Here is a 144,179-nt window from a genome sequence, read left to right on the forward strand (position 1 = left end):
GCACTAAAAGGTAGTATTATGTATGCATTTCACTGTTTAATTATAATAACTGTTTTGGGTTTGCTTGCTTGCTGCTGCTGATGTTTTGTAGTCTGATTTAAACAGGAAGACAAGCAACTATAGTTGTTTTTGCACTCAACTAGTGAAAACTTTTTTTTTCCTTTCTTTTAAGAGGAAATCTATATATTTAGTGTTTTGTCCTGAGCTAATTTGGCCAGACTTCACACATAAAAATGCAGAAAAGTAGAACATATCACACTTTAGTAGGGTAAAGCAGGAAAAAGTTATTGTAAGATGAGCTACTGAAGCAAAAATCTTTGCTTACAAAAAATCATCAACCAAAAATCATTTATTTCACATTGAAACTACACCGTGAATCATGAATGCCATAGATCCTTGTCAAACTGTGAGGATGGTCATGAGTTGACTTTGATTTTGTTTTGATTAAGACTGAATCTTATCTCTCTGACCTTTACTACACTAATGCTCTGCTGCTTATTTATTTGTCTGACTAATATATTCACAGACTTCACGAAGGCTCATTATTTACCGAGTTGTTTCTGCTGACGAGACACTTGAATAGATGATAAAGGGATCATTAAAACATGCAGTAATTAAACAACAAATCTTAAAACTGCTGAATTGAGGTTTTGTGCGAATTTGTTATTGCAATAAACCCTGTAGTTGCTACAATGATGTGTGTGTATCTTTAGTTTTGCATGCTTGACTAAACATGCTCAAACAAGCTAAATCTGTAGTCAGAGTTTTGCAGCTGAGGAACTGAGAATAGTTTTATTCAAGCTTGACTAACACTTGGTATTTGACTTTAAATTAGAAATCAAATAACTTTCCTAGTAAATATTTGAAATCGTAATGTTTACCCCAAAATAGATCAACTTTTTCCTGCTTCACCTTATTAAGCCATCAGCAGTTGGTCTCAATTGCTGCCGTTTCTATAGCAACCCCCTCCTCTTGCTGACCTATGGCAGTCAGGAGGCCACGTCCGCCACAGTGCGGCCCAGGTGAGGTGGTGAGTGGAATGTTATTATTTTTGTTCTTGCTTGCTTTTCTCTTTTATCAGTGACATTTTGGAGCTGACTTGTGTGGACTTGGGGCAGCCAGAGTTAGGGCTTGGTGATTATGGCCATATCACAATGCTTTTTTTTTTCTTACTATCGATTGTTGTAATGGAATTAATGAGGAAGGACTGCATTTAACATTTACTAGAAAACTCTGTAGGGTACCTTGTAATTTAATATTTAGTCTTGAATTTAATCTGAGATAGATCACACATGTTGTTATGGTTCTTCATAATAATTTTATTTTTAATAACTTGCTGTTTATGTGTATTAGATTTATGTAAGGCTCTGCTGTACAGCGAGGCGACAAATCATATTGTAGTAACAGAAGCATATAAGCGGTTCTTTCACTTTCCCATTGCATTCTGCATAAAGTTGAGGCAGCACTGCATTTGGAAATTCCTGTCCTTCTGTTTTTTTCAGTGAGTGAAAATCTGTGTGACTGCAGCCTGGATCTGAATGACCTACAAACAATTTAGAGGTTTGAAGTTAGCGCGCTCACCTGCTCATGCTGCGGTTTGGGAGCAGACTTCATCCTTCTGTATCCTGGGATGGTACTTACCTATTCAACAAGGGTAAAGTTTTGTTGTTTCACGATTTCCCATATCCATCAAGATAGATTACCTTCACATTATACTGCAGCACTGTTTATCCAGTTATAAAAATTTTATTTATTTACAATGTTGTGTGACCTCTCTTATCCAGTTTCATCATCTTGTGCATTACCTCCTCCTCTCTCATATTTACATCCATGTCAGCTATTCATCTTCGTTGCTGTGCCCTAAGCATATATAATACCTAGTTACCTAGAGGCTGAGTCATGGCAACTGGACCTTCAGTTGTTTAGGTCAAAACATTTCACTACTCATCTGATTAGCTTCATCAGTCTGAGGGAAAGCTGCCTAGTTGAAAGGGATAGAGGTAGGGATGTTGTTTGCTCTGTGGTGCAAAGTCCTGATGACTCCTAGTTTGTGTTGCAATGTGTGATGGGAGTCAAATAGTAGGTATTGCTCTGTGTGTGCGCGTGCGTGTGTGTGTGTGTGTGTGTGCGCGCGCGCGCGTGTGCGCACGTGTGCGTGTGTGTGTTTCCAGTAGACTTTTATTTCTAGGTTACCTTCAGACCTGATCCCGCCTCACACTTCAGAAAGGCTAGCCTGTTTTCTTTGGTGTCCTCTCTGGTGAATGTTTGTGTCTGCTGCATTGATGTGATCAGTGAAGGCTTGAACCCAGGTGTCATCCACATATCTGCTCTAATGGATCGGTGCCATCTTTGTGAAGGAGCTGATTCCAAATTCCAAATAATTGCAAATTCCTCTGAGTTCCTAATCTGGTGGTCTGTGTGACCTGCCAGTGGTGCTCAGATGGGGGTAAGGCATTTGGCAATGTTATATGTCACTGAGTTTATGCTGCTGATGATGGGCTTGAGGGGGGCTCCTTCTTTGTGTATATTATGGAGCCCATACAGACAAGGGGTGGTCTCCCCTGGATAGTCTGTGGTAGGTAGTCCTGTCAATGGCATTGTCCTTTTCCAGGTGTTTTAAACAGTCAATCACATTTTTCTTGTAGGTGCTGGTGGTGTCCCTTCTTAACTTTTCATAGGTCTGTTGGCGCTCCAAAAGGGAGGTTTCCATGATAGTCTGCCGTGTTCAAGACCACTATGGATCTCCTTTTGTCTGCAGGTAGGATGTCCATCCAGATATTTCCTATTTGGAAATTTAAGAGTAGTTTTGAACTTTCTTAGTAAGAAAGTACTGTGGAACTATTTTTTTTAAAATTAAGGCTATATTTTGCCTGTCAGTATGTGTATATTATTTTCATAACATTCTTTGTTGAATTATTATAACTTTTTACTTATAATTTGACTCTTTACAACAGATCATTTCTAATAGTTACTTTTTTGAAGATGCTTAACATTGTAATGTAGAATGAATGTTTTCATGTCCGTGCAGGTCTGCAATATTGTTGTATGCAACTGTAAATTATAGGTCCTGGAGCCAAACCACACAGGCAGACTTTTATGATGGCACCTTTGACTGTTTATTTGTAACTGTCCTGGCCTCACTCTGGCTTTTAATGGCCTCCAATTAGAGTAGAGGATAGCTGGAAAGGTTTATAACTTGAGTCAGTCTACTCTTGGCTCTTCAGCGTAAAAGAGGGAGAATTTACAGTAACTCTGCGCAGATGTCTTCTTTAAAATGTAACTCTGTGCATGGATGTTAGCTCTTGTGATTCATAACCTTTATATGTAACAGCAGGTAAGCAATAACACAGCAAACAAAAAAGAGAAACAAACCCCAAATCAGACTATTTCAGTATTTTATTAATATGTAGAAAATGTATTAAAAAAGGAACTATATAGTACATGTTTAAGTCAAACTAGAGCTAAATCTGACTAATATCCAAGGTTATCCAACAAGAAATGCTTCATTTCAGCATATACAAACTTTTCAAACAGTCCAGATTATATTTTTTCCCCCAACATTTACATTTTCATGGCAAGATTTCAAATCAATGCAGTTAGTTTATTCCTTAAATAACAAATACCACCAAACATGGTAATAATGTCATTAGATCAACTTGTAAAAGAAAAACATTAAGTAGTTAGAAAATAAATAGTGAAATAAATAAGGGGTTCCCAGTACTATATGAAGTTTGGTAGAAACAAACTGGTACAGTGTCTAATACCTAGTTTAAATAATACTCTTTTCAAACCCAATGTCAAAAATAATTAAAGAGATTACAATTTACTAAATGCAAAACATACAGGACAAACAAAATGCCAAGTTTATATCCCCCTCCCCTCAAAGATTAGTTGGCTTGTACTGAGAAAAACTACTTAGGATTACTTGATGCTAGAGGAAATAATTCTTTTGTCTATGTGATTTCAGGCCTGTGTCAAATTAGTTTTTCTGAAAGCTCTCAATGAAAAGTAACATTACAAAGCTTTTAATTACACTAATGGATATAATTCAATATTAGTTTATCCCAAGCAATAGATGACTTAAAAAAATAAGTAACCTGAATTGAAAGGCAGGACAGAGGCTTTCTACAGCAAACTATTTTAATTTTTGAGATTATCAAAAATTATTAGAAAGCCTAAATTGATGAATGGGATAATATGTAAATAAAACTGACCATTACATTAGCCTTGTTTCGACAGATTTACGAGCACCTCACAGTTTGTCGTGACAGAAATTCCAAAGTACAAATTACACGTTCATCCTTTTCTGCTAACTTTCATGACCTTTGTTCTGTGTACAAAACATCTAACTAGTTAATGAAATAACATACAGAAAGATTTTCCTACTCTAGTGTAAATCACAATGGGATTGCATGAGAAGCTCTGAAATAGTCCTAGGAAAGGTCACGTGTTGAAACTGTTTTTAAGGACTTTTTTTTTTTTTTTTTTTCCCACTGTTGGCACAACAGTTTAGGGGGCTCATTATCTAATTTATCAACACCATAGACCAGGGGCCTCTAATTCCAGCCCTCAAGGGCCACTGTCCTGCTTCATTTCCAACTATCCCTGCCATTGCAGCTTCTGACTGGCTGAACACACCTGATCCAGGTAATCAGCAGTGGGTAGGGCAGAAATAGTTGGGAAACAAGCAGGACAGTGGCCCTCGAGGACTGCAGTTAGGGGCCCCTGCCACAGACTGTATATAAAGATAGATGACAGCCACTATGCAAATATGAAACCAAAATATTATCTGCTAACATGGAGGGGGTGGCTTTGTGACCTACACTGCAACCAGCTATCACAGCATGATCAATTTGCAGTGGCTGTCACATCATCCATTTTATATAGCGTCTGTGATTGATATCTGCTACGCAAGTAATCATTTCAAGAGCAACCTCTACTCAGATCAGCAAAAAACATGTCTTTACAAATCAAATCAAAACAGATTTGTTTTTATGCTCTTAAATGAGTCAATTTAATCAACATGCAGTAGATGCCATCTGCCCTTTTAACACAGCACTAGTTAAAATTACATTGGTTAAAGTGAAAATATCTGAGGGCTTTCTGAATTAGTTTGCATCTAAAGGGGAACACCTCAAAAGACAGTAATGTCAACTCTCTATCTACATAAGTATATTAGTAGTAGTTTACAGTCACTATTGTTTTCAAGCCTAAAAAGGACAAAACACAAATGGGTATATGACACAATCCAGATTTGCTGGTTTGCATCAATGAGAAAACTGAAGACAGACACAGAAAAATGACATTTGCGGCTGTTTTAAAGGGAAAAAAAAAAAAAACAGTATCTGAAATATTTAAATTTATGAGTGCCAAATGTTGCTTGCAGTGATGGTGACATTGATTTCTAGTGGATTGAATTGGATAACAGGTGATTTTTTTTTTTTTTTTTTTAATAACATGAGGCCACAGAGGAGATTTAGATAGCTGTGTGTGGTTTGTCTTCAAACTCCAATGGTAATTTTGCTCCCACAGAGGCAAAAAACTAAAACAAAGCTGTTTCCAGAAAAACGCAGTTGACTTACTGGCACTGAATGCTTTTATGTGCCAGTGTGAACACAACAAAATGTTTGGTGGGCATGCTGCAGATTAAGTCCGCCCTACTAAAAGAATACATTCTCTGCCATGTTTGCTGGTTTTGTTGTTTCACTGGGGAGCTTAAATAGCGAAGCGAGTAGAAGGAGGGCACAGAGGAAAGGCTTGGATCCACTCCACCTACTGCTCTGCTTTCTCTGTTAAGTTCATTTCAGCTAGCTGCAGGGGAGAGGCCAGGCTAAAATCTGTGGTATGCCCACCCTGACTCATTTTGCATGAAATTTAGTGTTCAAATTCCACAAACTAACACCTAGGAATACGATTACAATGAAAGTCTATGAGAAGTGACACTGATAGCAGGAAAAAGCTGCTTCAGTAACATAACTAAGTTACATCTTTCCGAACAGCAGGCCGAGTCTTTATTGTACAAATCTTTTGACGTCAGCACCATCTCTGCAAGCAAATCACTGCATTTACAACAGAGGTCAAACAGATATTAGGTCTTTGTACTTTGCTTGAAAATAATATTGAATGCCCATGAACAACAGCAGCTTTGCTGTGTTCCCCCTCATAGTGCAAATAGTGCCTCAGTGCAGCTACCAATAATAATAAACTATGAAAAATATTTTTCATTCTGCTTGAATAATTAATCCAAATAATACTGTAACAGTAAAACATGTAAAATAAATAGATGGTAATGAAGCTCTTGCTGGTGCACTGCTTTGTGAATGAATCTGAATGGTTTTCTTTTTGATGGTAATTTTATCTTTTATGTCTAGTATTGGTCATCGTCCTAACTTAATATGGGCTTAAAAAAAAAAAAAAACCAAGGCATCAAATCATGTTAAATCAATGGACTTTTGTCACAATATCATTATAAAAATATATATATCTTACAGTTAAGGGTTTTAAGGGCATGTACAGTAATTTTTGTTAAAAGTGTTATTATTTTGTAATGGTTAAAATAACACTAGCTCTTGAGCTCTTAAGGGCATTTCTGAGCACATTTCCTTGCACCTCAGGGAAAGGCAAATCACAGACAAAGAAAAAACAAAGCTTCTTGGTTTGCCTTTCCTTTCTTTCTTTTTTTTTTTTTTTTTACAGCAAATAAAACCATTGTCATTCAAAGTATTGAATAAATTACATACAATGTCTTCTATCATGAGGGTAGAAGTACAGCAGGAAAAGACAGCTTAGCAAGAGTGAAGATAAACAGAGTTCAGACGTCGTATCTTTTCTGCTATCATGGTGCGTTTATATGGTCATTTCCGTGGTTATAACAGCTTCTTTATGTTGGTAGTATATTAATACTGCTGTATTATTTCACAAAGGAAAATTAATAAAATATTAGTAGCTGTGTCATAACCACCTTCTTCTTTGCAGTTTCACTAAAAGAGTCTTGGCACTGTTGATAATACAACATGCCTGTACTCTCAGTGAGGCACACAGATAGAAACTCACCACTAAACGTTGCACGAACTCCAATTATCATGACTCTGAGTGGGGCGGAGGTGGTTTGTTTAGACAGGGGCAGACCGCCTCCTCTTGCTGCTGATGCTACGGAAGTTGAACGGCCTCATCTTCATCTCCACGAAGGGAACAGAGAACTCATGGCCTTTCCAGTGGTACCAGTTGATACCCTGTCAGAGAATAAGCACAGTTTCAGAAGCTGCTCGAATCATCAGGAGCTGCTCGAATCATCAGGGCTGTTTACATAAGGCAAATAAATACATTTTCAATGTGTGCATTTTAATTTCAATAAATGAAACAGGAAAAGCAGGAGGGCAAAAATCCTGACTTTTTTTATAGTATTACTTTAGCCCTGCTAATCCCCAGCACCATTAAAAGCCATCATCTTTGCAGTTTTACACTAAAAGGCAATTTCTCTGTGTCTCTTTATGCCAGTCCATTTCTGCTCTCACCTGGTCTCATTTCATGTCATCAAAAGGCAAAGAAAAAGGTACAAAGCACAGTGAGAGAAGCAGTGATGCGCCAAAGCCTTTGTAGTTCAGCCTAATCACAGCTTCACACAACACCTCACTGGCTTTTTGAGCCATTTTAGGACCGAGCTGAGAAAAAGCTACATCGCAGTTTTCAAAAAAGACTGGATCAACCTTCAACACTCATTCCCACCTGAACAAAAAATATATCTGTTTTAACGTGAGAATGGGACAGCAGTGTTTATTTTTCAGTCAAACGCATGCATGCTTGTTTCATGTTTCAAAAGCTTGATAAAATCGATTTTCTATTTATTATTGCTACATGAAAGTTCACACTAAGTCAAGACATTTTTACTGTTCCCTGGCCATAAGGACTGAGGTTTGAGACTGCGTGTGGCTGGCGGAGGCTGATATTACATGCACACACACGTGCGCACACTCACGCTGCTCTTATTGGCAACACTGGTTGAGAAAATCAAACGATCAAAAGTGTGGTTACACTTCACTAAAGCTGATGCTGACAATGCTCATTGCCACAAGTGCAGCACGTCTTTTGCATGCAGAGATGGAAACACAAAGTGATCTAGTAAACATTATGTCATTGCCTCAGCTATATATGTTAGCAGCCTGAACTCCACACACGGACTAAATTATATGAATATGGGTTAATGAATAAAAGTAACCAATACCCAGCGGACTGTTACGGATGTGATCATAAATTCAGTCTGAAATGTTTGAAACATTACCTGATCTGCCGTTCAGAAATGTATACTTTTAGTTTTAGACTGCTCAGAGCAGGGCAGACTTTGATCAAAACACAAAGACCATCAGTAGGAGTTGCTGTGTCGTTAAAAATCTTAACAATACCAATCCCTAGATACAAGTAGGGTTTACCAATAAGTACAAAGATGCATCATCCATCCATGTTTAATTACAAATGGCATAACAGTTATGATCCTTCAAATTCTGACCCTTTATTACTAGCCATCCATCAGACCAATATAATAGGTATGAACATTTATATCTGCAGAAATTTAAAGTAAACTAATTTACAAATTATTAGCCTGAGAATTTTGTGTCTTAACAGTTTACAGAAGTGTTGTAAAAGCTACAATGCCACCATTTTCAGATGATGACTTTGCATTAAAGTGTTGGTTCAAATGGCAACAGACAAATAATAATTAAAATTAGGTGCTTAGCGCTGCTCTCTGAATACTCTTTGCAGGCTTTGTTCTGTGCTGAAATATTACTTAGCCTTAGATTTCCTCTGTGGTTGTTTGATTAAACAACGCTTTTGCAACATGTAAGCACAAAACACATAATGAAGAACTATATTTTAACACAGGGAACCATAGGGATAGGACATATTCAGGTAATTAAAGTGATTCACCTTAAGGCCCTTATAATTTCAGTTGATATTGTGCTTTAGTGCTCCATAGTTCTAAACAAAATCTGTATTAACATAGCACAGATCACTTTACACACAACATGTACTGCTCCTTTTGGGTGCTAGGCAGGGTGTAATGTGAATTAACCAGCCCTTTATCTTATGCTGCCAGAAATGTTTTGGATTAATAACTGATTACTTTGATTAGAGTGAATATGATGTATAGTTGGTGTATTTATTTAATTACTGACCTGACTGTGTTTGGATTCGCCGTATTTTCCGTTGAGGTTGGCCCGGTGGCAGTTCTTGTACCACCAGGCACCTTTGTAAGACAAGGCACAGTTGGTGACAGCGATGTCATTGTCTCTGTCTTTCGTAGAGAAGGGCCGACCCTGGTGGTAGCTCAGAGAGTCACCTGGGATCAGAGGGAGGGAGATCTTTAAACATCAGCGTATGCCAGACAACATTAGCATATGGCTGAAGTGAATAACGGTGTAATGAGTGGACGCAAATGACCAGGCAGGCGGGAGGTACATTAGATAGAGAGACATGAGAGGCAGAGAAGAAAAAAGTCCTGCTGCATGCTCTCTGAATTTATTTAGGGAGAGAGAATTATAATTACAAATATGAGGGAATGACAGGTATTTCTGGCATATGGTCATGATGACAGAGTGAGAGATACATGGAGAGCGAGGGTGAGAGTGGAAATGTGGAGGAGTGTTGTGGAGGCTGGTTGCAGAAATCAGCTACCAGACAACATGGAGGGGAAAGTAGTAGTAGGAAAAAATAGCAGATGGCTCAGGGGGGATGGGAGACCACTATCACTTAAAGGAATGCTACTTTGCTTATGGTAGAGGTTGTAGTGAATACAACACAATTCCCTTTCAGTGTTCTCGTGTTTTTTTTTTTATAATGTAGGTTAGTTTATTAAAAAGCTTTCAATCACAGAGTCAAAAAAAGCAAAAAGTGTGAAGTATATTAAATAACCTTTCCATCGTAAATGTATTGAATGTGTATTGAATCACATACCAGCGGTGCCATTGTACTCTCCTATCCTGAGAGTGTATAGCTTTCTTGCATCCCCAATGGAGAATTTGTCATAACTGGCATAGACTGACTCCTGTCCATCCTTCATGTCAATCCTCAGCTCATACCGACCCTGAGTAGCAATTCTGTGGATGTTGTCGAGGCCTGCAGAGACATAACACACATTATGCTTTATCATATTGTAGGTGCTGCATCATATGTACAGTGGGTACGGAAAGTATTCAGACCCCTTTAAATTTTTCCCTCTTTGTGTCATTGCAGCCATTTGCCAAAATCCAAAAAGTTCATTTTATTTCTCATTAATGTACACTCAGCACCCCATCTTGACAGAAAAAAACAGAAATGTAGAAATTTTTGCAAATTTATTAAAAAAGAAAAACTGAAATATCACATGGTCATAAGTATTCAGACCCTGTGCTCAGTATTGAGTAGAAGCACCCTTTTGAGCTAGTACAGCCATGAGTCTTCTTGGGAATGACGCAACAAGTTTTTCACACCTGGATTTGGGGATCCTCTGCCATTCTTCCTTGCAGATCCTCTCCAGTTCTGTCAGGTTGGATGGTGAACGTTGGTGGACAGCCATTTTCAGGTCTCTCCAGAGATGCTCAATTGGGTTTAGGTCAGGGCTCTGGCTGGGCCAGTCAAGAACGGTCACAGAGTTGTTCCGAAGCCACTCCTTTGTTATTTTAGCTGTGTGCTTAGGGTCATTGTCCTGTTGAAAGGTGAACCTTCAGCCTAGTCTGAGGTCCTGAGCACTCTGGAAGAGGTTTTCTTCCAGGATATCGCTGTACTTGGCCACATTCATCTTTCCTTCAATTGCAACCAGTCGTCCTGTCCCTGCAGCTGAAAAACACTCCCACAACATGATGCTCCCACCACCATGTTTCACTGTAGGGATTGTATTGGGCAGGTGATGAGCAGTGCCTGGTTTTCTCCACACATACCACTTAGAATTAACGCCAAAAAGTTCAGTCTTGGTCTCATCAGACCAGAGAATCTTATTTCTCATAGTCTGGGAGTCCTTCATGTGGTTTTTGGCAAACTCTATGCGGGCTTTCATGTGTCTTGCACTGAGGAGAGGCTTCCGTCAGGCCACTCTGCCAAAAAGCCCCGACTGGTGGAGGGCTGCAGTGATAGTTGACTTTGTGGAACTTTCTCCCATCTTCCTACTGCATCTCTGGAGCTCAGCCACAGTGATCTTTGGGTTCTTCTTTACCTCTCTCACCAAGGCTCCTCTCCCACGATTGCTCAGTTTGGCTGGACGGCCAGGTCTAGGAAGAGTTCTGGTCGTCCCAAACTTTTTCCATTTGAGGATTATGGAGGCCACTGTGCTCTTAGGAACCTTGAGTGCTGCAGAAATTCTTTTGTAACCTTGGCCAGATCTGTGCCTTGCCACAATTCTGTCTCTGAGCTCCTTGGGCAGTTCCTTCGACCTCATGATTCTCATTTGCTCTGACATGCACTGTGAGCTGTAAGGTCTTATATAGACAGGTGTGTGCCTTTCCTAATCAAGTCCAATCAGTTTAATTAAACACAGCTGGACTCCAATGAAGGAGCAGAACCATCTCAAGGAGGATCAGAAGAAATGGACAGCATGTGAGTTAAATATGAGTGTCACTGCAAAGGGTCTGAATACTTATGACCATGTGATATTTCAGTTTTTCTTTTTTAATAAATTTGCAAAAATTTCTACATTTCTGTTTTTTTCTGTCAAGATGGGGTGCTGAGTGTACATTAATGAGAAATAAAATGAACTTTTTGGATTTTGGCAAATGGCTGCAATGACACAAAGAGGGAAAAATTTAAAGGGGTCTGAATACTTTCCGTACCCACTGTATGTGGATTCCAGAGAGACAGACTAAACGTTGACAGTTACACCTGCGGTTTGATAATCAGTTTTATCTTTCAATTAGACTAGCTTTCAGCCATTTAATAACCAAAAAAATATCTGGTTGTAGATAATCCAGGTGCAGAGTTAAATGCATACAGAAATGGAAGCAATTTTTTTTTCCCAACTACTGATGTACAGGTCAACCTGATGAGCTGGTAAATTGCAGCACCATCTGTGAACTTCTGCACTATGGCCACCACAAAGTCCCATAAACATATAGATGAAGTCGTACACATTCATACATGTGATTTTACACTATTCACCTATCAACAGGTGGCAGTAATGCCCCAACAAAACGCAGGTATGAAGAAGACTGCAAGCTAGCATTCAGGGAAGAAATGCATTTCACAGAAAGTCAGAGGGAACCTTAATATAGGAATGCAATAAAAACTTAGATCACTACTTAGTGTGAATAATAGTGCCAGAGCCCTTTGACTCCAGAAGGTCTACAGTGGCCAAGTAAAACATTTACACAATCTATTTAAAGATTGTTGCTTTTTGTGACCTACTGTAGTGACATTCCATTATGTGTACTCTTTTGGAGGTTTAAATCCTGATAAGCACTATGTCAGGTGTCTTTGTCAGTTGGTTGTGTGGATGCGGATGATTGACATAGCCAAGGGAAGTGGACACTGTCACCAGCAGCCGCCCCTGCAAATGCCACATGTCACAACTTTCTGAGATATGTGGTTTTGCTCTTTATCTTCAAGGCAGCAGATACGAAGTTTGTTTGAACTCTGATACGCGATAAGGCCCCACACACCGACTGAAGAGTGGAAGTGCCTTCACTATCAGATTACAGCAAGCGACCGTTTGGAAGAAGGACCTCCTTCGCTGCTCGAAAAAAAAAACAAAAAAAACAAAAAAACATGCACTTTACCTGAACCCTGGAAAAAAATTGAAGAAAAATAATAATCCTCAAGCTTTCTCCGATAAGGACTAGGAAGTAGAAATCTGGGATAGCAGGGAAACTAAATCTGCTGTAATATGTCAAAGGAAAGCAGATAAAATCTATGTTACAACCTAAAGGCACTTAGGGTGAAAGTGGAAGAGCAACAGTCGTAATAAAATTTTGTTCATTGTATATCCCTCTATTATCAGCAATTACTCTAGCACCTATAATTTTTTTTACTGATTTTCTTCCAACAGTTTTATGGGATAAGGCTGCTCTATTCCAAAAAACAGTGATTAAAAATGTATTTTGACACACTAGCCCACTCCTGTCCTATTAGACTACCAATATTACCATCCAGTCACATTTTATTACCAGCCTTTCTCACAAACCTATACTGAAATAAGTGGAGGTGATCAAAAAAGAAACTGATCACATATCACACTGCTCTGTTATTACATCATCAACCTGACACTGTTCAACATGAAACTGGCTGAGGTCAGTGACTAGAGAGAATAGACTACCCTAAAGCAGCAATAAAATGCCTATTCTCAAACTGTAGCAGATAATAATGAAAGCTTAATTTCCATATTCTTTACTGCTGGCCAGTTAAGTGCCTCTTCTTTTCAGTTTGAGTGAATTTAATTCCAGTGTTTATGGTTCCATAGTGTCCACTATATTGCTGCCCTGCGTGTAGAGGCAGTGATTAGCTAAATGCTCGCTATAATGGTTCTCCAGGGTTAAGACAGTGACCTAATCTGTAAAAAGAAGAGTGAAGGTCAAGTGGTTTGAAATTGCACACTGTACATTTTAAGGACACTTCTTAGGAAGTATAATGATGAACACATGACCTAACAAGCTGTAAATTAGGTGTAGCTATTCTCACATCAACAAAACCATTTACTCTGAAGCATCTGAAGTATAGGGGCATTTGGAACTGTGAATTTTAGAAGCAACTATTTCTAAGTGTCTAGAGTTTTAATATGTGAGGACACAAAATTCATTACTGTAAAAAATATACTGGACAAACATGTGTTGATTGTGTCAGTGGTATTTAAAACAGAAATTTGGAGCAAAGTAATTAAAGATCACTGAATTATTCTTGCTATTCTTGGGCTTTTATGATTAGGATGTTTTGCTCTAACTTTACTTTTCTGCTTTGGTCAAATTTGACGTTTTTGTTTGCAGTTCGTCATATTGCATTTTTTTCTCTAGGTGTGATTCATATGGACAGATCAGAATTTTGGGTGTGGGTGCTGAGATCCAGTTTCTTATTGGTAGAAATGTGGTCTGACAATCTAACCGAACTATAAGGCGCGCTCTTCAAGTTTGAGCTAAAGAGTTCCTATAACCAGGTGTGCTCTGCATAACAAAAAACAGCTACTCTAATTAATCAAGATTTTAGATTAGAAAGTTAAAGTGTGCTGCCTTAGTTAAAAAACTTTGTGACAGTGCTGACCTTTGGTGAAATAAAGAGAGGCAGATTGTTAAAAATGGAAGAAGGTACCATATTAGCTCTGTGTGGCACAAACTTTTTTTAGCCTGCAGGTCGTCACTACACCACTGACCTTCTAACACCACCAAGAACATGTGTGAAATCCTCTGTCTTGTTCTCATCAGAAGGGGCATTTAATTACACCAAGAGGCCTTTTCACCAAAGACATTTTAACATGTCACAGTGCTGTAGGAAAAGCAAAGGTGCAAATAAAATGAATGAAGGCCAAATTCATTTTAACTTCTCCAGGATCACGGTATTGTTCGTGCAGGCTCACTGTCATACTTGAACGGCTTACTGGAACATTTGAATAAAAGAGAGCCATTGTTAATCTTAAAAGTAACACCTGTGCTTTACCTACTATATGAAAAAGGCAGATTGTTCCCTCATCACAACTGCATTGATCGACAGACTAAATGATCAGTTTCATACAGTAGACTTGACATTTTGAAACTTAAAAGCAAGCAACTATGTTCTGTGCTGACATGTTATCTGCAGTCTGGAATCAGAGTACGAGGCTTTCATAGGAGCAAAAAGCAGTTCTTGATGCTCCACACCCTGAGGTTACACTAAGCTGCTTTTATGTACTAAGAGGACAGAGTCCAGTACAGGAGAGAAAGGGAGGGCTGGGGGGAAAGTGCATCATAGAAAGTACCAAAAAAGTAAATCAAGACCCTGGAGATGGAGGTGCCCTGGACTGGTATACACTTAGAATTGGTGAGAGAGGCAGAATAATGTTGGTTCAGCTGTTGTGAAAATGGGTAAGATGAAATCTTTTACTCACTGAACTAGATATGCTCTTGTGTCTTTAGATTATATTGTGCAGACATCCCTATTAAAAATTGGATGTTTTTTTGGATGCCTGGATGTTTTTACGTGATGTCCTCGAATGCCTCTGTCAGAAACAACTAGAACATTCCTCTCACTTTATTCGTAGTCCACTGTATTTAATGATTTGTAATGTTCTCTCCCGTATTATGTTTATAGAGTCTGATAAAAATACCTGACCAATATTTGTGTTTCAGTTTGTGAAATACAAAATTTTGTATTAAATTACTAATTCATACCAGAAAGCAGCAATCCACATTTCCTGTTGTGATAAACTGTTATCTAATCAGCTACCTTTAAAAGCTTCCCTGTGGTGGTGTACAGAAGTAACAGGAACAGCTGACAATATTATTCAATTTCAACTCAACACCACAAGCTATAACTATAAAAATAACCTATGAAACAACATTGACACAGCCTAAACAAATGTTGCAGGCTTCATTATGTTGTCAGCTTGAGTTCATAATGGACTGAATCTAAAAATCTCTTTTTCACCTATTACAATGTGCTTAGTCTCTAAAGGACTAGAGTGTGCCACAGCTTTCTTGTGTTATGGTCCAATATGTGTCAGCTGCAAAGTAACAGCCTTCCCTCTGCAATAATGTGGTGACAATGCAATGCAAGGATGCGCCCAGTGTTATTTAATTTCTATAATCAAAAAGTTTAAAAAAAAACAAAACATTCTTCTCAAGGTTCTCATTCACTTGATGAAATATTCATGTAATATTTTCCTTTAATCATCTGCACCAAAACAATAACACAAAAACTGGCCCATGACTAAATGTGACTCATTTGCACATTTTCTAATGAATATAATTATTGTTTCATAATGGGATTTGGAGAAGGAGAGAGGAAAAAAAAAATATTCAGCAGTCTATCAAAACACTAAGGATGCTTTGTTGTTTTATTTTTGAATCAGAGTGACGTTAAAAACAATTACTAAGTCATTTGAGGGAGAGATGAACTTTCAGAGAATCCCTGGTAATGAATTTGCTAGACTCTGCGAAGTCAGATGATGAAAGATGAGATAAGCAAAAATAAAAGAGTAGCAGCACCGCTCTCCAGCCTCATACAATGTGAAAAACAATGCGTGAGAGGCTATACTGCCTGCACATGATATTGGAAACATCTTTCCTTTCCATAAAATAGATGTATCAATTGAAACCAAGTGAAAGCTATGACCCTCTATTGATTGTACCTATTAAATCCATTTCAGTCACGGAGACCGCATGTAGGTAAAGAGGGCAATACAGCCTTTCAGAAAACTGGAACATAGATTGAATAAAATGGGTGAGGTCAACACGCCATATTGCAGTGTGACCTATAAAATGCTACTGGAATATATAGAGGAATGGTGACAGGAAGTTGAAATAAAGCAGCACCCTAGCTATGAATTATCTAAGCTTTTCTATAGGCTTATCAGTATCATTTTAGGCTTTTCAACAAAAATTATTTGAATGTAAAGCAACTACTTCCCGGTTTAATCCCCTGATTTGAAGAGAGAGATTTTTATCTAATCCCTGGCAGAAAAGCTGTTTAAGGGAAGGTACATCTTGGTAAATATGCTCTTTCGCTTTTACGAGATTAGTACTACTATCATGTCTGTACATTAAATATAAAGCTGGAGCCAGCAGCTGTTTAGCTCAGCTTAAAATGAAGAGTCAACACAGGGACATTGCTAGCCAGGCTCTGTCTAAAGATGACAAAATCCACCAATCAGCACCTCTAAATTAGGCACTCATTCACATGACGTTTCTCATTTGTTTAATCTCAAATACTGAAGTGTAAAAAATGAGAAATTATTTTTTCACTTCTGTTTTTACACTGTGTCTGTCCAGGCTCTTCAGGCAGAACCAGGCTACCTGGTTCTTACTAAACTCTGTGATAAGCTACATAGCTGCTGACTCTAGCTTCATGTTGAACAAAAAGATTAGACGGTGATATTAATCTGATCAACTAACAGAGAAAGAAACCAAAATAAGCATCTGTCAAATGTAAAATGTCAAATCTCCAGGCAACTGATGAGAACCATTATGTTGTGTTTGGTGTCCACTCTGATAATCTGAGTCATGCCTGTCATTAAAAACTGAACATGGTGCTGATAGAAACTGGCACAACAAAATTGAATTTGTGGTAAATGCTTGCTTTAGAAATTATACTCTACAATTTTTTTTTTCCATATTCATGATCCCATAAGAATAATGTTACCAAGCCAGAACTCATCCTCCAGGTTTCCAAAGCCGACAAGATAGTCATTCCACTTTCTCGAAAAGTCTGTGAGGCCATTCTGACGACGCTGGAACACCTGGAAACCAATATGATATAATAAACAAGATCAGAAAAAAATAAACCAGACTAAAACAGCTGACATATCTCAGTGCTGTTATCATGAGGACAAGCTGTACAAAGTAGTAGTTTGACAATAAAATGCAAATCTAATTTTCACCCCTACTTTTCCTCTCCCGTTTTTACCCAACTGGCATTTGGGACTGTAGTGGCACATATGACAAAAGTGCTGGTAAAAGCAGGTGTTTTTTTCATAGTGACTTACAATCCAGCCTCCTTCATCAGTGGTCATGTCACAGTACACCTGCACACCCTGGCTGGGGTCCCTGTTGATGTAAATTGTGTAGACGCCGCTGAGCGTCTCTCCATTCAGCAGGTGTTGGGCACAATTCTGAGGTGTTGCAAACAGGCGACTCCCTGGAGAGCAGCAGAGGAGAAGTGGTGCCAAGTCAGGGTTTGCTTGTTTTTTATTTTTCTCCTCTTGATTAAAATTCATTCATTTTGTTGATATTCGTGCAGAATGCAAGTGTAGAACTCGAAATAAAATGACTTTAAAAAAAGAAAATCACTAATTACCATTTTTATATTAAGAGTGGATCAAATGACGTGTGTGTAATGTGAAAGGAGTTACTCATACTGACAAACTCACAGTGAATAATAAACAACCCATCAGCTCTACAAAGTGTTGAATCTTTGAGCTAATTGTCATTTTAAGGCCTGCAGCTTCACTGTTAGTTGTCTTTGGATGGAAAATTCTGCACTTTTAGTTGGGTATAGTTCAGGACTTGGTTAATATGAAGAATATTGATTGATTGATTCTTTTGGCATGTCCACATACTGTAAAATCCAGGTGATTTGCAATTTCATGATGCTCCCTAACCTCCATTAAACTGACATTTCTGGCATCCAATTACACACTGAGAACACTGGAGATTAGAGCAAACTGTTCAGCTGCAGGATTGTAGACAACCATCCTGCAGGTGCAGCCTAATGGGAAGTCTTTCTCACTATGCTACAGGGAAGGGAGATGAAAATTGTGCCTGACTTTAGTGACCCATTATTTTGCACCTTTAAAAAAAAAAAAAAAAAAAAAAAAAAAAAAAATCATGACTATAATGTGAAATGTGGTGTAAAAGGTGATACGGATCTTTGATGTCCAGAGAATGCTCCCAATTAGATTCACTTTCCAGGCTTAAATCAGAAAACACAAATAAATATGTGTGTGCGTGTGGACTGCAGTGTGTTCCAAATGGTCCAGGTGTGCTGTGGGATTTTGTGACAACCACATCTAATTTTTGATGTAATCTCTCTCACTTCTCAGTTCCATTAAGCTTTAAATGTTGTGACTGGTTTAAACGGGCGTGTTGCTGATTTGAAGATTCAAATTAATTCTTGGATTATTTAGTTGAACGTTTCATATAGTCATTTGTCAGATTTTACTTGATGTTAGTAAGTAAATGTAAGTATGTAAGTAAAAAAATGTTTACAGAGTGATAAAGAGTGAAAACATATTTTAGGCTATGAATACAGATGTGCCTTGAGATTTTAGCTTGTCCCTTGATGTGCCTAGGACACAAAAAACTTTAAAAACTACGGGTGTCGTGTACCTGTGGTGAAGGTAGTGGACACTACAGCACTGGTGTCAAGTCCTCTCCCTGCCTGGAGCTTAACTGTGTACTCTGTGATCTCAGCAAGTCCCTCCAGTCGAATCCATGTGTCCTCTGCATCCAGGATCAGTTCCTAGTGCACACATAGGAACAAACGAGTGTTAAAAAAAGGAGAAATTGCCTTCTCGAAAGGAAATAATGTGCATTCACTATAAAAATAAAATATATATGAATCCCCTTAAGTCACTAATAACACACTGAATTGTGCTTGTGAGGTTTAAAAAAGACCTATGGCAACAGAGAAACCATAACACACTTTTTGTTCAAGAATCACTTGCCAACTTGCTGGTTTTTTAAAGTAAGACAATTCTCAAACTGCCAAGTGAAAAAATACATGAGGTTTATTTAGACAGAATAGAAAAAGGACCTTAGGTCATGTTAAAATATTGTTTGAGTAACAGTTACACTTCTGCTGACCTCAGAACAGATCTGTCTGACTGCGTTGTCACTGACTGACTGAGTCATGGAAAATAACCAAATAAATGAATAAATAAATAAAAAAGAGGAACTGAGAAGTAAGAAAAGAGAAGGGTGGATGGATGAGGACTGGGAGGGAGAGGGGGACAATTACACAGAGAGACAAGATAAAAGTGTCTTATCGGACAGCCAAGCTGTGAAGCCGCTAAGCAGTCAGGAAATAAACATTTCTATTTTTGGTGAAAAAAGTCACAATGGTACAGTGCAGTTACATCCCTTTGTATTTCACAAGTCCTGTTGTATTAAGCCCGTCTTCAGGAGCCAAGATGTTTGGACCCCTGTATTTTCTGTGACATGAATTTTTTTAGATGAGACAAACTGTTGGCAGAGAGCTTAGTTGCTGAACAGAAAACTTGAACTTGATTGGTAAACATGCATGTTTGTGTGTCTATCTATGCTTGTGTGTTACAGGCTTGGAAAGATATTAAATATGAAGGAAAAATAAAATACTCAGACAGTTTTGTGTGTGTGTGGGGGGGGGGTGTAAAATAAAACAAAATGACATATTAAATACGAAGTAAAAATAAAATAGACAGATTTGTGGAGGGGGTGTAAAATAAAACTAAATTACATTTTCAGGCAATGTGTCCATGTATGAATAGAGAAGCAGCTGTAAATGGTGTCTCTCTATCTCTGAGGATATGACATTTACCCACTGAGTTTTCAGGGTCAAGATAAGATTTTTATTGGAAGTGAAAAGGTCCTGTCTTATCAAGGATAATGCATACCTTCGTACACTCACTATCGATTATGCATGTGTGGTTGAGCGGTCGGATATGTGGTGGATTTTTTTTTTTTTTTGTGTGTGTGTGTTTGTGTGTGTATGTGTGTGACTGGCTAAATCTTTATTTATCACTCAAGTAGTGCACGATCAACAGTGATGCATTTAACATACTACTACATGGATGTTAATCAGAAAAGAAATTCATCTCACAATCTACTTGGTGTGTATTATGTCAGGAAAAGGAGAATTTGGTTGAGCAGCTCTGTGGCTATATTACAACTGAGGTACTAGTGATGCATATTTTCAGCCGAGCCAGACTTCAAGCAGAGACAAGCCCAGGAAAAACTCCAATGGAGCACTTTAATCTCTGGCTGTGGTGATCGTTCTTGGTCTGAGCACGAGTGGTATGACTCATTTGTTGTTGTACAATATGAATTCAAAATGTGGTACTTGTTGCTGAGGCAGCTGACTGTGCTGAAGGGCGATTCGAATAAAATCTAAGAGAGCATGAGAAAATGTGATGAGAAGAGAAAAACAAAATTGGTTCAAATCTTCTGAGCTTGCCATGTTTAAAAAAAGAATGACAAATTCTGTTCGGCTCATCGGTGTCACATTAATATATTGTACAAGAAGAATTACACTACAATTGGCAATAATGAATCTACAAACAAGCATTTTGAAGTTTAGTTTTTAGCAGATGAAAAAAAAAAAAAAACATGTTTGAAGAAATATCAAAAATGTTCCTTTGCAGAGCCTGCCTGCTGAGCCAGGACAGAGAAATAAGAGCCAAAGTATTCTTAAGAAAAGTGCTCTGGACACTAGTACTAGTTTACTAGACAAGGAGTACTCAAAGAGATATTTGCAAGTTTTTAAGCTATTTAATGTATTGTAGTTGAAAAGCTTATTAGCCTCCTGTCATGCAAAGTCAGGCTGGGTTGTTCTTTTCCATTGTGAATGTTTGTTTATTTGCTCGCTACACAAGCCACACTGCCGGACAGGATGTGTGCTTGTGTTTGTATGATTGATAAGGAGACTTCAGAATGGAAGCTACTGTGTGTTGGTTGAGTCTGTGGCTCTTTTGTTTTGTACGAGGTCGCAGTGCGGCTGTTAGTCAGTGTCAGTGAGAATGGTGTCATTACTGCTTCATGCAAATATGGTTTAAAAGGAATGATTTGAATGACTATGAAAGCACATTGTCCACAGTGAATTTACATTAAATCTGTCTGTTTAAGGCAAAGAGGGGGTCCCATTATGAAACCAAATAGTATTAAATATTAATTTTTCTCTCATGGGTAGTGATTTGTTTGGTTTGTTTGTATGTATTATGCAGATATGTATGCTGTATTATGTAAGAGGAAAAACATTATACAAACTAATTCCAGTTTGACTCAACATGCAAATTTATGTAGGCCTGGTAATAGCATATAAAAGCTTGATTTAGTTTTAATCGTACGTAAAATCTGTAATACATTTGGGTAAATACCACTATCTAGGAAAAAGGAGGAAAACATGGGATCAGAAGACCACTTTTAAAATAAGCCAGTTTGCTTTGTAAAGAATTACAAGCTTCTGGAAAGGCTGCGTCATTCTTTGTGCATGAGTGACATCCGATGGTCAACCACACAGCAGTGCCTCACTTACAAGGTCAATGTGTGTGTGACAGACAGAGACCTGTGGTAAATTATGCATCGCTGCTTCAATATAGATCAGTGTGTATATGTGTGTGTTTCAACTGTTCCTTTACACGATAATGCCACTACAGTGGACATCGAAGGGGACAGTCTGTATTCTGTGTGCGTAAGACACGTAATTGCCCATAAAAAGCAGTCTTTTGCAGAGCATCATGGGAAATGGTTCCAGTCGATTGGTTAACAGGCGTGTTGTGTCCCACACAGCTCTTATTAATGTGCTTTTACGCATTACTCAGCCACATCAAATAGTTTAATCAAAATAAACAATGTCTCTACTGAGGCACATTAAAGTAATATCTCTATTGGACAGGCAATTTCACTGTGTAGTTCCCTTGTGTGTGTGTGTGAGCCTGTGAGTGTGTGTGTGTGTCTGTCCCTGAACACTTGCATACTCCACATCAAGGGATTACATGATTGAAAGATAAAATCTGAGTTTTGAAGTGCTTGTCATAAAATTGTGATGATGCATTAATCACTGTTTAACTCCAGTTTAATTAGTTGATTAAATTGGGAACATGTTCTACTTTGTGGAAATCCAGGAGGGAGTTTCAATATGTCCTACAATATCTGCAGAATTTGGTTTCTATTTTCAGGTTTGTGGCTGAACAGAAACACAGCGTATCTGCCTGACAGGTTAACATGAATATTCAACAGGATTTCCAGAAGCACTACATATAGAAACTCATTGTGGCTGCAGATAAGATGTGAACACATACAAAATACAGTATAAAGTATCTCAACAGCATGTGTATGTGCTTCTGAAGCGTGCATGTGTATGAGACAGTGCTGTGTGCATACTTTGCGGCTGCCATCGGTCGACTTGTAGGTGAGCATGTAGTTGTCAATTTCTGCAATCGGTGGTTGCCAGGAGATGAGAGCGCTGCGGTGATTCACTTCACTGGCCGTCAGGTTCAGGGGTGCATCCATGGCTGCCAGAAAGAGAGAAAAACACAACTTTTACAATCACTTCATCTGGCTGCAAAAACAAGGGATGTGGGTCCTTTAGGTGATGCTAGAGAAACATGCATAGCACTTTCTGTTTTCAGCACTCTTTCAACATATCTGAGGTGTGTGTCGATACCCCAAAAATGACTATGATGCACACCTGCACAGGATTATTACTGTTTAATCTTTTTATTGGTACTTATAGGGGCTTGGGTGCCTGAACGCCTGGTGCTGCAGTGATGAGTATTGCTGAAGAAAATGTAACTTTATTCTATAAACTGAGTGAGCTACTGTACTTATTTACAGTATACAGAGCAGCCTGGTGCATATGGGCATAAACAGTATATTTCCTTTGACCTGGTGGTTATCAGGCTTTCCAGAAATGGTGTACATGTAAAAAAAAAAAAAAAAAAAACAACAGGAAGTCGACTAAGTGATTTATCACTGTAAATGCAGCTCTCACTGCTGATCTGCTGAAAGTGTCCTCACTATACAAAGGCTACAACCTATAAATGCTAAATCTGTTACGATTTTTTCAAATTTCTGGAACAACTCTGTCTCATTCAATTTAAGGCATGCTAATCAGTTTAATAGCACATACACACTTCTCTTACTCTGCACATGCATGCACTATGTAACAATTGCATGACAGTTCCAAACTGTGTCCTTTTAAAAGATGTTAGCGACAATAATAATTTATCACTGCTACTTTTTATTCTTGTTTTTAAAGTCGCTCTATAATTGTTTTATTATATCTTTTAAGTTAAGAATATGTAGGGCACAGATATTCTCTCAAAGAATGTTTACACAATAGACTGAGCAGTTTATTGTGGGCCCAAAGTCTGGTGCCCTGGATGTTTGTGATTATCTAATAGTTAATGAAGACAAACTGTCTCTGACTCACAATCAGTAAAATTACCAGGCAACAGAACAACCAAAAAGACTGCAGGGAGTTCAAGTTGGTCTTTAAAAGCATAATTAAAAACTTTAAGATCAGAACAAAATTGACCCATAACCTACCTACAGACAACAGTAGACAGAGCAAAAGAGCAATTACTCAGCCTCCCAACAAAACCTAAGGTGCTGAGATGTTAGAAACTAGATAAATATTACGCCAGTACTGCTGAGGGTCTTCTTAAAAGGACGTCTTTAATTAGATTTTTCTGCCAAAAGTGTAGTGCTCCCAGTCTTAATCAAGATTCAAAGGATAAGGCTAACATTAATACATCTTTCTTATTGTGAGAAATCCCATCAGGAGACCATATGCTAGACAATGCATTACTCCAGCCCTCTATCACTATTCCTTTAGATGTTTTAGGGATTTTTAGTACAGTAGAGAGACAATACAAACAGAGAGCTGCAGTGGACAGCATCTTTGTCTACAGTATCTTAGCTTTAGCACCGAACAGAGCCAGCATTTTATGTAAAATGCTGCACAGCCACAGGTCTGTAGAAATGAGTTTTCTTTGCCCCTCCAGAGTCCACTGAAGTTCTGTAAAGCGCTGCAGCGTGTGCTGCTCTCGCTGGTGCCAGAGTTCGGCGCTCTGTTCCACTTACATTAGCCTGTTGGTGATGGGTTATGAAGTATTCACAAAATCCTCCACACTCATCTTTCAAAGCCCATTATCGAGTCATTAAAATGGGGTTAAATGATTTTCTCTGAAGACTAACATCACAAGACAACTCTGGTACGTGTGACCTCACAGCTTAGTTCCACCTTTTTTGTGCCTGCAACATTATTACAAAATGTATTTTTAGCATTTGTGAGTCAAATGCTAATGCACAGATGAATAAGCTGCATTAGTCTTTTGCTACACAGGGAACACTCAGTAGAATTAATGGAGTTTAACTTTTTCTTTTTTTAAATAGTGAGAAAAATGAATGAGAATAGTGAGGGGAAAGAAAACACTGGATATAGAATACACCTATAAAATATTCATCCATCCATCATCTATACCAGCTTATTCCTATTCAGGGTCACAGGGATCTGCTGGAGCCTATCCCAGCTCTCTTTGGGTGAAAGGCAGGGGTCCACCCTGGACAGGTCACCAGTCCATCACAGGGTCACATAGAGACAAACAACCTCACACACTCACACTCACTCCTGTGGGCAATTTAGAGTCACCAATCAACCTGACATACATGTTTTTGGACTGTGGGAGGAAACCAGAGTACCTGGAGAAAACCCACACAAGCACAGGGAGAACATGCAAACTCCACACAGAAAGGTCCCTGCTGGGTTTCGAACCAGGAGTATTTTTGCAGTGAGGCAACAGTGCTAACCACAAAGCCACCCTGCTTGCCTATAAAATATAATAATATAAATATCTCTAGCTTTTTCTCTGTAAAATCTAATGACCAATTAGAAAAATGATTCCCAATAAAAGATGACAGCTAGAAACTAAATATAATTAGTTGGTGAGTGTCACAAAAATAAAATATTATATAAAATATGTATTAAATATTAGATAAACAGTGAGTCATACTTGTACATGTCCTGTTTCCAAGAGTAAAATATCTACAGTAGTTCTAAATCCCCACAGGACATGACAGAGAAGAACAGTGTCACATTTAGTCACAGTGTATCACAGACTCAAAAGTGTTCAAAGCCTTGATCAGCAAGCCCACCCAAGTTTTACCACAAATTACATCACACCATTCAAGTATATTCTTGGTTCCTGCACAGCTTTTAACAACACTTCATAATAGTAACTTTGTTGTTATTTTAACCACATCACAAGCAGACTCACCTCAATTTCCACCACTTACATCATCTATTTTTAAGTGAATATCTGATCTTCCAACATGGCAGAAGAAGCATTGACATGCTGTAACCTCATTCTAGTTCATGGTGCAAAAGAGATGACCTTCTATTTGGAATATCAGTTTCCCGCAGTTACATCATGACTCTGGGGCACACTGTCAGCTAGTCACTTGGAGGCAGGGTTGCTGAAACAAATGAAGGGCTGCACCCTGTGTGCTGTGCACTCTTGACGTCTCCATTGCAAATATGGGATCAAGATAACTACTACATGTGTGTCTCTCTATTTGATTCTTTATGTCTGACTACTGGCTCTGTCTGTTATGTTCTCCCTTTTCCCCCTTTCTTCTTTCTGTAGTCAAATGGCTGGTTTTTCTGTACAGCTTGAATTTTGAACCTTTCCTGAGGACCTCAGAAGGCTCAATGCCAGCATCTGACTTTAAATTGAACCTAGACATCATAAAACTTTGCACGTACAAAGAAAATCCACAATGCTAACTATCTACATTCTCTTCTTGTTGAAATCCTTGTGTGTGAAACGATCAATGACAGCTCAGTAATTAACAGCATGTACCGCCTTGATAACCTCCTGAAAGATGTGAGGTGTCTTCTCTCACAGACGCTGATAGGCTGATACATACTGGGTGACTGGGGAACTGGGAGAGAAGGACCGAACAACAGAGGAAAAACGGGGAACAAAGGGATTTTAAGAGCGAGAGGCTGAGTAGTGCACTTTGAGATAAAAGCAACATATTGCAGATTGCACTGAAGTCTGTGTTGATGTGTGAGTATCGTCTTGGACAACCTCTCCCTCTCTTTTCTGATTTCCCTCCTCCTCCTCTGTCTGTTTCCTCTGACTCCCACATCAACCTGAGGTCTTTCTTAATCTCCATTTGTGCTTGTGCATGTGTTTCTTGTCTCCTCCATTCGCCTTTCCATGCTTTGTCCACCTCTTCTTTTCCTCCTTATCTATCAGGCTGCCAGTCTAACTCCATGTGCCGAAGTGAACAGAGTTTATCTTTTGTTCTTGCCATCCCCTCGTCTTGATGAACACTGGTGTGAGTGACGGACAGATCAGAGAAGGAAGATGCAGCAGGGGAGTTTTCAATTTACAGAAATGGTGGGCCCACAGTAACCTTAAGTTTGCCAGTCTTTACTCTTTCTTTCTCTTCATTCTCTCGATCAAACCTGTCTCCTTGTCTTTTTCTCTCTCATGCTGTTCTTCTAATTAAACCTTTGCATGGTTGCGTGCCCGAGAAGGTGAATGCGTGTCACCTGAGATCCTGGCTGTGCTGAAGCTCTATTTTGAGATGTGGAGGCCTGAACAATTGGATTGAGATGAATAGGTTTGGCTACATCTAATGCCTCATTAACACACAGTGTAAACAATGCGACAGAGCAGCAGATGGGAAGGGCAACATGGGCAGCAGCAATTTGGTTTAAGAAGAAACGAGGGAGGAAGCCTTTGGGGTGAATATCACATCTCTATGCCGATTTGTAAGCAAATATTTCAGCCTGAATGATCTAACAGTAACTCTTTTATTTCTATGAAGTCTAACAAATTTAATCAAATGCAGCTTGGGTGGATCTCACAAATGGAGTTAATATGCTCAAGGAAACACCTTGCCATGACCTCTCAGAATACACAACCTCCCTGATTAACACCATGGACAAGCCCAGCAAACTGTTATTAATGCTGGTTATAAAAAATTAAATCTGCAATCTCTTCACAACAAAGTTCTGCTTCACAGACTGCTATCATCCATCCTCAGGAGGGATCGAGTCCATTTTCAGAAATAAAAGCAGACATTCTAAATATTATAAAAAAAATAATGAAAGACCAAAATCTCACTACTGACTGTACTGAATTGTGTTGCAGTTGTTTTTCAAACATTCGTTCTTGAAAATTGGTCTATTACAGTTTGATTAGTCAAAGATTTCTTCATTAAATTAAGCTGGTATGCTCTAATCATAATCCTAAAGACCACAGGCTGCTCTGTGCTACATGTGAAATCATTGTGTAAACAGAGTATGGCATCACTTAGCTCAAATCTATTAACGTTTTTTAATTTTGCTAAACCAAAACCTTTATACAAACACAACTATGCACCAGTTACAAGAAGACAATCTGATGATTGACAAGGTTATTGGTGTAGATATTCTAAGCACTTTATCATAAAACAATAAACCGGACAGATTTTATGGGGACCCACATTTGTAAAAGTACATTAAAATGTAAAAAAAAACAAAACAAAAAAAAAAACATCCTCAATTGCCTGAAGAATAAAGATTATGTTTCTGTAATAGCAGCACACTCAGCACTTGGTGCACAACTATCAGTGAGAGCTGAGTGAAGCTGCCCACAGCAAGGATCTCAGCTGCTTCAAAAACTTGCCAAGCACTTCTCAGCAAGTGGGCTCAGACACATCTGAGGGAAAAAGTCCAGATGCTGCAGCCTACAGGCTTATAGAGACACCCATAGCAAAATCCCTTATTTTCCGCCCTATAGCTTAAATATCAGCCTTTGGGGAACCAAGCTGTCTTACTGGGTGTTGAACTTTTGAGGCATGGAGGCCAGACAACAATACAACTCTCAGCTATAGTTAAGAGGTTTGAGAATCAACAAAGTCTCAGCTACATTTTTTTTATATGAACCAGACACATCCCTTTTACCTTTATCTGTGCTGTGTGCAGCATGCATTGAGGGAAGCCAGCCTCCCCTAAAAGGACTGAGAAAAGTCAAAACCTGACAGAGTTTTACACATATATATTGAGATAAGGAGGCATTTTCACATTTTTACAGGGATCTTGTATGTTTGTGTTCCTTTCTACGGTAAGACAAATTAGGCCTTTTTTTTACAACTGTCTTTCAGTGCCCTTAATTATTAATATAATTATCTGTTACATTTATTTACTGTAATAAATTATTTTAGTTTTAAATGTTTAATTGCATTAGAAGTGTCTGTGAAAACATTGTTTTAAATGTGCTCTATAAATAAATATATCCATTAGTTAATATGGATTTAATCTCAGGGCTGCATTCGTTTCCTTCTAAAGATGCATTCATACTGTATATAGATGTTTCTAGGGCCAGTAATTCTAAAGTCACACACAACCATAGGCAGGACAGTTGACCAAACCAATCAATAGTCTCATCCTCTCATACGGCCCATTCACAAAGTGACATTTTCCCCTGCAGCGGATTAACGCAGGCTGTGCGGGTGGAACGGAAATAGGCTTCAAGATTTCAATTAAAAGGTTCAATTAACAGCATTGAAAGCTCCCTCTGATGTTAGGGCTGACTAAGGCGCCCCCTGGTGTGACATGTCATCTTTAGTTCTGCAAAGGGAAGATTTTAATAGTGCCATGGTATCTGAAGTGTGTTTCTTTGTGTACATGTTCCTACATGGGCCTACAGAGTATACAGCTGTGGACGCACTGCCAACTGTGTAGAGTACGTTTGTACTGGGAGGCTGACACTTCTGAGATTTTGAATACAAATCACTGTCAAAAAAGTCTCTCAAACACAGTTTTAATAAATCTGGTATTGGCCCAAGGGTGGCACTTGATTAAGCTCAGGGCTTATGCCTCATTGTTCTTTTCTTGAATTTAGTTCTTTAGTGAAATGAGATAAAACTTATTTTGAATTTAATCATAACATAGGAATGTTATCCCTTTTGAAGGCTGTATTCTAGGACAACCTGAAAAATAACAGAAAAAAGAGATATTATAAAAACCAAGATATCAGTATTGATTCATAAATGCAACACCGGTTGAGCTATGCTAACAAGTTTGACATTGTTCTGTAATTTCAGGATATAATATTGGTATAATTCTGAATAGAACAAGCAGCCGGCTCCTGCAGATGTCCTTTGAAATGTATTTTCTTCAAGTGGAAAAGCAAGAATAAAGTCAGTCTATTCCACTCAGAGGAGAATGGCAACAAAGGAACGCAACCAAACCGTTTGTTCAATAAGACTTGGCATTCAAAATGAAATAATTTTTTTTCTTTCTTACTCCATGGTGTTGCCTACACCATTGCCAATTTCGAAAATGTGTTTATATGAAAAAGTCTAACAAGGGAAGAAGTGCATCCTTATTCTGTTTTTTGCTCTCCTGAGAAGCTGAGGTACATGATGTACTAGGCAGAGCATCTGTTTCCAAATTAGAATCACCTTAAACTGCCAAGACCATTTTGTTTATGTATGAGGTACTATATTGCATGTACAGCACTGGCATGGTTGTAGGTACATGCAATTTTTCTGAGCCCCACTTATGTTTTGAAATTTCTGAAGCCTTGCTTTCATACATTGGATTTTCTGTTTCGAGCATTTCGTCTTGCTGCAGTGCAGGACAGGTAGCTCTGGTACTCCTTGGGGGATATAACCCTGTTGCTGACTGAATTTTTTTTTCTCCTGCAAAAAAAAAAAAAAAAAAAAAAAAAGTTTACAGAGCTGCAACTCAGCTATACTGGAACAATTCTGTCACCCCTATAACTTTCCAGTTGGTGGTGATAAAGGTGAACATTATTAGAGGTGGGTCACCTGAATGTGAAGCAGGGAAGTTGTTACGAACGCCCTCAGATACAGGAACGAGGTACATAATGAATAACTTTATTCAAGTAGGTACAGAAGCCACAGGAATCAGGAAAACAGGAATGATGCGTCCATGGAAATGTAACCGAGATCAGACAGAGAGTAGGAGTGAGGGAAGTCCATATATACTGGAGGGAGAGTGCAGACGAGGTGCAGGTGAGAGACTAGGGAACAGGTGAGACAGATTGTGGTGATTGCCAGGGGAAACTCCTGGCAGAACCGTAACAGTACCCCCCTCTCCACGGCCAACTCCTGGGGGCCGAACCCCCCTCCTGAGGACAGGGGACCATGGAGACTGGGGACTGTGGAGGCTGGAGACAGGGGACTGGGAACTGGGGACAGAGGAGACTGGGGACTGGGAACCGGGGACAGAGGAGACCGGGAACCGGGAACCGGGGACAGAGGAGACCGGGAACCGGGAACCGGGGACAGAGGAGACTGGAGACTGTGGCGAGGCAGCAGCCACGGTGGCGGTGGTTCCGGAGACCGCGGCCGCGGCGGTAGAGACTGCGGAGGTGGTGGTTCCGGGGACCGCAGCAACGGTAGTAAAAGCTGCGGTGGCGGCGGCGGTTCCGGAGACTGCGTTGGCGGCGGTAGAGACAGCAGAGGTGGTGGTTCTGGGGACCGCGGCAGCGGCAGTTGCAACTGCGGTGGCGGCGGTTCAGGGGACCGCGGCAGTGGCAGCTGCGGTGGCGGCGGTTCAGGGGACCGCGGCAGCAGCAGTGATAGCTGCGGTGGCGGCAGCTCCGGGGGCACTGCCGGCAACGGCGACCGCTCGGGGAACTCTGATAGCAGTCGTGGCAACGGTGACTGGGGGATCTCAGGTTTCTGCCTCCAGGGCGGCGACCTGAGACTCGGCGGCGACTCGGGAGGCTCTGGGAATGCTGGAGAAGACTCTGGGAACGCTGGAGGCTCTGGCGGCTGAAGGAACTCGGGCTCGGACTGCAGGAGGGACTCGGGCTCGGACTGCAGGAGGGACTCTGGCTCGGACCGCAGGAGGGACTCTGGCTCGGACCGCCTTAGCGGCGGAGGAAGCTCTGGCTCCGGCTCTGGCGGCTGAGGAAGCTCTGGCTCCGGCTCTGGCGGCTGAGGAAGCTCTGGCTCCGGCTCTGGCGGCTGAGGAAGCTCTGGCTCCGGCTCTGGCGGCTGAGGAAGCTCTGGCTCCGGCTCTGGCGGCTGAGGAAGCTCTGGCTCCGGCTCTGGCGGGTGAGGAAGCTCTGGCTCCGGCTCTGGCGGCTGAGGAAGCTCTGGCTCCGGCTCTGGCGGCTGAGGAAGCTCTGGCTCCGGCTCTGGCGGCTGAGGAAGCTCTGGCTCCGGCTCTGGCGACTGAGGAAGCTCTGGCTCTGGCGACTGAGGAAGCTCTGGCTCTGGCTCTGGCGGCTGAGGAAGCTCTGGCTCTGGCGGCTGAGGAAGCTCTGGCTCTGGCTCTGGCGGCTGAGGAAGCTCTGGCTCTGGCTCTGGCGGCTGAGGAAGCTCTGGCTCTGGCGGCTGAGGAAGCTCTGGCTCTGGCGGCTGAGGAAGCTCTGGCTCTGGCTCTGGCGGCTGGGGAAGCTCTGGCTCTGGCTCTGGCGGCTGAGGAAGCTCTGGCTCTAGCTCTGGCGGCTGAGGAAGCTCTGGCTCCGGCTCTGGGGCCAGCGGAGGCTTCGTGAGCACTGAGGGAATGAGCGGGTCCGGGAGATTAGTGGGATGGGGTGAGTCCATGGTGGACGGCTCGGGGAACTCCGCTGGTGGTGGTGGAAGCTCCGGAAAATCCGGCAGAAATAACTCTGGACACTCGAGCGGATCCGGAGGTTCGCGCCATGGTAGCAGCTCGGGGATCGGCTGCTCGGGGACCGGCTGCTCGGGGACCGGCTGCTCGGGGATCGACACTGGAGGCGGCGATCGGCGAGGCGGCACTGGAGGCGGCGATCGGCGAGGCGGCTCGGGAAGCTGATGCTGGGATGGCCTCGGGGACTCCGGAGGCGCTGGGAACTCTTGGGCTGGTCCCCTCAGAAGGCGGCGACTCCGTCGCTGTCGTCGAGACGGCAGGTTAGGTGGCTGTGGGGGCACCGAGTGCTGTGGCGAAGGAGAGTGGCGTGACAAGGGAGACAGGCATGACGATCTTTTCCGTGGTTGACCTCCAGACCTCCTTGCCAAACGGGTACCACAGTAGGGGTTTAGATGGGAATTCCCGATGAGGAGGTCTGTCCAAAAGGTGTCCCAGTCCTCATCATCAAGGCACTCACCGTCAGAGTAATAGAGGAGATCCCTTATCTCTGAGTGATACGGCTGAAATCCCGGGTCCTCGGGAAACTCCGAGTCCTGGGGATACTCAGGGCCCTCGAGAAGGTCGAGAAACCGGTCAGGCGGGAGAACGGGAGCCTCGGTATACCTCGGCTCCTCGGGATACCTCGGCTCCTCGGGATACATCGGCTCCTCGGGATACATCGGCTCCTCGGGATACATCGGCTCCTCGGGATACATCGGCTCCTCGGGATACTCCAGAAAGCGGGAAGAAGGGAGGACGGGTGTGTCGCCACACGGCGCCTTCAGGCTCCACGGTCTTGCCTTAAGTTCCTGCCAGATGGCACGTGCCTCAGCTGGGGTTAGAGGCTGAGGGGCCCTCCGGCGGAGCTGTGGCTGAAATGGCTGCGACGACGGCCGGGAACACGGCTGAGGAGAGGACCAGGGAGATTCTGGCTTCGGGACAGAGTCCGGAGATCTCCTCCGGTTTGTTCGGTGTTGGTCTGATCTTCTGTTACGAACGCCCTCAGATACAGGAACGAGGTACATAATGAATAACTTTATTCAAGTAGGTACAGAAGCCACAGGGATCAGGAAAACAGGAATGATGCGTCCATGGAAATGTAACCGAGATCAGACAGAGAGTAGGAGTGAGGGAAGTCCATATATACTGGAGGGAGAGTGCAGACGAGGTGCAGGTGAGAGACTAGGGAACAGGTGAGACAGATTGTGGTGATTGCCAGGGGAAACTCCTGGCAGAACCGTAACAGAAGTGTTATACAGAAAGTTCACAAATTTAATATCATGACTGCATGGGCCCTTGACCAAGATACTGATCCCTGTAACATATGTCACTCTGCACAACAAGCAAATATTTGAAAATGCAAACTAAATTAAATTCTACCTGAGTGATAATATTAAAATGACCCCAAATAATGACATCTCCTAAAGCTTTTTTTTCTTGCATCCTTTGCATAATGATATTAGATTATGAACAACTAAAATGTCCCTACGATTGTCTCAGATTGTTAGCACTGTGTTACAGTGGACATCAGTTGTACTTTGTACGATTCTATGATTTCTAACATAGCTAACATGCAACACAATGTGGCGTAGCTTCACATGCCCTATACTGTATGGATGAAAACATGGGGAATTTCTTCACCAAAAAGAATTTGACATCAGTAACTGGCTTGGGTTTTCCAAAACTGACACAGCACAATCAATAGTTCTTTGCAAATGTTGAAAAGCCTAGGTTTGCACACTGGATTGCAACACAACAAACCTTTTGAACCACTTCAAAAGAAAGCACCGGAACGAGGACGCCAACAGTCGAACAGTGAGAGGAACCCAAGTGAGTCCACCAGCTACAACCACACAGCCAGCGGCTACATTCAGCATCTGATAGAGTCGCTCCATATGATGGGAAAAGTAAGTGCCTGAAAAATTGAACTGATGCGTTGGCATTTACCTGGGCAAGGGGTAAACATGGTGAGAGCCTCAGAGCTCAACAACTTTAGGGATTTGGGCAGACTACACCTAGCAATTGGTGAGGACAACCCAAAAAAATTTGCCACTGCCATTCAGATGAGTTTGTTAATAATAACAAAACTATTGTTGAATTAATAAAATTAATTACTATTACACAGAAACAACTGTAGGCTAATGCTTGGTCATTTAAAACTTAGGATAATCTAATTAAAAGACACAGTTACATAATTTCTATCATATAATTTTTTTCTTGGTCCAGCTCATATTGGTGAAACAATTTGTTGTGCTATTCCAGCCAGGTGTCCTCTGTTGTGTCACATGCCATGCTGACTTTGTGTCAGTTCATTTATATATAAAAACAGACAGAAACTAAACCAGGTCAGTTTATGGATGAGGCTTATTAGTCATTGTTCTTTGAACAAATGAGTCACCCACTATTCTGCAGCTTCAGTGTTCTTGTGTATTTGTTTCCTTCCTCCTTTCTGAGTCTGTTATATTAGGTAAGACCATCCTTTTTGATATTTAATCAATAGGAACAATATGACCATGATATGAATATATTGTGGCCTCCTAATTTCTTTGGTAGCAGTGTGTAGCTAACACCTTTGTCTGGGATCATGGCAGGGGAAATTTCTAATTAGCATGCATATTTTTGGGTGTGAATGAAACTGAGCATTTGGAGGAGGTCTAGAAACCAGGCTGAAAATATTTAAATTCCACACTGAAAGGCTCCAGTCAGGAGTGGAGGAGTGCCTTGCTGTGAGTGTGCAGTGATAACCACTGAGTCATTGTGCTGCTGTATAGAGACCAGCTGAATAAAATGAACACATACGTGTTTGGAGGTTGGTGATGACTGTGCCGCTCGTAAGGGGTCCTTTGGTGGCGTAGAGGGCTACGGAGTAGGTGGTGCTCGGCTTAAGGTTGGACAGCTGGTGCTCCTGCTTGTTGCCTTCCACAATCAAAGTATCAGCTGTCACTAGAAAACAGAAATAAAAACAATAGAAGTTTATGTATACTACACTTCTGCCATCCCACACATACTCTGCTTTCAGTTTTGTCTAAATGTATTACACTACGTCTCTCTTGCACAAAAAATGGCTTATTTGAATCTCAAAGCCTACATTGTTTGACTGCCTTTGGGCTTCTTTTTCAATTCAAAGGGTTTCTAAACTTATTATGCTTTTGGTGAAATGTGCTTTCGTGGACTACTTTACAAAAATAAAGCACACAGTAAATGTCTTTTGCACTAAAATATGACTGAAAACTCTGAATACTACCTGAAATAAATGGCTGAGAATATACAGTGAATACACAAAGTCACCCCTTCATTTTGCATCTGATATATTAATGCTACTGTCCTAAATCTGAATGTATGCTGGTTTTGTCAAACAATAAAATAATCAAAAGTATTCATGGTCACAGATTTAATCAGCAGCCGGTTTGCAGTTACCTTTGGTTAACAACAGAATACTGAGACTAAGTCTCCATGTCTGAAAAAACAAAGCAGAAAAGGCCTAAATGACAGAAGCCAGCTGAACCACAGGAGGACAGGCAGGACAGAGGTTTGAAAGCTGTGCACCACCACTGTGCTGCACTCTGACATGTTTAAGCTGTGATTAAATCAATCACTCTGCTATTTATTTCTCTTTCAGCAGTCTGACAACAAACCCATGTACGTGAGAGATGAATGAGGATAATTATATTGTGAATATGGCTTTAGCTTTTTCACTGAACAAGAAGATAGGATCTTTTTTTCTCAACCTGGGTTTCTATTTCATTTCAGCCTTCGCTTGTGATGTTTAATGCAATAAAACCTAATCAAAAAGCATGATTCTGTGTGTGTCACAAAAAAATCTGTTACTTTTAAGAACAACTGATGTGGCTGCTGGCTGGGTTGAACGTTATCTCTTCACAGAGCCCATCATTTTTTTACTTGCCTACAGAGGCTCCCGCCTTTTTCATCTTAACCGAAGGCAGAACTACAGTCAAATGTAAAATGTCACATAGACTATAAAGTTTAATAATGTGACATGTGATACATCACAGATCCATTAGTCCTAACCTAGCATTTCTAATACTGCAGTAATATAAGAAATACTTGAAATCAAATCCAGTCTCGTCACTGGCAACTTTAAAAAGACTTTTAAAAATTGCAGTAGTGTCAGACAGGACACTGCACTGTTTATTTAGTTTGAATTTACCATAATAATGATGAGAGCTATGAAACTTCACAGGGGCAGCGATGATAACGAGGACATGGACGCACCATATTCCATGTTACGATAGTACATTTCTAAGAAGTAAGAGTGACTGATAGCGTAATTTTACGTGGGTGTTCCTGGCTCATAATTTCAACCTATTTGGTTATGCATGCAATACTCAATAAAATGCGAGGTTTATTGACCTTGCTTTAAAACATTGGCACTGAATGAAATTTGTCCACAACTTTGAGCACCAGGGCTGGTTTCCAAAAATCTGTCCAGCATATACATATCGACTCTGTATCTGAGATGATCTGGCTGCGATCCAGTCAGTGAGGGTATAATTCACGCTTCGGCATCAACAGCTCAGTAATACGGTTTTCTCTAGATAACACCTCACATGGCTTAGTCAGTGAGGTTATGTGCAAATCAGAAATATGCTTTGCATTTAGAACAATAAAATTATCTCAATAATTATTACAAAACATTCAGACAGTGATGATAAACTGAGTAATTCTTCAATAAAATACCTCCAGAAATTATTCACAGTTCTATCAGAGTATTGCTTCGGGTCAGGTGCTGTTAAACATCGGACTGCTGAGTTTAAACATTTTTCCAAGTTAAGCGACTGTCAAAACTGGGCAGTGTTTGTTGGAAAAATAACATTTTTTTCAAGCTTTTTATACTTTCAGTTTTTAAGCACTCAAGCTGTGAATGTCATGTTGCTTTAAGCTGTATATTTGGCTGGCTTACCTACTATAACTCGGCAGTCATCCATTGGTTTGGGGAGTAAATTATAAACTGGCTGGAATGGGAAAAGTAATATGGGTATCTTTTACCTATCTGCGCATGGCTGTCAGACAGTGGAGACTTACAAGGTAGCATCTAAAATGTACATATGGTGTAATAGGTGCAGTGTTTATGCCCAGGCTTAGTGGTTCAACCAATCATTATGAATGTTCTGAAAGCAAGACAAATGGAACTCAAGTGCCTCAAAGGATGCACCATGCTGAACTCTCTTCTTAGGAAAACCTTGATGGTACATGTCACACATCTACATGCTGCACTTGAACCACTTAAATATATATCTGCTCACTATGCTCTGACTCAGCAGGCTGATCTTACTGCAGTCAGTGTTATGACTCTACTGATTAAATATAGCCTTTGCATATTCAGTGAGAAATTGGTGTGTAAAGGCTGATTTACTGCACATAGCGTGGTGTCAATAAAAATCTGTTGTGTCATTTGATTTTTCACGATTTGCAATGGTCCAGTAGTTGTTTAATCAAGAATAAGGGGTATTGATGATTTTATCTAAAACACTGATGGTTAATCCATCTTCTTATTATCTAATTAACACATCAAATAAATAAAGCCTTTAAATCGCAATTTTGAAAACATACCTTGGTGATGTGTGAGGGTCAGCACGTAGATGTCGTGCTGACATCTATTGATGATTTTATCTAAAACACTGATGGTTAATCCATCTTCTTATTATCTAATTAACACATCAAATAAATAAAGCCTTTAAATCGCAATTTTGAAAACATACCTTGGTGATGTGTGAGGGTCAGCACGTAGATGTCGACATTGGACAGAGGGGGATTCCACCTTAGCAAGGCTCCTTGTGGAGTGATATTTAGGGCCGTCAACTCAGATGGCATGTCCATTGCTAAGAAAACAAAAATAAAAGCTCAGTGAACCAACAAGAAACAACTGCAGTGAACCGGCTATTTTTAAATGATCACTTTTGAGGATATTTCTGTGAACCTTTCAGTGACGTACAGCTAACATGACAGCTAAGCCCACTTCACACTACTAGAGGGGGAAAAAAATCTGAAAACCCTCATATTTTGGAAGATGGAACCAGATAAGGTTTGAGATTTTTGAATGAAAACATTCATACAAAATTCAGACATTCAATCAGGTAGTAAAATAGTCAATTTTCCGATGATCAATCATGTCATTCATTGAATATGTCCTTCAAGTCTACTGTTATTAATAATACATGTTAGGAAGGTTCAGTGCATTACATAGCTCCTAAAACTGCAGACTGTCACATTTGCTTTCACATGCAAAGTGGCTGCCATTTTGTACACAGCGAATTGCAATATAATTGCAGATACTGATAATATCAATTACAACTCTGCTATAATTACAGAACCCCCGACACAGAAAAGACATTTATTCATACTGAGTAATAATGACTCTTTTTGCCATTTTGATCACTGTTTCCTTAGTTCTAGCACATCAAAGAAATTATGCAGTCAAATAAGCTGCATAAAGTCACACATATTCTCCTGAGCCGACTATTGCCTCACACTCCTAATTTCATTCTCAGACTGCTGGACATGCCAGAATTGAGTTTGAATTTAATTATACCTTTAACCTCAGTGTTTCAACCCCAATTTTTCCTCTGGCGTGTTATTTTGGCATGGCACTGAGCGTGGCAAGAGAACACAGAACACCGCATGTGCTCCAAAGCTTTGCCCAGATGAGGTAATTAATATTGCCCTGCCCTCATCAGAATAAAAAAAAAAAAAAAAAAAGAAGAAGAAGAAAGAAAGACTTGTGCTCATTAGTGCACCGAACTGACTTAGGCTTATCACTGCGACAGATGAACAAACCTGATTAAAATCATTAGTTTAATTGCAAAAAGATTCAAGTGAATTCCAAGTCAATTAGATTGGCAATGGAGAGAGATGACGAAAAAAACAAAAAACAAAAAAAAAAAAAACAACAGCAGCAGATCTGCTTCATCAGGGCCTGTGATAATCCAAAAATCATTTTCCATGCCCTGAGAATGATTGTTGAAGGCTTGAGCCAACCTCCGCAGCATTTAATATCATGTTTGGACCCAGGACAATATGAATTGCTGTTAAATAAAAATAGAAAACAAATATGGCCTTGTGGCTGCAGTATAGTGTGATGGAGTCACACGATGATGGGACACTGCACAATAAAAACCTTAAACCTCAGCAGCCCAAAAGCAGTGAGCTGGCATGCCATATTATTTTCCAAGAATAACAGAAAGAAAGCAAAGGTATTAATACAACACACAATAAAACATGAACAAGCACTGCTAGACTCCTTCCACGCTGTTATAAAGGCTGTAACACTGTAGAACAAGGAAAAAATGAATTCACTGTTCTTTGGTGCAGTGTTTAAGTCAAGGTTGTAGTGGGACATTGTCCAAGTCAAAAAACAGAGCAACAATGACAAACACTGGGCAAATCATATCTGATAGTCAAAGTAATTAGACAAGGATGTGATCTTCTGCAAATTATAACAGAATGATTCAGATTTAGTATTTACTATCTGCTGCCTTTAGATGTCAGTCAGCACTGTAACCAGCTGTGCAAGTGTTACTGAAAAATAATGGGCCACTTAGTTTAAATGACCAGTGTTGCACCTGTAATTTATTATAATGTAAGTGGTCTCTCGCAGCACTTAAGTAGACATGTCGTGCTGAGACTATGACACATATAAGAGGGCCTGAAAAATGCTAACCTGAAGACTGCAGGCTGCTGTAAACCCTAACAAGCCTTGTTGTTTTCTGACAAGAAGATAAGGGTTTCCTAACCAGCTTTGTTTTTCTTTGTGTCTGTTAAATCTCATATTAGTCTCTATTTTGCATCTTTTCTTTTTCCAATTCTTTCCTTCTTTAGCAATGTTATACTTTATTTCTCTTGGTTCACCAACACATTTATCTTGATGTCATTTAAGATGAATTATTCTTTTACGGGGTATTTATAAAAAGCATCCATTGAGAACAGAAGTGCGGTCGCCTTCATCGTTATTCGTTTGAGATAACTGGTAGAAAGCAGGGAGGATTTTAATGATCTTTCCCCAAACTTCACTTTCGGAAGAGTGATACTTCACTAGGGGTCCTGACACTTCGCTAATGAGCACTGTCATTAGCCCTTAAACAGGAATTCACAAAGTCCATTTAGTGTCAACCCTCCCAAATTCATCTTAGACGAACAGCACCTGCTGTGTTGGCAAAATGAAATATGGCTCCCTGCTTTCTTCATCCCTTCTGACAATAATTGATTATAGAAGTGCAGTAAGTAGCAATTGCAGCGTTATTCAAGTCATTACATACTTGGCTAGGCAATGTTGGATTACTCTTCCAAATCCCCTGTTTATGTATTGTTGAAAGCTGAATTAAAATGTCCCTGGTTGGGCATTGTGTGATGTGAGGAAAATGTTATTTACCATCTCTAACAAGCTTGACTTTGGAGTTATGTTCTTTTCAGGCTATTACAGCCCCAATGGCTCTGCTCATTGTAAGTACACTGGGATTGTTAGAAAAGGAAGCTGGTGATAAGGGAGAGGGAGAAAGAGACTGAAAAAGACTCTTAGTTTTATTTTCTCACTGGATTCTCAAACCTGATGGTCCCCGGTGAATCAGGTCTCATTGGCATTCAGACACACCTTCTTCTCTCGTCAGTGCGCTTGCTTTTTTTCCTCTCTTTCTCACGCACACACACAGAAGATTATGCATACAGCACTGGAAGAGTGTTTTAATCTTAGGTTAGTGGAAGTCTTTCAGAGAGAAGAATCGTGTCTCATACTTACAAAGTGTGTGTGTGTGCGTGCGTGCATGCAAGTGAGGTATTATGTTTTCCTAAGTTCTGATTCAGTGTTAAGAGTCTGAAAGCGAGAGCTTGAGAGTTCTCACTTATAATGATAAATTGGGAAGACGCAAAGGGAGAGAGACAGAGAAGGAAGATTTAAGACAGGAGGGATGAAGCAGAGGAGGAAATATGAGGAGGACTGAAAGACGGCGATAGAGAAGTGAAAGACCAGGAGCGAGAGAGGAGAGCATAATGATGCACAAGTACAGAAGTGAGGAAAAAGAATAAAGAGAGAAGCAGGAGAGGAAAGCAGAAAGAGAGATAAAGGTAAGTGAGAGGGAGTTGGGAGTAGGTTACCAATTACTGGGTCATGGAGTGGACATTTTCATCTACTGCAGTAGTGAAGATTGCACCTCTCGCGATGTCAGCTGCACCTTTAGATTTTGGCTGACATTTGTGTGTGTGTAGGTGTGAGTCTGTTGCTCTTTTTAGCACATATGCTCCAACCTGCAGCTGCTACTGCTGTGGGAAGAACAATTGGTCTGAAAGTCTAACATAGGAAGAGGAATTCTTCATTTTACATAACAAACATGTTGTTCCTGTGTCGCCCACTCACAGTGGAAACATTTATCAAAGAGTTGAAGGCCAGGGAGTAAGGAATGTAACACAAACCATTACAAAACACACTGCATATACATACAATGGATGCTTTTACCTTTCAGAAGATAAATGGTTATAAAATAGGGAAACCTAGAAGTAGCCAGGCTCTGCAACCAACTTGCTGAAAAAAAAACAAACACTTTTCTAACCGAAGAATCTTCCTTTTAGAGTGGTTGATTAATTCTATTGTCAGAAAATTCATTTGCAGCTACTTCAATAATCAATTGTTTGTGGTATTATTCCACCAAAAGCCTAAACATTCTCTGGTTCCTGCTTCTTGAATGCGATGACTGTTGTTTGCCTTTGTCAGTATTTGACAGTAATTTAAATATCTTAAGGTTTTGGACTGTTGGTTACACAAAAGAAGCAATCTATAAAAAAGTAGCTAGAGAAAAATGCCCACAAAAATGGAGATGAGTGCTGTAGATGTTATTCTAAGTCAACGTACAGAATTATTGAACCTTAAATTGAAATACATCTCTGCATTTCATAAAGATCAAAAGACTATCGACAAGAAATGATGGCTGGTAGTCGCTGCTGAACACAGTGTCTAATGTTTCAGTATGAGCTCTTACCTGTAAAGACAGAGGTTTTGACCACTTTGCTCTCCTGACTCCCACTGACAGCGATCAGACTGATCTCATATTCTGTAGCAGGGAACAGACTGGACAAGGTGTAGTTGGTCACATCACTGTCAATCACCACACTGTCCACTCGACCTGCAGCAGACACCACGGGGACCAACATCAGAACACTAAGGCTGTAGGTATCAATGTCATCTTTCATTTCCTCATGTATAAGGTAAACTGCTAAACCAACTGGTGTGCTTTATGCATTACAGATTAAGTATTTAATCAGAGCAGAATTTTAATTAAAATAAAACCTGATTTCAGTGATAAAATGTTAGAATTAATTAGGTATAACAGGGTGCTTTGCTGCAAAATCCATCTCACATCAGAGAGACCTTCTAAAGCATATGCCATGTTCATTTAATTGTAGCAAGGAGAAGCAGTGTGCCACTTGTATGTTAATGTTATAAAATGTACTGAAGACAAGTGCAAACTATACACTACCTCTGGCTGACTGGTAGGAAAGTTTATAGTATTCAAACGGAGCCAGTGGTTTGATCCAAGCGATAGTCACTGCGTCTTCAGTCACCTCTGATACAGTCATTTCTTTTGGTGAGTCCATGCCTACAAGAGGGATGATGGATAAGGAAGCGTCAATGTGGTCCATAACGGAAGCGTGGTACACTGTTCTCAAAGTAAAATCTCACTTTCATGGTTGACACAGTTTATTCTGATCCCAGAAGTACAATAAGAGTGTATTATGAGGCGTATTCAGTTCAGAAATTTGCATTAACATCTGAAAGAAACAGCGCCCTTGAAAACCGAAGTATTTGAGAAATCCTTGTTTGGTCCATTTTTAATCTCCTTCTCTTTGCATTTACATAAATAAACCCGTCCTTGGTCTGTGGAAGCACATGCATCTTCAATGCAAATTTGTATGAAGAAAAAAGAGCATCAAAAGAGATTCCAGAAGAACTCTAGCTGTATCCAATTAAAAAAACACAATGGGTGGCATTAGCATTGAGACCGAGCAGGGTTTGCACAGAGGAAATCCCCCCTGCTGAAAGTTTGTTTTATGTGTCTCCTGAGACGATCAAGCTGCCACAGGAAAGGTTACGACAAAAGCAATGTTAGCAAACAATGAAACTCATGGCACGTCCTTAGCTGTAAGAGAAAGAAATACAGGGCTAAAAAAAAGTTGCTGTGAAGGAGATTAGGAGATCACTTCCATCTTTTTTTATGGACAATGTGTGAAAGAGGCAGCACTTGTAATCCAACTACTTGATTCCCTCTTTCCTGCTTGGAAAAGAAAAATGGCTCTCATTCAAAATAATATATAATGCTTAGATATGAACTCATTAAAAGTGACTTCCATGGAATACAGTAGCATTTCTACAAGTTGTGATTATTCATCACTGTATATCTTCCTAATGTATTTGGTTTAGCAAAGGTGGGACATAAGAAAAGTGAATTTTGTCATAATATGGTTAGAGAATAGTTCTGTCAGAATTATCTACTGCTGTTGTCTCTATCCCTTGAAAATCCCACTATTCAGTTTTCACTTTGTCAGCTAATAAATGAACATGACACTCAAGCTGAATCGCATTAAGGTCCTTTTAAACTGAGCACATATGAACAAAACTGCCGGCTCTAACTGGGGCTAAAACTTGTAGATCGGAATCAGTAAGTTTCATATGTAGCAAATTTAGAAAATGTGCTGCTATGGGCCCATCTAATTATATACAGAAAGCCAGAGTTCTGTCTCCCATCAGCAATCACAGTGAAACGAGAGATCAAAGTAGGACACAAAATTACCACAGTCTAAAGACAGGTGCAAGAAATCCTGTACATCTGTCTCAGAATCCCTGCCCGATTTCACCCTTGAAATCTGCTTATCATCATGTGTGGGTGTCTGTAAAGGGAGAGCGCTCCAAGCTGCAATGGTTTTTTTATGAAATTGGCAGAGCAATCCAATGATAGCATGCAGGTGCCTCTGGCAGTGATGCAAAGTTAACATATCTATTTTTTTCAGTGCAGACTTTCCTCTTTTCTTCAATTTGTCTTCAACTATCTCTTATTTTCTCTTTTGAAGAAGATAGATTCTCTTTTCTGTTTTACCCATTGACTCAGACAGGCTGTAATACTGACCCTTCTCTCATTCATCCTCTTCACAGATAAAAGCGCACACTCATAATCAAATGCAATGATTTTGGAAGCTTTTTTGCACAACAAGCCAATGAATTAAAAATTAAATGGTATAAGTATGATAAAGAAAAAAGATTAGCATGAAAGATCATTTGTGGCAGAGTCAAAAGTAAAACAGAGAAACCACGCAGAACAGAGGGAGGAGGTAAAATGAAAAAACCCAGTAGAAACGGAGAAACAGAACAGAACTCGAAGCATAAGCATCAGATTTTACAGTAAAACTGAGACCTCACACTGTGATCTTCTCCTCTTGCTCTCCTTTCTCCTTCTCTACGCCCTTCTCTTTATTAGACTGTTGTTTGTTGGTGGTTTTTCAAATATCGCCCAATGTAACAATAGTCTATTTGAGTCTAAACTCTCTACTTGGATTGGCCACTTTATCCATGTGGCAAGTAGAACAAAAGAACAAAGTAAACTAGATTTTTTGGTACTGTGAAAAAAAAAAAGAAGAAAAACCTCAGGGGTAGACCTGTAATTACAAAACACATGCTGCCGTGGCTCTGTGCAAATAAATGCTCAAAATGATAGCTGCAAATACATATTTAATTTAAAATCACTTCATGTTTCCATTTCTTGCACAGATTTTCCTCTTGTTCCCTTTACCACTCCACTCCACACATGCTAATTCATTACTTCCCTTCCAAGAAGTTCTTTTCTTGCAATTCAGTTTTTTTTTTTTATTCTTAATCCCAAATGGGAAGTGCCCCCTATATCAATAAATCCCACAGAGAACACTGAAATGCATTAATATTTATTAATATGGAAGGGGTTGGGCAAACAACTGGTTAGTTCTCTAATAATCTGCAGCTATTTTGTAAACTGATTAATAATTGAAGTATAGAAGCAAAGATAGTAAATAGTATCTAGTTACAGCTTACAGCAACACTTTAAAGACATCACTTTGAGATATAAGATGGACAGTTTATTAGGCCGGTTCGTCAATCTTCAGTCTTCACATTAGGTGGGTAATCACATTAATTGTTCAGTACAGAAAAATCAACGCACGCTGTTCATGCAGAAAAACTGTGGTATGACTCAAAGACACATAATTATTATTAATTATACCGACCTCAGGCAAAACCGCAGATCTTTACTATTGCTGTCATGTTTATTTATCCTCATTTGCGTCACCTTAGGCACCACTCTTCCACGAAATCAAGCAGCTCACCTGTAGTGAGTGATGCTGTAATAGGCTCAGAGGTAACATCCCCCTGTATTGTGATTAGACTGATGGTGTAATGAGTGGATGGCAGCAACCCCGGGACCAGTGACCTCGTCTTGAAGCCATCCAGAGTCACCTTAGAGGTGTCAGTCCCATCGGCAGAGCTGTAGCTCAGGATGAAGAGGTCTGCAGGTGGTGCTGGGGCGTTCCACACCACAGACACAGAGTCAGAAGTCACCTCGGACAAGTAGAGGTGGGTTACAGGCCTGATTCCTGGAGGAATGAGGGGGTTCAAAGGTTACCGGAGAGCGTTCAAGGACAGGCATAAACCCGGAAAAAAAAAAAGAAGAAAAAAAAAGACACAGCTGCCATTATATTAAGATGACGGACAAGCAGTTCAGTGATGAATGCAGGCAGTCCTTGATGGTGTAACAGAACATTAATAATACAGTTGAGAAAATTAGCCTTGGGTGTAATCTTGATGGGGCAGGTGAGAGACGGAGCAGTCCACAATCATGCGGAAGCAATGATTTAATTGGTCATAAAGAAAGAGAAACTAATGAGATTATCCACCATAAAGATGAAGATGTGATGGGACTGTTCACAAGAAGGAAATGGAGATATTATGATGATGGCAGATGCTGTTGTCAAAATATATGACCCGAGCAGAAGATGATGTAATGAATATGAAACAGTGTAGCAGCTGACACAGCAACAAATCCAAAAGGATCAGAATCTAATTAGCCATGTGTGAATGTGCAAATTAAAGGTACGATGCACTGACTTCTCTTTTCTAAAGGATCCATATCAAAGGCTCCTGCAGTTGTTTTTTTATATACTGACCTGCATTTATGTTCTTTCACTCTTTTATTGGTGGAGCTCTCTCTCTCACCAAATACAATATTAATACTGCCCTGTGCAGTCAGTAGAATTATTGTATGCATTGATGATGATTTAAAAGCCAGTGAGATGTATAAAGAACTGGCCATGAGGAGGTGGCATAGGTATTGTATGATGATTACTTGGTAAGTTACATTTTGTAGGACTTACCATAAATTCATTTTAATGTCACTTAAATGTCACTTTTGAGTTTCACACCACCGAAGAAGGTGAGGATTCCTTAAAAAAGGTTTTATAGATAAAGGTCAGACTTATAAGTCATGACAGATACTTGGTCTGTGGAAAGAAAAAAAAAAAAGCCATGTCTCTGATGGTTGTGGAGCCTCTTTTTAAAGTTTAGGGCAAAGAAACTGATAATGTGATCTTGATTCTGGATTGGGAACTCATAAACAAAAGTAATTTACTAAGTAAGAAGTACAGTCACCAAAATAGCTCAGCAGACTCTATAAATTGTCCAAATAGACAAAAACACAAGCAAAATAAGAAAACATCTTCATCAATAAGATAACACTTGTCCAGCTTTTAGAAAAAAAGGTGCAAAATTAAGCACAACCAAATCCAGAAACAGCAGATATGTCCAAGGGGAGACTAAAAAATAATAAATGCTTCTGCTGCCATAATGACTTATGAAGTTAACTACCCATCAGTAGTAGTGAAAAATTAACATTTTGTTTTTTTCAATACACAATTGATTCCTATATCATTACAGATACCTGCTGTTAGGCCTGCAGCGTCTCAGTATTTGGATTGGTTTTTTTCTTATTTTTTCAAATTGTTGCAGTTTTTTAATTTGCCTGTGCCATTTGTGCTTGTGTTGCAGAGTGAACTGAGCTTTTATTGTCACTGTGAAGAAGAGTCTCACAAAAATATGCAACTAATTGCATTGTGGGAAGTGATGAGTTGAGTATTTTTGGAGCCTAACAAATATTAAGGACTACAACTGAGGACCTCTTCTAAACGTGCAAAACTAAATCACTCCATGGTGTCTCTCTGAATGGGAGGTGACAAAGAATCCTTGAACTGTTCATAAATATTCTATAGATAATGAAAATAAACCACACAGTCCTTTTGCAATGGGTTTCTCACTCTTGCTTGTGTTAGCAGTAAATATCCTAAAAAGCTTGGAAGAGAATGTGACTGAATGAATAAATGAATAAACAAACAAATGAATCCATAAAAATGATATGTAAATGAATATTTACTATAAACAAACAATCCTCTAGTGCTCTGCAGATGAATACTTAGTGGCAGAGTTCATATTCTGACCAAAAAGCAAACTGAAGGAATGACTGTGGTCCTCCAAAAGCAGTTTGGGATTTATATTTGGTCAGAGTTTTAGATTACTTTGGATTATTGACCAGCTTTTCCTCCTGATGATGAGTTCACCTGAGTGCATGGAAACAGATGTTGCCAATATGGCCATGTGATTGGTGGATGAGAAGATGACAGGTATTTCATTATTTTTTCCTCTGATTCTCTCAAGCTGTCATTTTGTCATTCTCTCATCACTCCTCTCCAGCTGGTTAGAGTGGTGCTACTGAAGGAAAGCCACAATATGCGATGATGATCTATATAAAGATGATGATGGCTATGACTGTGACAAGTGCCACGATGGTCATGGTGATGAAGAAAAGAGATGATGATGATGATGATGATGATGATGATGATGATGGTGATGAAAGCAGTGAAAGGAAGAATGACAACACTGACAGCAGGTAAGCGCATTGCCCATCATTTCTGACACCATCCTTTGTAGGACTAAAAATCACATCAAGCCTTCTGTAAAAATTTGACAGACAATCTGATAATATAGTTGGATGGATAGACAAGCCTGTAGAAAAGACAATTAAGCTGTGATTGAAAAAAAGAGCAAGCGCTAACAATGAGCAATGGAAGCAGACCGCAGCGCGTGTGACAGCAGAAATGTGGGGTCGAAAATCAGAAGAAACAGAAACACAAATACATTTAGATGCAAAACAGAGGTGCAATTAGAGAACACTTGTAACAAGCTCATTAGCTGACTTGACTAATTTACCACTGCTAATTGCTTCTTCAAAGTCATTTAAGGTCCTCCATTTTCTTTTAGCATAACTTGCCCTACCTGCTGCCACACTTGTGTTCATTACAGTCACTATTCAACTTCATTACACACCATTGTTGTTGAAACTGTTCTCTAGCGTTCTGCGGTAATAGGCTAATCTTTCACGTCTTTATTTGAGCAGTGGAAACACTCAGCAGTGAATTTATTTTAGTTTGTTTGATAACTGAATGGAGTAAACTGACGCTATACTGAAACTTTGACTCTCTTTGCTCGACTTTGCATCAGGCGTTGCAAAGAAAGAAAAGAGACTATAGTTTGTGTAGTTAATAACAGGAATGTGACTCTGCATAATCTAGTATAGTTCAACAGCAGCAGAAATAGAATTATACCGCTGATTCAACACCCCTCTAAAAGACTCCCCACACAAACTGAACACACTATTAGTTTTAGTTATGTGTACCTAATAAACTGCCATATGAGTGTATATTGAAGACATTATCTCATCTGTTCTACCATTTGTTCATCATTTCATCAATAGATGATACAGTGTTTTTAAATGATACTGATGTTACTAAGAGTTTACCTGTTTGAATATAGACAAATGGACTATTTTCTCTACCTGTGAAGGCGTCTATGGTAGCTGCATTGCTCTGCTGTCGTCCTCTCCTTGCTGCTACAGTGATGGTGTACTCAGTCCCGGGCTCGAGTTCCGTCAGAGTGGTGGTGGTTACATCTTTAGGCACAGTCATCTGAGATAACAAGTAGACAAATGTATATTTAGTGGGATACCGCTACACATTTAAAACTTCAAAGCCTGTATTTAAGATATAAGAATGAACGTTAATATGGACTCTTCTAGTCCTTTACCTCTGTCGTGGTGCCAGAGGACGAGGTGTATGTGACCTTGTAGTGGTCAATGGGGCCCTGGACCACGCCCCACACCAGAGTGATGGTATTGTCTGTTGAGGCCGTCACAGTTAGATCCATGGGCACATCTAGACCTAGCGGAGGGAAAATATGAATTCACCCAAAGCAAAAAAGTAAAACTAATAACCTTACCTCCTAAATGCAAATAAATTGCAGTTTGCCATTTTCATGTTTTACACTTCAGTATACTGAAAGTGTGGATGAAATACTGCAAAAAACACTACACAGCTGGTGTAGAAAAGGCTGCCTACTGAAAAAAAAGAGAAGATGCAATAAAAGCAATTGAATCATTTTTTTCTAATACGCAATGGTGTTTATGTTCCCTCTCCTCCTGCTGTAGAAAGCATTCATTGTCATGCAGCCATTCACCATTATGTGTCTCTGGTTGTCTATAATACTCAAAAACGTGTACATGTCACAGTGTCCTTGGTTCAAGCCCAGACAATGGCAGTTGTTGCACGCTACCTCATAAAATCTCCTACATGCAGCTTTTGGAAACAAGCACTGATTGAAATTTTATTTTGGTGAAATTTTTAAAGATAACAATTGTAATGATCATTACGCTCATAATTCATTCATAGGTTCTGTTGTATTCTGATCTACTATAAATCATATTCTTTGGTTCAGCAGAGGTATCAAGTGAAAGGTCATCACTTATTAAATTTTAATTCTGATTCCAGCAATTCATTTCCAAAAGTAACTTTGCTTTACTCCACTTTCTGTACTTCATCTTTTTATACTTGAGTTCTTATGCTTGTTTAATTCCCAGCTAATCTTCTGCTGCACTTTTTACCTGAACATTTCATGTTTTTGCAGCTCCTTGTCAAATGGAGATTTTTAGGTAAAAGAAAGAACCTTAAGTAAACCCACTGTTAATGGGAATCATGCTTTCAGCAACTCACACTTATTGTAACTTTAACACAGCTGTGTGACAGGCAGACGGGAGGTGCTGTCATATTATTTAAAACAATCTGAGTAAGATGTGATAGATGCAGCGCATTTCAAAGTTCAAAGAGGGTGCACAGAACAGGGGGGGGGTTGTTTGTAAGGCAAATCGAGGCATAATTTTGCAAAGTGCAAAACACATTCAGCCATTAAAATAACTGCAGCTGAAGGAAAGATGTGCTCAGCAGTCAACGTGAGGGGAAACACTGGCGAAGCACCTCCATCCACTAACGTTTCAAACAGAAGGTTAAATGGGGTCATTTTTTCATTCAGCCAAACAACTCAAAACACTATAAAAATTCAAATGGACAATTAAGTGCTGAGGTAAAAAGAGGGCCATTAGTAAAATGTTATGCATTATTACAGCTTTAAAATGCTGTAACAGAAGCTTTGACCTAAGCTGGTAATACAAAAGAGCCACACACTTGTATTGCCAAAATCTGATTTGTGTAATTTCACTAAAACGACTTTCAATAGTTGGAACAGGAACCCTGACCCACAGCACAAACAGTGAATGATGTGTAATAACTAGTAGACTGCTGTGGTTTGCTGCCCTACATGTCTTAAACGTAATGATGAGTAAATCAACAGGTCTATCCAGTAGCACTTAAATAGTAACTCACTCACCTGTCCGTCCGTTCATTGTTGATGGGGTACTCTGGTTACTACCTTTCATGGCAGAGATGCCGATGCCGTACTCTGTGCCTGGCAAGAGGTCTGAGGCACACGAACAGAGAGAAACTGGTAACCAATTTAACACACAGCATAACAAGAAAAAACATCACGCTGACTTGTTTCACTCTCCTCCTAACACAAAGTGCATGTCAGATAGATGGAGATTTTCATAAGAGCTTAATTAGCTCTACACTGAGAGCTAGAAAAATTTACACGTATATCAGTGTGATTTATGAAGAAACCCGCCTTTTTTTTTGCCAGCCCCATAAGTGATCAGTTTCACATCAGTTCAGCTCAGTCCACAGTGAGTTTCTCAAGGTACACAAATAGATATGAAGAGATGAGCAGAAATGAGCCGAAATGTAATGAGCGGGCGTGACAGTGATTATTAGTGTTATTAGTGGAGAGAGTGGGAGAGTGAGAAAATAAGGGTGACAGAGAAGGCATTAGAGCAGAGAGAGCATTGATTGCACTGGCCAAACAGAATAACACAAGGACCTTTTGCTTCTATTCTTATGCGGGCCATGCCCTTTCCAGCACTATTGCCCTGCAGAAAAAACATCCCAGCTGACCGCTCTTTTCTGACAGCCTTTCAATATGCCCGCAGGACAACAAGCATTTCTACAGATACAATCAGGAGCCTGTCAGCCAAGTGTTAGCTGTGGAGATACTCCTGCCATGTAAAACACACAGGTACTGCCCAGCTTCTTTAGTACACATTAGATGTACTGCAGTAATAATAAAGCCGGCAGAAAAAACACTGCACCAAGCAAAAAAAACAAAACAAAACAAAACAAAAAATAAAGCGGTATGGATGTCGGTCATAAATAATTAAAGGAAAACTACACAACAACCTAAATGAAAGAACAATGCTGCACTCTTTTTCACTTACCTGTGAGAGTAGTCTTAGTGGTGGCTCCTTCATTTCGTGGTACAATGACTTTATCATATTGATCTCCTGCTAAAGTGCTGTACACCACCTGGTACCCATCCACCTACATTTAAACACACACATTTAAAAATTTACAACACTACACCTTAAGTAACAGCTTAATATTTTACTACTATTGAAGAAGAGTGCTGCTGGTCCAGACAAAAATGGCTTGCATCAGCCCAGAATATTTGGCTCTTTGTCAACAATCTGCATAATCATGAGGAAATTTGCAGCGATAACGGGCATGAAGACAGAGTGGCTTCATAAGTCTGCCTGCGTAGTTAGTGAGTCCTACAGCTACAGAGACGACACGATTTTAATTCAAAGTAAAACATTCAGTAAAAGTGTTTGCTCCAATGCTGCAAAATGCAAACCCACCTGTTTATGACAATAACGTGTCCTAGAAAACAACACAAGTTTAGAAGCAATTGGACTGATAAAACCTGTGTAGGGAGAGTTTGCAGGAAGGGTATAGAAAAAGTTAATGGATCATTAACAAATTAGATGTTATTTTACAAAAAAGGGCATAAATAATACATTAATACAATAATACACTTCAGACACATTTATTTAAATAAGTGAACAAATGTATGAAAAAAGAGGCTCTTACATCTATCTACTTTAGGGTTGTTACGTTGTACTCACAACTATAGTTTTACTCTACTTTTTTATCATTTTTGTATCAAAGCACAGTAGCGAATAAATCAGTTGTGCTTTACTTAACACTAGACAGGCAACTAAACCTGTGTTGCGTAAAAATAAACACCTTATCCATTGACTGAAAACAACCCCTGGAAATTAATTGCAAATTTTAGTCCATGTCTCATTACCTCAGCCTCACTGTTATCCCATTCAAGCTCAAGAGTGGTGGAGGTCTTGGACACGAGCCGCAGGTTCTTGGGGGCATCGATCTCTGAGAAGAACGATAAAGCTGACAATGTTGGGGACACTGAGACCAATTCTCAGGGATCATGAACAAGCAAACATCAGCAGTTTCAACACTAAGTCACAGATATAGGAAGTGCTTAACTATTAATTACTACAGTTAATCTGCATGTCAGATTGTGTTTTTTACTGTAAGTCTGACTATTTGGAAAACGTAATACTGTATAAATGTATCTTCTGTCAGCAGTTTATTATTTTAAACTGCTGACAGTTTAAAATATATTTTAGGCTAGAAAGAAAGAAATTTTATATATATATATATATGTTATATTGAGGGAGGGCAGATATTATACATGGTTTTGTGAAGAATACTAAATCCTGGATATTTTGCATACATTATCTTTTAGATGAATTTGAAAGTAATGTCATGTTCCTTACACTGTTTACAGTGAGCTCAACTTACTGCAAGTTCAGAAAATGTGCTAATAAACAAAACACAAGCAAATTAATAAAAAAAAAATCTTCACCAGTTTGACACTATTATTAAAAAAAGTGCAAATTGAGAAACCACAACTAAATACTGAGTAGTAGTGGTTTGAGCTCTCAGGGTCACCTTAACATACCATAAAACAAATCAGGATCATTTTTCCACAAATCATGTACTTTCGCCTGCACAAAGTTTATGAGAGCAAAAATGACCATAAACAGATGCTCACTACAATATCCAGTATACATTAGGCATTATGGTCTGCATTAGGCCATATGTCATCGACTGTTTTATCCCAAATGCAGGCAGACGATCTCACACACACACACACACACACACACACACACACACACTGCTATTACCGCATATGCCTGTTTTCACACCTCACCGGTAGTAAATTCGGTGGAAATGGATCCGCTCTCGTTTCCTTTCCTCACACCGCTGACAGACACCTCATACCGTGAGCCAGGACGCAGAACCTGTGGTATGAAACCCCCCCCCAAAAAAAAACAGGGACAGTTTAGTCTCTTTAATCTCTTTTCCTGCTTTTTTAAATTTGTTTGTTTTATCTCCAGACACAGAAGGCAGGCAGACTCTGAGATAAGATAATATAACAACCATGACAGTTGTACACTTATACACACACACAGACACACACTTACACAGTGTTAGTAAAACTATAGTTGTGAGTACAACGTAACAACCCTAAAGTCATCTCTCAAGCTAAAAATAAACAGTTTAACGTGTAAAAACTGTCTGTTCTGTCTCCACATGGCAGGTGAATCCACATAATGTGCCTGACTGATCACATCTGTGACCTCCAGGCATGGCTCGCAGGCATGTGCACACTCACCTGCAGGGAGTACTGGCTGAGTGTGGGCTGTAGACGAAAAGTGGTCCGCGGCCCCTCTCCTCCTACCAGGCCATAACGCAACACAATCTGATCAATTTTAGCTTTTGGTGGTGCCCACTCCACAAACGCCACAGTGTCTGACACATCTCGCACTATTAGCTGAGTGGGGCCATCGATCACTGTGAAAGAAAAGAAAAATAGCTATAATTTTGAGGGCATGGTTAGAATCTGATATTTTTCAAAGAAAGATTTGAGATAATTTAATTTTGTGCAGCAGAAATATCCTATTAAACACTATGTCAAACAAGATAAAAAATAAATAAAATACAAATCCTTCCATTTGAATAGCAGAAACTGGAGAATGTTTTGCTTAAAAGAAGAAGATCAGTAGTTCAATCAAAACAGGTGCCAATGATAACCAGAAAATGTTTCAGCTATATATTATTACATTTATTTTTCTGCTACATCCCATTTTTCTTTCAACAGAAGATGCTTAACTCCTCAAATGTTACATTTTGTCTAAAGCAGCTGAACAAGACATTGGCCTAAATAATACACAGTTTTACCCAAATTATGATCAAATAAACAACATCATAAGTTTGCTGCCAATTTGTATTTTGGACACATTTTAGTCAGTACTTACTAGAAAGCTAAAATAGGAAACATGAAAGGTTGAAATTTCATGTTCATAGCTGCTGCTGCAAGCCTTCGCTGTAGATGTGGATTTGTTATCAGAAAAAAGCTGTTGACAGCCAAGCATGTAAAACTTATCAGACCTGACACACGCCAAGAACAGCGGGCTTTATCTGAGCAAGGTGTAAAACGTAAGCTATGATTTAAGTCACTCCGTGCTGACTGAACTACACTTATTATATGTGAAGAGCTGAAAACACATCGGGCGTGATCAGAAGAACCTGTGTTTAACACAGCTACATGCTTTCCCTATTTGTCCTCATTGTTCTAGTATCAATGCCAAAATATAGAAACTTTAGTCAAGTAATAATGTGATAGAAAATGTGATAATTAGGGCACTTTTTCATCTGTTAATTACATCTGTCCACAGAAGCTATGGTGTGACATCTGTTAAACCTATTTTTTCTATGAAATGTTTAATGTCAAGTGATGGGATGTTACTAAGATGCTTCAAAGGGCAGAGCAACAGGTTAAGAACAAAATCAGCTTTTTAGCAGGAGATATTTAGAACAGTGAGGAACACTGCTTCTTGTATTAAGAACTACAGTTTTGATTCCACGGACGCGCTATTCTTGATTAACCCTGCTGTTAAACAGGGACCAAAGCTACAACTGAATTTGCATTTATTCATAGTTAATGGAAATTAATTTGTCTAATTCTCTGATTAAGGCTGAAAACAGTAACCAAGTAAAACAGCTGATGACACAATGCTTAGTTCAACAGGAATGTTTTAAATTGACACCACCAAACTGCTCTGTGATAACGTAATTAGTCTCAGTTGCTGGCCCCAGGGGGAACTAATGTGAGTGACAAATTTCACACATCGGTTGACACAGGACCAGTGCTCTCCTTGAAAGTATTTCTTTAAGCTTTTGAGGTCTAAATAAGTCCCAGACTCAGGATTGCCACACTGCACGTCCATCCTGATCCTTGATGTATTAGAAATTGGGCCCTTGAGTCTCGTCCTAGAAAACATCCTGAGTAAGACGGCTGCAGAGAACCACTTCGCATCAGCTGTCCTCTCCCTCTGGTTTCCGCCAAAATCCTCAGTGCGCTCCCTCCGCGGAAGGAGAAATCTTTCTCATAAATAATTGAGTGACTTCAAATTTGTCTTTTCCTCTTTCTATATCCAATAACATGTCCTGCAGTGGGTCGCTGTGAAAAATTAATGAGATAGTGCCATGAATTATTAATTAATACTTAATTACAACCCACGAAATGAACAAAGACTTGACAGGAAATTGATGGTGTTTTGACTGCTCACATCAGGGTTTGAATTGTTATGGATGAGGTTTGAATTGGATCTATTACAGCTGTCTAACTAATGTCAGCTGGGTAAGGGGTTGGGGTAATACCTCAGTGAGGTTTAAATTAGGGACATAAATGGTGTCAGACCAATAAATACGTCAAAGTGACACCCACTGCTTAAGCAAATGTGTGATGCCGAGTGTGTACTGTGTCTGTGTCACACCTTGAGAGTCCAGAAAAAAACTGTTTGCAAATTATTTCTCATTGGTTATAATAATCAATGAATCGTTTAAGACCCTCATCGAGAAAAATATAAATATTTGCTTTTGGGATTTATGCTGTTGAGTTAATAAAACAAACACCTTAAAATGTCACCTGAAGCTTCACTGACAGATTACTCAACAATAAAAATAATTGCTATTTGCAGCCCTACTCACATTATTTATACAAAAAAAAAAAAAAAAAAATCAACAAGTAGAGAGTATGCTTCCTGCAAACTATCTTACCCAAGCCAAAAAATCCAGACCAGTGAGGAGAGAACAGACAAAAACACAAAATTCTCTTACAACCTTCACAAATCATAATGTAAAAGTTTTCCCCACTGAATCAGAATCATGTTTTCATTAATGCATACATGTTGTGACAGTAGCAGTGACGGGCTGACTTCGACCCTGGTCTCGGAGAGCCACCAGATTAACGGTATACTGCTCTCCTGGTCTCAGGCCCGTCTGCACAAAGGAAGTGATGGTGCTGGGCAGCTGTGCAGTCATCCCTCCATCATTGTCCTGGGAAAAAAGCAGATAGAAGTGAGGAAAAGAAAAGAGATTGGCAAACTGTTTGCATATTTAGAGTAATATCACCTACTGTGTGGCTTTTCTCAGTGGAGATAAATACCTGGCAGATAAAAGACTATAAAAGACATGAAATGCAGCTACTTTCTATACTGTTTTCAGAGTTCTCTACTTAGGTGTTTTTTTTTTTTTTTTTACTGATTTCTTAAATTCTGGATGGCTTAGCAGGTTTAATTCCCAAACTGTGTTACTTGGCAAAAATGACTATGTACGCTACAGTGATATTTCTCAGACCCTGTTCTGCAGAGGCAGCACTCTGCACATTTCCAAAGGCCTGTCACTCATCCATATGGAGCCCCCGCTATTCCCAGCTGTTCTCAGAGAGCCAGTGTTGCACATGCACTTCCTGCCGACAGACAGATGTTACACCTACTGCTGCTCCAAGATCCCCAAAAGCCTCCACTATGAAGGCTTGTATTGAAACAGAACACATAACAGCTTGCTACTTTCCTGAATCAAAAGTGTAATTAGAGATGTAATCCATTTAATCACCTCAGCTAAATTACCACGGTGGGCAGTAACACACAACTGTAATGTTGCAATAACAAGTAATGTTCAATCTCAATAATGATACAATTAAATGCAGGCGATGCTAAATTACACATAATGAATTACTGTAACCGCAAATTTCCCTTCCATCTCCTGCATCATACATTGTTCTGGTAGTAAGTGAATTTTTCATGTCTAGTAAAAAAGATAAGAGGTGAGAAGTGATTCTAATACTTCTCTTACTATTCATAGAAAGTGATATAGTAATGTGTAGGATGAGTAAAACACAAGCTGTGGACTGTTCATGCATCTGTTCATCAGATGCATGTGAGAGAGACAACTGAAAAAAAAAAAAAACAGCTGATGCTTTCTGTGTAGACATGGTGTAAAGGATATTTCTGGCTTCTGGAAAAAATACGTTAGTGTTGAATTTTTTAAATGTCATTTTTCAATGCTGCGAGCACCATAATAGAAAATTCAGCCACCTCCATTATATTGGTCTGGAAGCAGCAGGTTTCTCAGATATAGATTTTTCACAAAAACTAGAGTTAGACGGCATATTTTTGTAATTTGAGTGAACTGACCCTTTAAATAAATTAATTTTTTTTTTGGTTTTTTTTTACAATATATAATGTATATGTATTACACATTGTTTGAAATGGCAGTTCTCTTCTCACTCAATCACATAATTTCTTCATCATGATGCAGCTTCAGAGGCTCTAATAAGTAATTTTTGTGTTCATGGAATCTGCAAGACATCGTCCCTTCTTCCCAAAGGTCAAGAAGTGAATTACAAAGTGCAATTCCAACAGTGTTATAGCCACAGGCATAAATTAATATTGTTCATGCAGACAAAATCTACCAGCAAAATGCTTTATGGAAGGGGAATACTGCAGATTTGCACAGTCTCGTGGGCTGTCCTGGCCATTGAACTTTGACAACCTGACTATTCAACATGAGTCACAACGCCAAGATGCTTTGGGGAAACTCTCATTATGATGTGTGGCCATGTGTGTGTTTCTGTGTATGAGAAAGCAAAAGCAACAAACTGTCTTTTTGAGTAAACTGAAATAGTTTGGTGTCCTAAAAGGAGTAATCAATACAAAGATTATTTTTCCATGACTTGATAGGACTTTAATACTTGTAGAATGCTACTACTAGTGGTGTTGATTATTTTACAGCTTTACTGATTTACTTCAAAAAGCCCAAAATATAACATATTCAGAGGTTGATAAATTGGTGCTAGAAAAACACTGACATCACGGTGTGTTATCCAAAGGTCAGGTCTACTGCAGCTCTTTCTAACAGTCTTACTGCAGGTCCTGGAGCTCACCCTCCTTCTCTTAGCTTTAACAGGGTAGTGGGTTCTGTGTTTGTTCGCATAGGCCAAACCTTTCATCCCTACTTCCATTACGAGATTGTCAAAATTCACAATCCCCATTGCTGGATTAAATCCACAGGGCGGGACTGCCAACTCATAATATGATTTCCCCTGTGGCTGGAGCGAGGGAGGGGAAGTGAAGGAAGGAACATGTACAGTACACAAAGGGATAGAGAGAGGAAGAGAGAGGTGAAGGAGAAAGAACATTTCCTCTTTACCTTTGTAGGTAGAGGAGGGGTCAAAGATGCAAGGAGAGAGAGCAGTGAAATGAAAGATTGGATAGAAGGGAGGGCTAAAAGCAATCAAATGAAACTATGATGTTTACTTTTTTCCATCCAAAATCATTCTTTCCTTAAGAGGGCTTGAAATAAACACAAAAAAGCATTTGAACATCAGATTTAAGGCTTGGAGTCTGGCTGGAGCAAAGGATATCTCCCTCTAAAAACACCTTAAAGGAGAAAACCAATTACTGTGAGAGGGCATGAGATTACAGAGTCGACAGTACCTGAGTTTACAGCGGAAATTAGAAAGAGAAATGTTTTTCTTTTCTGGTTTTGAACCTGGTCTTGCTATGGTTTTATGAAGGGTTATTCTGGAAAAAAGGGTTTAATGGCTCATCCATCTAATAGCCAATAAGCTTAAGACAATCCGCTTGTCTAATTTGGTATGGGCTTCAACTTGAGCAAACCCCCAAGGAAACCTAAATCTGTCTAGTTATTTTTCTTCTCATTTTTACACAGAGATTCAGAAAGCCTTTTAAAGATTGGCATTAAACAGATTTGGAAATAATTCTTTTCAATCAAGAGTATTTTGTTAGATCAACAAGCAAAATGGAAAAAAAAAAAAAAAAAAAATCTACAGCAGTGTGAGAGACAGTGAGCAAATCTGTTTTGTCTGCCTGCACAAGGACAGCGAACTTGTCTTTCAGCTCGCTGCAGTGCAGCCTTACACTGGGAATGACAGTAAACTGATACAGTGAGTGTTCACACAGCTGTACTCTACCTTGGGGATGAAGCTGATCTCCCATCCATCGAAGGAATAGTAGAAGGGTTGCCACTGGACCTCCACCGACGTCTCTGTGATGGATTTGAAGACTAAACCATCTGGATTGGACAGATCTGAGGAGGTAGCCAGAGATGTATTATTACCATTTGGTGACCCACACAACCCATAAATTACTACTCCATCTCATACTGAAGGTGTCCGATGCTGAAGCTCAAGTTGAAATTTCTTTCATACTCTGCCACCTCTGTCTTTATTTATTTACTCACTTACAGTCACGAATTCCCTTAAATGTGATGCATTTCATTGTTATTAAAAATGTTATTTTTATTTAAAAATATATAAAAACAAAAAAACACCCTGATTTCTCTTATTTTCTCACCTCAGATATGCGATGCATATATTAAGATAGTACTGATGAGCGCTATATTGATTACTTGGTTAAAACAATTACCCCTAGCTCATACTTTAATTTTGCAAAACGCTAAACTAACTGATTTCACAAGCAGCCGTCCTCTTATAAATCTGTCCAGATAATCAAATTTTATGTTTTATAATTAACTTTAGCAAAACTAATCCAACAAATCATATTGCCACAGAAAAAAAAATGTTGCATTAAGCTTAAATGCCCTGAATTGACTTTATTACTCCAAATTCTCCTGTCACTGAAATTAAATCGTCTGTGAAATGGAGGGTAAATCTACCAGCAAAGATTGCACTGTACAGACTGTAGTCAGCTGATATATACAAGTGATACTATTTCCCCACTGAAAATAGGCTAGGACCTACTCAGGGTGAGTTTGCATACTGGTGATGAGCAACTGCCCTTTGTCAGGCCCTATGACCTGGCATTACCAGATAGGAGTTATATATTCAAAGGGTGCTCTTATCTTTGTGTGTCTGCAAGTGTGTATTGGAGTGTGAATGACACTATGCAGGTGTTACAGGTAGGAATCACAACCAGTTGGCGCATAGGAGCAGGTGGTATTCTCACTCTATTGACACTGAGAAGCATCTTTGACAGGACTAGCAAACAAAGTGAGAGACGCGTGAACGTGTGTGCATCCACATAAATGTTTGCATGTACGACTGCATGTACCATGTTGTATGAAATGAGAAAGTAAACAGATACAGTGAAATATCCTTTAGCCTGTTGTGTGAACAAGTCAAAACACTACACTCACAGGTCCAAACAGTAATGCTGTCGGGGACGCTGATACTGTTGTTAATGACAGCAAACACATTGATGTTGTACTCCATGCCTGCTTCCAGGCCTGTGATAGTGCACGTAGTGGTATTTCCTGGAAACCGTATCTCTAGCTGTACACCTGACACAGACACGGGAAAAGATACACAGATATGAGATATAGATGCACTTAAAGAAACACAGGATTTATGTTCAAAGCTTCCAGTTCAAGTTAAATTACAACCTTCAAAGGCTGTACTTACCTCCAGGGCTGCTTGGCGTGTAGGTTACCAGGAAATCTGTCAGAACAGCAGAGCCCTCCCACTCCAGATCAATAGTGTGATCGGTTACCCCCCTTATAATCAAGTTCATGACAGGTGCCACTTTTGGGGAAAAAAAAAAAGTAAAAACAGAAAAAAAGGGTTATGAACATTTGCCTTTTTCATTTTGTTTGTGTGTTTGTTATCAGCATAAGATTTAATCCCTATGTCAGTTTGTAGCAACCTTTCAGCGTTTTGCACATGGCACAAGACTGCACTTAGCCAAAGCCTAGTCCTTGCAGCTGTCATGGTTTGGTTCTATACAAAAAGCAAAGTCTGTCCAGTCAGGTTGGACATTTTTCCTGCCAACCAAACCAAGTCTGAACTTGACATGTTTACCTTCATAAGAAAGTCATTTCAAGATAAAACACAATTATAACTCTATGACTGTGGACTGTGGACACCAGTGTTCTAATTTAGATTGTCAAATGTTCAGTTTTACTTACTAGAAAAATTGTGGAATAACTGCAAAAGCAAAAATTTGAGTTTATACTACATGTCTCAGACTCCAACAGACACTGAAGTAACAGGAGCCAGTGATTGTGGGAACAAGAGGCTGAGTGTTAACATGAGAGAGAGAGCGTTGTCATTCATTCAGGTTGAAGTGGAGATTGTTGAGCAATAAAACCTAAGATGAGGTGTTGAATGTAAATGTGGAGGCATAAACAACTGTGTTTACAGCTCCCTCTGCCAAAAACAATGAAGAGGATGAGGGGAGACAGGTGAAGGGCATAGAAGAGAAGGTGCAGCTTGAAGAGGAGAAAAGATGAGACGGATGCACAAAACACAAAAGAGAAGAGGAGAAAAGGCTACAAATGTTTTTCAGGAGAGTAAATGACCAAAATAGAAAGATGGTTAAATGGGAGAGAATAAGGATAAAATAGAAAAAAGACAGACTGAAGGAGCAGTGAGTGTGATGCTGCGATAAACAACCTCTCACCCCCTTATCATCTCCACATCCTGTGAAACAGGACTCTACAGCACAACACCGAACCCTCCTCAGGGAACCTTTGGACACTTCAGTAGCCATAACAGTTATTTCCTTATACACTCGACAGATGGCTTCATACTATGCAGTAGCTTGCTCATTTGCTCTTTTCAAAAAACTGAACTAGCACTGGTTAAAAGTCCTGCCACATTCACTTAGCCAGATTTATAGCATCAATTGGAAGGAGCTTCGTCATGTATATGAAGGAAATGACAAATCAAAAGAGGGAGCAGTAATCCACTGGATAGGAGAGGAGTGATTGAATGAGGTCTGTGGCCTGCACAGAAGAGCAGCTTAAAAGTAAAATAGAAAGTGAAGGGCAGACTCCAATGCAAAGAAAAAGGTTAGTTTGAAAATTTTTTCAATGATGAAGCTAAATCCTGTACCTTTACATTGAAGATTCAGAACAAAAACAAGTAATATTATTTTACTTTCACTCACTGCAGGAAAGGTCACCAACAACCAGTTAAGCTGAATGCAAATACTTGTATTTGAAACTGTCACCCAGGATACATGTAACCTGAAATCCTAGCAACATTTCTCAATCAAGAGCATCTCTGACCTTTGTAACTGGTCCAGTGTCTAAGTGTAGATGCACATTTTAATTCCTAACTTCATCTGTTTTTCATTTTCATATTCTTCGGCATCAAACACCGAAGGATAACAAACAGTTTAAAAGGACTTATCTACCCCACTTCCATCCAGTTAGAAAATACACCGGGAATATGAAGAGACAGCAGGACCTTCAGCCAGCATGCATGCTGCCTAACATTAGAAACATCATCTCGCAGCTAATTCAATGTGTTAAAAAGCTTCTCATCCACAGTATTTGTATGGATAAACTGTTACAAAGTATTGCGCTTGTGTGATACCACTTGCAAGCTAATTCGAATGCTCAAGGTTTCCGTTGATTTCTGGTAAAATGTTAAACCACTTCTCAGACATGTATCCTTCCGACGGCTTGTTACAAAAGGGCAATATGCTGAAGGTTATTCAGGAATTTCGCCTGGAGTGTTTAAGTCTCATTAGGTCTAATCAGTATGCTATCATATGCAAATACAGCAAGACTACTGAACTAAAACCTTGACAACTCCAGCTGACAATGGAGGTGAGTGCATCATCAGAGGACTAACTAGCCTGCAGGCTACTTTGTATAATGGCATTTCTCTTGTTGAATTCAACACTGCTGAAAGCTTTCACTATGAAGTAGAATATTTAGAGAGTTGTGTGTGTACTTAAAGAAATATAGATTTGTAATGCTTATGCTGCTTTGTACCTGGTTACAAACCAGCCAGCCAACTGTATCTGTTAACTTTGACTAGTGCAGCAGTGCAGATGCAAACTTGATCATGTGAAGGCAGTGGAGTCAAGAAAATTTGGAGTCAAGAAAATCAAGTAACTGCTTTGATAAGAAAAGAAGAAAATACAAGATGAAAAACAAGATGGAATGAGAAACAATTTAACTTAGAGAAGAAATGGTGCAAAGAGCAAATATATTATATGAAATCTGAAAATAACAAGTATACATGCCTCAATATATGTTAACAAGTCTAGGAGACGATGGGAAATAGTTTGTGCCAAGTTATTCATGTGAAGTCTCCAGTTTCAGTAAAAAAGACTGCAAGCATGCTGAATATGATTGTGCTCTCAATGCCCTGCAACATTAAAGTATGTCCAAAAAGATGTCACACTAGTATCTTTTATTACTGGGAGAAAGTAAATGAAATGAAGGCCTGTGGGTTTTCCTATGCTGAAGTGCAAATTTGGTTTCTTATCCTATTCTCTGCTTAAGCTTCCAAAAAATGGAGGAGCCCACTAAATAGACCACAGACCGGTCTTTTGGCTTGGCAGAAAGGTATCTTTAAAATACACAATGCCAAAGCCTGCTACCATCACTGCAATAGTTCATGTAATTGATGGAGGTAAAGTGTGCTTTATCGAGGGGGCTCCTAAATTCACTATACTGTGTGATCTGCTGTAAGTACAAAGCCAAAGTTATTTTTATAGCTTTGATGAACAGTAACACTACAGGACTTCAAAGCTGTAGCACACAGCTGAGATCCATAGCTATATATGAGAAATGTAAGTGTCCCGTTGTCACCGCTCAGAGGATGTGAGAATGTCACCGCTACTTTCACCACTGTAGCATCAGGGCTCATCAAAATCATCATGAATACCTGCTGCTGTCAAGATAAAATGCCACTCTTCAGCACAAGTTGATCTCTCGGCTCTGTGGGTGGATATATTTTTATGTAAAGATGTACTGTATCTCACCCCATGTCTCAAACATTCAATTTAAATTCAACAGGCTCGACTATTTCTCATAGTGGGAGAATATCGGCCAGCAAAAAATACATCCCGTTTTCTTCAGCTTTTGATAACATGAAACACTTAAGCCTGTCACCATACAGGTCTCTGGTAATTGAACTGCTTCATTTTGTATTCAGTAAACTATCCTCTACAAGCATTGGCTATTTTCGCTTCTAATTGCAAAGAAATAAGCAATTCGGGCTCTTTTACTTGGTATAGATATTAAATGGGAGAACCGTACAGAGGAATCAGCCTCAGTAATATGATTTGTCATCCCTGTCTTTCTATCGCTCACTCTTCTGTCTGTCCTCATTCATCACTTTGTTGACAGCTGCCTCAAATGGCAGAGGAGGATCTGATATTTTGGCGTGGAGAGCTGGATTTGAACAAAGGTGAGCGCGGCACACAAACAGCCTTGGCTGCAGCTAATGTGACAGTTTCTTCCCCAGTGGGTGTGACTTTTGACAAATGAATGCTGCTACACCTTCTGCTGTCCAGCAAGTCATTCTCCCCACCACCTGCATTTGAAGCACAGAGGGGCTTGTTTTTCAGGGCTTCACATATCCTAAAAAAATTTATGTGGCTGAAGAATTCTCTTTTCATTTTGATTATATTGTAATTGACTTGATTTACTGACTCAGGACCATGGTTACACGGTATGGACTACCTGTGAGCTTAACAAAAAGAAATAGATACAGATGGCCATGTGTCATGGAGCACATGAAAAGATGATTTACTTTATATACAAAATTGATGTGGTTAACTACTTCCTTTATTCTTTTATTATAGATGTACTGATATGCTGGAGCCTTTAATTAAAACTTTAATTTTCCGTCATATATTGCATTGCGCCGGTCAATCAATATGAAAACGATTCGCCACTAAGTCTGATAACTGTTTCGGTTGTGCATCACATAGTAAGATCAAATATCAATTCAAGGTTCAGCTTCTTTACTGAAGTTTTCTAAATATTCTTAGTTATTAAACAGTTTTAGATTATTTAATGATGCCACACTGGGGTTTGGGAAATTGTGATTTCATGTTTTTCTGACATTGTATGCATAATTAAGTGGATTAACTGAAATTATTCCACTTAATTAAAATGAAAAGGAGTTGCACCTTTTAGTACAATGTTTAACAGGTGGTGTAAATATATGGGACTCTATACAACCACTGTACTAAATGTCACATATTCATAACATCTAATAGTGTGAAAAGATCCAAAGATAGATTTTATAAAAGTAGCTTAAAATATCTATCTGGTGCTCTCTGTGTTACCATGTGGCACAAATTTGGTTTTTTTTCTTATTCTTTGTTAATTACTTCCACACTGTGAGAAAACCTGATATAAAGAGACATCAAGTTTATAAATATACTCATTAGACTGGAGGAAGCATCCATTAAAGTTTTGAACCCAAATAAACCATGAAGATAGTGCCAGCAATTTATATAATATAGATAATGTTCAGACATTACAGGAAACCAGTCTTGGCAATGGAGTCACTGCAGCTAATGCTGTGGCTTCACTTTAAAAGAAACCTTTTCCTGCTCAGGAATTCAGCCTGAACTGAGGGTCATAGAGTTTCTGAAATCTGTTTAGGCTGGATTTCTGCTCTGACTTATTTGATCCTGGTCACACTGACAGTAAGTGTTAAGGTAGGACAACGTCTTTGCCCAGAGTTTTTGCTTCAGGGGACAGAACCATTTTGTACTTGAAAACCGCCAGGGGATCAAACTGACGGGAAGGATAAAAAGTAATAACCTACCAGAGTTGCAGTCATCTCCAGCAAAGCCATCCTGGCAGACACAGAATCCCTCTTTACAGACCCCCTTCTTGCTGCAGTTGTTGGCACAGTACACCAGCGAGCAGTCCTCTCCCACGTACCCGGGCCGACATTGGCACGTCCCGTTGATACACAGCCCCTGATCCGAGCAATCGTTGAGACACCTCCCGACCATGCAGTCTTCACCAGTGAAGGACTCCTCGCACACACACTCCCCGTCGATGCACAACCCACGGCCTGAGCAGTCAGAAGGGCATCGTGGCTCTGAACAATTGTCGCCTCCAAAGTCACGGTCACACACGCATTCCCCTTCAACGCACACCCCCTGTCCAGAGCAATTGTCTGGGCAGCGAGGCTCAGAGCAGTTTTTACCAGTCCAGCCTTCCTCACAGATGCAGCCACACAGATCAAAGCTGAAGCTGCCATGGCCACTGCAGCCTGGGATGAAGTCCAAACGACCTGGGAGAAAAGCATAGATAACAAAATGATCATAGAATCAAACATATAGTCTGCTATACAAATAACCTTAATACTTTGAAATTTAGGGTAACATTGCTTCTGTAACTTTTTAACATAGGCACCTGGCCTGAATAATTTAAATATATACGTATATAAATAAAGGCATTAATAAAAAACGGTCTCATTTTGTGCATCCAGCCACTGTTGCCCAGCTGAGCATTTCAACTTCATTCTGATTCAGATCATGACTGTTGGAGATAATCATATTCTCAGTGTAGAGATGGAGCGTTTTCAGAAAATATTTGAATGGGGTGATAGTGTCAGTGGAGCAGATCCTTTAACCATAATATATCCTATAACTCTATCTATTCCAGTCCACTCATATTATAATGGAAGCATCTCCTGAATAGGGAACAAAATTTCTACTGGCAGCAAAGGTTTCTCCACACCTTTTAGACCGAAACTTTGCAGCAACAAAAAGAAAAAAAAAAAAAAAAAATCACCCTCTAGCATCAATATTCTTCTGCCGTCTGACTCCTCTATATATATATATATATATATATATATATATATATATATAAAAATATAAACAGTTTTTTATGCCTGTTTTTACCAACAGTACCGCATGTTTTTTCCTTTTGCCATAGACAGCTGTGTTATTCTTGAATTTTATTTTTATGTTTGCTTCCAAAAGTGATATCAGTAAGGTAAATTAGCTTATACAGCATGAACAAAAGTTAGAATTATAGTTACACATTACTGACCCATGGCTGAGCTCTCCCCACAGCATCCAGATCCACACTGAGCTCTCAGCAAAGAAACTTCTCTCTCCAGCATCTCCACCCTGGTGGCGAGCTGCTGGATTGTAGTTGCTGCTGGACAACCACATGCGGCTTTTGGGATGTTGATGCGGTGAGTGAATGTTACCTAAACAATCAGGAAAGATTGATTAAGAAGTGCATTTGTGTAATCTAATCATGTTGCATAGGTGGTCTGGCATGAGTCTTTTAATACTATAACTTCTTTCATTTTAAAAATTAGAGGCTGTTTTTACTGACTTCAATTACATAATTGGTATTATTCTCTGGAAAGGTAGAAATTTTTATAGTCACTCAAGAATTGCCTGTTCACATCTCAGTGTTCAAATTAAATGCCGACTATCTCTCAATGCTTTTACTACGTTGTTACTTGCTCACAAATAAAACACTAACCTGGCTGTCAGCATCCAGTGTTTGCTCAGTGTATTCTCTGGGTCCATTTGGCTCCATTGGACCCTCCACAGAGGGTCTGGATCCCAGCTCAGCACGTGAACCTTTAAAATGAAAAGAAGACTACATAGTTCTTCAAACTACTAATAAATACACAATTTTTGTGTATCTGTGTGAACAAAAGCACATAAGACAGCATCTCTCAACCCAAACACATTCCATTTACCTGGAGCTGGCGGTGCGGAGGTGTCCAGGTCGACAGAGCACAAAGACTCCAAAGGAACATTGATGTTGTAGATGTGGTTGAAGACCACAGATTGCTCCTGCAAGGTCTGGTTGGTTGAGGAAGCAGAGGGGCTCTGATCCCCACCTGGAGCCTGTCTCCTCACTCTGGTGGTACGAACCAGCTTGTTGTTTCCTGATGGAGCTGCATGAGCGACACCCTGTAGAGAAGCCGACAGTATGAAGAAAAAACAAAACAAAACACATTGCTTCGTGGACCCCGGGGTTTCCACTCATTTTTATTCTCTCTAGCTTGTGTTTACAGAATGATGGAGTGAGCACTAAGAAAAAAGAAACCCAAGGGGGACACAAAACAAGATGACCCATATGAAAGATTTTCTTCATGGCTGCAACACTGACTGACCCAATCCCAATAAAAATGTGGGTCATTTGCAAAACATTTTGGCAAAAGTTACATAAAGTATTTTAAGATGATCTTTTATTTGTGTCAAGCTCAACTAATTTCTAATGTTAGATAAGCAAAAAATATTTGAAGAGTAAAAGAAAAAAAAAATATAGCTACAGTATAGTACAGGAAGATAGGTCCAGACACGAGGGGATCAACTTAGTAAATACTGTATCTGTGTGTGACCTTCCTGAATCTTATCAGAGTAAAACTGGCAGTTCTGCCCTGCTCTTGATTGCATTAGGGGGAGTTAACATAGCATCCCATCCTATATAACGTCTTTGCCAAACACAATGGTATGTCCTCATTCCCAAATCATTAAAAGTAACATTATAAGTGTAAGCAAAGTGAAAACAAAAATGTCTAAGGTAATTAGCCTAACAGGGCTAGAATGAAATCAAAGTCCTTTTTAGCTCTTCACTGCAAGGTAAGAACAATGTTCATTTTTCCCATTTTCTACATGGATCATCAGCTGGAGATGATACTGACTTTCTGTATATCACATGGAGCTCTAGCCTCAGTACTTTAGCACAATATACAGTCATTTAGTTCTGAAGTTAAATGTACAGAAATAAAAATAAAGAATATAAAGTAACACACAAAAGCAGACAGTCTGAAACACAACCTCTCTTTAATACTCAAATGAGCCTGGAAAGAGTCTGAGTGGATTTTTGCACAGAGTCAAGTGATTAACATGGTTGCCAAAAATAATACATTGCAAATAATAATAAAAAAAAAAAAACCCTGGGCAGCTGCATTTAAAAAATATGTTTTGTCTGAGCAGATTACCTGCAGAGCAAGAAACATAGCCAAAGCCAGGATCCAGGCTGTTGTGGGCACAGTGGCCCTGTGATGCTGCTGTGCCAGTGGCATGCTGAGAAGAAACCTCACCACTCCTGTTCACTCAACACCTGTGGAAGAGTGGGAAATATAAAGGCAGGAGATAAGGAGGAGAGTGTGAGAGACGTAAATAGCTGGTTTCAGGGTGAAAAACAGCCACTGACACTGCTTGTGTTGCATGAAAATGTGTTTCAAAGTATATACAGTATATGGTATAGATGGCAGTGTGCCATTAAGAAAATATGTGTGTTTACATGTGCCTATTTCTTTGCACATGTAGACACTACCATCAGCGTATCCTCTGTAACTGCTAAATAAATGTCTTTGATCTGATTTACAATAATTGCCTTTAGAAGAGGGAAAAAATTCTCTCTTTGAGGGATTATGGAACTGGCTAAGAACCTTTGAATGTATTTCACTTTGCAATACCAAATATTTGATCTTTCCACTTGGGAGCAATACAGAAATATTGTTCAGGGAGAGAGCTGATAGATGTATTACAGCTGAGACATGGTTTGAGTGATGCCGCTGTAATCCCCTAACCATTGAGTGGGAAAGTGAGAACGGGGACACACTGAAATAAAAGCTGCACAGAGGAAAAACCAATGTGCATCCTTCAAGAAGTCGGGTACATATTGACACAGACAAGACAGTGCAGAGCTGAAGTTTGCTTTTAAAGTGACTATTAGAATTTATTACATTTTCACAGCTGACTATGCCGGCAAAAATGTTTTATCATGCAAGTACCGTAAGGGGACAGTTGGTTATACAAGACTGAAACACAATTATATCAGTGGAATCTGTGTATTCTTTGCGAATACTTTATGCACAATTCCCTTGAGCTTTAACTTGTTCGTTTCTGTGTATGTGTGAAGATGGTTCAGAAAAAGTAAAATAAATAAATAAATAAATAAATAAAAACATCTCATAGATGAGCCTGTGTATTCAGTATTCAAGAGCCTTTTTTATCACAACAACGCATCTTATGTTGGTGAAGCGGGCTATTGCTCTCTGCTGAGAGCCAGATGGCAGTCTTCTTGTCACACCTAAGCGGCTCTGTCTTTTTTTTTTTTCTTTTGATTATTTACTGTAGTTTGGAAATATTCATATATCTGTCTATTTACACATAAATGAAAAACAGAATCCCAGTGTGTGTGCTGGATATCCTTGTAAGTTTGTCTGTTTTATGGAAAATAAAGTTTTTTTCGTTTTAGTTATTTTTTAAACAAGATGTATATTCAATGGCCCCAACTTCCTGCTCACACACTGAAGATTCCTCTCGCAGTCATACATCACGTTTTTAAATCTTTGGCACCCACCTGGGTACATCCTTCATTTCATTTCAGTCTCACAAACTATGTGTACATGCAGGTGTGTGTGTTTTTTTGTGTGTGTGTGTGTGGTGAAAAGCAACACACAGAATGTTGACACATGCGCTTTATCATAAAAGGCCCATAGGGGAAAGATAGCCAGTCATATGTTACAACCTACAGCATGCCTCACTTCAGACAGTGCCGCTAATGCTTTTAAAAAATTACTTTGGCCTTGCTGGAATCGACTGCCAACCAATGTCGCCTGCCCAACGCTAAAGGGATGGAAAATGTTCTGCTTTGAAACCTCCCCTCAAGCAGCCAGCTGCTGTGTGACACGACATGAGCCGTTTAGCCGGGGAGTTCACCAAACAAATGCGAAGCGTGCAGATGATAAAGTGACATGGACAAAGTCAACTGGAACTGTCTTGTTCACAGCCATTAACTAAAACAGTGTCCCTCTGGCGTGCTTCAATGAATGGCTATATACAGTAGGACAGACACTTAAAAGATGTGATGCTGATAAATGGCACTACACGGACGTTTCGCTCACTTCCTCGAAATCATTGAGCCTAAACAATACTGAACACTTGAGGGCAATAAAGTCTACTGACAATATATCAGTCAACATTAAACATTTTTTGAGAAACTGCAGGACACTGGCTATAACACTGTCAAGGTAACCCTAGCAGTAATTATTGTAGTCAAGTGCACAATATATATATTTTTTCTCAAATCTGTACTAAGTTATGCAATTCTTATTTGAAAACTAAATTACAGATGTGTAGAGCATTATCAACATGGCTGTGGCTGTGACCGACAACTCTATCAGCCATGGACACTGCGTGGTACGATCAAAAGCTCCAGAATGTCTGCTGAAGCTTGTGGCATTATTTTGTTTTCTATATTAAACACACCTTTGGGATTTCTGTAATGTAATGTCTTGTTATGTATTAGCTGACTTATATGCTGATACCAAAAAGTGCACTATTTCATGTCGTGCTGCTTTCTCCTGTTCTGATATTAGTTGTTGTGGGTGTTATTGTTGTTAGACAGTTAACATTGTCATATGACTGACAATGACACATTTGCTATGATGTTGATTCATGTGCCTTTTCCCTACAACAATAAATAATTAAATGACTGCGATGAGCTAAAACTGGCTAATAATATAAACCATACCATTGTGTCAATCAGCCTCTGTTCACCACCAGTGTAACACCAGATATAAATAGGTGTATTATTAGAATAAAGTGTCATGTGACCTTTTTATCTCACTATAAATGAAAATCCTGCGTCAACCTTCTTGCTCCAAAGCAGTATGCTTTGCCAAATATAGACCTGTACTTAACACAAACTTATATATAGTTTAATACTGGCAGTGATAAAAGTTTAAAAGAGGTTCAAAGTCACAAGATTAGATAGTTTAGTCACTGGGTCATGGTGCAGGCTGATGGCCACAAGCATTTCCACATGTGACGAGAGGAGGTGTTGCATTGAAGCACAATTAAGAACAGACACACTCATTCAAAATGAGGAGAATCAACATGCTTCAGGCACTTTTTGTTCCAGGAGAATGAACACACACACATTGTGTACCACAGTAGCCAACACAAAACCACTGATACATACCACCTTCAAATCTTCAGTACACACACACACACACACACAACCTCTCATACGCACCAAAAACTATAGATCAGTACTTGTACACAATCAATGTTTTTAGAATTTGATTTTTATAACAGTCCATCTGCTTTTATGATAATCAGATGTGGCAGCATGCAGCTTCCCAGTCTACAGATACTTTTAAAAGGTGGAAGAAAAACTCTGTTGAGGCAATTTAGGTGAAAGGTGAACTTACTATGTGTTCACATTTCTTATTTACTCACAGCGATACACACACACACACACACACACACACACACACACACACACACACACACACACATACATACATATATATATAAATATATATATATATATATAGGGCACTTTATGCAGTGTCACAAAAGAAAAGGTAAAATATTCATCTGTTACAAAAGAGACCACTCGGCAAAATGCCCCAACTGTAAAATGAATCAGAAAATCCAGTCCTCCTTAAAGTTCGACAAAAAAAAGCAAAGAAGAAAAATCACTTTGATCCTGTCTGTCAAACTTTTTTTCATCTTTGTGAGATTATATTTCTCTGAGGTTAGCATTTTTTTTTTTTTTTTTTTGTGGAATCTTAGACAATATCTTTCTCTTTCATCCGCAGCAGGGCAGACAAGTCAATATGAAAAGAGAATTCAAGTTAAAAATGCACAGTGTAATTACAGACTAGAGATATTACTCCAGTGACACATAATAGATGCAGATGCAGAGTTGCATATCAGGAAAGCAATTAGTAAATAACTGTTTCCTGGTTTTATATTAAAGAAGATGTAATAATTAAGATATAATGTTTAAAACAACATAGAGAATGATTCCATTTATATGATATTTATAATTACTGAATAATAAATGAATTGCTAAGGTACTGAAAAAAACAGTTTTATTGTAGCCAACATTTGTTTGAATATAGTTAAATGCTCGGCCTCTACATACCCTGCATGAATAAAATCAGCGTCATATATTGAAAATACCATTGTTGGGAACAACAGCCATTTGAAAAATAATAACAGTAAATTACTGAGCTTGCTTCCTTTTTCCCTAATGCCTCTGATAGCTACATACAGAACATCAGACTGGTCTGTCATCTTTCAGAAATATCCCTCAAAGGTAGAAACTGTCACGCACACATGCATTCACAAACAATGAGGAAACAGATATATCATACGGTAGGTGAAAACAAAAATACCAGGTTTGATTTAATTATCAGGGGACTATACTTTAATTTTGAGATTTATATTGAATGCTACTGCTGTACCTTCTTTTCTCACTCCACTTGAATTTACAACAGAACAAAATAAGGGAGCAAGAACTAGAATAAATGAAAGTTAATAAGCTTGAGAAGGGGAAAAGTTTGTGGTTACCTAACAAGTAACCTAACAATGGCCTATATTTTCCGGGGTGGGGGAGTAGGAGGAGGAGGGTGAGGGTGATGATGATGATGACGATGATGACTCATTTCATGACTATTACGTCCAACTGAATCTGCTGCTCGCTAGCCTAGGTTTGTTTTTACCCATAGTAGCAGCAACAGATCCAAGACAGATTTTCTCCAAGGGAAAAATCACTCCAAGACCATGCTATACTGACCTGCCTATGCTTGAGAGACCAACCTCTCATTTTACCACAAAAAGCCAGGTATTTAGATCTGATACAACACCCTGTGAGGATTGTCTGCTGCTCCAGAATGTGAACAGATTCAAAATAAACCTTAGACTTTTCTCATCTGGCTTGACTGACGCTGCTTGTGCCCAGGTTTAAAAGACCCTGGCAATGAAATTCGGCTATAGTACAGTGTACAGGCTGCTCGGTAGACATGTACAAACACTAACAAGATAAAAAGCTGTTTTTGTGATGCACCACTGAGGCAACATTTTTCCTAAGTGAATCTGTTTGGCATTTTGGTAACTCACTAAAAACTTTTCCTGCATTGAAGTGCATGAAGAGGAAGAGGAGGAAGGGTGTCAGCAGCAAACAGCCTGATGCAAATTTCACTTTAAGGATTAGTGGGATTTATGTTTGCACACACCAGGTCAAAAGCTCACACTGCAAAGGGCTTTATGCTGCTTTGTAGTGTTATCAAGCTATGTCCACGCTTATAAACAGATTTAAATTTAACAGCTTACTTATCCTTTTTTGGGGGAATTATATATTAGCCTTTGTGACCTTGATATGCACTCTGTAAACATTTCATTGGGTATTCCTGTCCAGCAGTAAAAAGCATCTGCTATGTTATTTTTTTGTTTGTTTTATTTTTTCATTTTTAATGTATTTATTTTTATTCATCTAGAGATTACTGAGCTCTTATTTACCTACTTGTGTCCCTCCTTCCTAGCTGTATTCCTTTGACCTCTCGTGTTGGCATATCCCCCCCCCCACCAGAGCTGCCATTGCATGATTTTCTTTTATCACTTCATTCACTGAAAAGTCTATACGCTGCACCTCCCATTTGGCAACAGCAGCAACTTTGCTCGGATCTCAAATCTAGCTGAGTTTAACCTTTAGTGGAGTACTGACTGAACCTTTTGACCCTGTATGCATATTTAATACATTCTGCTGCAGTCACATTATTCACTGTTTAAAAATGCTGTCAGTTTGTGCTAATGAGCAAGTTTACCCAATAAAGGTGCCACTGAATGTATGTCCCTCAAGCAAAAATAAATGGTTCATTTATTTTTTTATTCTTCTAACTTTATACCAGTGCAGTTCTGTTGTGACAGTTATACAATATTGTGCTGGCGAAATGTGTTGAGTGCAGCGGTGGCCTTAGATAGGCGGAGCTTTCACTTAAGTAAGGTAAGCAACAATGGATCAATTTAGCTCATCTCTAAATTCTGAGGGATTCCCTTAACTTAAATTGGCTACTCTTGAAACATACGGTACCTTTATTCACTTTCATCTATAAAACTGCTGTAGTTTTTACTACTAACTAATGTTACTTTCGTAAACAGGACTATTTGTGGAGAACAGTTTCTAGCAATGGATTAACACAAATTTAGTGCAGTAACAACTACACTTCCCATGTTCAATATAATGAAGAAACATGTCACACAGCGCAATGACGTGGCTCACTTACAGTACATGTTTTTAGCAGCTTTACAACAGCTATGGCACGGAACCATCAGGACTACAGTGTCAACACCAGTGACAATTAGCTCGTTAGAAGAAAAATAACAAGCTAATCTTTTGACTGTCAGTGTCTATTTCCATTTTTAAACTAAAATGTGAAACATTTTATACTTGCAACTTTTCCATTCTGAGGATTTGCCACAGTTTCCATTATTATGTTACAAGTGAACTCAATAGCTTGAGGGTTTGGACTATTGGTCAAATACAAAAAGTTATTTGAAGATATTACCTTGGATTTTGGGAAATAATTACATTAGTTTTTCACAGTTTTTTATGTTTTACACACCAAAGAATCTAACAGAACATTAATAAATCATGACAATAATAATTGTTAGGATTAGTGCATTGCTGGACATGGTCTCTTGTCTTTTGGGATTTTAATGACAAAAAAGAAAAAAAAACAGAATAGTCAAGCTTTTCTTTTCTTCAAATAAGTTTAAAAAGACAGAAATATCACTTGCCCATTCTTGTGCTATTAAACTTCAATTAAAAACTTGTTAAATGCAGAACTGGAGCCTGTCACAAAGCATAGCACAGAAGGGTAAGTGTCAACTATAGCTTTAGAGGACAGGAGACATGGGGCCACCATTGTCAACAGGACTTGATGGTGATGTACAGCTTGTTCTTAGCTTTCATTAATGTTTGTATTTCACAACTTCTTCATAGGAAACAACACGAAGATGACAACTTGTTATTACAGCAACAGAATTAACAGCTGCTGTGAGAACTATTCCCTCCCTCAGCCGTGATGATTCCCTCACCACAGGTGAGTGAAAGGAGCCAGGACTTGTGGGAGTGGATAGTGCTTTCAGCTCTTCAGTGAAAGCAGAGTGGATGGCAAAAATCGCAGTGGGTCGTGATGTTTCCATTCTCTTCGAGTTTTCCCTCAATACGCGCTGTATGGACTGCATTTACACCTGCCACCTGGCAGAGCACTTTCAGAAGTGTGCATAAACATGCCGCTTTTTCTATCTGTATAAGTTATCCACACAGACAATATTTAACGCAAAGTGTAAAAGACAAGTTCAGCCTGGTATTCATGAAAAGGAAAAGATAATATACTACAAAGATTTTTTTTTTGTAAATGAGGAAAAAGGCCAAGAAAAGAAAATATGTTTTAAAAAAAAAAAAAAGATACCATATGCTATTAAACTAACACAGAAAGGAATGCGAAGAAAATGATTACATGGCTTTAATAATGGAACAAAACAGGAGCAAAGAAGGTTCAGAAGACACAAAAACAAAAGCTAAAAAAAAAAAAATAAAAAAAAAACTAAACAGGTTTCTCTGATCCAGCCATGAAACGAAGATCAGCTACTAAATGCCTCCCTCCCACACACTGCTCATGATCACAGTGTCTCTGTATAAATGTGTGTGTAGGTGTGTGTACCATGTTTAAGCAGTCAGGGACCCACAGGAGATGAACATCCCCATTGGATTATGAAAGGGATATGCACTGGAAAGCTTCATTAGCTCTCACTGTTTGTGTGTCACTTCTCTTTCCATGGTGACAGTGCTTTTCAGACTGCAGCCTCCTGAATAAGTGCTGGCTGTCAGCTCTACAGACGTAAGTCTCAATCTGTGTATGTGGTCTCTTTCCTCCGTGCATCTCTCGTGGGGCTAAGCAAGAACAAATAAGTCAGCCTTGGGAGCAGATCGCTGTCACTATCTCTTTATGAGTCCAGGAGGAGGACAGTGAAAACATTTATGAAGCAATTGCTGCTTATAATCCAGCTGCAACGGTAATCTCCAGTGCCTCCAACTCTACTGAGACACAGAGACACACTCAGTCAGAGATACTGCAATCATAAGCAGTCGGAGCGAAGGAAGGCGTCAAGTGCTGCTCGTGGTTTAAGCTGCTGCTGCAGGCTGGATGTCAGTCTCCAGCCTGAACTGCCACCAGGAGACAGAAGACATCCATCTGCTCAAATCTTTTCACTGCTGTGGAGTCGAGAGAGGAGAGAATGGCCAAGTGTACAATTTTCTGCCATACTCACTCTTTTGCTTCCTCGTGATTTTCTTCACCTCTTTCAGAAAATCACCTTTGGTCTCATACTGGTCTATCTTCTCTTATTTGCCACTCTCATTTTTCATTATCTCTAGTTGTCTTTTTCACTATCTCCTTTTATCTCTCAGACAGTTTTCATTTTCTCTTTTTCTCTAAGGATTTTCTTTATCCCTAAAAGTCATTTTTTTCACTCCTAACATTAAATCGCATCTTTGAGAGATGTGCTGTATAATGACTGAATCTGTGACTCATTCACAGACTGAAAGCCACATACTGTAGAAATGGAAACACTGAATTTTCTCTCTGGTGCGTTCATTGCTTTCCCTCTCTCTTTCCCTGCCAGCAGCCCTGTTATCCCCCTGCTTGCTTGCCCCATGGAAGTAAAGCCATAACCTCCATTTGCACAGGTTAATGTGCAGCAACCTCAACATGAACAACAAAACCAATAGCAGGCCTTTTTGCGTGGGTGATCGCTCACTTTCTCTCTATCTCCTGTCTCTTGCTTTCCTCTATTCCTTCTCTGTCGCTGGCCTCTCTTTTTTAGTGCTGCCTGACTCTGTCGCTCAACCCTTCTCTCTCACTCTCCACCTTGTAAATTGGACTCTGGCAACATTACGATGCTTTTCTCATTATTCGCATCACTCTGGCCAAATTGCCTTGTCTTTCAGGACCATTGGGCTCTGTTCATTGGCTGCTCCCACGACCAGAGGGCTGCACAAGTCTTTTGCACTCTCTCAGGCCTGTTTCACAACAAAGATGGGACCAAGAAATAGATTCCACTCCACAGCAAATAATACAGCCTCAGGCCACTGATGACAGCTGGCTCCATGCTACACACTACGACTGATTTATCAAGGAAGATATAAGCAAATGTTCACGTGAAAAACTGAGATAAAGAAGTAAAGAAGTGCAGAGTATTCAATCGTCAAAGTATTTGTCTTTTAATTTGGAACTCTAATTATTAGTCCTTTTTTAAATAATTATTACCTAATGAGAAGGTAAATAAAGATAAAGTAAAATATAATTAATCTGTGCAGCTTACATTTCATACAATTTTTCACAGCAATGTGTACATCTTTAATATGCATATACAGACAGGTAGGCACACCAGAATCTGCTGGTAGGGTTAAAATTTAATATTTATTGTTCATTTTATACTGAAATGTTTGTTTTCTGTAGTATATACCTGGAATTTGTTATCTTAGTCTTTAAGATATGCAATATGCAAATGTACACAGAAAGCTAATCAGATCATCTATTCCATATGGAGTATCTGTGGCCTATATATGAAGCAGCTTTTAGGTGTCGTATTTGAATTATCATGTAACAAAGTTACAGATGGCAGCCTCAGGACATAATATACCATGTTTCATGGACTACAGTGGAGGGACTTACAAACACAAACAAGAGCCACACTGCTGCATTTTGATGACATAATTATTTAACATAGCAGGTGTAAATTGAGTTTCATCAAACTGAAATTCTAATTCTTTTGTTAATTCTTTTCTGGCCAGTCCAGGAAACAGGGGCCATTGAAGATCCTGACAATCCTGTTTTGTTTATTTTAATAGCACAGTCAGTGTCACAAGCATCGGTTTAAAAGTATATTCACAGTTACAGATTGAAATGTACAGTTTGTGCAGTACTTACACTACTTACACTACTGTTGACTTCCCTATCATGCTGAGAAAATCAAGTTGAGTATATTCTCTAAGGTTGGTGTCAAAAAAGTTTAAAAAAATTGAATGACTTGATAGAGTGCTGAGATTTTCAATATCTTACTTTCAGTATGTGCATTTGGACTTCTAGACGTCTAGACTCCTTCTCTATCTGCCTTTGACTGAGCCCCAGTGGGAAGATTATGTCTCATTATTATACATTTTGAATTTTTAGCTTAAAACATTTAATGAGACAAAGATATAAAAAGAGAGCAGGCAGGACAAAAGAAGTATCAGATAGAGAGTACAAGGAAAAAAATTTACTCAGAGTCAAAAGTCAGAGAGAAAGGTTAAGATAAAAAAGGCGAGCAGAGAAAGACTGAAAGTGGACGAGCGAGATCTGGAAGAATAAAAAAGACAGAGTGAGTGAGACAGACAGAACAGACGGATAAAAGAGCGAGAGGGGACAGTAAAAAATTCTGAGTGGAGGTAAATGCTAAAGTCTCTTTGAGTTCACCCAGCTATGAATCAGGAGGAATTGAATAGATTTTTTTCTCCCTCACTGTATGCTGCAGCTGAATACCCACTGCTTCTGGCACAATACATAGCTTTTAATGTAGTCCATTTCAGAGCTGCCCGCTGGTCATTTTAGACTACACCAAAATAAAATAAAATAAAAATAAATAAATAAATAAATATGAAACATTAATGTAGAAAGTAAACCAAAAAAATCCATTGGGTTTTAATTACAATAAATGCATTACTTTATATGTCAAGGTATTCCAATGTATTATTTAAGATATCTTATGTGTACTAGATGCAATACACACAATGTACAATGTTTTTAGAAAGCAGTGCTATTTTGCACTGTTTCTCATCTATATAGTACCTACATAAAACACATCAATCAGCCAGTCAGTTTGACATGCGCTTGTAGTCCTCAACCTACCTTTCCCTTCTTTTCTCTAACCCCCCCTCCCCATCTTTTTCCTCAGGCACAACCTAACAAAAAAAATTTTTGACAAAAACTTCAAAAACCTGTCACCTTATGAGCTGTTGTTGTCTGTTGCTCCCACTCCCTGCCTTTCTAGCAATCCATTTCTCTCCTTTCATCTTCCTCTTTCAAAGGCTTCTGTTTCTTGTGGGACAGCAGTGACAGTAGCGCATTCTCCTGTACCTTTCATATACAGTAAATAAGGCGGGGGAAAAGTCATCCTCCTCCTACCTATGCTATCCATTATTCTCTCTCTTCTATGATTTAAAAGCGGGTTGAAATGACACGCAAAACGCAGCAACAATCCAATACCATAAGCTGCGCGGCGACGATAAAGCAACTACGAGGGATCAAAAGGATTGACACATTCTTCTGTTGCAGCTGTCTGTTCGATGCCACGACAGCGAGGGAAGAAGTGCTCCCGGCGCTCAGTAGGGATTGTATTCAATTACCAAATAAACAGCACTATGGCAGAGAACCACAATAGGTGGTTACTTTAAAACCTGTGTGGCATTATGCTTTATTGACAGGCATTATTATGGCTTGAGTTCTGCTGACATTGTCCCACGTTAGATGCAATGCTCTCATTGAAACTGAGAAACCTGAACAGACGTACATAAATCGTAGTGACAATAATAGTCAGGATCTACATATACTGAGGCGGGCTTGGCAATGCGTTTTTGTGAATGCTATGTGACATCTCTGTTTTGTTTGTGACATATGTCAGCACAATCTCACCTAGTGGTGGAAAAAAAAATAAGCTATTCACGGCACACTTATATGGTATGACTTTTAGAAATCTACCAATTATGATATTATGATATTTGGCTTTAACTGTAAGAAAATGAACACTTATTCAAATACTTATCGACCATTATCTGTGAAAATGCTGCATATATTGTTTATAAAACAATAATAATCATCTACTCAAATATAAGATGAACTATCATTTGATCTAAAACCTATTGAGACTACCAAAATAAGATCACTTTTTCCCATTAGATTTTTTCAATGCCCATCCATTATTGACTGGGGTCAGGGCAACTTACACTGTGAAACGTAAATTATTGATTAAGCCTCAATTGGATAAGACCTTTATTATTGATTAAGCTGGAAACTGTTGGTACTGAAAGGTGAGTCTGAGATTGGTCAGATTTTCATTACTGAAGAGTTATGAAGTGTTTCAGCCATTAAATGTCAACTAATGATGTGATTGGACAAATCTCTTGCCAATCATTTTATCAGTATGAGCACAAGGGCACTATTGACTGTTGTACAGTACAAATCTGTGAGCGTGATTCCAGTCTTCTGTAAAAGAGAAGTGATTTACTACATTTCCTCTTACTTTCAAAATATGAAGTATTCATAAATCTTAAATTGTGGATTTAACCAGATTGTCAGAAAGGTTGCTCTTAAATAAGACTGGTCCCTTACAGACCTGACTGGCTATCAGCACGATGAGGAACTCATCTAGAAATGTTATTCATTAATTTTAAGGCATGTCTTGGACTATAGCGCCTAGCTATATCAGAGCTTTTAAGCCCTTATGAGCCAGTGCTCAGGCTTGAGATCCTGAGACAGCGCTGCTCCGGTCAGTTCACAGCTTAGAGAGACAACTATGGATTACCAAGCTTTCTCCATCAAGGCCCACCACACTCTTTCAACAACCGTCTGATGAGATCAAGCCAAATTCTATAAAAACTTTTGAGGATTATAATTTGGTTAACTGAAGTATGTTGGTCTGTTTGAGCTGTTTTCAAATTAGAAACAGCATGCTTTGTTGTTCCTTTTTGCTTTTTCCTTAAAAGGTACAGCTTTATTTTCTCTACTATAAAAATTGCACAGCCTGTACAGTACACAGGGAAAGGCTCTTGTACATGTAAGCTGTATTGTACATGATTCTTACACCAAGACAATGTTTGCTGACCAAGTTCATTTATCTTTTGGAATTTTTACTCTGGCCACATAGAGTATATATAGTTTCAGATTTCTAATGCAAGACAGAAAGATAACAATGAACAAATTAAGAAAAACAAAATGAGAGCTTTTACATCTTTACAGTTAAGGTGCATCTTGTATTATTAAAGAGACCTTTCTAATATATTTAAAGCTATAAGACTAGGAAGAACATTTAATGCTCCTTGACATAATCACAGTGATGAAAGTATCACAGTTACATTTTCAAGATGTGTTCAGATCTTTAAGAGGTTGGTCAGACTGTTAAAACATCAGCATCGATCGAGCTAACGCAGTGTCAAATTGGCAAAGCTTCCAGGACACAGGGTCAAATTGAAGGGGTTATCTCAGCTACATCTCAGCACCAGGACATGTGAAATGTGATGTTATCGGTTCCAGGAATAGCACCAGGTAATACAAAGGTCCAGTTCATTAGCGGAGAGCTTGTCCCACTGACAGACTGTTTTCAGCAGCAATGTCTTAACCAGGCAAAAGCAGAACTAGAACAAAATATGGTAGTAAATTCTAAAATTTCTCCAGGTTACTGTAGTCAAATTAATACTGGACAGAGGAAATACAAGCACTGGCAACGTTATTTCCTGATGCGGCTGAACAGTTTAGCTAGTAGACCTTACAAAGTCTCCCTGACAGAAGGACCAGCAGACCCGCTTCTTTGAGAGAACATGTAGTTCATCCTGCAGCAACGTATCTCACACCAGTGTGAGGCATCACTGTCCAACTCCAGTACAGTTTATCTTTTATAAAAATGTGCATGAAAGTGAACAATAATGCTTTCGAGTTAAGCATATCAGCACGTGATGTTTCAGCTTATTGTTCAAACACGTAAGCTGTTTTTTTTAAATTTTGCCAATTTGATTATTGAGATAAATGTGTCAAGCACCAACCTAAAAAAAACTAAAAAGGAGTGAACTGAGTGAGTGTATACTGTGGTTTACAATGTTGTCTAGGAAGACAACTGTATAAAGAATTGTAGAAATGAGATGCATCCATCATGTGCCCAAAGCTGTCTCTGGCAAACGTCAGTGAAATCCTGACATCGTAACTCCCCAGATATACATCGGGAAATTCGACTGCTGTCAGTGGAAGTTGAAAGAATATCACCTTAAAAAATTTTAAAGTACTTCTACGGGCTCGGTCTGTCCTGACGCTGCAGTTTAAGGTCTTCTGTAACATTGTGTTTCATATGATTTCCTGTGTCATGCCTTCAGAATGTTTACTCCGTGTAGTGGAGACGCATTTCCACACTGCTGGAACAATACATTCACAATGTCGCAGTTTGGTCGACTATGTGTGACAGTACAGTCTCCACAGGCTATCTCTGGGTGTCGCAAAGATTTACACCGTAGTTGCAGTCACACTCTCCACTCCTTTGTAAATGCTAAATACATCTCCATGGTGAATTTCTGAGTCCTGTCAAACTGTTCAGATGTTCTGATCAGATGCATTTAGACAAGCTTGTGCCGAACACCTCTCTTTAGAATAAGGAGCTGTGTTTATCTGCTACTCTTCTGGATGCACCGCTGTCTCCTGGCACTGCTGCCATAATCAGGACTGACACAGGCACACAGACCATAATCCCCATTGATTAGAAACCTGAGATCAAAGGCTTCCACTGCTGTCACTCTCACCTCCTGTCTCCACTCTGCTTCTTTCTTTGCTCTGCCTTTCTTAGTCCTTACTCTCAATTTTTACGTCTGAGTACTTATGTTTATATGTTTCTCACCTTCTCACGCTCCCATTCCCCAACTCCAGTCATTCATCATCTCATCCTTGTACCTGTTCCGATTACTATGTATGAATACTACAGAAGCTTTCATTCTGCTAGAAGCTACTCTCGACCAGGGCACCTCAGTGGAAATAAATTGGCTCATTTCAACCAAATTTCCTTCCGCACTCCAGACCACGATATTTAGCAGCTTAGTATAGCCCAAGTCATGGCTTGCTTTCTGCAGTAGTAAGAAAAGTATCTAATCAGTGGCCAGGTTAGTGTTAGAACAACAGCAGTGCCAACAATTAGTAGTCACCACATCTTTCTTTCTCTCTCTGTTTTGCTTCCTGTCCTTCTGCATTTTACTCTCCTTCATTGCAATTCTCTTTGCTCTGTCTGCTGCTATCAATGCTCACTAAGTAGTTCTTTAATATGATACAGATGTTTTATCCCCCAGCAGCTTCACTTGTTCATTCCACTACTGATTGTTGTCAAAAGAATGAATATATTTGCAGACACATTACAAAATCAGGATGCTTCTTTGGCATTAACCTCACATATTTAAGATTAAACCTCACTAATGTCATCTTTAAGCTTCCAGCAAAACTGAGCCATACGGACACATATAACATAACCAGCACAAACAATCACATCTGATCACACAACATAAGTGGGCTGCACTGGAACAATTCATATAGAAGTTATTAATGTGGAGCAATCAGGTCACAGCTGAAAAGAAAAGCAGTCTTTAAAACAAACTAACAAGAGACTGCAAAAGTAGACTTTCTTCTAAACAGCACAATAATCGTCAACATAATAATCCTGCTTCTAAAACTAAAAGCTTCATTTTTTTTTTTACCCAGAGAAAAGGGTTTTTAGATCCAGAACACACCTGCTACATCCTGGGTCCTCACAGTTTAAAATTGAAATCTGTGTGAAATATCATGCCAGCCCAGTGTGTAAATAAGCTCAGTAGGTAATGTACCTATTTTGTCAGGTCCCAGAGCTGAAAATTCGATTAAGTTATGAAGATACCCTAGCTGTTTAACCTATGTGTAATTATGGAAAACACTGAAGCATATTCCAAAAATCAATCAGAGTGCAACTCTCATTGATAACCCTGGGATGTTTTTTTTTTAAACAAGATTCTTCCATTACATTTATCTCACAGAGTTCAGGTTTGACTTTAGGAACAGTAGCTGTGTGTGTGTACCTCTGTGTGCCAGATCAAACCAGTGCAATTACTTTTTGCACTTGTGATTCTGATAACAGGTGGTCTATGAGGTGGAAATGGTACCTTAATTTTCTAGCAGCTGTGAAGGCTGGTATTACTCCCGGACACACTATATAACACAAACTAAGACAAACAAATACAAATGGAGACAATATGGCACTGTCTTTTTTACACCGGCATAAACATACTGTAAAAAGTCCTTGATCTGGGGCAAATACTCGTGTACATTTTTGTACATGTCTCTGATAATATGTGCTATTGGTGGATGAAAAATAAGCCCATTAGTAATCTGTTATTAATAATGTTTCCTTAGTGAACAAGATTACAGTTACGTGCCAAGCAGAAACAGAAAAATAAAATAAAAATAAGTCTGACCAGAGCTGAGTTCTCACTCCAAATAGAACAACACAAATAGCTAAATGCATGCTCTCTCATGCATGATTACTGAAACAGTCTTTTTCATCTCACGTATAAACAGACAGTCACTTCAGCCTAAAGTTCTAGGTTTAACTGCACAGCACCAGTTGGACTATAGTAAGGCACTCATGTCTCCAGTTGTACTTGTCTTGGTTTGATGCTACAGCTTCTTTTGCTGGTCCAGACAGACAGACAGACAGTCAAATGGGCAGAGGTATGTACAGTATGAATGTGTGTGTGTGTGTGTGTGTGTGTGTGTGTGTGTGTATACCATGTGATATAGAAGTGACAATCCATTTGTGTTCCTATTAGAAAGCCAGTTATGGTGATGAATACATACATGGAAATTAGGCTAAGATGAGGGCTAATTGTCTGATTAGATGTGCTTCAGGTTGATAGATGCACAATAAGCTTGTGCACATAAAGCAGTCATTAAGGAACATTAGACCATTAAATTGAACATTACACTATAGCCAGAGGGAAAAATATGAATGTTCATTAATGTGTCTCTACACGCAGGCACGTGTATGTGTTTGTGTGTCTGCACAGTACCTTTGCTGCAAGTACTTTGTTCTCTTGTTGCCAGTCTGCACCTGTCCGGGAGAGAGGAGAGATTAAATTAGCATTACACCAATTACACATTTGAACTGTTTTCTCCCTGAGTGAAGAGTTCAGCTTTCCCTAGAAAGGATTTGAAATGCAAATTGCTTCGTGGTAAATCTCTAGCACCTTTCACATGGCTGTGTTTATTATTTCCACACACATAACACCTACTGAGATGCATACAAACCACAAGTAAGACACATTCATTTAAGCTGCATTAACTCATCTCTTTTGCTTATAGCTTGGCATGGTGTTGATGCTAAAGGAGGGAGGTTTTATTGTAAATTAACGAAATAAGTTCATTTTTATATTCACAAAGAAAACTAACTCTGCCTCCGGTGCCTCTTTTATAACCACACAGGAACAATGGAGCAGTGCAAGGAAACTTAAGATAGATACACACATGTACCAGTGGAAACACAAAAAAAAACACACACATACAAGCGTGAACAAACAAGGCCAAAGAGGCCTAAGTATGTACACCTCATCCTGCTGATAAAGAAGAGGAAAATATCGAGGTCCTTCTATCAACATGGGGAATGGGGGGAAAGTACTCATCTGCTCATCTGGTGTGCTGCTGAGGACTTTTTGTTTCTCCTGAGGCACACTTGCTCAAATACACACACAGATGCCGATGCAAACACAAAACCAAGCCCTGTTTGCGCTTGAGGGTGTCTCATTCACCCTCTGAGAGATAAAATGACATGCTTTGCTGGCTGGGCTCTTTTCAGCTCAGAGGAATCTTAAATTGTGTCATTTTCATGTGGCTTTTCTCCAGCAAAGAAAGTTCATTAAATAAACAAAGAAACTAAGCTCCACTGTTGGTTCTTCAAATATAGCAGAAGGGAAGGATATCCATCTCTGTCTGTCCTCTCCATAAGGGAAATCAACATGCAAATTAAGAGTGGTTACAAGGTGAAGTACAAGGTCTATGGTCATTTGGCTTGAAATGTAATTTAAATCCATCCAGCGGCAGCATAAGTCCCTTACTGTACATCTTGCAAACTAACCAACATAGTATATTGTTTGTTTTCCAAAGTATTAGTATTAGTTAGTATTAGTTTTCTGATATGACACCCCAATCAACAGGGCATCTCCAAACAGTTATAAATGACAAAAAAAGAAGAAAAAAAAAAGATACATGATGCTATATATGAAGGTTTTCTGACCTGCCACCACAGTGGTATGATTAGGTTTAGGCACAAAATGATTTGGTAAAGGTTAAAAAAAAAACATAGGAATTGAGTTTTTAAAAAAAACAAATTTGGCCAACATGATACAAGACAACAATCCCATTCATTTTGATGCTTTTCTAACATTTACTGTCTATATAACTGTTTCACTTTTATTATTAGTTTGATTTCTCACTAAAAATTCTCTAACTTTAGAAGCAGGAATAGCATACATGGCAATTATTGGATTTTTTTTTTTTCCTTTGTAAGCTGCTAAAACAGTAAAAGTGAAACAATTAGCTGAGAGATGCTAAAATATAAATCTATGGATCTAAGGAGAGCACATACATTTTTTTTAGATTCAGGTAGTAATAGCCATTCTGTGGAGTTTGTCATTACAGATAACGTTACAGTAACATAGTAACAAGTTTCACGTTACATAGGAAAATGCTAATTACAGGTGCTATGAGGTTTTGCAGTAAAAAGCATATGAGTAAAAAATGAAAGTCAGTCTAGAGAACCTTTAGCATATCTACTTCAAAATAAAATATTCCTTTGAGCGTTTTCACTAATTTTCACTTTATGAGTGACACCAACTGTCCCATTACACAAAAAATGTATTTCTTCTGCAGGCAAAAACAATAACAGTACAAGTAGATGCTTTTTTAAAAATTTCCATAAACCAATATGGAAAGACGGGGAATCACAAGCCTACATTCTACAGTAATTCATGCACAAACAGAATAGAAATCTCATCGTGGTTTGTGCTACCACACACACACACAAACATACACAGGCTTTTTGTATTCGTTCTGTATGTCGTCCCGCTGAGAGGACAAAATTACAGATGATCCTGTTTCCTTCTGACAGCTTGTGAGTGCAACACAGAGGATTGTTTCTGAATGTAAATCATATTATATGTTCCTGCTGTTTATTCACCAGCCCAGCAGCCATTAAAAAAATGCTGCTTTTGCAAAAAATCTGAGCAGAAATAAAAAAAAAAAAAAAAAAAAGTAAGACAACAGAAATGAATGTGTATAATAAACAATTTGCATTCTCCCATCTCGGTTTGAAACTAACCAAATAACAGCAACAGGTCGAAGAAGAAAAGTTGGGGAGACTGGATTACGGCTTAACTGCATTGTTAATAAAAAAATAAATGTCGGAATGGAAATTAAAGTTTTGGCATCTCCTGAATTCTTACAGTTTAAACAGTATGGTGTGGAGGAGTAGACTAGAGGGATTTATTGTCCTCTGCTGGCTGACTAGTTTCACAGCTCCCATCTGCTGTTGTCTGATGTCCATTCTTGTTAGCAGTGGGTTTAATGCAAGATGAAAAGAACCGACAACTAAAGCACCCAGCAGACAGTGACATATGGCAAGAGGAGTGTGTGCAGTGTTTAATTAGCACTGGAGTGACATAGAAACGAATGTGACGATTACTGATTTTAACTTTATTAAAATCATAGATAGTATAAAAAGTTGGACGATGGGAAAGTGACGTTGATAGCCACAGATGGCTGGTTGCAGTGTGGTTAGTATCATGAATCCCAAAGGTTATTTCCATCATTTTAGAAACATGTTTTCATGTTGATTTGTGTACAATAAGTAAAAAGGTATATAATATGAAAATGGGTGTATTTCTTTGAATGGCAGTGTGATACCACAGCTCCACCTCTGTTTGCTCCTATACAGAATCTGGTTGCAAAAAATGTTTTATTTTGGCCTCAGTTTTGCACAGTGGAAAGAAGTAGTGACATGTTATCTAATTGTATGTAGAGTCCTGAAGGCAGCAGTCTGGACAACAGTGGTCTCACATTGCATTTCCTATTGCCAACTATAAACCATATGAAACCTTCTACAGCTACTGAGCAACACTTTTTTTTTAAATGGAAAATTTGTTGAAACTTGCTTTTTAAAAAAAAACTCTAAGAATGTGATCTGGAAAGTTTTGAGTTTCCCAAGCACATCAGTTAGATACTGGACCATATACACTGTCCCACTTCATAGGATTAAGATAAAAAAAAAAAAATTAAAAAAACTCTGCACATACATCATTCTGCACAGTGAAGGTCAGCCATCCATGGGAAGCACCAACAAGTAGAACCCATTTTTCATTGAAGTTTGCAGAGTTATACAGATATGGCTTGCCCAGTGTATATACTCTAAATCATCTGTCTTTCACCAGTGCCTCCAGTGTCAGAGAATCACAAGAGATTGACTAAACAGAAAATGTGAATGAAAGATTTAATCAGGGATTTGTTGGACGTTGCGGCGTAATAAATCAAGATATTTTACCAAGTTGAAATTTAATCCAAAATGGAACCAGCTATTGGAACATACAGTATTTGTAATGTAATGACATGTAATGAGACTGTTTTTTGTCTATGATTAAGACTCCAAGTTTCCAAACTTTCCGAACAGAGATTTGCAAAAGTTATTTCTTTTTATTTGAATGTGCACATAAATCTCAAAATGCAAAGAACTTGATGTATATTATTGTCTATATTCCTAAACCTCAACATAATTCTATACCAAAGCTGCCGGAGCCACTACATAAATCACATTGGCTTATTGAATTGAGGAAGTATGGAATATCTCAGATGATAGATAGTTGGTATTTAGTCAGGATGGCATTCAGCCACTAGTGAATTTTGGCATGTGTGTGTGTGTGTGTGTGTGTGAGAAAGAGAGAGAGAGAGAGAGAGAGAGAGAGAGAAATAGAGCAAGTGAGAACAGGAAAAAACAAATTGAGACAGAGGCACAGATTGAAAGGCATCCTCTCTTCGTCACTCTGTATCGCTCTCTCTCTCAAACCCACTCACACACACACGTGCGCACACACACACACACACACACACAAACACACAAAGTACAGTGAGTTTGGGTCTTGTGTGTGAATCAGGCTTGTCTCTCACTGTGCAATTTTTTATCTGTGGACGATCCCATTTCCGTTGTGTTGATGCAGCAGATGGATTCCCTCCCACTAACCATTCATCACCTGCCACACCAAAACCTTTCTTTGTCCCCTTTACTCCAATGAAAAATGGGTTTTAGTCCATCTTTTTCTTCAAGAAAATAAAAGTCATTTACCATGTCATCAAACGAGTTTCATGACATGGTCCGACCAGAGCTTTTGAGCAGAAAAAGTTTTTATTTTACTTTGTATTTCTCAGCACAAAATGGTAGTGAAGGGATGGCAAAGGCAAAGTGGAAACTGCTCTGATTGTCTACAGACAGTAAAGAAAGTGAGAAAAGTGCATTTCTGATTTAATCTAAGTTACTGATGTAAGAAATATTTGGTATTTTTATATTTATAACTGGTAACATCAAAGAACAAATACCCAGGCTCAAAAAAACTATGTTTAGCATAGATTTACTAAAAATATGTATACCAATATTTGCAATTTGACTCATAAAATATGTAAACATTTATCTTAATTTAAGCATAACAATGCCTTAATTAATCATGGGAAAATGCAGGCAAAACACAAACTATGTGATTTTGGTTACAAATGAGAATTAAATATTGAAGACACTGAAGGGGAAGAGATTGATAAGGGCTTTTTTATTCATCTTGGACAAATTTTAAAAAATTGCTAACCTTAAGATATAATTAAATGAATGTGTCAAAAAACAAAGCCATTTCTTATTTTGTGTACAATGTGATATTTAGGAAAACACCATTCACAACTTGACAATTAGTAATGTGGGTAAAACAGTGTTGTTTTTTTTTGTTGTTGTTGTTGTTGTTTTCTACTACGCGCTAATTTTTCAGTACCAGTATTTGAATTTAGGTATATGTGCCAGGATTTAATTCAGGGACTATCAGTAAAAATAATGAAATCAACAGTGTTAGTCCTACAAAACAAAAGGGCTATAACTGTCACTTAATGCATGAAGAAAAAATGTGAAGTGACAACAACAACACATCACTTTGTCTGAAAAATATCACTAAAGCCTGATGAACTCACCAAACTTTTATGAAATATTTAAATTAAGCTTCAGGGACAAGGACACTGTGATAGACTGATGATCTGCTCAGGGTGTACACTACCCCACCCACTCCAAGAGACACCAAGTGAAAATTTTAATGTTGTGCAATAAACAATGTTAAAAGGATCTACTTCACAGCTTAAGTAGGTATGCTAAATGTTGCGGCAGGGATGAGGATGCTTGCACACAAACACACACACAAACACACAGCAGACAAGCAGACACTACAGGAATTAAACCCACTAAAAAAAAAAAAAAAAAAGTATCCCCATAACCACAGGCAGGCATACAACAGACAACAAGCTTCAGATGCGATAAACCCACTATATCACTGGGCCTTCACGTTAGGCTGCTAATTATGACAGTAATCGATCCTCCAGAGACAGACAGAGAGGACGAGATGGACAGAGAAACAAAGACAAGGTGACAGGAAGCCTAATTTCAAAGTCAACAAGAGAATATGTTGAACAAATAAATGGGTGGGAGAGATGACAGTGCAGATACATAACCTATCTGATGAACCCCCTTGTCCAATAAAATAAAAACAAATTAAAAGCCTATAAATCAGTCTTTTAGCATTGCTGTTTACAAAGTAATAGCCTTAGACTGTAAATCAATAAAAGAAAGCACACAGGTGCTGGGGCAAAGGCAAATTACATGTAATAGTTAAACATTTCAAAACTGCAATTTATTATACATCAAATAACCTTGTCATTACATTTATACAAGATAACAAATAAATGTCACTCTTCCTAAATTACATGATACATTACCCATATAAATCCCTGAGTGCAAGTTGCGGTTATATCATCACTTTGAACAGCAACAATACCCAAACCAACATCCGTCATGCTTATGGGCATATTACTGAGGCTTGGCAGCACTGTTATAAAAAATGTCTTTGACCATGTCATATTGCTGGGGAACAGTGCTGAGTGAAATTAGTAACTTAATAGTGTTTATCTTTCCCAAACGTCACTACATTTGGGAACAACACCTCTGAAGCTGGAGATTATGCAGAAGTTGCAGTGCCCTGCTGAAGACACAAAATATATAACCTAACACTAGCAGCCTATTAAATTTACAGAGAGCTAATATATTTTATGGCACTAAAAGGACTCCTCACCATAAAATTAAGCCTGACTTTTCTTTTCTTTTTTTTCCCCCACCTCTATCTCTCATTTTTCTTTGTCTCTTTCTTGGCTCTTAAGTCCCCATTCTCTAAAGCACTTTTATATCACTGAGTGGCAGACAGAGGTCAATACACCAGCCATTTAAGTTGTCACACCAACTCAGATGCCTTCTGTGCAGGTAAATACCTCAGATGAAAAGCCAACTTTATCTCTCACAACATGTCATAAAAAATGTAGGACTTTGTGACATTTAATGCTATTTGGTTTCTCGTGTGTATTAGGATTAAAAATAAGACTGTGCATGGAAACCTGAAGGCTTTTAATGAAGAACTCTTTCAGTCAAGAAGGTATGCAGAACATTTGACAACAGAAATAATGTGCTATAGATCAAAGTTTCACCCTTTGCAGAGAATAACCACAAATCTACAGTCAATGTCAATATTTTCATTTGCATATCTTGTGATTTTTATATTACAATATTACAGGAAACAAGACCTACTCACCACTTGCCACCATAAATCATACTGAACACCATCCATCCATCCATTACCTATACCCACTTATTCCTTATTCAGGGTCAGAGGGATCTGCTGGAGCCTATCCCAGCTCTCTTTGGGTGAAAGGCAGTGGTACACCCTGGACAGGTCACCAGTCCATCACAGGGCCACATAGAGACAAACAACCTCACACACTCACACTCACTCCTATGGGCAATTTAGAGTCACCAATCAACCTGACATGCATGTTTTTGGACTGTGGGAGGAAACCAGAGTACCCGGAGTAAACCCACGCAAGCACAGGGAGAACATGAAAACTCCACACAGAAAGGCCGGGTTGCGAACCACTCACCCACCATGCTGCCCTGCATACTGAACACATCAAAATTAATTTTTGGAAGTACAATGTTGAAAAAAAAAAACAAAATTAATCAACTGCTGTTTTTTACAGCTATGCAGTGAGCTAACATCTACTGTACTGATACAGATATTGGACGGTGAAATTTGCTAAACATCTTTTAAGAGTAAAACTGTTATTCTGCAGCAGTCGATGCCTATTTCTGCACAACTGGAGCAATATTAGTTTTCTGACCGTCCCTTTCATGTGCGTTTTCAGATAATTAAGCTGAGAGTAGCTGTTCTTGTCACTTGACATTTTCTGTACATTATAAATGTGCTTCATAATTTCAATTATCTGCAGAATACATTAACATCCTGAAAGGTCAAAATATTAATTATTATTGAATAGAATATCTTATCATGAACAGTGTCAATCAAACCTAACAAGTACTGTAGATGTACCAAACGGGGCACTTTTCAAAATCTGTATAACTTCTTCATCAAAGAAATCAAAGAAATCACTTTGATAGCAGAGGAGGCAGAACTGTAACATCAATGTAGACTATGTCATGACAGTGTTACATTAGAGCAATCAGTTTTTACCCCTAGTTGTTGGAACATAGAGTGATTGTTCATGTAGTAATGAAACATTAGTTGTGTGACAAGTTGTGTAGTAACAGTATTTAGCCTAAAAGCTCCTTCTGAGTCTTCAGAGTAAATTGTACTGATAGCAACAAAGTTCAACAAAGCTCAATTGAAACAGATTTAGCAAAGATGTGCATGATGCATGTAGCTCGCTTGAAACTGCAAAGGTGAAAAACTTTAAAAGACAGTAACATCTGATTTGTCTGGAGCATTGGGGAGACAAATAAATATATACGGGTCCAAAACTTCACCTCACTCTTCAGCACAGTCTTTGTGAGAGTAGTGCACAGAGGTTAGGGCTGAAGGTGTGACTCCAGATATCCTGGAGGATGACTGGCACTGTGAAAAGGAGCGTGAGAGAGGTGGAGAGCACCACTCAGTCAGTTTCTATTGAATGTCAGTCTAGTGGGAACATCACAAGAAAATTCGCACACACGCCAGAACATCACAAATTTCACAAATACAGTATATTGTGGTCCAATATTACAAACCACAACTTTACCTCAAGGGGCTGTCCAATGCTGATATTGCTTCAGGCTATTCTGACAGTTATAACATTTGCTTAAATAAAGATTTTATGAAGTAATGAGATTGATGAGAGTCATTTATTAGCTAAGAATAATAATTAAATTACTTCTGAACCCTAAAACTAAATGCAAAAATAACAATGGGAAGCACAGTATAATATATCTTTATATGCTCCTGTACATAAATAATATGTAGACATATACTGTGTAACATTGATTCAACTGGTGCTCATTTTTTGCCAGTTTTTCCACTAAAAAATGGCAAATACAAAAAAGAAACACATGCACACAACACTGAATATCAACAGAACAAGAATTAGGGGCTGTCCGGTAACAAACTGCAATGAAAAGATTCACAGGAATCAAAGAAAATAAGAAAACCAAAGAAGCTAATCTAAATTCAGGCTTAACCATGAGCCCATCCTGTAAGTTGAATAGGTACAAAAGTAACACCCACAGCAATGCTGGCATGAAATTAGTCAATTAGATCCATGGGTAGGTTATTCATATTCCAAATGCAGCAAAATTAGAAAATGCAAGTGTAATGCTAATGGCAGGGTAGTATTACAATACTGAGGACATCATTGTTTAATAATTACATATAAAGGCAGGTATTTTAAAAATGGAAATTTAAGCTGAAATGAATAATGACTGCAACAGCCATGACAGCTGGCTTCTAAGTTCTAAATATACGGTTGAGGATAAGGAAATACTGTAAAATGCGAGACTTACAGCCCAAATCATATTTGTGTAATACCTAGGTCTGAATCATCATTTGGATTTCCTTCAACTGGTAAAAATTAATAATAAATTCACAAAATAATAGCAAACGCATTATACACATTCACATGCTGACTGAAATTTAGACTTGTGGTCAATCAGCACCAGTCTCCACTGTTGATTCTGCCTGATTCGACAGTCAAGATTCTGCTCACAATATCTGTTTTGGTTTTATAGACGAAATGCATTCCTATCCTCAATATCACAGTAATCAGTTGAGATAGATTCATTAACACAAATCCAAACCAAACACTGATAAACTGAACTGAAATACATTAGCCTGTAGACTGAACATAGTCAAATCATGTTCAAAAGCAAATTCTTCAGTTATGCTGTTCATCTAAAAATAAAAAATAAAAAGTTTAAAACCAAAATACCTTTGCAAAAACCAAAAGTCAGAACAGCATAGCTGAAGAACTCCAGTAGGGGTACTTACAGTGTTAGGAAAGAGGAGTTTAGGTGAAATTAAAAAATGAAGGCAAAGGCTCTGACACCTAAATCCCTTGAAAAGCCAGAAATCTCACTAATTCTTCTCTTTATAGTTCAGCCTCAGAACATAAAGTGAAGGGGTTTAAAGTAAAACCTTATATAAAGTCCTTCATATAGAAAGTCCTATAAGTTTAGAGCCAATATCTGCTATTTATATTCAATTTGACACCAGAGTTAACGTCCCAACAATGGATGTTTGCTTTTTAAGGCATTTAACAATAACAGTAGAATTTCTCTAACATTTATCAATAAATAAAATTTTATATTGAAAAGGAAGATAAAAACTTCCTGCAGTTAGTCAAGTTGGTCTGCAGGATGCATACATCAATATTAGCTAATGCTTTTCCAAAAACAAACCACTGGGGACACGTCTGTTCACATGGCTGCTACAGAAACTAATAGTGAAACAATGGACAAAAATTAATTGCCAATGGCAGCTCAACACAAAATAATCAAGGTTTTCTACATATTCTCCACTGAGTACATGGCCTCAATATCAAATATATTGATGTTATTAGGTGGTAGTGTAAGATTTGTTGGAAAACGTAAAACGTGCTGCTGCTTGATGGTCCTGGTCTTAACCTCACCATATGCAGTTGCAACTGTGGTAGACATGCTGTCAATGTTTGATTAATATATTTTGTGGTTTTTAGGCTTATTTTGACTGTAAGCCCAGCAAAATAGCTTAAAACTGCTATAAAAGACAGTCCCTAAATTGACTGCACAGTACACAGAAAGAAAGATACATGTTCGACTGAGTACTGCATGAACAATTTCCTATTCTTTTGAGCAACAGACTTTCCAGTAATCTCAGGAGATGGCTCTGCTTGCTGATGAGCAAAACTGCACTTGGAAAGTGAGAGGAGGCTTTGATAAAACTTTTTCTATTACCTCAGTTACTCAAGCAAAACCGTTAAATCAACTTTGCATGTTTTATTGATTCCCAGGAACCTTTTCATACATTTAACAGAATACAGACTCATATTTTTCAGCCACTAAGCCAATAAGGCTTTCTGTAAGAAATGTTTAAAATTGGTGTGAGGCAAGGCTGCGCCCTCATTATCATTTTATGCAGGGTATTTTTTTTTAATGTGAGGAAAATAGCGAGGCTGTGAATTTTAATATAACACGAAGTGTATCTTATCAAAACCGCTGCATTTACATAGGAATAACTGCTTTTTGGTCACTTATGAACAGTGGGTACAACTTGTAAATGCAACATTGACATGGTCAACCTAGCAAGCAGCATTTACACACATATTAATTTGGAGTTGTGTTTGTGTACACCTAATGAATACAAGAACAATATTCACTATCTTTTTTGCTCTATTTTTGGTCACTACCAACTCCCAACAAAAATGCTAAATGCTCCATATAATGGTCACCAGCTAGTCACTAACTATGGATGTTTATTTTTAATGATATGCAGTGTACAGTACAGTGCAGCATTTGGTGACTCTAAATTGCCCATAGGAGTGTGTGTGAGTGTGTGTGGTTGTTTGTCTTTGTGTGTCTATATGTGGCCCTGTGATGGACTGGTGACTTGTCCAGGGTGTACCCCTGCCTTCCATCCGAAAGAGAGCTGGGATAGGCTCCAGCAGATCCCTGTGACCCAGGTTAAGGAATAAGCAGGTATAGAAAATGGATGGATGAATGGATGGCCAGCCCAGTTAGATAGACATCTCTGCGCATGAAATTGGTCTAGCGATTTTTCAATAAACCCTGATACTAAATACCCAAATGTTATCTTCTGAAAAACGGGAAAAATAAAAACTTGCTTCTCTTTCATCCTTTTGTATTTTTTATCCATCCCTCTCTCGCTCAGTCTCACCAGTTTTATTTCTTTGCTGTCATCTTGCATCAGTGATATTTCTAATACAGAGAGCAGAGATCAGGAGTGCTGTTGGTTTGTTATGGCACTAAATTCTGCTTCATTGCTCTCTGCTAAATGAGCAAGCCCCACATTCACTGACACACTATGACAGATAGCCATGAGCATATAACTTGATACAAGATAATGTTATTTTGAGACTATTGATTTGTGAGTTACACAATGAAACAACTTTTTCAGAAGCATCCCTACAGCAATCAATTTAAACATGTGCTCCTATTCACTGCATTGTAATATGATCAATATATCTACTAAGATGCTGACTACACATGAACAGCAGGGTAGTACACACAGGAGTGCCATTAGAGAAGAATACCAAAATACATAGCAAAACTCATGACAAATTAATCCATGACAAATGACAAATCCCATGACACGAATTCTTTTATATGTGAGTTTCCTGAGATAGGGGCCATGGAAGCACATAGCTCCGCTGAATATCATCCATCATCCAAACATCCAGTAAAAGATGAATACATTATTCTATTTTTAGGGAGGTATTTCTACATTGTGAGGTTACACTATATGCTGTCATTATCTCGCAACAAAAAAAAAACGCCCAGTTGATATGTAAGGCAGCAAATTATCCCATCTGCAGGGAATGTCATTTACAGATGTGGTCACAAGTAATGGAAAGTCATTTTCACCAGGGGCTGTTTTCCATGTACGATAGCGACTGTGCTGCCAGCTCAACTAGGACAAATAACTGCCTCTTCCCCAAATCACTACAGTAACCTAGACTAAGTAGCTAAGTAGCCCCAGCTGAGGGCTTTGGAAGCCTAAATGTTTCCCTTGGCTATAACCACAGTGCTGTCTGAACAAGCTGCGGTGTGAACATTTGCAATTTGTGAACATCAGGTTCCTTTGCATGAATCGACTACAAAAATCTGGATGCATTTTATACACTGAAGATTCAAAAGACTTTACTCAGAAGACTAGATTTTAGGTTTCATTGATAGAACATTAACTAGCACAGATAGAATCCAACAAGGAAACCTATAACCAGTTGGAAAATATAACCAGCAGACTCTTGTTTCTGGGGTGGACATTCACATCAGTGTGAGAAGCTGGAAGACAGTGAGGGATAGAGCTGACTAATGTGGTCTAAAGTGGTTAGTACCTATCCAGAACTGTTTTGGCAGCAGGAGGGGGATAATATTATGCAGATACTGTAGCTTTAATGCTGAGGCTGATCAGTGTAAATGCTAACAATGATAACATTAAACTTATCAGCTAGAGACCAAAGTAATTGACTGCCCCTAGCCACTAACACCACTATAACCTGCAGTTCATGTATGCATGTAAATAATTTTTGTTTGGATATTGTAAGTGTGATACCATGAGATACTAATGTAAAGTGCATTCATTATAGAATAGATCGCACAACATTATTTATACCATTGTTGCGATGCATTTATTTGCATTCTTTAGTAAATGACTATATATAAGAGGTGTTATATGGAAAAATCTATGTCAAGACCCATGAGGGCTGCATGAGTCTCATGCCACATGAGCAGTCCTATAAGTAGTAAAGTAAACTTTAAAGAACATATACATATTCATATGTATATCCTCAATGGCCTTTGTGAACTGTAAAAAAAAAAAACTCAAGCTTTGTCATTAGTAAACAATAAAAGTTTGATTGCAGTGAAGATCAATGGTAGTTAGTAATAGCGTAAGTTCAAAGACTCTTTAAGAAATGCAAGTGTAATGAGTTTTCTTGTACCTCACAAATGATGATGACAGTGGTGGCCGGTGATGCATTAACACCGTGCTGGGCATTTTAATTAGAAACAATAATTAAATGGCTAACCTAAATTCTTTAGACCTCAACAATCAGGCTGTGTGTGTCAGTGACAAAAAGCCTAATAGTTAATTTTGTCTTTAGGATGGCTTCTTTCACTTAGTTCAATTTTTTCCCCAACAAAAATCTGAAAAAAAATCTATTTGCTGTAAATTTACTATTTTATTTTACATATCAGCAAATGCTGCATTAAAATACTCTCACTCAAAACTCCAAACACTAGCTACCTAAGGAGCTGCAAATAAAAATAATGGTATGAAAAACGGAACAAAAAATGTTGACACAGACTACTTGAGTAACGCACGTGTCAAAAACACCAATCCTGCCTTTTAGTGCCTCTAATTCATAGAAAAGAAATACACTGCACTCAGAGTCACAGTAAATAAGGCAAATTGAAGGTTCCTTTGAATTAAAAATGTGAATGGTTTTAACTAGATAATGAAAGCCTCTTAACAGTTAAGCAGTAAAGCAAGTAATTGCTTTTTCATGGACTCAGATTTTGAATTTCTATCATGTGGTGAGACTAACAAAATCCAATCACATGGATAGTAATTAAACTCTTCAGTGAACTTCTGACATGGTTCAGTTCCAAGGTAATCACATAACTTACTGTGATCCATACTTAATTTCCACTCTGTATGTAGCACAGCTAAAATTTTGTTTCTTATATTACAAGTAGGACAGTATAAATACAATGACTCTATGTGAGCTACAAGACAACCCCATTCCACAACTCTTCTCCAGTACACAGAAACTGAACATTATAGATAACAATAGAGATGATAGCAGAAAAAAATATATATGTCTAGGTAACAGAATATGACATGATTTCATACTGTAGCTCCTCAGCTCAGTTTTATGCTGCATTTACCTGCATTTTTTAATCTTTGAAAAATATTATTCAAGTCATGCCAGGCTAAAGTTGCACTCAGCAGTGTGTGATGTTTCTATCGCTTCTGTCTCAGTCTGGCACACTCACTTGCAATATACACTTTGCTAGATTAGTTGCATATTATTCACTATAACTTCAACATCTACAAAAGCATAGGGAATATAGGTTGTTTCATTTAACATAATTGTTTGTGTTGTAGGAAGTGAGTATATTAATTAAAGGACTATATCACCCTGTCACAGTACTGTTCATGACTCAGAGTGTATGAGTAACAGGCTACAAACTACACATACGCCAACAAAAACCATATTGTAAATGCTGTGGTGACTATAGGATTGCTAAAATATGTTAATTATTCCAATGCACTGTAAAGTGCACATTTTTATAACACTAAAAAAAGTATGTGTTGACAATATTATTGCTCTGGTGTGAAATATAACGCACTATTGTATAAAAAAAAAAAAAAAAGCCACAGAGGGAGAGAACATGTTATTTTAAAGTTTTAGGAACTAGGAAATTATGGGGTTTGTGTCCAGTTGGTGACACTACAGCTGGGCCAAATACTGGAGAGATTCATTTGATTTCCTGCTGTTTCCATTTTTGAGCCGGTCAGAGTCACTCTGCTACTGCTTCCACATGGTGGCCTGTCCAACAGCAAGAGCAGATTGCATTAGAGAGCTGGTCACAGCGAATGGCTGCTGCTAACAAGTTGCTGCTCCTTTCTGACCCCTGTTTCTGTGTGAGAGTGCGTGTTGCCATGTTGGCCTGTGTACGTACGCAGAGGTGTATCTGTGCATCTGTGTGTGCCTGTGGTTGCGTGCATGACCCGGAGTGACTTGTTTCCAATAAGGAAATGAAATCCATTGTGGGATCCCCCACCCCTCACTGAACCATTTTCGTTTATTACTTCACCTGCACTTCCTTGAGCCACTGGGTGTGCTCCCACGCCTAAACCCCCAGACAAGCATCGGCAGCATCTATCTTGTGGACAGAAGTGCTGAGTGGCTATTACTTCTCAGCAGACCACATAAAGACCACAGCAATTAAATGCTATTGGACCATTCAACGTTGACTTCTTTGAGGAGAAAAAAAAAAAAGAGTCAGTGAGCAAGAGAAGAAAGGCAGGGAATGAAGTCTGTGCAAAAGCAAGGAAAAGAGAGACTTCAACTGATGCTGCTTAACAAAGAGAAAGATCTTTATGTCAGTAGTTTGAAATGGAGATGGTGGAATTAAAGAGCGTGAAAGTAGCTGTGAAATTAGAGCTGGTAAAATACAGTACCTGTTCTCAAAGGGACAGGAGAAAGCTCTTTAACTATGGTACAATGGGAAGTAAAAGTAGATGGCAGCATGGGAGTTACAGAAAGGTCTCCACTTTTAACTAGATTTATAGTTAAAGTGATTCTACTAAAGCTGCATTGTTGTCCCACCCTCGGGAAGGAAGCTTAAATCATGTTCTGTGCTCTTGAGACTGCTCAATTGAGAAACCCTCTTTGAGTTATGTTTTTTTTTTTTAATCTATTTTACAGAACTAAAGAAAATGGCTAAGTTGGGCCCATGCCAATGCATGTCATACAATCATTTTATAATGACCATTTCCTGGTCTCAGTGTTTCTGATTATATGTTCAAAAAAACACCTGTCTCTGTCTGACTGAACATTATCCTACAGTTTTATGTCTTCTGCAATCATTTGCCAATTTAGATTTTCAAAGGCAAACTCAGCAAATCTAAAGTAAACTACAAGCACACAAGGCTTTGTTTTTCTCCGTGTGATGTAGTGACGGCATTATTGCCGACACCACAGTCAATCCTGCTACTGCTGTTGCTGCCACAATAGGAGACCATTCCCATTCATCACGGTGCGTCTACATACGTTCCAGAGAGCTAAAAATAAACGTCTCCAACCGCTCGGTAATCAGGATGTGGATGTAGGTACACAGTGCAGAAAAAGCATGACGAGCAGTGAACTAACACCGAAAATTAGAAACGGCTGCCTGTCTCATTACCCAAGCAAATCAAATTAGATATCCTCCGGAAGCCTAATATACATGTAGAAACTGCACTGTGGCCTGCTCTCTTATAATCAGTCTTTCTATCTGTCTCTCTCTGTCTCTTGATATTTTTGTCTGCCTTTTCCACACTAACCCTACAGTTATCTCTTTTTGCTGGACATTTTGTGCCTTTGCCTCTCTGTACATCTGTCTCTCCTCCTTTTACCGAGTCTCTCTGTCTTTGTCACTTCCTCTCTCTGCTACCTATATTCGAATGGATGTTATAGACAGAGCCATGCATTATTCAAACCCCTCACAGCAATGAGAGCTGGGAACAATGACAGGCAAATTTCCATTAAAGCAGCCTTTCTGATGAAACAACAAATCCTAAAACCACCGTAAAGAAGGTAAGTGGCACTCAGCAGATGAGTTAACACATTTATACGTAACAGCAATTGAGACAAGACACAATCATTTTTGTCATAGAAGCATATGTTTTTAATTCTCAGATTTCTTGCCAGGAAACGTAAAGACAAAGATATGCTGTACAACCAGTATAAATCCAGCTTATCCACGGGAAGCTGACACATTTTGAGCGATGCTATAACAACTTGGGTGTATCAAATGACCAAGATTGACACCTTTGAGTTTTTACACCCACCACACTTAGTATCGGATAATATGTGCTGTGAGATCAGGGGGCAAAACCAAATGCACACTTAACTAGCAAGCACTCAGCCTGCTGTGAACCTCAGCAGAAATACTGTACCTGTCAGATCACAAACAATGTGGAAAATCAAGACAGTGGAACCAATATCCTCAATGCTGCCAAGCTCAGTTGCATACTCTGATGGAGCCCTTGGGGTCAAAACACATCAAACACTGTTTCTGATTCACATAATTAGCATTCTGCTAATTCCTTTGAAAATGCAAATGTCATAGACAGTGATTGAATGTAAAGAAAGTGAACAGCTGGTTGCCTATTCAGATTTACTTGCTTTTTTCAAATTGCCCACACCATTTTACATTTGAGTTTGTATAATAGGGTTTGGCTGAATGGATGAATGATGTATGTAAAGCATCTGCTGCAGCTAAAGCTGTTTTTTTTTTTTAAGGTCTTCTGTGAAATTTATCCCAACCTATTAGAGAGTAGAGAGTAGTGGGTTAAACGAACAAGTTATTTTATGCCAGTGCTTTCTCTGCACTTTCATTCAGTCACTTCAACATTTACAGCGTGTTCAAAATTCATTAAGGAATAATTACGGTTTGTATTGAACAGTGGCATCAACTAACATTTTGTTACCAAAAATATTGAAGGGGACCAGTGGATTCATTGTGGCACTGTTTCTGAACTTCTGACATAGTGATCTGTTTAGACCACAGGGAGGGAAGCCTTGTGATTTTATCCAATGAGAACAAACAGCTTGCCAATAGCCTGGCTATCTCGATGTGCAAGTAAGCACACAGTTTCCCCCAGCAAGATCAATGTTTCTTAATTAGGCTGCCAAAAGGAATGCAACAACTTTCCTATTCATCAGCCATGCAAACCCATTGTCATTTAATACATGCACACATAAATATGCACAAACACACTTGCATGCACACACACACATGCTTAAACACAAAAAGACATACTGATGTCACAGACATCACTGACACACAGACGTCAGTTGTTCGTGGCATTTAGCACAAACGTCAAATAGTGTAGAGCCCTGCTAAAAATCAATGGGCATTTGCAACGATCGATGACTGGGTTCCCATGAGAAGTAATTAGAAAGGCAAACATGCATCCTTCCTCCTACCTACCACTGAGAGTACCAAAAAAAGTGCTTTAATTCAAGTTTAATGCAAGTGATATTTCTTAGTTTGCATCCAAAATATAGATGCATGTATTTGTAAAATTAGTGCTGATATAAAATAAAAACAAATAGAAAAATTGGTATGAACTCTACCAAGCTTATATTGTGCCTTATGTAACTTGTGTAGATTTATTATGCTGCTTGGTTGTTAAATTTTATTCCATAAGTACAGCTCTTCACTTATGAAGCATGATCACATACATACTTAGATTGGCCGGAACTGTGAGGTTTTACTGCAACCTAAAATCCTCTTTTTTGAAACATTAGAAAAATATAGGGAATTCTTCCTTTGTACATCTTGGCTGTTGAATGATATATAGAGATAATTCAGCAAACACTTGTAGACAGATCAGATAAGCTGGGATATACAAGAGATTTTTACTATCAATACTATATATATACATACACACACACATCCATGGATGTGGCAGTAGCCTAAGCAGGGATACCCAGACTTCCCTTTCCCTGGACACTTCCTCCAGCTCTTCAGAGTACACCGAAACGTTCCCAGGCCAGCCTAGAGTCCCTCCAGCATGTCCTGGGTCTTCCCCGGGGCCTCCTCCCGGTGGGACATGCCTGGAACACCTTCCGAGGGTGGCGCCCAGGGGGTATCCGGAACAGATGCCCGAGCCACCTCAGCTGGCTCCTCTCGATGTGGAGGAGCAGCGGCTCTACTCCAAGCTCCTCCCAGGTGTCCGAGTTTCTCACCCAATCTCTAAGGGAGCGCCCGGCCACCCTGCGAAGGAATCTGACCACCCCGGTCTGCCAATCCAGGGGTACTGTCCCCGATTGCCACGCAGTGTTATACAGGCATGTCAGCCATGAGAGCCAAACAACATCCAGAGACTTGAGGTACTCAGGGCGGATCTCATCCACCCACTGTGCTTTGCCACAGAGGAGCTACCGAACTGCCTTAGTGACCTCAGCTTGGGTGATGGATGAATCCCCAGCCCCTGCTTCCTTTATGGAAGACGTGTCAGCAGGATTAAGGAGATCCTCAAAGTATTCCTTGCACCATTATCCCCAGTCGAGGTCAGCAGCTCCCCACCTCCACTGTAAACAGTGTTAGCAGAGCACTGCTTCCAGCTCTTGAGGCGCCGGACGGTTTGCCAGAATCTCTTCAGAGCTGACCGGTAGTCCTTCCCACCAAACTCCACCCATACCCGAGTTTTTGCCTCCATCACCGCCCGGGCTGCAGCACACTTGGCCTTGCAGTACCCGTCAGCTGCCTCAGGAGTCCCACAAGCCAACCAGGCTTGGTAGGATTCCTTCTTCAGCTTGACGGCATCCCTTACCTCTGGTGTCCACCAATGGGTTCAGGGATTGCCGCTGCACACACACGCACGGCTTATAAATATATATAAACCAAGCTAATTTCTAGTGAATGTATTATCAGAATAATTCTCTAATTATTTGAATCATGATCACTTACTGAACAAGAATTTCTTTCTAGTGTTTACAGTCTGTCTGTCAGCACAAAATGCCGCTCAGCACAAGAGTGTGATGGCTTGATCAAGTCGCCGTATGAACAGGATACCTAGGCGCTGACATGGTGATGTTATGATACAGTGGAGAATAAAACCAGCAATGATTGATACCTAAAATCTAATTTTACATTGGTGGTATCAATACTTTCAGGATCAATACCATTATCTAACACTGTCTCTCTCCATTTAACTCCCTACCCTAGCTACCCGTCAACATTTTACATGCCTTCCTATTACCTATCAAAACAATCAGTCTGTGTCTCTGAGTATATTTCTGTCCAGTGCAATACAGAGGAAGTCAGGGCTACTTAAATCAAATGAAAAGAAAGGTGTGCCACAAGACAAATCAAGGTCAGAGTGGTCTTCTCTTTATACTTTGTTTGCCAACTAGAGATATCTGCCTCAGGCCATCTCTGCAACTAAACAGAAGGCTGTACATTTGACTTCCATTTAAGAGACAAAACAGATAAGTGTCAGATCTTTAGATTTAACTATGACTGCTAGATTAACCAGCTACATTAAAAACCTAGGCAGAGTTGATGAACAAGTCGGGATACTAAATATACTGCACAGAAATCATAAAAGATAATTACTGACCAAAAAGAACTGAACCTTGTGCCCTGCTGATGGCTGAATGGGAGGGTGGCACACAGATTAAATACAGATGACTTTATAGTGCTGCAGAAATTGGATGTTAATATATCATCTCATTGAATTCAGCTAAACAGTAAACGCACTGCAAGAAGAATAATGGTGCCTCTAGATCATTGAGATATGTAGCGCACACTCTGATTGGAACAGCTCAGAAGGTATGTGATCCAATGCTAATGTGGCTAAAGGGGGTATCCAGGGACAACGGGGAGATAGCAAATGGACTTTGGCTTACCTCAAAAAAAAAAAGTCTAGCCAAGCATTACACAGACAACTGAAGCTGTGACAATACAAAAGAGGTTCAGTGTGTTTATAACACATTTTTGCACACTTTTCCTGCATCACTCATACATAAAGAAGCAGAGAGGGTGCTTTATTGAGGAAAAGCATAAACAATATGCACACATGAAGAAAGGTACACAGCATGCATCTGAAGTTATTACTCACCTTGAGAGTACCAGAGTTTATCCTTGTAGTGTTCGTCTTCTGGGTTAGCTGTAAACAGGAAAGAGTGAAGTTGTAGATGTTTTAAATGGGAAGTATTTTGTCCCTGCTTGGTCTTCTTTCAGCACATCATATTTGGAGAGCATAGAGACAAAAGCATCAAAGCACACTGCAATTCTAATAATGATCATTTGTTTCCCACAACATTCAGAAAAAGAAAAAGAGACAAAAACATGTACAAAATATGTGCACTGAATACTCTGATTGCAAAATAGATTTAATAAATCTTGTAATCTTAATATAATGTTGCAATGTTCACCCCCTGTTATTCAGCTCAAACACCTGCTGTAGACTCATGAAGCACTGTTTTCTATGATGGCACTGATGTCCTCTCAGTTGCATTAAACCTATCCACTGTTTTTATAAACATCCAGCAACAGTGGTAATAAAAACACTGAACAATGTGATGATCCATTTTAAACTTATTTAACAGTCGCAAACAAAATATCCTCTGTCACATCATTGCTAAGTAACACAGATCTGTTACTGTGGAAATACACACTGTGCACAAAGATGCATTACACCTGAGTGAATACGCATTTATAATGGTTTTTAAGGACACTCAACATTGTAATCATCTTACACTTGAGACATGAGCCAGCCTTTGATGCAGACTCTTGATAGAGGCAGTGGATGCAGGCATGGTGTGGATGTCTAAGTAGGATGTAGTATTATAGAACGTGACCTTTCCTGTTTCATAAGGCACTTGTATGACGAGCTCCTCTCATCATCTTAATTAGGCTGCCACACTGTTGTAAAATCAGTGTTTGGTCAAGTTCACGTGTCTGTTAAACACAGTTTTAAAGTGCCTGTGTCTGTAGAGCTGTAGCTGGTATCAGTCCCCCTGAGTGGTTTTAACTGAACCCTGGGTCATAGTGTAAAGCTCCAACATATGACGTTAAGTGTGATTATTTACTTGTTCATAAATGTATATAGTGTGTCTGTTTTAACAAGGTAAGATTCAAGTCTGAATGTAACATGTATCTCTTGTTCACCATACAAACAACTATAAAAACTAAGCTGAGTTAAGCTGTAACTCAAATGAATATTCACAAGAGCAGAGTGAGAGAGAGTGAGAGAGAGAGAGAGAGAGGAGAGAGGAGAGAGGAGAGGAGAGAGAGAGAGAGAGAGAGAGAGAGAGAGAGTGACAACTGAACTCCATGGTGCTTTGGGAAAATGTGTTTCTATTAAAACAAGAATAAAGAAATGATTCACAACTATGTCAGAGAGATGAGATGCATGTAAGCTTATTTACATTCAGAGAGTTTTGGCACACAAATAATGTAGGGATAAATACAGATATGTTATAATTGCAAAGAGCATGTTTTAAAGTGGAAAACTATGAATATCAAAGCAGCACAGAAGGAGTTCCATATTGAGTGCATGTGATTTCCTCAACAGTATATTCTCACCAGATGATGGGTAGGCGAATATGTCCAGGAAAGAAAACTGCTAAATGGTGAAAAGAAACCAAAGTTGAGGAGTCAGTATCTAATTATTCAGGAAAAACATACAGTTTTTAAGATTTGTTACTGCAGTGAGTGTCCCGGTGAGTGACACGTTTTAAGAATTATTGCTGAAAATGAAAATTTGGAAAACAACCATGTATTTTTTTTTTTTACTTAAGATAAAGAAGAGGCTTTATATGTCTGAGGGAGACAAAGACACATATAAAGGAATTAACAGATGATTATAAATTACTAATCACATTAGACAGAAAAAGGGGGAATATGTGACAGCACTGACATCTGTCCACATATACAGAACAACAAGAGAGGGAGAGAAACACAAGAGTGTGGGAGGTGAGACAAAGAAAAGTCAAAGCTAAAAAGAACAAAGGATGGTTAGTTGAATTCCACACCAACCTCATCCCAGAAAACCTAAGCAGACACACCTGCACCCACAATCCTAAAATGGGCCTCTCATTGGCTCCTTAACACTGCTAAAATTCTGGCACTGGAAGTAGACAGCTGCACCATGCACCATGCTCTACACATGTATTCTGTCGGTTTGAAAACTGCCAAAATCGCAGCAAAGCATGGCCAGACAGACAGATGAAGTGACACATAGACTTTATACACTGTAATTATCAGAAAATGAAAGCACTAATTATGTTTTTAAATAAACTGAGTGCAGGAAATCCATTTACACCTGCACTTACAGTTGTAAGAACCTTAATTTTAGTAAGAATACAGTAGGGTAAAATGTTTCATGGAAAACTTTTTTTTTTGTGATAAATGCATTTGAAACGATCTAATTAAATGATTTTCATTTAATTATGTAAAAGTTATATTCAATTTGTTCTATCATAATTAGTTATCATCCTCTCAGGGAAAACATGAGCTCATGCTATTCAAGTTTAAATGAGAAATGTTACAAAAACTTATTTTCTCTGGTTGATGGATTCATTGCTGTTGTTACGCTGATCACTCACACATAAGTGCACTGGCACAGTGATGTAACTGCCAATTTTGAGAGGGAACTGACTGCAAACTACAACTTTTGAATCAAATGGCAAGAAATAAGCCCAAGTTATAGTGATTACTTCAGGGTAAGAAGTTCACTGTTGTAACTTATTGTCTAAAACAGCGGGAAGTGTTCAACAATAAGCCCCTGATTATATTGCAGATTAGCCACTTAAATTCCTTTAAAGTTGGTGAAAGTTGAAACTACTTAGGTTTCTTGCATGCAATTCTCAACTAATTCAGCATTTAAAATCGGGTAAATACCAACAATTCCGCACATTTTCCTAATTTTAATTAAAAAATTATTTCAGTTGCTTAACTATCTTTCATTTTTCTTGTTGCCTCTTCCCCTCTCCCTTCACCGATCTCTCACTGAGGTGACAGTGCAGCCAAAGTGTCACATGAGCTAAAAAGTATAGGACTATGTATATTTCCCTGGCCAGCTCCAGACCTTCTGTCAGACGACAAACTTCTCAGCTATTTGTCCTCATTACAGAATAGCCTCCGACTGCCCACCTTAATTCCCCACCTGTCCCTCAGGGGGCTCTTTTCCACCCCTGCTTGGCATGAGTCATTTTTACGACTGCCACTTGGCCCCCACCGGCCCGGGCAGCCTATGCTTTAAACCCAGCTAGGCGAGTAAATCTGCCAGCTTTAATTAAAATAGCTTCTTTTGTAGCACTTTCTCTCCCTCCGTCCTCATGTCCCTGATGACATAATGGTGCTGGGAACTTCCCTCTGCAGAGCTGACTCAAAAAGACTGACCCTTTGAAAAATGGAGGTGTATTGCATTATTTTATGATGAGTTGGCAAGAACCAAGCGACGTCTCATCCTATCCCTCATGTGTCTGCTATGACCTCGTTTCCTGAGTGAAAAGATAATTACGGAGCTTGCAGGGAGATGTTCCATTGATAAGAAATGACTCTACATTATATAAATTTAAAATATGCAACAAAAATCAATGACCAAAAAACTTTTATCATGGTTAACCGTCCATGTGGCACTTTTACGTTAGAGTAAGTTTCCCAGTGTGTGGAGTGACAAATACCAACCTTGTTGTCTTTCAAGGTCAGCCTTTCTTGGTGAAATAACGATTTGTGAAGCTGAATCAATGAGGCTCATTCAAGCCGTTTTCCTACAATATTGTTCAGGGACTAACTTTGGTGCCATTGATTAGCTGATTTATAGCTTGCATCTGTTCTGGGCTCACAGTGAATGCAGGGCCTCTCATTATAGGAGAGGACAGGAGCGGAGAGGAGACGAGATGAGAAGAGTGCATAAAGTGTCTTAAACAGATTTTTTAAACTTTTAGATAGAGCTTAACGCAGCAATTTTTGCCATATGCAGAGAACAGGAAAAATGTAATTGAAAGTATAAAACCAGGAAGCAGCACTGGGCTTTGAGGGAAATTTGGTGTAATGGCCACTGTAGATAAAATGACACGCCCTGACCCAAAAAGATTTTTCCCATACAAAATCATTACCAAAAGAGTGGCTGTAAGAGGATAAGTTCATTTTGCTGAAGATCCTGAAACACCTTGAAATGACTTCTGTATTTGTATCTGACTACAGTCATTTCTGACTGAAAACTGACTAAATTTATCAGTTATAACAAATAACTGCTTTCTGTTATTAATTGCCTAATCGCTTTATCTACCTATTTCATCAGTTTTACAGTAAATTGTTTTCATGTGTATGCAGGGAGCTAGAAGGAAGTCCAGCCATGACAGAGAAAGACTGTCAGACCCATAATATAGAGCATGGGAAAGCTCAAAAAAACCTGAGAAACTTTTAAGCCAAATGCACCTGGTGAGCAACATACTTTGCAATAAATGGAGTGCCAGCACTGTTTCCAGTTATTCTCGTATACCTTTGTTTTAAAACTGGCAATAAAGTAGAGCTCATGAAAATATTACCATATTTTACATATACTAGGATTATGTCAAAGATCTTACTCTCAAGCTCTGATTGCACACTCATATCTACCATTTCCCATCCTCCCTTAATCGCTTTCACTTTTTCTCCTCTACCTTGCTTCTTTCCTTTTTTCCCCATTTTCTCTTCTCTCTTTTCTTCTACTCATAAAACAGGCACTAGCTACACCAATACACTCCCCTCCCCTTTCCTTCTTTCTTTTCTTCTCCTCTCTTATTTCCTCTCTTTTCTTATCTGCACCCTTGAAGGGCTCGCCTGTCTCTTGACCAGCTGAAGCAAGGCTTCCGTTGGTTTGTGCCTGACTCCTATTATCAGAGCATGACAAGGAGCCGCAGTGTTGACTTGTCAGCCTAATAAACATCCTTTATGGCACCCACCCGGGTGTGTGTTGAGGGGAGTCAGTCAGCCACCAAGTAGTGGACCACTGATTTTATGGATGGCACACAGTGCTTACACTTTCCCCCTCTAATATGCAGTGGACAGGCAGCAATTGTTTTGTCATGCACAGCCATACTTAAGGCACTCATACTCCTAGAGGTTTTACATTTAGGTTGAGACATGGTTATAGAGAAAAAAGGCTGGAAGAGAAAAGAAAGAGAGAATTTTAAAATCCTCCAACACCAGTCAAGTAGGGCAACACTCGGAGCAGCCGTATGTTTAATCATAGACTGCTTTTTCACAAAAGACTTTTGTAACCTTTGTTTTGCCGGTCAAGGTCAATAAGGCTTTCATATTTTCTCTTTCTCTCCAAACTAATTCTTTCTTTTTCTTAGTTCAGGAAAGGTAAGGGGTCATACAACAGTGAAACAAGCCACTTAGAATTGTTTTGTTTTTTTCTCATGCAGCACTTTAGCCATTCTGGGTAGCTCACAACATTAACTATTCCAGGACCAAACAGAGAGGGACAAAAGGATGAGAAAGAAACACACAGAGGGAGGGTGAGAAAGAATCAACCACTCTTGAGAATAACTGGATCACCAGTTCAGCACCACGGACAGCAACATTTCTTGACTACTAATCAAAGACAAGAAGTGGAGCCAGTGAGCCAAAATCAAAACGTGCCTCTTTAACCTCTGTCCAATAGCATGTTATAAATATTCATAAGAGGTGGGCAGATATGTCATCTTAGCAAGCGCCCAGCGTAGGCTCAGACTGAAATTTCATTAATATTAAACTCAGGTCTAGAAAATTATACAATATACATCTAACATTCATAGCATGGATCACACATGCAGTTATGTTTTGTCTCTATATTCACTGTGTGTTACCAACATTTAGAATAAATGTAGAGCTTTTGATCTTTTACAATACACCATAATCATTAATGCTAACAAAATAGCATTACAGAGTTTTGTGAAGCAACAGCAGTAATGCAGGCAAACCGGCCAGCCTATAAAACTGTCGGAGCAACCTTCACTTACCCTCAGTATTGATGGCCTAATCATATAGAGAATATGAATTAATACCTTCAGGGATTTCCTAAAATGGGGCATAATTCTTGGATATGTCTTAAAGGGGAATAAATCATGTTGCAAGTTTATGGTGTCGCCCAGAGAGCTGGAGAAGATGAATTTCAAAAACATGTTTTCCTCACTCCTCCCAACTGTATAAGATGTTGTGGTCAGAATAGTGATGAGAACGTCAACTTGACCGACTATAAACACTATAAACATATAAAAAGTGAATATGTCTTGTCAATGTGAGTTTTTTTCCTCCCTTGCTAACAGATGCAACAAATCACTTGATTTTTATAAATACAATATTTCAGAATATAAATATATCAATGATAAATTGGTAGGGAGCATCTAAAGCATTTATCTTATATATTCAGGGCTCTGTGAAAAAGCAGAAAAGCAACTTTACACAGTGTTTTACCACCTTTCTTCAGCTTTAGGACCTTTGTATCTGCATCATGGTATTTGATGGAAAATAATTGGGATAAGTAAAATCTCATTTTTTTCAGAATAAAGTTGTTTTGCATTGGATTATCCGTCCTACACTGCATGAAAGCTTTAGAAAAAAAAAACACTGCCAGTGGCTTTGCGCTCTCCCTCTTTGTTCAGCTTTTCTATTCACCATCTTTATCTATTCCCACTATAAATAGATGTCAGTGTCCATTACTGTTTCTGGCTGCCTAAAAGACCTTGTTGTGCTTTCCAAGCTCACTGCACTCATCTCCATCTCTGCTTTCAGATTGTGAATGTACCCTACAAACCATAATATTTTATTATTACATTATTATTTTTTTGAGTTTCCTGTGTAGTCACCATCACAAATGAGTCGAACAAATGCTTTCGTTGAAAAATGTGGGCAGTAATGTACAGTAAGCAATTTCTATTTAATGGGGTAAAGCGTGCAAAGCTGCCATTATGTTCTTTTAAGACTGCTGTAAAAGTTGGCAAGCCTGAAAAATAAACGGCTTTCTTTTCGCTGGCCAAAATTTTATTTAATGAGCAGCTACAGTACAGTAGAGCTGCCACATATATTACATGTAGTATCACAAAGTACCAGAAGCAAGGTTTTATCATGCATGTATTTATTCTTTGGGTGCAAGTCAGCTAAGAGGATCTTTTAAGACTCATAATGAACTTTGAATCTCCAGCACAGAAGCAAAGCTCAGGCCACAACAACAATGGACTAACACTTTGTTTGTTAAATCTGAAATGTATTTGTATCCCATGGCACCTGTTTCTCCTGTAATTGATTGATTTTAAACATGTTGACGCATTAAATATGATTATAAGAAATACTGGGAATCTAAACAGGTAAATAAACATGAGAGTAAGAGGGAGCACAGTGGAAATTAGTTACAAACACAAAAATAATAATCATGTAAATGTTTAGTATACAGAAAATTTGTACAGTGTAGACAGTGTTAGCAGTCGAGCATACAGTTTGGTAATCACTGACATCGCCTGGATGCTGGATTTAACTGAAATGCTTGTGTACACTGTACCACTGTGCCTGTCATGAGACCAGAGGTGCTTGCTCGCTCATCAACACAGAGCTGAAACACAGAATTGCTGTCAGGAAAAAGCACAGCACAGATGTGGTGGGAGGGGGTGGGGGACCATGACACGTCACCTGAATACTGAACAGATTTTTACCATTTCCGCGGAAGATACAGCAGCTACAGGAGTTCATTCACGTTTAATAAGAAGATAAAATCTTCTGTCACATGCTTTCAATGTATTTAATGGCTTTATGTGAAGACAAGATGTGCTGTTATGTCTTTCCTACTTTTATTTTTTTTTCACCTTTCTGCCCTAACAGATGTGCTGCATTGACTGCACAGAACATCCTAAGGAAAGGTCCCTTCACAACCTGGGATGCTGGCCAGGAGTCATCCTCAGCTTTTTAGCCTCATTGTTGATCAAGGTCTTTTCTCACCTGTTTGCCTTCCTCAATCAGATAAATAAAAACAGCTGATAGACAATAAACTGTACTCTTGTGAAGTATTTCACACCTTAAAAGTAAAACTGTGTTGTTGGCTTCCAGATAGATGTTAAGCTATAAACTAGCTTACAGGTATGATGAGTTCTGGGTAGACTCTTGTGATTGTCAAGGTTATACAGTAGTATGTTCACATAAATCAATCCATTAATTCATCTACAACCGAGGTTTTCCCAAAAAGAAAAAGAAGAAAACAAACCAGAAAGCCAAAAACGGTGCACACTTTGAGTCAGTGTGATTTAATAAACTGGCAAACTGCTGCTAAATTTGACTAAATTTACAGTGACGTTCAATGTACGTACAATGTACAATGACGTTCACAGTTACAATGACTAATTCTTTTTCTAAAACTTTAATTGATAGGCAGGTAATTTGTCAGGCCTATATTTAGAGGTTTCAGTGTTCCCATCTGTAAAGGTTGAGTCATCACTGACCAGCAATCCGTCATCCACTCAGTGGTTTGAAAAAGAGTCCCAGACGTATAGCCACTTTAAATTTACAAAAACTTGATGAATGACCATCTTTCGACATAGTTAAACGAGAGTTTAATTGATCTGAACTGTAGATTTATTGATTGACGGGATGATTAATGGAGCATGGGGGTTTAATCTGGTTAAAATTCATTTCAGACCTTGGTGAGGAAATTGTTGTGAATGCTATGAAATATTGACTCATGTCTTGTAACTTCATCTACTGTATATAACGTCGTCATTTATGAGCAGAAAGTTGCTTATGTGTCCACCTAATATTAGATCTAAGCTCAGAGTTAATGAAGACAGAACATGTAATGTGCTATCGCTTGTTCTAAGTTTGTGCAATCAATCTTTGTCTGAATAGGTGGCAAGATGCCACTTTAATCAAACTTTGGATATTTCATTTTGGAGCCATACGTTCCGTATTCTGTACCTTCCAAAAGCCAAAAATTAGATGACCAAGGTCTAATGCTGCTCCCCCAACAGCAGGTGACATTTATGGCCAATATGCACAAATAATCCAGTTCAGCACAAACAAAATGCAGTCTGTTTTCTTTTCACTACCTAAGTTTCAGGGAAAGTTTTATTTTTTCATTATGTGACACTGCACTTTAAAATATCTGATAGAATGTTTTTGGAACTAGGATATTCCAGTCACAAAACTTATTCCCTCGTGCTTTCGTGTGTTTCATGCTACTACAAAAAAGCTCCATCGTATCACTCACATGTATGTAGCTGACATCACTGCAGAGCAAAATGGACTCTGGCCACACGTGGATCCACAGAGAGCAACCTAAGATCAATGACATACTTTTTTTTTTTTTTTTTTTTTTTTTTAAACAGCAGGGTTGTCCTCCAGCCAGAGAATGACATGATCTATGTAGATCTCATTAGCCCCCTATGATGACAGACGTACGAGCAAATGATTAATGGCCAGCTGGAGAAACAGGAGAATTATTGACGTGACCTTTAGGGATGCCTCAGCCCAGGAACATGTCTTCCACTGAAACGAACCACTTTGACATTTCCATCTTTTTCTATTTCGCAACTCTCTCTCTCTGTCTGTCTGTCTGTCTCTATGTTGAAAGCGGTCCAAGAAACCCAAAACACATTATTGCCTGCCCTGGTCAGTTTTTGTATTTTAGAAAATGAAGAATATGAAGTGAAATTGCTTAGAGAGGTTTTGTGCCAGAATTGATATTATCCTGTCCATATTATGGTATTCTCTCACTATTATTCTTCTATTCATAAGGTGTTAAATTCACCTTTAATGAAACTGCAGTTGAATAGTCATCTGCCAACTGGATTTTATGGAGACATCATTTGTGCAAAAAAAAGTGTAAGTCAATAATAGCAGACACTGTCATCTCAGATGATGAGGTTTTAATGATGGGGAGCCATCCAGTCACCTTTCCACAACCCCCAGAGATAAAGGACCACCAACGGTGAACAGAAGCATTGGAGGATTTAAGTCAATATTTTGTGTGGTGCGTTTGCACATTATTACATGGTGGGGAGCTGTGAAATGCAGACAGGCAATGTAGATAAGAAATTAAAAAAAAAAAGAACTGAAGAGAGGCATGTGCGGAGGAAGCACAGGAAAGAGGGAGGACAGAAGAAGACAATCAGTGATCTCTTCTGTATATTTCCATTATGCATAAGAAGAAATGGTACAAAAAGGGCATGAAGCAGTGAGGGAGGGATAATGAAAGAGACAAAGAGGTGGAGACAGTATGGAAAAGGGGAGGGAGGGAGGTGGAAGAGAGGGCATGAAAATGAAAGCTGCAGAGGAAAAAGGCATGCATGGAGGGGAGGGGAGGAAAAAGACAGATGGCAGCTAGAAGGGCCAAAGACCAGCAAAATGAAGATGAGAAAATGGCAAACCGCATTAATGAAGGAGGAGTGGAGGGTGGGAACGTTCACTGATCGGCACCGTTACAAGTCCTCACAGTTAATTGGTTTGAACGAACACAGATGTTTGCATTTTGCCTTAGGCCAATGCTTACCTCTCCACTTTCTTAGCCTCCTACAGCAGTCTAGATCATAATCGATCGAGCGAGCTGCTGCCTGATTCATCTAGTTCACTCCAACATCCTGACCTGCCAGTCTCAGGAGCATCGAGGTCATTGATTTGACTTTCTCCTGAGATGCACAAAGTATTTTATCAAGTCAATGTACAAAACACATGTATAAACAGAAATTAATAAGCTACTGTCTACTTTTAATCAATGCCAAATATTAAATTTATATTTTTATATAATTTATATTTTTTTCTACATACTGTGTGTACATGTGCAAATTCTTTGCAGTTTCATGTTAAGATGCTGCAGATTTTAAAAGGTTCTTATAATTTATTGAGTTATATATTAACCTAAATCTGTTCAAAGCTTTGTCTTCATTAATATTTAGCCATATCTGCTTACTTCAACTCTCATGCAAGACCTGTGATCATGCACCAAGACAAAAGTGAGGAAATGTCAAGGTTACAGGGAAAAGGTCTTGGACAAGCAAATTATAAGGGGATGATATCAAAAGTTTGGATCAATTTTTGCTCCCCCTCTCAGCACAACCAGTTAAAAAATTAATAATACAGCAAGAGAAAGAATAGTATTAAATTATGAAGAGTTCACATCTTTGCAGGAATATTACACAGAATCCAAAATAGGCTCGAAGAATAATTCAAACATGATACTGACACTAACTATGCTGGATGTGAAAAATGGGTCACTGCTCAGACCAGTTCAGAATATTCAACTATTCAAAGATTATCCTATTTTAAATACAGACTTAAAGAAATATCATTGTGAAAACTGAAACTGGATGTATGTAACCTACCATCACTGAGTATTTAACCATCAACATGGACTATAATTACACAACAAGCTGTAATCATGTAATATTAGACACATACACATTAAGCAAATCCTTCTCTTAAAGAAACCAAAATGGATGAAACTTTTAGACCATTAACCATAAATTGTGTATACTTTATATTATGATTAACAATTTTAACACAGCACAGAATATGAGACTACAACTTCAATGCAACCAGTATGATAATACATAGTTTTTTTATATATAAATCATCAAAGGGATACTGGCAAATTGGTTTGCTCTTGGTTTCCAAACATGCTGTTAGGATACATGTTAAATTACCTTAATGAGCTTCAATGTGCCAAACTGGAGGAATAATCATTTAGATATATGTTAAATTAAATATCGAACTAAAGTTCAAGTTATCCATGTTGATAAATAATCTCAGAGTTACAGAAGATATATACACATATAAGATATTTTCTGTGACTAATGAATCAAAACTCAACACAGTCTTTTAAAATAAATTACAAGAATTTTTCTATTGTTTTGTTGCAGTAGTTACTGCTGTAAACTCAATTTTGGAGCATATTTTTATGAAGCTATTCTTATGTCCAGTCTTCCCAGAGGTCATCGCCTTTATTGACAAGCAATACAGGAGTGACATGCCTTTCAATTTAATGGGAGGCCTGCGGCTTACTGGTGTGTTCTGCCAGCTCAGACACGCACCATAATATTTCTGATGTCGTGAAACTGAGCGCAGGTCCCAGCTGTATCGTAACAAGATCTCTGTCTTTCCATCCATCTTTTCTCCCTTTTACTGACCGTTAAACAGAGATGCCACAGAAGCAATACTACAACAAAGCATGGAAGGCATGGTTTCATCTGTTCAGACCTGAAGAGTGCAGCTTCATACAGCGGGGGCTTTCATTTTCGAAATGGCTCCAAGAGCAAGTGTTACTGTAAGTCCTTTGAAAAGAGCCAAGATAAGTGCATTCATCCTGTTTAGTTGCATGTTCCAAGTAGTCTTTAATCAAAGCCTCGCTGCATGTCAATATTTTTGAGATTTCTTTTTATATATTTCTTTTATATTTTTGTTTACATTTGTTATGACTCACTAACAACACAGTGCCTCTTGAGATTAAAGGCTTTATGAGAGAAGATTCCCATCTTTTGCCTATGATGTGCACTGAGAAATAAAGTCATATAAAGGTGAGAAGTGCAACAAAAATATCCCACCTCCACAAAATCCAATAACTAGGGAAAGAAGTGCAAGACAAACAACAAAAAAGAAGCCAGCTCAGTCCATGCCCACAGATGAATAAGCATCTACTTTTAAAAAGAATTACTCAACTAAATGGATGCTGTCTAAACACATCTATCCAAGAATTTCATGGTAAGCAAGACAAGTCGGGCTACAATGTGCAGTGGTTACATTAACACAAGCAAAGTACTGCCACAAGTGTATTTTGCTTTTGCAAAAAGAGATACTTCTGCTAAGGCTAGTTGCTTTGTGGAGGGATGATGCATTCCAGGTGGTATCTCCTCTTATGAACAAAGCTGTCTGTATTACTTTCCAGATGATAATTACTTAAAAGTGCTGCAAAATACACAATGCACTGAGAATGGTTGTTACTTGAAAAAAAAACAAAAACAAATCTGAACTAGTACATAATTCATTTAAGGTAATTTGAACACAGCATACACAGCACAAAGCCCCCAATTGTCTGTGGTAATCAGACAGGGTTGTACAGTCAGTCAATCATTTGATTTGTTGTTGCTGAAGAGCAAGGCAATAAGACAGTAAGTTTACTGATGGGTCAGCAGACCCCTGCAACAGGTCAAACTGATGATGACTTTTAAAAGCACCCTTTACTAAAACAACAAGGCAAGCTACTTTAAAAAGTCAACTGTCGACTGTAAAGTTTGAATTGGAAAAGATCATTTCCCCCACATCCAAATGATAAGATTGAATTGTGATTGAATCTGTCCTGGTGACAGCCCTAGGGCTGACAGGATTTGAAGTGGTGTGTTGTTATCCACTTGAATAAATAAGCAGAGGAGAAACTCATACGGCTGGGACACACAAGCAAAACCATACCACGAGCACCTGCAATCAAATCTAATTTTGCAATATTTGAAACCCATCCGCCAACAAAAAGCAAGAAAAATATCTTTGTCAACCTCGGTGACAAATGCATTACATTTCAATTTACGCTTAATGAGATAAAATGAGATTTGTTCTCTTATTAACTAGAATCACAATCCACCAAAATTTCATCAAGTAAATAAACATAACCTTTAATGTCCACCCCTCACACCTTCTATGACAAACACTAGATGAAGACGTGAGCGACAGGTCGATGGAGCTGATAAATTGCTCATCTTGCTCCCATGAAAGGTCAGCGCTCTGATTATTTAGTACATTGAATCTCTGTCATGGCTCGGTGACACTGACCTTGCAAAGGGCCCCGGTCCCTCCATCTGTCTGCAAATGTGAGTGTGTGGGTCTTCATTTTATGTGTGCACTTGTTGTATGTACTGTAAGTTCACGATACACATAACCATGTTTATGTTCGCTTGCACATGCGTACAAACCCACACACAACGCACATTAAAACACAGAACTCAAGCCAATGGCATGACCTTGGTCTAGATTTTCAACGGTCCTGTGAGATCAGACCTCATTTGTAAATCCTGAGAGATCCACAGTGTATTTTTGTTATTCTTCAAGAGCATATACAAGTATGCACCACTACATTTGTTGGATCCTTGTAAAAAGAACCAAACATAAAAAAATAAATTTGCTTCACTAGTGTAAATAATTCATACAGTTGGAGGCAATAGCCCAAAAACAGATACCTGGTTGCAATGTGCTCTTCCTACAGTACTGCCTGAGCTGCAGTGAATGGTGCTGGTTTTTGGTTTGTGTGTCAGTTTAATGAGACAAAAACAAATATTTCAAATAATTCTCAGGATCACCTTTATGATCAAGTTTATGATCTTCAAGAGAAGTGCATCCTCTTAATTGCATACAAATGAGTTCCTGTTTGCAGTTCTGTTTTTTTTTTTTAAGTGGGACTAACCTTTGCTATTAAATATATGTTTTATTAGTTTTCACAAAGACGGTGTTCCCAATAGATTTTTTTTTTTTTAATTTTCAACAAACACTGTATGAAATATTTTAGGTGTACTTCCCTCTGGTTTATTATTGTGCTCACTAAGTAACAGCACAGCTTACAAGGCTTATTTAGTCTATATGTTTGTAGTATTCAGTGACAATACTGGCATAGATAGGATAGAGAACAGGGTGTTTATACTGAGTATTCCCAGGATATCTGCAATCTGATGAACTAGTACATGGTACTGTACATGTGTTCTATTGCAGAGAACAACAGCAGCTCATTAAAAAAAAAAGAGAAAAGAAGTGTAAGTACAGTTATTTTAATAAACTCATGAAATGAAAGACTTACTACAAAGACGAAAACAATGCAGCATCCTGATCCAGAAGCCCTTTAAAGCCATTTTCCGTGAAGTTAAACACCACAAATGCTCGACTTTTAGTCACTGTAATTCAAGTCTAATTTAGGACAAATAATGGCAGTAATACAGCGCCTTGGCTAGATTACTTTGTCTAGTTTATGAATACAAGGTATCAATCATCCTTGCTGTCCCCATTTTATCTACTGCCTCTGTCTGTGGTGGATGATTCACGATAATGATAATTTTGGGATTTGTCTAATGATACTGCTGAGACAAGCAATCTCAGCAGGCTGGTGCTGCACCCTGCCATTACGAACAAGGCCACCACAGTTCACATCGGCTGAAATTTCAATGTCAAAAACTCTAGGTGTTGTTTTGATTTGGGACAAAACATGTCCCTGATGAGTTATGCCCTGCAGAGGCACCCTTTGGATTTATGGTTTGCGTCCAGCTGCCTGCAACACTGAAAAATAGCAAATCAGCATATAAATGACTGCGTTATTGAGAGTGCTAAGAAAAACATCAACCCACAAGTCCATTAAATTAATTGGAATCGCCCTCACTATGGCAGGCAATGGCTCCAGTCGGACTAAGGTCGAGTGGTGATAAATGAAAGGCCGGAGAATGAATATAGCCTTGGCCAATGAAATAGCAGAACATGTGAACAACTGCCCCCTTTTGTTTATACTGACCTTGTAATTAATCAGACAGAGGCAGGAATGGAGGAAAGACACAGAGGTAGGGGAAGGTGGACAAGAAGGAGGAGAGGGATTTAAGCCCCCTAAGAACAGGCTACACAGGGAAATCCTGAATAAACACCAACGCAGCTGACAGTGCTTCCATACTGATGTTTCTATAGATATGAAATATCACAGGGATCAGGGGTTTATCACTATAAATCAATGATGCAACGTGATAAGGAAATTTAGCTTGTGTTTGCTCCCACAGACGGGTAACTGTTTCTCAGGCTCAGGCTCCAGGATGGTGGTGAGCAAAAGCTGGAATGTTCAAGCAATGTCACAACAGGAAACTCAATAACCAAGCTGTATCGTTAGCAAAGATGCAATAAAAGATTTGTTCATTTGACGGAAAAGTAATTAACAATTACTTTGACTATGTTGAAGTCCATTTTCAAGCTTCTTAAAGGTTGAATATCTTTGGGTTTTGGTTTGTTCCTCAGCCAGAAAAAAGAAAAGAAACCTGATGAAATCACAGGGTTATAAAAATTTATCACCCTTTAGTCGAATGGCCCAAACAATAAATCACCTAATCAAGAAAACAATCATCACATGAAATACAAATAGACCTGGTAGTGCAGGTTCCCTGAGAACCACTGGACCATGACACAAAAACCCAGGACCTTCTGCAACCAAGCTGGTCCCTACTCAACCGGAGTGGACCGGTTGCGACTAACGTAGACCTAACCAGACTCCAGTGCTGGGGTTGTTGCAGCCTGAGTGACCTGTTTAGTTACAGTAGATGATATTCCTTCATTGTTCATTGTACTGACTTTACATACAGATTACAGCAGCTTAATAGTTGTTTGTTTATTTCAAAGAAAAGCCTTTTCAGGGTGACCACATCTATTTTCATCTGTTTGCACTGCTCAGACCTCTCCACCTGCTGCTAAAATAAATAAAGACTGAGTGTGTTCTGCTCTGTAATTTAATCCTCTGCAGTCTGCCCACTATCTCAATAAATGGGAAAATATCATGAGAAAGCTCCAGTGCTAAGCTGCCTCAAGGAAAACTTGCTCATAATGTACGACTCCCAATTAGACTTATTTGACTTAAAACTATATAGAATTACACCGCACAGAGTACACCTAAACGTGAATAAAATAAAAATAAAATCTAACGGGTGCAACACAAACCCCAAGGCTTACTTATTTCAAATTCATTAACTAACAAGGTTAAATAGCTGTTGATCATTTGCATATGAAATACTTTGATTTACTTTTGCAATTATAAAAATGAATGGGATGTTAGACCGTGTACACCCCAGAATCATGATCAGCCTTAGGGAAAAGAGAACAACAAATGAAAAGTAAACAAGAATTAAACACACCAACTTAACCGATGGCATCTATTATTCGTTGAATTCAGGGAGGGATACATGATTATTTAGTAAACATGAGAGATTCAAAAAAATAAAAAATACGGCAGCGCTTTAGAGCCAAGCAGTAATTCAGTTGTGCGAAAATACATTCGTGCATTACAGAAATTTATAATCAGTTGTGCAGCAGTTGCCATTGATAAATATGCTGCTCTCAGGAAGCCACAGTGTGTATTTCAATGCAGAGACTTGATAAACAGTGTAATGCTCGTGAAGTTGAGGTATTGTGCTAAGCTGTTAAGCAAAATGTCATTTGCTGATTAACTTCAAGTGCACTGGATAAAGAATGCTCTCCTCTGTGTGACATACAGTAGCATTTCCTCACAGAGCAAATTATGCCACTTTTCCTCTAATCTGTCCTCCATTCTTCAATACACTGTACACTCAACAGGTTCTTCAAAGGAAATGATACATGTATCAGCTGTGAAGCTCTAATACCTAAAGATTTCACTAGATGTTTCACTCAAGTCTTTTCAAAACTATACCTTTTTAATGCATTGCTTGTGTTTAACTATCCATTCTTCATTTTTACTTCCTTTACCACTGCAACTCAGTCTTATAGTCACACAAAGCCTCTAATCTTTAAGAAAAAATAAAACAACAGCAGCAAAACTCTATTGTCCTGAGGGTCTAAAGTTTTCTAGTATGGTCAACTGTTAACAATTAAAACTCCACATACTGACAAACTGTCAAGGTCCTCACTGCAATCGGGCAGTTTACTTATAACTGGCTTAGTGACTTGAAATCTTACATCCTACAAAGTGAATCAGTCAAAATGAACCTTAACTGAGTTTGTTACTTATGCAGCTCACATTATGTTCTTACAATTTTGTGAGTGCATACTATTATTTAGAATTTGTAGCCTCCTCCTGGATCTCAAAACCCAAATCACCTGCATTTGCTTCTGCAGGTATTCACATTAATTACACCAAGCCCATCCTGAAACGATGCATCCACCTATGCACCTATGCACCTATGCCTGTGTGTGTGAGTGTGTGTGCGCGTGCGTGCGTGCGTGCGTGCGTGCGTGCGTGCGTCCATTCCCCTGTGCTATTCTATGCTTGTGTGCCAGTGTGTTCTCCACTCCAGCCAGCCAGAGTAATGGGGCAGCCCCATCTGGACCTAACACATGGGCCAGACTGTTCAACCTGTCTGGGGATTAATGTGCTCATGAGATGGTGCCCGTGAGTGTGTATGTGTGTTTGAACTAGACACACAGGCTGTGAGTGGTCAGCCCGAAAAAGAGAGGCTGGAAACCAGCACCTGTTACCGCTTCCAAGATAGTCCTGAGAGAGAGATTTGAGAAAGAAGAAAAGAGAGAGTGGAGAGCCAAATGGTGGTGAGATACATAAACAGAAAGAAGGTGGAAACAGTGACAGTAAAACAAAGACATAGAAGGAGAAGGAGGCCGGATGTGTTAGCAGGGTTTGCCCGTGTACTTGCCTCTGTCTCTGTTATGTGCTTTGTGGATCGCAACAACATGATCAAGCCCTAACTGTATTATGGTGGCAGTTTTTGGCTGCAGTTGAAAAGACTGATCAATTTGGCATCTCCCTTCGCTGTAGCCCGGCCATGCTGCCCATGACTCCGCAAAACATTCAGCTGCTTGGCAGCACAGAAGAGGCTGGCGGGCACCGAAAGAAAGGAATTGTAGCTTTGCAAAATGAAGATTGTAGCCCAATGAATGAGCTCATTTTCTGCCCCCTCGCACCGTCTCATCTGCATTGGCACAATGCGACACTGATGTAGACTCCACAGAAAAATGCCCAACTTTTCAGCATAAATAATGACAGATTTATCTAAGATTCATACAATCATTAAGGCTATAAAACAGAGGACAAAATAATGATGACTGTTCTCTAATTATGATTTAAATAGAAATCTCTTTTCACAGCAAAAGTTGTCTCTGCAATTCTGGGCAGTGTGGACACATTTGAGGATACAACACTCATAAAATTTGGATGACTAGAGACTATCCTGCAAATTTCTCATACCAGGAACACAGCAGCTGAGAAAAATAACCAGGTGGCATGACCAGTTTATTAGATTTTCACAGCCATTAAAAAAGAGATTCTTGTTAAATATTGCTTGCACCTAAGAGTGATTCTCAGTCTTTCCAAAGCAACAAACCCTGACTAAATTCAAAGTCACAACTCTCCAGGTTTAAAAGATTTCTTCTCCTTTTCCTATGGTAAAATGTAATGAAACTTACACTATCTATTCCTCACCAGCACTCATGGACTCACGCTCCCAGAGATGCATATATAAACACATGCACACACACTTTTTGGCTTTGTTCCTCACATGAACACCCCGCCCTCAGGCAGACTGACAAAAAGGAAGCTGCTCCGGTGGAATGATTTACCTGTTGAACAGGAGGATACGGTTTTGAGACTCATCATTTTTCACTGGGGGATGACACCATCTCCCAAAAAGTCATAAAAGGACAGCATCTAGATAGCAAGCATAGCTCAATTCTATGACTGTGTCCCGCTGTACTTTATGATGTTTTTTTTTTTACCCCAACATTGTTGGAATAAAATGTCTGTCATAAATACATGGGTAAAGCTGGCAGAACACTGTCATAAACCAGATAGGAAAACAAAACAGTTACACTGAAGTTATAGCCTGTATTTAATGATGTTTTCCTCCAAATGTCTGGTGCCTCTATGTCCCAGTGGTGCTCAGCTTTCTTGGATTCTGTGACTTTCTGAGAAGGAAACAAGAAAAAGACCATCTGTGTCATCCGCATCATCATATTAAATATCAAGGTGCAGACCGCCTCTTTTCCATCTGGTTATTAGAGATTGGAGGGTTTTTTTTTTTTTTTTCCACCAAAACTGAAAAACTGCTTTTTAAAAACACGGGATTACTTTCTCTTCTCATTTTTGACATGATTCATCAAAACAAATGGAGCATTTTGAGAATCAAAACGTTATCTCGGGCGACCACAAGTGACAAACTTTTGTAAAATGTAGTGCCAACCTTCATTAATTATCTTTAATTAATTTACCTAATTATGCGATCACTCAATTTTAATGTGACTTGCTGACAGGAGCCTACTGGTCTATTGGCAGGTGCAGATTGCTGCTGGTGCAACATAATTATGGCAGTAATAACAACAGATAACACACACTTGCCAATAAGATACAAAACAGCTCACAAAGAATAGTAATAGTTTGCTAATCACTCATTAATATTTTCCAGAAAGTTTCTTAGAAAGAGATCTAGAACGAGATATTGGAAAATCTAAAGTGTTTTAGTTCATCCAGCTGAACTTTCAAAATGTAGAATTTATCTACAGACACACACACAAATTATACTCAAATTACATTACAAAACTACAGAAACATGAAGGAAGTATAGTGAGCCTCTTTAATGTTTTGGATGTTTCCTGCAGTTTCACTTGACTTTCATCAGGACCACTGAGCTGTGTTTAACTCTCCTGTTTCTCACTAAGCTTCAACCTCTCCATTTAACCCTCCTCTTGTGCTGTGGTTTATGACTTCTGGCTGCCTAAACTGTCTCTCCTTTGACCCTGCAGTAACAGCACCAGGAGGTGGTGGAGACCTTTCCCAGCTTCATGTCCCTGGAAAAGACAGGAACACAGAGAGAGACAGAGAGAGAGATCTGGGCACGCTGTTGTGTCACAGAGCTGAGTTTTAGGAAAGGGCCATTTGGACATGCCGAGATGACTTGGCACTGCCTGATTTGTTACATGATTTAGCTGCCATGGCTGCAACAGAGCCTCATTTAAATTCATGTGTTTTTTTAATCTTCTTCCCTGCATAGAGTCAAGTTCAGAGAATGATTTCAGTCAGCTCATAGATGCTTGGGATAAGCCGAGTCATCCTTTTCTGGATACTGAAGCATCAGTTACTGTGGACAAATGTTGTGAATTGTTAGAGGAATGTTTAACATTTTCAGAGGCAGCCTATATATGGCGCAATGGAGCAGCTCTGTGTCTTGCATTATTAATAATGTTCGATCAGCACGTTTTACCAGTGTATAGTGTTTATAAAGCCCATTTCTAAATTTGCCTTAAAAAGTTTTTGTCCATTAATGACATAAACCTCAGACATCGAATTAATTTGCTGACAGCTGACTATTTATTGCAAGAAGCTACTAAAAAAAAAAAAAAAAAAAAAACTACTATTTTCCTTTTCAGGACCAATAAAGTTTGCAAATACGTAGCAGGTGAAACAAAACCCTGTCCAGCAGATGATCTCGAGTCTCAAGTGTTACACAGCCCAGCATGTATTAGCCACAAAGACACAGACCAGCCTCACAGTTTTACATCAACTGACTTAGAAAAATCACAAATAGTGTGGATGAGATCCCAATTATGAAATGACCTTTGCAGGTCAACAAACACAAAGCAGATTGATTTCTTTAAATATGCCAGGTTTGTATAGTGCCATCATACATAGTAATTCATCAAGTTGAGCGTCTAAACCGTACAATGTCAGGTTAATGAATTGATGTTTCTTTAGTATTTTGTGAAAAGGTTGTGAACATGCTGGTTCCCCTCGCTTGCCTAGCTAAGTAATTAAGTGTGTTTCCTTAATAACTCTGTCTATTTCAATTATAGTTATTCAGTTACATCAGTTATTCCTGATGTAAGGGCATAAACACGACTTTGGCATCGCACGGTCATGGATATGCAACCAACAGCTGCTGACAAAATTCCTAGGGGAATATATCCAAATAAATCAACTTCATGAAGAACTCAGATGAGAGGGAAACAGAGAAGGGCTCCACAAACATGACCAGAGTCTGTATTGCCAACTAGCTTGAAATTATATCTGTTGAATAAGGATAGGTCTGTCTGATCTGTGCAAATAATACAATAATCTTGCATACCTCACAGTACCTCAACTTTAACATAGTAATGCCATGCTCCAGGACACAAGGGCAGAAAGAAACAAATCGCTGATCTATCTCAATTGGCAGCGGTTTGTGTGTGCACACTTGAATGTGTGCTTGTGTGAGTTCTGAGAGCCTAAGTACCAAGGCTCACACTGACGATGGTAAGTGACATGACCAGTCGCTCTCACACACCACACACACACCAACACGCAATTTTCAACCTCCAGCACCCTTCATCTGGGCTCTGACATGTTCCCATGGCAACTCTATCAATAGGGGACCGACCAGGGTCAGCAAGTCTCTCTCTCTCTCTCTCTCTCTCTGCCTCTCTCGCCTCTATGCACAGGTCCTGACATTTGGAGCTTCGTCTTGCTGTGTACCTGTTCATCCCTGAACAATTTTTCCGAGTTGTACATTTTCTCATCCTATCAATTTTGCTTGCTCTGTCTCATGTTCTGTCTCATGTTGTCTCCTACTCACTCAGGTCTGTCTCAAACATACACATCCAAAGAATCAACATACACTCACTTGTTTTATATTCCTCATGGGTACTTAACACCAACTGATTCATTACATACATTACCTGAGACTAGCCATAAGTCCCCACAATGGGGACACACAGGTCCATTAAAAAGGTCTCAACGTCAACCTACTGACCCCTAACTCTCTGCAGTTTATTTTACAAAATAATGTTCATCCTGAAGTATGCCCTCTGCACATTCTGTATTTTACATAATGTGCCAAACTTAGTCACCATAAACAACTGCAAATTAGAAACAGCAATTTCATAATTCCATTAATTTCTACACATATACCACAAATTCAGGAAATGTCAACTAAGCCATGAGTAAGGAATTAAGAGAAACAATGAGGGGTTTATTCAACCGGAACACGGCTTGAAATAAGTTAGTGGATTAGCAGAGATGGGCATAATTACAAAATGAATGCAACAGCATAATGGGCTTTGGATTTTTAGACAATAGCCCTTTAATTAAAAAAGCATGAGACAAGAATTGGATGCCCTGTTTTTTTTTTCTGTATGATTCAGTTATTACTAAAAATTTTCAATTAACATTATAATTAAAAGATAGATATTTTTAGAGCACTTCCAGTTTTTCAAATAGCTTTGTCTGGCACCATCTGATGTGGAGCCACAACAGTTTCAAGAGATTGAAAGAAAGGATTAAGTGAACTTTCATGGAAAAATGCAGACGGTTAGAATTGAAGTTAGAGCTGTTTCCCACAACAGCAGCAGAATAAATCAATCTCCATCCAATAATGGCAATCAAGACAGGAGAGCCTGCTCTATCTCACACAATATGCAAAGTGTGTGCTATAAATCTGGGGAGGGTTAGGGACATGCCAGTAATAGTGCCACTTTTTCTCAACAAGGAACTGGTGTTCCCGCCTGAGCAAACCCAGTTTAATCCCAGTGTTGATGTGTTGCACACTTTGTTGGAGAGAATGCCAATGGCCGTCAAGCAGCCACCTGCCCATGTGTCTCTGCCTGGGAAAGAGCTGCCAGGGCAAAACCAACTGATTAGGTTATTTCTGAATCAGATTTTAAAAGACAAATTAAGAAGAGGGCAGTTTTGTTACAAGAAAATTTAATCACCAATCTTTTCTCTTTCTCTGATTAAATGTTTTCCACTCCTGTTAATAAGGATAGTATAAACAAAACAAAAGGGGCAATGAGAGATTTCAATAATACACATCCAAAACACTATAAGAGACAACTGCTGGGATTCATTTGCTCACATTTCCAGATATGCACCATATGTTAGTGTGGGAGCTCATTTTTCTGTGTCACAATAAATGACTGTTTTGACAACAGTGAGGAATTACTCTCTGTAAATAATCCCAGGCACTATGCTTTTTTTAACTGAATATTATTTATTGACAAAAAATAAAACTATACACATATGGTTGCTGAATAATCGCAAACTCTTGGCTTATAGGATTCTGGAGTGTGTAATGAACTCATTCATATTAATAAAGGAAAAGAAGACAGTTGACCTTTTGCCAGATTTGTGTTGCAGAGCTTATAGTCAAAATGTTATGTTTACATTTTAGCTGCATTCATATGGAGTACTGAAAATCAGGAAGTAATTTAAGAGTTAGTCAATCCACATAAATCAATAATCAATAAATGATTTAAGTCATTTATCAAGAAAAAAAAAAAGAAACTTCTTCTAGTTACTGTTTGTCAATGTTTCATATTAATCCTGTACACCTCTCAGTTTCAGTCTGCTCTGCATCTCTCCCTGCTCCAGCTCCCACTGATGCAGAATTATCACTGAGAAACACTGTATCACTTGTTTCCCAAAGCTGAGATGATGACACAGTCTGGTGACCTTTAGGTTACTGTTTCTCAACCTTTACACTACAACACCACAAATAATTAGACAACACAAATGACTCGCACAAACTAAAAAGAAAGATATGAACAGTTTCAAGACAGAGAAAAAAAAAGAATCCTTTTTAGTGGTGGATGAAACGCTTGTTCTTAATTGTGTAAATGTCTCCCCCCGTACAATGATTAATGATGATGGTGTAGAAAAGAACAAAAAAAAGTGTTTCACTTTAGTTGTGCTACTCTTTTAATAGAGGAGACCGAGGATGGTTGTAACAGGGATGGTTGTGACAACACTGTTTTCATCGGAAGAAAAGACCCAAAAATCACTTCGTGTATGACCATTTCTTTCCTCATCTTGCAAGTGGAATTTCAGAGCAGTGTGAACAGTGGGAGCTGAGGAAACCTGACAGAGGTGTGGCAATAAAACATACTTAAATCTGCATCAGACGAGGTGAGGCAAGGAAAGACAGTGAAGGTCTGTTGCCAGAAAATACTTTCTGCCATGTGACACTGGGCAGATTTTTCAAGAAATTACAAAACCTCAGAGAACAAGGATAAAAACAGCTGTTCCATGTGGCCTATCACGTGAGTCGAAAAGTCTTCAGTGTGCAGCAGGAGGATATGGTAACTGCTCAGTCGACTGACGCAGCAGTTATGTATTTAGGCCCACTGGGCATTTTACAAGTGCAGAATAGATGCAGAATAGAATAGATAGGGTATTGGTTAGTCTGTATTTTTGGAGGCTGTTACAATAAACTAACATGTATAATTTCTGATGTAGTCTGAGTTTTAATTCTTCACTCTTTTTGTTACTACTTACCCTGGCAAAGGGGCAGGTTTTAACAAAAGAATTCCTTTAGTTTGATATCAATGAATTTTGTGATATAGTTGAAAAGATTCCAAAAAAAAAACTATTTGTAGTAAGTGCTGAGACAAAAAGTGCTACATCCAACCCTCTAATGCTACATCCTCCTCTAATGAAACCACCGGAGAAGCTTTGAGAGGAAACATCTACTACTGTGTAACTCCTAAGTTGCTCCAAATACACACAGAGTTTTTGTTTTTTGTTTTTTTAAGTTGGGCTCAAAAGCTAGAAATGCAAATATTTATTTCTAATAAGTACAGCCTATATTTTATCATTGTATCATATGTTTGTTTTTGTAGAATGTGCATCTTAAAAGTAATCAGTATTTAAACATATGATGGTTTACATATGAATACTGTGGGTTTATTGGATACATACTACATCTACTGTAGTACACAGGGATGTTTCTCCGTTAAACAAATTCAAAAGATACATATTTGTTGACATCTGATGAGATTTAATGGAGGGTTGGCCTGGTTCCCAGGACTTTGGGTCTGTTATTCACCTACATATAAGCTTGTGTTGGGTTCAATAACATGCCCGAAAAAACATTTAAATTAAGAAGTAAACAGAGTGTACTAGAGGATGTATAATGGGGACTTGAATAAAAGCTCTTCATAAAAGAGGTGTGCTAATTAATGATGCTTCATGCTTCGAAGACTCTCACTGGAACAGCTAAGAAACCTGTCAACCCACTTCAGAAGACTGCCATGTGGTGTCATGCTATCTATCGGTTCTGCAGTACATTTTGATTATCTATCAGTGTGAAGACTCAGTTGTTTCAATGACATGACTGCCCCCCCCCTCCCTGATGTCTGCCAAATGAAAACAGAACAGTGCCATCCCCAGAGGAGCTTAATGATCCACAAACACACACACACACACACGCTAACCCACACAAAGACAGCAGCTTATTGATCACTGTCAGATCTGTCTATAGACTGGAAACAAGCCTCTAAGCAACACAAAAAATTAGGACACTGATGATTTGTTAGTTAACGCAGTCACGACTGACAGACACCCACCCACCCACACACACACACACACACACAAACACACAAACACACACACTCAGCTCTGTCCCTCATTTTGGCAAACTTACATTCAGAGAGACTCACCCATACCCTCAAACACACACACAAATGTAGACAGTAATTGACTGATATGGAACAATGAACAAGGAGTTCTTGTGTGTTTTTGAATTATGTCTGGCACTGGACAATTCTGGATGAGTCTCTGGCAGAAAAGACAGTATGGGTGTCTAAGAGAGAGAAAGACAAAGAATAATGGAAAGAGAGAAACAAGCATGGCAACTAGAAAACATCCAGGCATGAGAGAAATGAACTGTGTGAACCTTACGACTCCCGGCCTAGGTCTTCCATTGTGCCGCACAAGAGCCGCATTGGTGGGACAAAGCCATAAAATATGAACACACAAGCAGTGAATGAAGCGATTAGTCTCAGCCAAAGTAGAACCAAACAACTTCAGTTGTCTGGGACATCTCGAGTTTCTGGATGGTAGCTGGATGAGCCCGCCGGCCTGTCTGAGCACTAATTGTGACGCTCAATGTGAAAGAAGGCGCCAGAGAAGTAGAGAGGGAGAGAGAGACGGGGAGGCAAGGAGTTAAAGATTCAATGAAAAAAAGAGGGTGTTTGAAAAAGAAAGAGGACAGATGCTGTCTCTGTGACTAACTGTCACAGTAACTAACTAACAGTCAAAGGAACAAGGGAATTAGTGTCCACGGTCACCAGTGTTAACATGTTGTTTCTGGTTGGTGTGAGAGCAGCAAGTGTGAATAAAACAAAAAATGAAGCAGTTACCTAAACAGGTCCGATAGGATTAAGCTGCAAATTATTCTAATATTTTTTAAAAAGTGTTTGCAGCATTTTATTTTTTATACTTTATCTTTTCTGCTGTTTTTAATCTTTCACAGGTTGTCTTAACTCCTATAAGACAAGATGCAAAGCAGACTCCATTTGTACATTTAATGACTAATGTAAACAGTGTGCACTATAGATTACACAAGGGATACAGATAAAACCCAATTCTGCACATAAAGCAGACATAATACACCAGCATGGCACATAGTATTTGGGTTATTCTGGTTGGGAGAAGCATTTTGCCTGAAACTGACTAATTTTAGCTGGTACATTGCTAATTCCCATGACAATACTGCAAAACTGTAAATCTCACAACACCAATCTATATTTATGAATCTCCAGAACACATATATATAGAAGTATATTCACTATACCATAGTATATTTTTTAACAAAATCATAACACCTACTTGTTGCTCTGCTATTTCACAATCTTGACAAATGCAGAAACACACCGGATTCATAAATTATCACGAGTCTCCCATTAAATTTCACATTTAAATTCAGAAGTCATTTTTAATGAGGAGATTTCAGAGGTTAAAATTTAAAGACTACATTTGTATGTTCACATTTCATATCCCTATGAGAAAACGATGGCCTTAGAGGTGGGATTCATAGCTCTGAACAGAGTGCATGGGGAGTGGTGAAAACACACAAGATAGGAAAAAGAAAAAAAAAATACAGACCAGAAAAATCAACTCTTTATTCTCAGCTGTGTTATGGTAACCCCTGATACATTCACAGGAATCGGCGAATGTTGCCTATTTCTACACAAGGTGCCAAAAACAAACTGGAATAAAAGATTTGCACCCCTACTTTTGATTACCAAAGTATCATGCAAAGAGAAATGCATAATCAATTGAAAATTAATTTTGTTATTTTCTTCTCCATTCCTTTTTTATACAACAACTTACAATCCATCAACAGAGCTGGAGTTGCTTTTCTCTTTTTCAAATATGGAGCTAAAATGTAAACTGTCATTACAAACAGTGGAGGTTTAGGTTACGTTTAACATCATGAGGAACATTTGGATGGATGATCCCTTTTCAAGTGCTCCACTTGACTCTGTTGTATCAGCCAGAGCAAATCAAATGCACCTAAAGTGTCCCTAAAGAGGAAGTCAGACTCAATACTCTCTGACAGGTGATTTGCAGGAGAGAGGTTGTGTGATCCTAAAAACACTCTCACTAAACACACTATTGCCTCCTGGATTTCATTTCATTGTGTCCACAAAGCCATGGCCTCTACATCCCAGCAGGTTTCCATACTCCCTGATTGTACCTTTGTGATGTTATATTGAAAATTACAGGCGGTTTGGGCAAAACATTTGAATTAGTTTGGAGTGTCCAAATAGAGTTAAGGGCAAAAGATGGACTGTAAATCCCTCTGCAAGCACTTGTGAATATATACACATATGCTGCACATATGTATGTCGCATATACGCAATCTGTGCATATTTCATACTGGGCAAAATGGGTTTCATAACCAAAGAACCACAAGGGAGACAATGGCATAAGCACTGGAGTTAACAAAAGGTGAATGCAGAATCTCCCATGTTCTGTTAATGTGCGTTTTCACCCAATTTCAAGCATGGCTAGCTCAGTAAGATTCCTGCATCACATTTAAACGTTCCTGCAGAAATAACATTTATCCAATTTTGTTTCATGGCTTCCTGCTTTCATGCTCTCATCTCACACATGCCTGTGGCAGCCAGCTGGAGTAGTTTGGATTGTTGAAACATAAGCCAGGCTTTGAAGAAAGGGACGGTATGACATGTCTGGATAATATAGGATGTGAAATTTGAGGAAGATAAAGACTTGAAATTAAACATTCTACTACTATATATAATATTCAGTTTGTTGTATTGTCTACCAGCCTAACAGAGGTTTACCTTAGATGGTACCATACAATTTCTGCTCATTATATTGCATGAGAGTATCAAGCAGGCAATCGCCATGCTCACATCATACCCAGGAATAGCACCTTGCTTTGCCAAACACCTTTTTATTCAGTACTTTCTTTCTGGCATTACATCCCTCTGAATGACCACTGATGGTGCTGCTGGATGCAAAACCACCGCTGTTTCCAGGCACAGGGCCTATCTCAGCAGCAGCACACAGCGAAACACAGAATCCATCCAGCTAACAACAGCAACCCTCCCTGTTCTGCTACATTCCCTGCACTGCTCATGTCACTAATTAGAAATGAACTGGGTAATTAACCGCCTTGTCTCATTGTTTGAGATGGAATATTTCTCTCTCCCATCACGCAATGCTTTTGTTCTCAACTTACAATGACTTACAATCATTTTTTTATTTTTTTTTTTTATTTGTTTTTCTGTGCATCCCTCACTCCAATTCCAATTTGAGTTCCCATCAACTAAAAAGAGACTATAGTGAAAACCGTGTCAAACCTGGGATGGAGAGAGATGAGGCAGGAAGGAGGAAAAACTGCTGGAGCTTGTCGTGGTGGTTTTCTGGCTTATCGCAGCACACAGCTCTCTCTTTTGACACACCTACTTATTGCTGATTATGCCAGCTATTTTCATACAACAATGTATTGCTGTACAGGTAACAAAAATCTCATGTTCTCCATTGTTAAGCGGATTTGGCATTTATGGAATAGGTACTGAATTTTTTTTTTTTTTTTTTTTTTTTTTAAGCAGCACAGCTAAATGTTACCTTGCAAACCACTTAAAAAGATTAAAATCAGTGTTAGGAAAGTAAAATCTTTTTAAAAAGCGTTGTATTCTGCATTTACTTTTGAATAGAAAGCTCTTCCTGCCTATTTAAAATGAATGCTGTCAACTGAAATGCACTGAGAAAGATCATTTACTGCCTTTTCGAAATTGCAAAAAAACATTTTCAACACAGGAGCAACAGTAGTCATGTTTCTAACCTAAGCTACCTTCTGAATAATTGTTTTAAAAATGGTGATCTTTATAAAAGACATGGTCCACTAGTGTATAAGTTTTTTTCTTTTCATCATTTACTACTTTTACTTCAGCTACAAGAGAGCAAGACTATTTTTCACTGAATGACCAGCAAAGAACGTTTTTTTTTCACTTACAAAACATAATGGTCACAGTATTTTGTCCGGTCGAGGATAAAGCCTGCAGTGATTTAATGAAGAATGTCTCAGAAGTGCAATATGAAAGACCATTTCTGAATTAGCCTTTTTTTTTTAAGCTCAAGGACAATTTGATCTCATTTCACCTTCAAAGTCTGTGGCACAATCTACAGCCGAAGATTTAGAGTAATTACAAAAAATAATGGTAATAGCACTGAGAAATATGGCATTTTAAGATTTTGAATGTGCGATTAAGAATCGTCATTCTGACCAAAAATTTAAAGTGAAATACAGAGCACATCCAGAGAGTCACTCGCCATCATAGTGTCAATACTGCAGCGATAGGTTGGACAATGACCAGACAGACATTGGTTTAGAATCTGTCAGAGAAATAACATTAGCTGTTCGATTTGAACACCTAAAACACTGTGTCTTATGAGAAGCATCATTAGTAGTGTGAGGTTGTTGGGTTTGACACTGGCACTGATCTCCCAATTCAGTTTCAGTTCACACAGTCTGAAATGGTTTAGTTGTGATTCAATTCAATTTATTGCCATCAGTCAAATGATATATTGATATCAATAATGAGATAGAAAAACAGAAGCATAACAAATATTAACTGGTTATTATATAAATATAAGGCTTTGCAATTTAGGTTGAAGAACATGATGCATTTGTTTTTAGCTGTGGGGTATATTTTTATGTGCATTAGAAAACTGGTCGAACTGGTCTCTGTATTTAATTAAATTACCCAGACACAATAAGGTTTGTGATCAAAATTATAATTATATAAAAAAAAAAAAACTTCAGCTTTGCTTTTTATCCAAATTGTAACAAGCCCGACAAAGATATTTCAATGAGCCTGTTCTGATCTGTGCCCAACCAGTTTGATTAGAACAATGTTCTTTTGGCCAGCAGAATAAAAAGGCCTTGAAGACTGACTGAAAGTGTGACAAAGACAGAGGAAAAGGGAGAAAATTTGAGGGGCAGACAGATGGACGGAGAGAATAAGAAAATAATGGTTCATTGTATATGCTCTCTCTCTGGGTGGACAGTCTTGCGTAATGAGAAATATTAACATTGCCAGACTCTTTTGGTCTTGTTTAAAAACACCATCATGCTCAGACAAAAGAGTGCCCCTAAAATCCATCCAACCAATGAATGGGCTTTATGAGGAAAGTCAGTGCATGAGCAGAATCTGTTCACATCCACTTCAGTAAATTCTATTCAGAACAAAATTAATGATTTTACCTAAGACACAGTTTAATACAACATACATCATCTCCTACTAGGTGGGTGTGTAGTTTCAAAATAAAATGAAGGCACAGAAAAGGCCTGTCTGCTTTCTTGTCATTGTAAATTTCCTCCTGCTTTACAGTGTATGGAAAGAAGTATTCATTTCCCTTACTTAAATAAAAGCTGCAAAGCCACATTGGAAAAACAGAAGTAAAAATTCTGCAGTAACCATTTATTGGGTTTAAGAATGGGGGATTAGGAAAATGTATTCAAGCTATAAAAATTAAAAATATTCAGTATTCAGGCAGAATGACTCCTGTTTGTGCTGTTTTTATATATATTCTCTTACTAAACTAGCATTTCTGGTGTATGGATGTGTCTGCATCATTTAAATGTTGGCACTGCTTAAAGTTGAGCAAAGTGTGACTACTTTATATACTGCTGGGTAAGTTTAATATATTAAAAAAAAATAATAGTGATTGTGCAATACAGTCTAGCAGATTGGGATCAGCCCAATACTAACCTTATTAGGCAGAATGGATATCAGCCAGACATGACTGATTCTTGTTAAATATTAGTTTCGTTGTGTCATTACAAAAGCTTTCTGCTTCATTTAGTCTTGGCAAGCCACTGACTCTTTTTTTTTTTTAAACCATATCAATTCTTGCTGCATATTGTCTTAATTTGTTCTGATCAATTCCACGCATGATGTGACACGCACCGTTAACCATTATAGAGAGAATTTAAATGTAGTGGGGGGGGTTTAAAAAAGTATATTAAATCCATATTCAGTACTGGTAGATACCTCAGTTAAGGTATCACAAAATCCATATCTTGCAAATGGTCTATTTAGTGCATGGATACAAAAACATGGAATACCTATCACTGTTTAGACTTATTTATTGACTTATTTGCTTTTCTCTGTCTTTTTGCATGTGTAAACTGTTTGTAGATGATTTTTGCTAACAAAATATCTTGCATTATTCATCGATTTCATTCCACAAACAGTTTTGCTTTTAATGCAGCTGATATTTGCATACCAAACAAACATTTCTGTAGACCCAAGTTGCATTTAAATGTATATTAGTGTCTGTTGCATCATCTGGTTCATTTGCAGGAGACCTCACTTGATGAGGATTGGAAACATTTCAGTGCTTTGGTGTACTGCTTCAGACAGGATCACAGGCTCATTAGAATTACTGGTGATGTTTTGTCTTTTATTTTTTAAGGAAACACAAAAATGTTAAATTTATCAGTTTATCTAAAATGTTTTACCCTTTTCCAACAATTTAAACAAAAGCACATCACAACATGTATTAGTATCTACTGCATATTGTGGTCAAAATCTTCTAGGTTTTCTCAGTGTAGTGAAAAATAAACCTTCCTGATACTTTAGGAAGGTCCTTTTTATTTGATGGATGTGTCATTGAATGTGATGCTCAAGGTCAGTTTTAACCCTCAAGGTTGAAACTCTGGCAATATAATGACTGCACAGAAATAAGCTGAAAATTCGAAAATGAGCTTTGTGCGCGATACGGTTAAGTAACCATTATCATTCACAGCCACCATAAATATGAAAACACATCCAAACCTCAGTCCCTCATGAATGAATACCTCTTGAGAACACAAATACAACACTATCACAAATGCATAAAAAAAAAAAGACCACTCAGCCATGAAAGTGTGCACAACAGTGCATAACTATACAGCTACCCTGGATACACAAAACTCATTCCACTTTGCGAATATATGGACAATTTAAGGACTAACATAAGAGTAATTGTAGGTTTTAAGGTGTAAAAGAGAAACTACTGCATAAAAAGATTTTCCAGTATGGTGATGCTGTGGTAGATAATTACTGTGCCTGGGAAACATGACATTCAAAGTAAAAGTTTCCAGCTTTTTCAAGTCAATGGTGTGCGCGCCTGTAATGCATGGTGTATGCTCCACCTACCCACACAGATGTGAAAAGAAGAGCTAATGGAGCCAGACAGGCACCCACACAAGCATGCATTTGCATTACTAAACTCACATTTATTAGCTAACCTCTAACCTTACTCTTATTAGTGCGTACTTGTATGTGACACTCACTGAGACTATAAAATAAATCTTAGTTTAAAGCATACTTGTAAAGTCTCCAGTTGGTACGTTGTAAAAATTAAAAGCCATGTCCCAAGTTGTTCAAGCACTACGTGATTGTTTAGTTTTAAATTCTTACACACTTCCATTGAAAACACACACACACACACAAAATCATAATCTAGGACACAGATTCTCGTTCCCTTTGATCGCACTGTCAATTACACAGAGGAAGTCAGAGAGAAGGAAAATGAAGGGAGTCAACAATGCATGGAACATCAATGTGTCCAAAGACCACTGTCTGTTTAAGTAGAATTGACTTTTGCTCATTTCCCAAATTACACATATCTGACTGGCCCACTGCTGCAGGGGGCAACAGGAAGCACAAGGACAGTGTTTCTCTCTCTCACACACACACTCTCTGTAAGGAATCGGTGTCTGCTTAATTATTGGGTGAATTTAATCAGCAGCACAGCAGTACTTACTGCCTTGTGACCCAGTAACTGTCAGGAAGTCATTCGGTTTCCAGCAGTTAGTGTTCAAATGCCACCACAATAATTAAGAGTACAACAATTTAATTGCTCCAGAGGTGTTGAGGTAACAGAAAAACTACCTCTGCATTGTGGCAGTCCTGCACTCAGCAATTCACCAGCAGGTAGTTGAGCACTGCAGCACACATTGTTTTTGAGAAAATGGCACCACAAAATTATGTGGCCCAAGTAGCAACATGCTGGTCAATGATGCATAATATCTGGATTAGTGTGCAATAGTCAGGAGGCAGAGCTGGAGGTAGCAGAGCTGAAGATGTTGAGGTTCTCTTTGGGAGTGACCAGGATGGATAGGATCAGGAATGAGTACATCAGAGGGACAGCTCATGTTAGATGTTTTGGAGAAGACGCAGGAAGGAGGACATGAGGATAGTTGGTGTGGGTGAGGAGGATACAGAGGATAGGGTTAAATGGAGGCAGATGATTCGCTGTGGCGACCCATGAAGGGAGCAGCCGAAAGGAAGAGAAGAAGTGTGTGAAAAACAGTCAACAATTAACAGGTATGTGCTGTTGAACTGTGGTGATAAAATGCTTGTATATTATTAGCGAGATTAACTGTTGAGCTTATGGCCCTTAGTTCAGCCTTCCTCAGCCACTTTGCTGCTTTAAATTTCTACTATAACTATTCAGTAACAGTATTTTTGTCTGTAAAAATCAGAAGTAAAATTTGTGCAGCTACTTGTAAACAGAGTAGTAACTCATGATATATTAACACTTCCTTTTAAAACAGAAATGTAATTAGATATGCTATGTATTCTTATTGTGTGTAAATGTGTCTACAAATTAATTTGCAATATACAGAAACTACACTGACATTGGCTTTTTAAATTTAGACGTAAACATCTGTGATGAAAATACATTACAGATTACAAGTCAAAACAAGAAAAACACATTTCGTCCAGCCTCCAAAACACTCCACTTACTCAACTGGAGAGCAGGGAGAATCTTGGCTCTGTTTTCAATGATGGTTTCATTTCTTTTTTTTTGAGACAGTAAGAAAAAAAACAGTTCAACCTGAAGAGACACATCAATCCAAAAAAAGCTTAAAGCCTTATACCTGTTCTAGCCTCACTTGTGGTCCACTATATTTTAAGATAGTTTATACCATTAGTTTTAAAAGCTTAAAGGACCCGTCCAACATTAGAGGAAATACAATATTTTATTTCTGCATAATATGCAGCCAGGAGGTGACTATCTTAGCTCAGCATAGCATAAAGCCTGAAATCAGAGGCAAAAAAGCTAGCCCAGCATCCTCCAAAGTTATATGTACACACACATACATACATATATATATATATATATATATATGTGTGTGTGTGTGTCATATATCACAACATTGAATTTTCTAACTGATAAATATTAAACTAAATAGGAAAACTTTCAACAGCTACCAACAGCATTTTTTTCCTTTTGTGACCAAAGGTTTAGAAAACTGAGATACTACTAATGGAGATAAGTGTTTTACTCTTTAAAAACAACAATTCGTGGTTGTGAAGGAAATTACATAACGCAACCATTTTTGATAACTGATCAGTTATCCAGCTGTGGTATCTCCTTTCACCCAACACTCAGCAAGAGTGCACATAAGCATATTTCCCTCCTGATTGTTCACAGACTCACTGTCACAAATTTGATGACAAAAATATGGTCAAGCAAAAAACAAACCTGCATCCAAATCATGTGCAATGCTTTAAAGAGTTCCCATAGCCCCCAGGGCACTTTATCGGCTTTCAAATGGTAGCACCAACACATGCTGAAAAGTTCTGTGAAAGTAGGTTGAAAAATGTATCATCACCCTCAAAAGGGACAGATATTGATTGAAAGAAATCAATAAAAAGTCTGTAAAGTATGTGTAATATCATCTAGGTTTGAGCTGCAGCAAAACAACACACAGAATACAAAATATGTCTTTGTGTAAGATCTGACATGTCGTGAAAAATTATAGATTCCACATTGTAGAATATGAAATACTCTGATTAAAACTTCGATATAATACAAATACAGGAAGATACAGTGCTTTGATCGTTTTCAGCACCTGTAGGTGCACAAGGAGAGGAACAGTTTAAAGCAACCTTAGAATGTTAAAGATATGGTTATACATGCATGTACACATCATCAGCTAGAAGAAACATCACCTCATTTACTTTAAAGGTCACTACTTTGTTCTACTGACCTCAGTCTCAAAAATTCAAATATAATTTGAATATCAAGATAAATGTAGAGTAAAAATACCTCTTTTGAAGTTGGTACCCCATATGTGTATAACTGCTTGTTTGAATAGACCAAATACAAAATAGCACTTGCACAGTTTCTGAGAAATTAAACATTGCATTTGTAAGCACCTCAGCACCCCACTGACATCCAAATGACTTAAAAGTGGTGACTCATTCAATTGTGCAAGCAAAACAAAGATTTTTGCCTCATTAATTCTCAAGTTAATACACATCAGATAAATAAGCTGTGCTAACTTCAGAAACAATGAATCACAGATGTTTGCTTTGCTTGCAAAAATCATGTACGAAAGCCTAAAACCACTTTGAAGTTATCTAAGCATTACAATGCTGCTGACATAATGGGCCTATGCTGAAAATTTTTACTTCTTAACGGTTTAAATGCAATTTTTATTTTCATGTCCTGATCATATTTAGGGCCAATATCACAAAGGTGTAACGTTTACAAGATTTATTACACTGCCTTACTGCTTAATTTGATGCCCCACATGAGTAACTAATCCAAGATGGGCAAGTATTGCAACAGTGCACACTATATGATGAGCCTAACAAGATTAACTATTTGACTTGTTGCTGGGTAAAACTATTTTACTGTGGACATTTTAAAGTGCTCACTATTCTTAACTCAGTTCTGGTTCCTTTTCCTATTGCGATCTCCAAAAAAAGTCAGCTAAGTAAAAGATTTTCTGCTGGGAAAGGTAGGTAGATCTAACTTGTCACCAGTCTTGTGAAGTCCAAAGCAAACTGACACTAGACTACTGTACTTTAATGGATCGCTACCTGCATTACCACGTAACATCACAGACATCCACCACAGTAGCTACACGTGACTTCAATCTCCAGTCCTGAGCTGTTTCACTGCTCTTTTCCTTATTTGACCCTGGCCTAGCCTGTCTCCATGCACTGCTTTCAGAAAGTTTGAATCTAACACATAGATATTTATTAATATGACAGCAGCCATGCTCTGAGGTATTAAGCAAAAATCACTAATGCTCAGTTGAGTCAATCATTACTATATGTGTGTATTCTGCAAACCATCCCTTAACACAGCTCTGTTTTGCATATTAAATGGAAAATTTAAACTATCAGAATATATCTTCTATGGAACTATGCAAATGGGACAACTGATGCAGTCATAATTGCTCAGTGTGCTAGGAATGAGAATGACTTTTTGTATGAGCTAAGGACATATTAAGTTAATGATACCATTCTGGTAAATGGCAGACAGATGGAAAGTTCACAGAGACAAAGAGCTGTATTAGTCCTTAATCACATGAGCAATTAACTGGTGCGTGAAGACGCTAGTTTGTGGTAGATAGGTTTCATTTAAAAAGTGTTTTTTTAAGAGTTAAATTATCCCCTCATCCTGTAGGCAGAGTGAAATATCCCTTTTTTATTAACATACTCCTGTCTGTGTCACAGAGCATAAGTCAGACAGACAACAAATCAGATTAATGAAAATCTACAGAACGGCTTAATTGTCCAAAACTGCCTGTGTAGTTTAGTTGCTCAATTCACTGCATGACATGATTTAACTAGTGCCTAATGCAGGTTCTGCTAACT

The 144,179-nt window shown here is 38.8% G+C and overlaps 1 protein-coding gene across 1 annotated transcript; it reads right to left on the minus strand.

Moving 5' to 3' along the window:
• Positions 1-7,097: 7,097 nt before the first annotated feature.
• Positions 7,098-69,372, minus strand: tnr (tenascin R (restrictin, janusin)). Its single transcript, XM_026313399.2, has 28 exons — positions 69,353-69,372; positions 68,102-68,318; positions 67,879-67,979; positions 67,432-67,594; positions 66,191-66,667; positions 61,070-61,189; positions 60,805-60,948; positions 59,621-59,736; positions 56,532-56,682; positions 53,957-54,135; positions 53,492-53,582; positions 52,562-52,644; positions 51,690-51,792; positions 50,750-50,839; positions 49,118-49,251; positions 48,870-48,999; positions 45,316-45,582; positions 42,444-42,566; positions 41,949-42,092; positions 37,686-37,805; positions 34,765-34,908; positions 22,716-22,846; positions 18,966-19,098; positions 17,624-17,775; positions 17,281-17,377; positions 9,949-10,110; positions 9,171-9,334; positions 7,098-7,232 (listed from the first exon to the last, which is right to left on the minus strand). Exons 1-28 carry the CDS (start codon positions 69,368-69,370, stop codon positions 7,113-7,115), a joined length of 4,074 nt encoding a protein of 1,357 aa, XP_026169184.1. The 5' UTR covers positions 69,371-69,372; the 3' UTR covers positions 7,098-7,112.
• Positions 69,373-144,179: the final 74,807 nt, after the last annotated feature.

This window comes from Mastacembelus armatus, chromosome 17 (assembly GCF_900324485.2).
Source record: "Mastacembelus armatus chromosome 17, fMasArm1.2, whole genome shotgun sequence".
Classification (NCBI taxonomy): domain Eukaryota; kingdom Metazoa; phylum Chordata; class Actinopteri; order Synbranchiformes; family Mastacembelidae; genus Mastacembelus; species Mastacembelus armatus.

What these genes read in the sequence shown, in the direction of transcription:
- tnr (XM_026313399.2), bottom strand. An exon ending in CTGATGAAGGAGGCTGGATT is followed by an intron (nt 17,378 to 17,623) that starts GTAAGTCACTAT and finishes ATTGGTTTCCAG; the next exon opens with GTGTTCCAGCGTCGTCAGAA. An exon ending in GGAGGATGAGTTCTGGCTTG is followed by an intron (nt 10,111 to 17,280) that starts GTAACATTATTC and finishes ATGTCTCTGCAG; the next exon opens with GCCTCGACAACATCCACAGA.